This window comes from Monodon monoceros, unplaced genomic scaffold (genome assembly GCF_005190385.1).
Source record: "Monodon monoceros isolate NGI ecotype Baffin Bay Population unplaced genomic scaffold, NGI_Narwhal_1 Super_Scaffold_1, whole genome shotgun sequence".
NCBI lineage: Eukaryota > Metazoa > Chordata > Mammalia > Artiodactyla > Monodontidae > Monodon > Monodon monoceros.
The window spans coordinates 66,158,256-66,287,298 of NW_021703765.1; the positions used below are offsets into that span (position 1 = coordinate 66,158,256).

General features: G+C 42.8%; 1 protein-coding gene and 1 non-coding gene across 4 annotated transcripts; both read left to right on the top strand.

Moving 5' to 3' along the window:
• The first annotated feature begins 26,513 nt into the window (after nucleotides 1-26,513).
• On the top strand, nucleotides 26,514-88,311 carry PITPNB (phosphatidylinositol transfer protein beta). 3 transcript variants are annotated; one of them, XM_029222952.1, is made up of 12 exons: nucleotides 26,514-26,652; nucleotides 31,324-31,354; nucleotides 34,122-34,267; nucleotides 44,505-44,596; nucleotides 45,259-45,266; nucleotides 45,792-45,866; nucleotides 47,463-47,546; nucleotides 66,637-66,714; nucleotides 79,442-79,552; nucleotides 81,360-81,482; nucleotides 85,073-85,158; nucleotides 86,337-88,311. In XM_029222952.1, the coding sequence occupies exons 1-11, from the start codon at nucleotides 26,633-26,635 to the stop codon at nucleotides 85,118-85,120; spliced, it is 816 nt and encodes a 271-aa protein (XP_029078785.1). In that variant the 5' UTR covers nucleotides 26,514-26,632; the 3' UTR covers nucleotides 85,121-85,158; nucleotides 86,337-88,311. The 3 variants fall into 3 exon arrangements, 2 of the variants coding, with proteins under 2 accessions (XP_029078785.1, XP_029078774.1); XR_003793565.1 differs by having other exon boundaries at nucleotides 81,360-85,158; nucleotides 86,337-88,309; XM_029222941.1 differs by having other exon boundaries at nucleotides 81,360-88,309.
• On the top strand, nucleotides 38,168-38,289 carry LOC114902256. The gene has a single exon (XR_003795429.1). It is a non-coding gene; the product is annotated as a small nucleolar RNA U109 (small nucleolar RNA).
• Nucleotides 88,312-129,043: the final 40,732 nt, after the last annotated feature.

Below are 129,043 nucleotides of genomic sequence, written 5' to 3' on the forward strand. Positions count from 1 at the left end.
ATTTGTAGTTTTTTAAGGAACCTCCATACTGTTCTCCATAGTGGCTGTACCAATTCACATTCCCACCAGCAGTGCAAGAGTGTTCCCTTTTCTCCACACCCTCTTCAGCATTTATTCTTTCTGGATTTTTTGATGATGGCCATTCTGACTGGTGTGAGATGATATCTCATTGTAGCTTTGATTTGCATTTCTCTTATGATTAATGATGTTGAGCATTCTTTCATGTGTTTGTTGGCAGTCTGTATATCTTCTTTGGAGAAATGTCTATTTAGGTCTTCTGCCCATTTTTGGATTGGGTTGTTTGTTTTTTTGTTATTGAGTTGTATGAGCTGCTTATAAATTTTGGAGATTAATCCTTTGTCAGTTGCTTCATTTGCAAATATTTTCTCCCATTCTGAGGGTTGTCTTTTGGTCTTGTTTATGGTTTCCTTTGCTGTGCAAAAGCTTTGAAGTTTCATTAGGTCCCATTTGGTTTTTTTTGTTTTTATTTCCATTTCTAAGAGAAGAGTATTGAACGCTACAACTCTGTTGAATTATCTCTTTTTCCTTTGAATTTTATCTGTTTTTGCTTCATATATTTCAGGACTCTGTTGTTAGGTGTATTTATACTTTTTAAATCTTTCTGAATTTTTGGCTCTTCTATCATTATGAAATGTTACTCTTTTGTTTCTAGTAGTATTTTTAAAAGTCCATTTTGCTTGATATTAATACAATTCCTCCAGCTCTTTTACAGTTGTTTGCATTGTGTATCCTTTCTATCCTTTTGTATTCAACATATTTGTGTTTTTGAATTTAAAGCCTCTTGTAGATAGCATATATTTTGGATCTTGCAGTTTAACAAACCTTGTCTGAGGTTGGAATATTTACTCCATTCACATTTATTTATTTTTTAAAAAGTTTTGGCCGTGCCACACAGCAAGTGGGATCTTAGTTCCCCAACCAGGGATCAAACCTGCACCCCCTGCACTGGAAGCACAGGGTATTAACCACTGGACCACCAGGGAAGTCCCTCCATTCATATTTAATGTAATTACACATGGCTGGATTTACATCTGCCAATTTTCTGTTTTTTTTTCTATGACTCACCATTATCATTATTAATGGATTCACAGACCCTACAGTATACATGACCATAATTAACTTTATCAGTTCCCTATTTTATATTTGGATTTCCAATTTTCACTCATAACTAGTGCTTAGAAAACCTAGTATATCTGTTTCTTTGAAATAAATTTAAGTGAGATTACTAGGTCAAAGGTTTTATATATTTTATATGTAGATATATGTAACCGAACTGCTATTCAAAGAAGCTGAATTCATTCATACTCCTACAAACAACACTTGAGGCTGCTTGGTTCCCCATCTTGTGACCAGATTGGGTTTTGTCCATGTTTTGAATCTTAACCTTTGGCAATCTGATTGCATTTTATTAACTTCCATTTTTTATTAATATAGCTGGTTTTTTCCTTTAAAATTTTAAATTTTATGATATGCTTACAAGGGTAGACCCAATTCCAAAATTATAAACGTGCAAGCCACATTTTCTTGAACTCTGGTTAATAATATACAGTTGACCCTTGAACAACACAGGTTTGAAGTGTGCAGGTCCACTTACATGTGGATTTCTCACAATGATAAATACAGTACTACACAATCCATGGTTGGTTGAATCTGCAGATAAGGAACCAAGGAGGGCAGGCTATAAAAGTTATATGTGGACTTTGGACCACCTGGAGGGTCTGCACCCTTAACCCCCAAGTTGTTCAAGGGTCAACTGTACGTGCTGAAATATTTAGGTGGAATACTGATATCTGAAGTTTACTTTGAAATGAATAAAAAAATTAGATTGATTGAGGGATGAATAGATGGATATGTATGTGGCACAGCAAAAACACTAAAAATCTAAGTGCTGAGTATATAAGTGTTTGCTTTAAAAATCTTCCAACTTTTCTGAATTTTGAAATTTTTCATAATAAAATGGTTGGAAAAACCCCCCATTTGCTTCTGGTACTTCAGTGGTTTCTTCTTTTTTAAAAAATCCAATCTGTTTCTGCCAGATATTCGCACTATTTAAAGTACTGCAGCTCTATAGTGCATTCTAATATTTACAGAGAAAATCTTTCTCATGCTTCTTCAAAATTTTTCATGCTCTCTTCTTCTAGATGAACTTTAAAATAAACTTATTAAAGTAAAAAATCCTGTTTTATTCTTAAAATAAACTCTTCAACTTCCAAATGATTCTGTTGTCATTTCTGTTGGAATTGCATTAAGTATAAATATTATTTAGGAAAGTGTTACAATACTGTTTTCCCATTCAAGTACGTTTTTCCATCTATTCAAATGTTTTTCATTTTCTTTATTAAAATTTTACAATTTTCTTCAAATAGATCTCTGCATATTTCTTGTTAAACTTATTAATCTTAGATAGTTTATAGTTCTGTTGCTACTGCAAATGAGGTCTTTCTCCCATTATAGTTTCTAAACTGTTAGTTCTGATATACATACAGAAAAAACTACTAAGTTTTAAAAAATTTGCTTATATCTGGCTATGTTTCTGTGTTTTTTGAGTTGATTCTTTTGGATTTTCAAAATACCTATAAACTGTGTTTTAATGGATGCAGTTTGATCTAAGTAAGTGGTATGATAAGGGATAGAGGAACACAATAGGAATAGGAGATTAAAAGTTGTTATCATAGCATCAAGCCAATACTTAAGGATGTTTATGACAAGAAACTTTGCTTCATGAGAACACATGCAGGCTACTCAGAGAAGTAAACAGTTATAGTCAAGGAGGGAGACATTGCTAATTGCTAAAAGCAACTTAGTGAATATAATTGTGAATGCTTTTATAGATGCTGTGAGGCACTACTATGATACAGTAGCAATTTATTATAGCTACTGCTGCTTTATTTAATGTTATTTTGAGTATTTTAATCCTTCAAATGTAAAGCCAAAAATTCCAGTATTCAAAGTGTATGGTATGCTATGTGTTGTTTAGGAAGAAAATATATCTAAAAAAATAAGCTTCTGGTTAGTACTGAGTTTTGTTTTGGAGAGCTCTGTTGCTGTTCAACTAGATAGGATGACTTTAAAGTTCATCTGGAAATATAAAAGGTAGAAAAACTCTGAGGGGGGAAAAATGTGTATATATATATATATTATTTTTTTAAAAACAAATAAGTGAATAACAGGACAAGCCATATAAAATAGTAAAAGCCTCAAGAAGTGTGGTTCTAGCATGTAACAGGAAGGCTGATGAAGCAAAATAGAAAGAACAGAAATACACTAACACTTGAAAAGCTAATACGTGGTAAAGGTGATATCTCAAATCACTAGGAAGAAAATAGGTTGTTCAATAAACTGTTAGGATAACTCACTATTTAAAAAAAACAAGAACACTATACACCAGAATATATTCCATATGAATCAAATAGTAAAATGTAAAAAATAAAAAACAACACTAGAAGGAAATATGGCAAAGTTATTTAATAACTTTAGACTGAGAAAGGCCTTTTTAACTGAACTCAAAATCCACAAACTGACAAAAATAAATGGAAAGATATCCTGTGTTCATGGATTGGAAGAATTAATATTCTTAAATGTCCATACTACCCAAAGCCGTCTAGATTCAATCCAATCACTATCAAGATTGCAATGGCATTTTTTAAAGTAGAAAAAGCAATCCTAAAATCTATATGAAACCACAAAAGACCCCCAAAGAGCCAAAGCAATCCTGAGAAAGAAGAAAAAAGCAGGAGGCATCACAATTCCTGATTTTAAGCTATGTTATAAAGCTATAGTAGTCAAAACAGTATACTACTGACATAAAAACAGACATATAGACCAGTGGAGCAGAATCGAGAGACTAGAAAGAAACTCATGCATATACAGCCAGCTAACGTTCGACAAGGGAGCCAAGAAAACTCAATGGAGAAAAGAGTGTCTCTTCACTAAATAGGGCTAGGAAAAATGGACATTTACATGTAAAAGAATGAAACTAAACCCCTATCTGACACCACTCACAAAAATTAATTCAAAATGGATGAAAGACTTAATTAAATGTAAGACCTGAAACCATAAAACTCCTAGAAGAAATCATAGGAAAAAAGCTCCTTGATGTGGGTCTGAGCAACAATATTTTAGATATGACACCTAAAGCACAAGGAACAAAATAAAAAATAAATACGTGGGACTAAAAAGCTTCTGCACAGCAAAAGAAATGATGAACAAAATGAAGACAACCTATGGAATGGGAGAAAATATTTGCAAACCATGTATCTGATAAGGGGTTAATATCCAAAATATATAAAGAATTTATACAACTTAATAACAGAAAAACAAATAATCTGATTTTTTAAATAGGCAAATGATTTTTCTTTTTCTGGCCATGCTGCATGGCTTGTGGGATCTTAGTTCCCTGACCAGGGATCGAACCCAGGCCCTGGCAGTTAGTCCTAACCACTGGACCGCCAGGGAATTCCCAGGGGCAAAGGACTTGAATAGACATTTTCCCAAAGATGATGTTCAAATGTCCAACAGGTACATGAAAAGGTGCTCAACATCACTAATCATTAGGGAAATACAAGTCAAAACCACAATGAGGTTTCACAGCTGTTAGAATGACTATCATCAAAAAGATGAGAGATAACAAGTCCTGGTGAGAATATAGGAAAAAGGAACCCTTGTGTACTGCTGGTGGGAATGTAAATTGGCGCAGCCACTACGGAAAACAGTATAGAGATTCCTCAAAAAATTAAAACTAGAACTGCCACATGATCCAGCAATTCCACTTCTGGGTATATATCCAAAGGAAATGAAATCACTATGTTGAAGAGATATCTGCACCTCCATGTTCACTGCAGCATTATTTACAATAGCCAAGACATGGAAACAAACTAAGCGTCCATCTACAGATGAATGGATAAAGAAAATGTGGTACAGACATATACAATGAATTATTATTCAGCCATAAAAATAGGGAAATCCTGCCAATTTTGACAACATGGATGGACCTCAAGGGCATTAAGCTAAGTGAAACAAGTCAGAGAAAGACAAACACTGTATGATCTCACTTATGTATAGAACCTAAAAAACAAAACAAACTCCCAAAAACCCAGAACAAAAAAGCCAAACCCATAGAAAAAGAGATCAGATTTGTGGTTATCAGAAGTGAAAGGTAGGGGTAGGGGTACTGGATGAAGGTGGTCAAAAGGTACAAACTTCCAGTTATAAGATAACTAACTACTGGGGATGTAAAGTATTACATGATGATATAATTAACATTGCCATATGATGTATTTGCAAGTTACTAAAAGAGAAGATCCTAAAAGTTTGCATTACAAGAAAAAAAAATTTTTTTCTTCTATTTTTGGTATCTATACAAGATGATGGAAGTTAGCTAAACTTACTGTGGTCATCACTTTACAATATATGTAAGTCATTATGCTGTAAAGTTATACAGTACTGTATGTCAATTATAACTCAATAAAACCAAAAGGAAAAAATAAATCAAAGCAAACTAGAAATAAATTTAATTACCCAATTTCCCCTCCTTAAAAAATAAAAAAAGCATGTGGCCTCAAAAAAAATAAAAAATCCACGAACTATGAAAGAAATTTAATGTCATAAAAATAAGAAACTTCTATATATGGAGAAAAAAAAAAAGCCCACCAAAAGCAAAGTCAAAGCACAACTGACAAAGTGGGGAAAATATCTGTAACTCATATCACAAAAGATTTAATCTCTCTAATGTATAAGGTTGGCAACTTAATAGAAAACCAACCAAAGGATAAAACTGAAATATGATAAATCCAAAGACTTGGGAGCAAATTCTGCTGGCATGGCTGAGGGGGAATAGTCATTCTCATACATCAGTGGTAACAGTGAAAATTGGTATGATCCCTACTGATGGCAATTTGTTAATACTCTTCAAAATTAAACATGTACCTTTCATTTTACCTAGCAATTCTAATTCTTGGAATTTATCCTACAAATATATTGCAAACATGTGAAATGGTTTTGCCTTGCAGCATTGTAATATCAAGACAGTATTAAAAAAAAAAAAAAAAAGACACCTCGGAGGCTTCCCTGGTGGCACAGTGGTTGAGAATCCGCCTGCCAATGCAGGGGACACGGGTTCGTGCCCTGGTCTGGGAAGATCCCACATGCCGCAGAGCGGCTGGGCCCGTGAGCCATGGCCACTGAGCCTGCGCGTCCGGAGCCTGTGCTCCGCAATGGGAGAGGCCACAACAGTGAGAGGCCTGCATACCGCAAAAAAAAAAAAAAAAAAAAGACACCTTAATGCCCATCAGAAGAAGAGTAGTTACATAATAAATTACATACCCAATGGAATATATTCTGAAGCTGTTAATAAACTTTTTTTAAAACAAAACTCCCAAACCCTAAAAATAGGCTCCCCTTTATGTACTAATATATAAAGATCTCTGAGATATCTTAAGTGAAGAAAATAAAGTATGGAACAGTGTGTAAATGAGGCAGAAATCTGTGTGAAAGGGGGAAAATGTTAATGTCTACTTGCATATATATGCATTAAATAAAACCTCCATAGCATACACAAGCAACTAACAACAGCAGTCTCTTATCGTTTGATGAGATAGGACCTATGCAGCAAGAAAGTAGACTCCTGGAAATGGAACCGCCAGGCCAATGGATAAATGTACATGTGATTTTGTTAGATGTTACCAACTCCCCTACATAAAGGTGGTACCATTTTGCACTACCACCAGCTAGGCATGAGAATGTTTCTCCACAGCATCTCCAACCGTAAAACTTTTAGATTTTTTTAATAAACTGGTAAGAAATGATACCATAGTGTGTTTTTTGATTGTTTTTAAATTCAGGTATAACTTACACAAAATAACACCCACCTTTTTTGGGTTACAGTCTGATGAGTTTTGACGAACATATATTCGTGTAACACTACAGCCGAAGTATAAGACATTTTCATCACTCTGAACTATTCCCTCATGTCCCATTCCACCACCCCTACCCCCCCGACCACTACATATCTCATTTCTGTCCCTACAGTTTTGCCTTTTCCAGAATGTCATATAAATGAAATCACTGTATGAAGCCTTTGTGTCTGGCATCTTTCACATAGCATAATTTTGGTATCAAGTTTGTTCCTTTTTATTGCTGAGTAGTACTTCACTGTATCATATCGTAGTGATTTTAATTTGAACTTCACTTATTATGAGTGGGTTTGAGCATCTTTAAATATGTTCAAGTGCCATCAGACATTCTTTCCTATGAACTGGAATGTTCAAGTTTCTGCCTAGTGTTGTACTGGGTTTCTGATCTCTCATTTTTTGAGCTCCTCGTATATGGAGATTAGCCCCTTGTGACAGAGTCTGCAAATACTATTTCTCAGTTTGCCATTGATTTGATAGTATTTTTGGTATGCAAATGCTATTTTTATGTAGTCATCAAGTCAGAGTTTGAAAGGCTTTTGACACTACCAAGTTAAAAAGGAATTCATCCATTTTTTTTCTTCTAGCTCTTGTATGGTTTCATTTCTTATATTACAGTTGACCCTTGAACATGGCGCGGGGGGTGGGGGGCAGTGAGGAGGGGGTTAAGGGTGCCGACCCTCTCTGCAGTCGAAAACCTGCATGTAACTTTACAGCTGGCCTTCCCTATTGGCAGTTCCCCATCTATGGATTCAACCAACTGCAATTCAAACCAATGCTGTTCAAGGGTCAACTGTTTTATCTCTGACCCACCTGAAAGTATTTTGGTGTGCAGTATGAGGTTTAGATCCAATAGTATTTTTTTCCAAAGTGCTATCCAATGATCGCAACACTACTTATTAAAAAGTTCATCTTTTCCATAGTGATTTGAGATGGTGATATCCATACACCAAATCTCCTTAAGTATGAAAGTCTAGTTTTGGAGTTTCTATTCTGTTCCATTGATTTGTCTATGGTATTACCACACCACTGTCTTCTAATTTTAGAGGCTTTATAGTTATAGTATGTTTCAATATTTGGTGGGGCTAGCGACACGCAACTTATTGCTCTTCTCTTTCAGGGATTTCCTGACTATGCCTGTTTGTTTATTTTTCCATATAGATTTTATAATTAATCTTTCTGTGCCCTGATGAAAACAACTTGAGTTTTTTATTGGGATTGTGTTTATTTTTTAACATGGGGAGAAAGTGACAACTTTGTGATACTGAAACATCCTTTTCAATAATACAGAATATCTTTCAATTTGTTCAAGTCCACATTTGTATATTTTAGGACTATCTTAAAGTTATCTTCATATAGCTTTTAAACCTTTGCATTAACTTCATTCTTAAGTGTTTCTTTTTGTTGCTACTGAAAATGAGAATTTCTATTCCAGTGTATCTTCTAGGTGGTTACTGTATATACATAAAGGTTACAGATTTTTGTGTATTAACCTGAAGAAAACACTTTCAACTGTACAACGCAGTAATTTGATTTCAAACTAGATCAAAAATTGTTGGATTCAAAAGCATGTTACATTTGAGTTCAAAGTAGGTTTAGAGTCTTGGTCTTGTTCTCTGTAGCAAGTATTCACATCACAAAATTCATCCACACTAACAGCACATTCTATTGATAATCCTAGAAAGAAGTAAAGGACAAAATAAACCTAAAAGATAAAACTAGACATCTTTTCTTCAAGATGGTCTTTTTAGGTTAAAATTAATGCAAACAGAGGAGAATGCTCATATCAGTATCTGTTTGGAGAAAGAACTTCAGAAGTGAGCATGTTACTATGGTCACTTTTTAAAAACATGAAATGTACTTAAAATGAGTGGAGAGAAAGAAGCACTCTCTGTTTCGCCTATATGACAGAGATGCTAATAAAGACATCTGAATTAAGATCTGTCTTCAGGTAACCTGATACAGGAATGCTTGAGGGTTATACTACCGTTTAATCTAAAAACATTTTCATCCATTAAACTATACTCATGATAGACCAGTAACAGAAGTGAAGACTTAGAATTCCAATGGAAAAAATCATAACACGTGAAACAAAGACATGTCATACAAGAAGTTCACTGTTCATATACACAACAGCAACAACTTTACTATGTACCCATTTTTATAAGGTAGAACATGTTTCCATTGTCCATGATTGTATTACTATCAACAATAAAAAGACTATATAGATTTTTTTCCTTTCTTTTCTTCTTCCCCCCACCCTGTTTTGTTTTCAACTTTATAGGTGTGCTATCAAGGTACTCTAGTATTTCAATACAGACTCAATGATTATTTACTGATTGCTTCCTAACCACTTTAATTCAATAACAAATCTTTTAAAATTTGACACTTTCAAAATAGTATATATTCTGGAATCTCTCCCCTGACACCAGCTAAACCTTATGAGAAGTGAATTGTAAGAAAAATTAGAGAAACCAGAAAACTTTATTTATTACAAATGGCAAGGAAAGGAGAACTCCAAAGTCACTGTACTACTTGGGCTTAACAGAATATTCCCTCTATCACCAAGTCTTATCGCTAACAGATAACAAGTGAGAAGATTCCACATGAGTGAAAACAGAAAATGCAATTACATTTTATTGTTAAGAAATTTGGAAAAGTAATTTTAACAAAGTTAGCTATTCAAAAAGTGTTACCTTAGGCTGTCTCTTAATAGCTCCTTTTCACAAGTGTGAAATTTAATGAAGGCAACAGCATTTATAAGCAATACCAAAATGGTATCTTAATTACTAGCTGCATTTTCTTAGGCAACAAGAGGTTAAATGGAAAGAGAAATTAGTTTTACAAATGGCATCATGCATCTTTATGTTACACCCCCCCCCCCCCATCAAGCCACAGATGGCTATGTTTCTTGAACTTACTAATATTGTAGGCAATTTTCTTTTCCTTGGGCACACTCCAATCCATCACAATTCTATATTATATGTTATTTTTGGATCATTTATAAGGACTGAAGCTGTTTATCAGAGTGATTTAACATTTACTGACCAGACGAAATGGGCTTTTGCCTTACTGCACTCTATATGAATATGAAATTGGACGCCTGTTGAAACTACTTGCCCTGTAAGTTTGCAGTGCTCTCAATACATACGGTTTGGAGGAATACCTTGACCTGACCTAACAACCTGATCTAACTAACTCTAATAAAGGGTTCCTGGTTCAGTTACTACTGCCAAATCTAACAGCCAAACTCTGGAGTAAAGTCACGGCTAATGTTATGTCTGCCTGTCATGTAACTCATCTTTTAAAATAGGTACTCATGAAGGCCTACTGCTCTCCTCACATGAGCATCTATAAAGCTCATGCATTACAGACAGCCCAGAGATTTTGCTTCTAATCATGACTGAGTAACTCTTATTGGAATAACAATTCTACATATAACAACTATAAGTTCTGGACAGAAACAAAACAAAACACCAACAACTCCCTAAAAGCACTGGAGAGCAATCAGAAGCAGAAAGATTCTGTAGTGGAGGGTTGAGCTTTCCATTTTCTAGCTGGGCAGGACCCAATCCATGCCATGCCAAGAGGCTCAGATAAAAAACTCGATAGTCTTACTTTCTTGTCTCAGAGGAAAGATTTCAGGGCAAATGGAAAATGCCGTTTCCTAAGGAGGAAAATGCTACAAAGGAGGGAGCAAAAAATAAGTACCCCCAAAGTGTTTATAAACAGTGCCCAAATCTCCAGCTAATCCCTGAAGCACATACATGAAAAGCAGACTCCAAGTGGCCCTAAAAGGTTAAAAGAACTAAAGAAAAATTTCACCTGCTGCCCACTGTGAAGGAGATGAGTTTCCAGTTTCAGTTCAGCCAACCTAATGGTCTGGTTTTTTAAAAAGAAAAAATCAGTACTCTTAGGAACATAACAGAATCTAAAGTCGTTACAATATATCATTAACAATGTCTAGGATGCAATCCAAATGTACTCCACATAAACAGAAACAGGAAAATGTGAACCATATTCAGAGACATTCAATGGAGACTGACCCTGAGAGGACCCCATACGTTGAACTTTACATACAAGGAATTTAAAGCAGCTATGACAGCTATGTTCAAGGACATCAACGAGAATATGCTTGTAAGGAATGGAAAGATAAAAACTCAGCAGAGGGGCTTCCCTGGTGGCACAGTGGTTGGGGGTCTGCCTGCCGATGCGGGGGGCGCGAGTTCGTGCGCTGGTCCGTGGATGGGGGGCGGTTCCGAGTGCGGCGGAGCGGCTGGGCCCGTGGGCCGTGGCTGCTGGGCCTGCGTGTCCGGAGCCTATGCTCGGCGACAGGAGGGGCTGCAGCAGTGAGGGGCCCGCGTACCGCAAAGGAAAAAAAAAAAAAAAACCTCAGCAGAGTAGAAACTATATAAAAGGAATAAATTAGACATTTTAGATTTGAAAATTACAATATCTGAACAGAAAACTTCACTGGATGAGCTAACAGCAGATGAAGATAACAGGAGGATATATGAAACTTGAAGAGACATCAACAGAGATTAGACAGTATTTAGAGAGAAAAAATACTTTTAAAAACCCAGAGCCTCAGGGACCTATGGGACAACATGAAAAAGTATAACATGTATGTAACTGGATTCCTAGAAGGAGAGAAAATACAAAAGAAAAAATACCTGAAGGAATGAATAATGGCCAAAAACTGACTAAATATGCAAGATATAAACTTGCAAGCTCAGCAAACCCCAACAAACACAAAGAAAAATATGCCTAGGCACAGCCATAATCAAAATGATGACAATCAAAATTAATGAGAATAATCTTGAAGCAGCCAAAAGAAACACATTACATGCAAGGAATAATGAATGATTCAAAATGTCTGCTTACTTCTCATCAGAAACAATAAAGCCCAGAAGAAACAATGGATCAACATCTTTAAAGTTCCAAAAGAATAAAAAATAATAAATCCAGAATTCTATATCCAGTAAAAATATCTCAAGGTGAGGGACTTCCCTGGTGGCGCAGTGGTTAAGAATCCACCTGCCAATGCAGGGGACATGGGTTCAAGCGCTGGTCCGGGAAGATCCCACATGCCATGAAGCAACTACCATAAGCCACAACTACTGAGCCCATGCACCTAGAGACCCTGCTCCGCAACAAAGAAAAGCCATTGTAATGAGAAGCCCGTGCACCGCAATGAAGAGTAGCCCCCACTCGCCACAACTAGAGAAAGTCCGCGCGCAGCAAAGACCCAAGGCAGCCAAAAAAAACAGTTAAGGTGAAATAGAGAATTTTAGATAAAAGAAAACTAAGAAAATTCATTGTCAGCAGATCTGCATTATAAGAAATGCTAAAGGAAGTCATTAGGCAGAAGGTAAAGGATACCAGATGGAAACAGACCTTTACAAAGAAATGGATTAAATGAACCTATCTGGCTGATTCTTATATTTTATATGCTGTGGTACATAAATTTTAACTCTAAGTAGATTATAAAAAAAAAGTTTATATATTTTAATTCCTAGAGTAACCACTTTTAAAAATACAAAGGGGAATACTTAAAAAGCAGAAACAGAAGAACAAAAAATAAAGGAAATAAACAACAACAATATCAAAAATTACATTAATTTTTAGTGGATTAAACATTCCAAAAGGCAGAGGTTGTCAAAATGGATAAAAAAGACTCAGCTACATGCTGTCTGTGAGGGATACACTTTAACTAAAAGACACAAATATGCAGAATGTAAATCAAAGAAAAGACATACCATTAAAAAATTAAAAAGTGTGGGGCTTCCCTGGTGGCACAGTGGTTGAGAGTCCGCCTGCCGATGCAGGGGACACAGGTTCGTGCCCCGGTCCGGGAAGATCCTACATGCCGCGGAGCAGCTGGGCCCGTGAGCCATGGCCGCTGAGACTGCGCATCCGGAGCCTGTGCTCCACAATGGGAGAGGCCACAACAGTGAGAGGCCTGCGTACCGCAAAAAAAAAAATAAATAAATAAATAAAAATTAAAAAGTGTGCAAGAGATGGAGTGTCTACATGAATATCAAATAATGTAGACTTCAAGATAAAATATATTACCAAAGACATAGAGGAACATTCACATAATGATAACAGGTTCAATTCACCAGGAACATGTAACAACCATAATATGTATGTACATATTAAAAACTGGAAATTGAAATTTAAAAAATAACGACAGCATCCCAAAACATAAAATGCTTAGGGATAAATTTAATAAAACATGTTTCTAACCTTTACACTGAAAAGTATAAAACACTGCAGAGAATTATTAAAGAGGACCTAAAAAAAACTGGAGATAAACTATGTTAATGGATTGGAAACCTCAATACAGTTAAAACATGGATTTGAACTGTGCTGTTCATTTATACGTATATTTTTTCCAACAGTAAATACTACATTACTACACAATCCCCTGGTTGGTTGAATCTGTGGATGTGGAACCATAAATACAGAGGGACTGCATAGTTGAAGGAACCATGTAGTTGGAGGGCCAACTATGAGTTGCATGTGGATTTTCAACTGTGCAGAGGACTGGGGCCCTGAACCCCTGTGTTGTTCAAGGATCAACTGTATTGTTAAGATGTCATTTCTCCCCAAACTGATTAATCAATCCAACCCCACTCAAAAGCCCAGCAGGTCTGTGTTCACAGAAATTGTCAAGCTCTTTCTAAAATTTATATAGAAATTGATGGCCAAAATAATTTGAAAAAAGAACAAAGATGGGAGATTGATTTCAAGATTTACAACAAACTTATAAAAATCAAAGCTGTTACTGGGTAACATACATTCTGGAACACCTGAATACGCGACTGTATAAAAAAATGAATGTCAGGGCTTCCCTGGTGGCGCAGTGGTTGAGAATCCGCCTGCCGATGCAGGGGGACACGGGTTCGTGCCCCGGTCCAGGAAGATCCCACATGTCGCGGAGTGGCTGAGCCCGTGAGCCATGGCCGCTGAGCCTGCGTATCTGGAGCCTGTGCTCCGCAACGGGAGAGGCCACAACAGTGAGAAGCCCACGTATCGCAAAAAAAAAAAAAAAAATGATGAATGTAAACCCTTACTCAACCCTTACTTCACACCACAGACAAAAATTTACTTGAAAAGGATGGAAGACCAAACCTTCTATGAAGAAAATGTAAGAGAAAAATCTTTGCAACTTTGGGGTAGGAAATGACTTAAGATAGGACTCTAAAAGCATGAACTCTAAGATTTAAAAACTGATAAACTGAATTTAAAACTTAAAATTTTGCTCCTTAAAAAGACCCCACCATTTAATAAACAATACATTAAGTAAATTATACATATATCAAAGAACCCATATCCAGGATATATTTTTAAAAAACAACTCACAACTCAAGACAAAAATAATCCAATTTAAAAAATGGGTAAAATAATGGATTAAAACTTGAACATAAGACCTGAAACCTTAAAACTCCTGGAAGAAAAACACAGGCAGTAAGCTCCTTGACATAAGTCTTGGCAATGATTTTTTTTGGATTTGACACCAAAAGCAAAGGCATCAAGAACAAAAATAAACAAGGGGGACTACATCAAACTTAATAGCTTCTGCACAGCAATGGAAACCATGAACAAATTGAAAAGGCAATGTACTAAATGGGAAAAAATATTTGCAAATCATACATCTGATAAGGGGTTAATATCCAAAATATATGAAGAACTCATGTAACTCAACAGCAAAAAAACATAAGCAATCCAGTTAAAAAATGGGCAGAGGATCTGAATAGACATTTTTCCAAAGAAGATATACAGATGGGCAACATACCATGAAAAGGTGCTCAATATCACTAATCATCAGGGAAATGCAAATCAAAAGCGCAATGAGAGATCACCTCACACCTGTTAGAATGGCTGCCATCAAAAAGACAAGAAATAACAAGTGTTGGCAAGGATGTGAAGAAAAGGGAACTCCTGTGCACTGTTGATGGGAATATAAATTGGTGCAGCCACTGTAGAAAACAGTATAGAAGTCCCTCAAAAAATTAAAAATAGAATTACCATATCATCCAGCCATTCTACTTCTGGGTACTTATCTGAAGAAAATGAAAACACTAATTTGAAAAGATATATACACCCGCATGTTCACTGCAGCATTGTTTAGACTAACAGCCAAGACACGGAAGCAACCTAAGTGTCCATCAATGGATGAATGGATAAAGAAAATGCCATACACATATTTAAATTTTTAAAAATGGAATAACATTCAGCCATAAAAAGAAATCTGGCCACGTGGGACAAGATGGATGGACCTTGAGGGCATTATGCTAAGTAAAATAAGTCAGAGGAAGCCAAATACAGCATAATCTCACTTATATGTAGAATCTTAAATAAACAAACAAACAGAGCTCATAAATACAGAGAAGAGTTTGGTGATCACCAGAGGCAGAGGTTGGGGGGGGGAGGGGGTGTTAGGGTTGCACAAGACGGGTGAAGGGGGTCAAAAGGTACAAACTTCCAGTTATAAAATAAATAAGTCCTGGGGATATAATGTACAGCATGGGGACCATAGTTGATAATACTGTACTGCATATTTGGAAGTTGCTAAGAGAGTAAATCTTAAAAGTTCTCACCACAAGAAAAAAATTTGTAACTATGGTGATGGATGTTAGCTAGACTTGTTGTGGTGATCATTTTGCAATATATACATATATCGAGTCATTATTTTACACCCAAAACTAATTTAATGTTATATGTCAATTACATCTCAATTAAAAACTGGGTAAAAGATTTGAACAGATATTTCACAAATGAAGATATATAAATGGCCAACAAGCACATTAGTCATCAAAGAAATTCAAATTAAAGCCACAAGATTGAGAACACCAAAGCTGATGAGTTTATGGCACAATCAGAACCTTCATATATTTCTGGTGGGAGCATAAAATGACATAACCACTTTTGAAAACTATTAGGCAGTTTCCTACTACAAGCAATTTCACATCTAAGTATATACACAATAGAAGTTAGTATAAATGTCACTAAAAGATTAGTGTCACTATTCATAACAGTCAACAACTGGAATAAGCTCAAATGACTAGTAACAGTAACATGGAATATTCTATGAGAATGAACCAAACTGTTGTGGAAGAATTTCACATAGTGCTGAGCAAAAGCAGCCAGACACAAAAGAAAGCCTATTATTCCATTTATGTAAAAGTTCAAAATAAGAAAAAATGAACCTATCATGATATAAGGTGAGACAGTGATCATTTTTAGATAGTAAATACTGGAACGGGCTACAAAGGGAGACCTCTGTGGTTCTGGTAATGCTATCTTTCTATTTCTGCGTGTGGTTTTGTGAGTGTTTTTATTATTGAAAATCCACCAAGCAATATATTTATGATTTTTTCAGTTTTCTGTATGTATGTTATATTTCAATAAACCTTTTCTTAAAAAGCTAGAAAGGAAAGATGTATCACCTACAAAGCACCAGGAATTAGATGACTAATTTCTTTTCTTCAACAATGAAAGCTAGAAGACAGGGCAATAGTATCTCAAATATGCCAAGAAAAAACATATCTCAGCCAAGAATTCTCTATCAAAGTGTTTTTCATGAATGAAGACAAAATATAGACATTTTCAGACAAAGAAAATATCATTTGCCACTGATAGACCCTTATTAAGGTAAATTTTAGAAGACAAATTTCAGGCAAAAGTAAAATTATCTAAGATGGAAGGGCTGAGATGTGAAAGGGAATGATGAGCAGATATACTGATTAAAATATGGGCAAATCTAAATAAAATACTGATTGTATAAAGTGGTACAAAAAACGTTTGATTTGTAAGAGAAAAATAGAATGGGACCAATATAAAATCCAGTGTATTGTTCAAACTTGTATTCAAAGTTAGACTATTCTAAACTCCTTGTATTATTAATAAGAGTAAAAATACTGCTTATTTTTATACTTTACATGTATGTTATAAAAGCTAGAATAATAATTGAAATAGACAAAAGCATATAAGTTCCCCAAAAATAGACGAACAAAATGGAGAAAAGGGGGGCTTCCCTGGTGGCGCAGTGGTTGAGGGTCCGCCTGCCGATGCAGGGGACACGGGTTCGTGCCCCGGTCCGGGAAGATCCCACGGGCCGCGGAGCGGCTGGGCCCGTGAGCCGTACCCGCTGAGCCTGGGCGTCCGGAGCCTGTGCTCCGCAATGGGAGAGGCCACAACAGTGAGAGGCCCGCATACCGCAAAAAAAAAAAAAATTCCCTCCGAAGAAATAAACTGGGGAGGCAGAGTAGATGAAACAGGAACGCCAAATTGATAATTGTTGAAGACAGGTGATGGACACACAGGAATTCATTACATGCTTCCAACTTTGCATATGATATAAATGCTTTTGTAATAATAAACAAGTTTAAAAAGACAAAACAATATCCCAGGAGAGTACTAACCCAAAGTAACTTGGTATAGCTAAATGAATATCAGATAAAAGGTAAAAGCATTGCTAGAAGGACATTACATATGAGTATCAATTCACCTGAGAAAAAAAAATAAAGAACTTCTCAAGCTACTGTTTTAAGTATCATTTGCCCCTCTTTGTAAAGTACTATCTGAATCTCATGATACTACTAGCTATCTTGTTAAGCCACATTCTGCTATAAAGTGTGAAATGGGGGAAATCAAACATCCACTTCAACAATAACAAATACTTCTTTCAGTAAATGATGCTAAGATTGTTAACCACGTGAGGAAAAAAAAAAAGAAAAAAGATGTGAAAACTTGACAAAGAAAATCCTAGTTAGAAGGCAGAGGAAGTGGGAGTAGTTAAGAACATCTCTTCAGATATGGAGCCTAGGAAAATGAGCAGAAAACCAGTCTTTGTACAGTGCCTATTATGTATGCTTTAAAAAAAACTTCAACTTAATCTTATGAAATGCTTTAAATCATATATTATTACTGTATCACAAATAGGATTCAGATACCATAAATGGTGAGCCAGAGTTTTTCTGGCTCCAAAGCCAATATTCTTTCCATGGTAACATGCTGGCATTAACAGAAGTGATCCAGAGGGGAAGGTAACACACGTGCATATATGCAGGTGATCATCAAATAGCTTTTAAAAGATGTTTGCACACAACAAAAATTATACGGTCTTTAAATACAGCAGGGTCGCTGCCTCACCTGACAGAACCAAAAATTCACAGGATTATGGAAGTTATTCAACCCAGCATAGTTGTGCAGAAATAAAAATAAAAACTTCTCAAACTACTGTTTTAAGTATCATTTGCCCCTCTTTGTAAGGTACTACCTGAATCTCATGATACTACTGGCTACCTTGTTAAGCCACATTCTGCTATAAAGTACGAAATGGGGAAAATCAAACATCCACTTCAACAATAACAAACATTTCTTTCAATAAATGATACTAAGATTATTTGTTATCCATGTGGCGGGGCGGGGAACAGGATCTCAACACCTCACACCATACACAAAAACTAAGCCCGGGTAGATTAAAGCCTCAAATGTAAAATGTGAAACTTAAAAACTTTAGAATATCTTTATCACCTCTAGGACTTTCATAGCTAGAGAGCAGAAGTCAATGCCTGACTTTAAAGCTTCAAAAGACAGGCTGACTCCCTTGTTACGGGCTAACACGACTGGTGACTTGACGTTGAAAGCAATGCTCATTTATCCTTCCATAAATCCTAGGACCCTTAAAAATTATGCTAAATCAACTCTGCCTGTGCTCTATAAACAGAGCAACAAAGTCTGGATGACAGCACATGTTACAACATGGTTTACTGAGACCTACTGCTCAGAAAAAGATTCCTTTCAAAATATTACTGACATTGACAATGCACCTGGTCACCCAGGAGCTCTGATGGAGATATACAATGAGATTAACGTTGCGATCATGCCTGCTAACACAACATCCACTCTGCAGCCCATGGATCAAGGAGTCATTTCAATTTTCAAGTCTTACTATTTAAGAAATACATTTCTTAAGGCTATACCTGCCATAGATAGTGATTCTTCTGATGGATCTGGGCAAAGTCAACTGAAAACCTCTGGAAAAGATTCAGCATTCTAGATGCCACTACGAATATTTGTGATTCGGAGGAAGAGGTCAATATATCAGTATTAACAGGGGTTTGGAAGAAGTTGATTCTAAACTTCATGGATGATTTTGGAGGGGTTCAAGACTTCACTGGAGGAAGTAATTACAGATGTGGTAGAAATAGCAAGAGAAATAAAAGTAGAGCCTGAAGATGTGACTGAATTGCTGCAATCTCATGATAAAACTTTAATGAATGAGGAGCTGCTTCTTATGGATGAGCAAAGAAAGTGGTTTCTTGAGACAGAATCTACACCTGGCAAAGATGCTATGAAGATTATTGAAATGACAGCAAAGGATTTAGTGTGAACTTAGTTGATAAAGCAGCAGCAGGGTTTGAGAAGATGACTCCAATTTTAAAAGAAGTTCTAACGTGGGTAAAATGCTACCAAAGAGCATTGCCTGCTACAGACAAATCATTTGTGAAAGGAAGAGTCAATTGTTGCGCCAAACTTCACTGTCGTTTTATTTTAAGAAATCGCCACTGCCAGCCCAGCCTTCAGCAACCGCCACCCTAATCAGTCAGCAGCCGTCAACATCGAGGCAAGACTCTCCACCAGCAAAAAGATTAAAACTCAAGGTTCAGGTGATGGTTAGCACTTTTTATCAATAAAGTATTTTTAAATTAAGGTGTGTACATGTTTTTAGGCATAATGTTATTGTACACTTAATAGACTATAGTATAGTGTATAACTTTTAAATCCACTGGGAAACCAAAAAATTCATTTGGCTTGATTTATTGTGATATTCGCTTTATACTGCGGTGGTTGGGAACCAAACCTGCATTATCTCAGAGGTATGCCTGTATTCTCAATAGCCAAAAGGTGAAAGCAACCCACATGTCCATCAATGAATGAATAAGGAAAATGTGTATATACATATAATGGAATATCATTCAGCCTTAAAACGGAAGAAAATTCTGACACATGCTACAATATGAACCTTCAGGATATTATGCTAAGTGAAATAAGAAGCCAGTTACAAAAAGATAAGACTGAAAGAGTCCACTTATATAATATTTACAGTAGTCAAAATCATATAGACAGAAAGTAGAATGGTGGTTGCCAGGGGCTGGGGAGAGGGAGAATGGAGTTATTGTTTAATGGGCAGAGAGTTTCAGTTTTACAAGGTGAAAGGAGCTATGGAGATGGATTCACAACATTATGAAATTAAAAATTAAAGATGGTTAAGATGATAAATTATGTATATTTTACAATTTAAAAAAAGAGGAAAAGAAACTTATTTGAAATAGAATGCAGACCTAAATGTAAAAGGTAAAACTTTAAAACTTCTAGAAGAAAACATTATAAAATAAGATTTTTGTGACTTTGGGGTAGGCAGATTTCTTAGGTAGGACACAAAAACCATGAATCATAAAAGAAAAAATAACTTAGACTTCCTAGAATTTAAAACTTCTGCTATTTGAAATATACCATCAAGAAAGTGAAAAGGTAAGCTGCTGAGAGAGAATATTCACAACAGATACCTCTGAGAAAGAACTTATATCTAGAATATATAAAGAACTGTTATGACTCAATAAAAAGAAAACCAATTTTAAAATGGTCAAAAGATTTGAACAGACACTTCACAAATGATGCACAAATGACCAATAAGCAAATGAAAAAGTGCTTAACGTCATTAGTCTTCAGGAGAATGCAAATTAAACTGCAGTGAGATATTACAACATATCCACTAGAATGGCTAAAATGTTTTGAAGGGGATGTGAAGCAACTGGACTCTCATACATTGCTGGTGGGAATGTAAAATGGCACAACCACTTTGGAAATCTACTTGGCAGTTTCTCCTAGAGTTAAATGTCTACTTCCCTCATAATTCAACAGAAATTTTCCCAAGAGAAATGAAAACATATCTACAGAAAGACTTCCATACAAACATTCATAGTAGCTTTACTTATACTGGCCAAATGCTGGGAAGAACTCAAAAGTCTACCACCAAGTAAACGGATAAACAAAATCTGATATATCCATACAATGGAGAATCACTCAGCAACAAACAGGACTGAACTACACACAACATTAATGAATCTCAAAAACACGCTGAGTGTAAGAAGCCAGAAACAAAAAAGGACATGGTACAGTCATTTCTCAGTATCCACGGGGAATTGGTTCCAGGACTGGCTGCGAATAACAAAATCTGAGGCTGCTTAAGTCCCACAGTTGGCATATCTGAATTTCCGCATCTGTGTATTCAACCAACCAGGATCATACCGTATTTACTATTGAAAGAAATCTGTGTATAAATGGACCCGCGCAGATCAAACTTGCATTGTTCAAGGGTCAATTGTATATCATTCAATGATATGAAACTCTAGAAAAGGCAAGTCTAATTTAGAGTCATGGAAAGCAGTTATGCGCATGCCTGGGGCTGGGAGTGTGGGGGAACCGAATGGAAAGGGGCACAAGGAAACCTTTTATTTTATCTTAATTTTTTATTTGTTGGCTGCGTTGGGTCTTAGTTTTGGCACACGGGATCTTTTGTTACAGCCCACAGGCTCTTCATTGTAGTGCACGGGCTTCTCTCTAGTTGTGGTGTGCAGGTTTTCTCTCTCTAGTTGAGGCATGCGAGCTCAGTAGTTGTGGTGTGCGGGCTTAGTTGCCCCACAGCATGTAGGATCTTACTTCCCTGACCAGGGATCAAACCCAAGTCCCCTGCATTGGATGGCGGATTCTCTACCACTGGACCACCAGGGAAGTCCCCAAGGAAACCTTTTAGAACAATGGAAATGTCACATATCTTGTTTTTGGTAAGGATCACCGGAAGTATAAATATTTGACAAAACACTTCAAGCTGTACACTTAAAATGGATATTTTATTGTCTGTAAATTATAGCTCAGAAAAGTGATTAACATCTCCTCTACATTAGAAGACATAAGCAAGATTTCTCCTTTATAAAACAGGGATAATAATAGTACCTATTTTCTATGTGCTGTGATTAGTAAATGGGCTAAGGTTAGCATTAGGTCATATGAAACACTTAGGACTTGCCGTATAATATAAACCCAAAAAATGTTAGTGGAATAAAGTTTTCTTAAAGATAAATAACTCTGCACAAGAGTCACTATAAACCAGTGGTTCTCAACCGGGGCAAATTTGCTTCCAGGGACAATGGGCAATGTCTGGAGACATTTTGGATCATCATGACTGGAGTGGTGCTACTGGCATCTAGTGGATAGAGGTCAGGGATGCTGCTGAACATTCTACAATGTACACAACAATCTTCACAACCAAGAATTATCTGACCCAAAAGGTCAATACTGCAGAGGTTGAGAAATCTTGCTGTAAACAAAGTGACACAACAATCCACATATGGAAAGAAAATATATAAAGTGCCCATAATCAACATGGAATTCCGAGTCCAAAGTGACTATAGTATATATCTTCTACAAATCAAAAAGGAAAATGAGCAAAGATTAAGAACATGGCCAGTAAACATGAAAAGATCCTCTCCCTGTAGAAAAATACAAAGTGAGTGAGACAGCATTTTTAAACCAATTAAGTGGTAAAAACGAAAAACTGTGACAATACCAAATGTTGGTGCAATAGAGAAGAACAGAAATCTACACTGTACACTGCAGATGAAAGAGTAAATTAAAGCCATATATCAATACATATATGAATGTACGTACATATATCAATATATGCATTCCTATTCATACATTAGTTACCCCTAGGGATGGAGAGGGGAGGAACTTAATTATATCTTTATTCTTTTTTTTTTTTTAATTATTCATTTATTTTTGGCTGCATTGGGTCTTCGTTGCGGTGCGCAGGCTTCTCACTGTGGTGGCCTCTCTTGCTGCAGAGCTCGGGCTCTAGGAGCGGGGCCTTCAGTAGTTGTGGCTCACGGGCTTAGCTGCTCCGTGGCATGTGGGATCTTCCCGGACCAGGGCTCGAACCCGTGTCCCCTGCATCGGCAGGCGGACTCCCAACCACTGCGCCACCAGGGAAGTCCCAATTATATCTTAATTTAAATTACAGTTCTGCTCTCTGAAAGCTGTAAGTTTTAAAATGATACCCATTCACCGAACACCTAATACATATCAGGTAATGTGTAAGAGACACTTCATACTTTTATTCCTCACAACAAATCTATGTTGTAGATATTAGTAGCTCTTTAGGTACAGAGCCAGCTAGTGGCAGAGCCAGGATTCAGGCCAAGGGCTTTCCACTGCAAGGTCCAATCCTGTCTCTCCCACAGCAGTACAATATTATGACCTATGCCCTAATGTTTGACAATATTAATGCATTCTTGGACATATTTCTGGTTTTCATCAAAGTATCTCAATCAAGATAATTCTGGAATGGGGAGAAGATAAAGAAAACAGGATGGCAAACTGCAGAGTAAGCAAGGCGAATAAAAGCTATAGACATCTCCCCTAGAAAAATGTGCATAGACATGAAATTATGTATATAATTTCAGTGGTTCACAAATTCCCTGGGAACACCCACGAAAAGGCCTTTGGATCCAGGTTAAGAACGTCTCCTTAGGGGGAAAAAACAGGCCATATTACTTATAGTATTTGAAGGACCATCCAAATTTCTTTGACCAGAGTTGTACTTTATCAACTAGTGCATAAATGTTCCAAACATCGCTTGTTTTCAGAAATCTTTTGGTTTGCCTCAGTAAAATCTACCATCATTCTTACTGTAACGAGCTCTGTTCCAAATTGTATACGAGAAGTAATGAGACTGGTGGTTCTATGAGGCTTGTAGAATTAAATTCAATTAGACATCTTGTGTGTAAAGGTTACCGTTGCTGAAGGATGAAAGAACAAGGGACAACAGATATCAGGCTTAAAAAAGAGGGTGGATCTTTTCCACATCCGGAAACAATTATTAATAAGTTATATCCCATCGTATGTCCATATTTGCAAAAATGCATAAGATTCAACATCTTTAGTTTTAAAACAAGAAAATGCCACACAATCCATTAGCTTATTTTTTTTCATGTGTCATAATCTTTTTCTTTATATTTCCTTCTTTGTCATTTTGGGGTGATGGTTCGTCTTTCCTGCTCTCTAGTCTTCTTCAATATTCCCTCATTCTGCCTTTTTTATCTCTTAAGCAGATGTACGGGTATTTAGGTATACAGATTTCATATTTTCTATCAATCTAGTTAATTCTGAATTAGTATCTTTTGTTGCCCACAAATACATACACCTAAACTGGCTAATTTATCTTTTTTTTTTAATTAATTTATTTATTTTGGGCTGCACCGGGTCTTTGTTGCTGCGCATGGGCTTTCTCTAGTTGCGGCGAGTGGAGGCTACTCTTCGCTGCGGTGCCTGGGCTTCACATTGCAGTGGCTTCTCTTGTTGTGGAGCACATGCTCTAGGCGTGCGCTTCAGTAGTTGTGGCTCGTGGGCTCTAGAGCACAGGCTCAGTAGCTGCGGTGCTCGGGCTTAGCTGCTCCGTGGCATGTGGGATCTTCCCGGACCAGTGCTCGAACCCCTGTCCCTTGCATCGGCAGGCGGATTCTTAACCACTGCGCCACCAAGGAAGTCTGTATCTTGTGGTTTTCAATTGACTGTTTTACTATGCATCTTTACATGGGGAATGGAGACAATGTCCATGCTGTACACTAGTTCAGACTTATGCTCCACCCAGCACACTATCTCTTCATTTACTTTACAAACATATGAGTGTTACTATGAGCAGCACCTGTACTATGCAGAGAATGGAATTAGTGAACACTTGTGGGAAGACTTCAGAAGTTACAGAAATGTTCTGCAACGTTCTAATTTTTCTTAATGACTAATTAAGCACATCAACCACAACTTTATTCACGTTTTTAAAGCTATTTATATCTTCAGCCTGCATAACATCTGGGGAGAAACTACTAAAATGACTACTTAACTAATATTACCTCCTTGGACCTTAAAAAAAATCTACCAGTGCTCATATTCATTGGTATAGTATTCAAATCTGTAGATTGTCTATTCTTACCTTTAAGTATTTTCTATGTTTTGACCATAACCTCCTTCTTCCCATAACTGAGAACAATTATTTGTCCTAAATATTGTCTACATGCCTCAACTTTTTATTTACTTTTATCTAGAAAAAAGTCAGTAGGCATACTGACACAAGGCATACAACAGATTCCCAATCAACAGAAGCTACTCCTAGTTTCTAAGCTCCCTGAAAGTAAGAGCATGTGTTTCCTTGAATCTTCACCATCACAATAACTAGCATAGTGCTTCACACATCAAAGAAACTCAGTGGATCCCAGCGACTGCCTTAGGAGAAGTTTCCAGCTTTAGGCAAATATTTCACTACTATTACTTTTTCTGGAGGCAGCCCTAACTCCACTGGGTGTATTCCATATAAATTTATGTAGAAGTGCTTTAAAGATTTTTAAAATTCCTTTAATAACCTTTCAACAACTTCTCATGGTTCTTAGCATACAACGCAAACTCTTTACTATGGCCTAGTTGCTTATTCCCCCCCTGCCCCACACACTTAAGACGTCCTAGCCACACCTGGCCTCCACCTGCTCCTCAACTACTACTCTAAGCGTATTTCAGCCTCCCGGTCTATTTTCCTCTAATTGGGATGCCTCCCCCATCTTCACAGGCTGGGCTAACATCAGGCTCAACCGTGGCCTCCGGAGGGTCCTTCCCTTGATTACTCTGCCTTCGCCTCTACCCTGTTACCGTATTCATGGAAGAGCACTTACCACTACGCCAAATTCTCTCTTATCTGTTTCCAAGTGAGGGCACGGACAGTGTCTATCTTGCTTCCAGGTGTATCCCAGGGCCTAGACCTGAGACTAGCACAGAGCAAGCGAGTGACCCTGCGCTACAACTCCTCCTAAGGCCACCTCCTGGCTTTCAGGCTGGCGCCCGAGTCGTGTGGGGCCTTCACCGGGACCCGCTAGCGTCTCCCCACAACAGGCCCCCTTTCCGAGACCTAAGGGCGCGCACCCCCTTTCCCGCCGGGGGGGCTGGTCGGGAGGGTCGGACGCCCCTGCGGTCGGGTCACAGCCACGGCGGGATTCTGGATTCGGGGGCAGGGGGTGTGGGCGTTGGGAACTCGTGCAGCCACAGCTGTACGCGGCTTGGTTCTGGGCTCGTGGAACCGGCGCGCGAGCCGCCCACCCGTCCAACCCCTCTCCGACCCGTCTCGAGTCTTTAACACGGACTTCTGAAGTGAGGGGTCTGTGAAGAAGGCAGGCCTCCTTCTCAAGAGCAGTGAGAGAAAGTTTAGCTCTGGTCACCAGAAAACGACTTCGAGGGAACCGACTGGAAAACTCACCAGAGAGCGTAGGCTGCACAGCCACCTCGAGAGAACTTGACTGAATGGGGGAATCGCCGACGCGAGACAACCGAGCGCGCGCTTAGCGCGCGCTGAGCCGCACAGCCGCAGTAGAAGCCTCGCGCGCCCAGGGCGGGGCGCGGAACTGGGGCGGGGCCGAGCAGCTCCTCTCGCGCGCTGACGTGACGGGTCGTGGCGGAAGGGTGTGGACGCGCAGGCGCCGCAGCGGCCCGGGAGGCAGGGGGCGGGGCCGCGCAGGCGCCGTGAGAGGCGGTAGCGGCGGCGGCGGCGGTGGTAGAGGTAGTGGCGGCAGCTGTGAAGGGGTTCCGGGAAGATGGTGCTGATTAAAGAATTGTGAGTAGGATCGGTGGGCGTGAGCGAGGTTCCGGGATGGCTGTGGTGAGAGAATCATTGATTGAGAAGTGGCGGAATATTCCTAAGAAGGAGCGAGCCTCGGGCCGGCCTCTCCCTGCGTGCACCCCCTCCCCCGGCCCGCGCCCCCGGCCCGCTCTAGGCCCCTCCGCGGCGCGCCCCCAGGCCCCCCTGGCGTTGTCGTGGTAACAGTGCTGCCCTCTCCCCACCCAGGGGCGGAGGCGGCAGGGTCTCAGCTGCAGCGCGTGGCTCAGGAAGGCGCGGCCGGGAGTTTCCGCTGGGACCCGCCTTCTCTCCCTAACCCCCTCACCCCAGTCTGAACCTGGGCCCATCCCCAGGCTCTCGGGTGGGACCCAGCTGAAGCCCAAGGGTGGGGGAGACGCGATGGGTCTGTGGGTTTTCGTCCGGGGTGGAGCCTGTCTGTAACCCGCGGGAGGTGGGCTTGCCAGGTAAAGGTAGCCCTGGTGTCGGGGCTGGAGGCGGGACGTAGGTGCCCTGAAGTTCATGCTGGAGTCGGGAGTCCGGAAAACATGCTCTTCACTGGGCAGTGAAGCTCTCCCTTCACGGGAGAGCCATCTTTCTGCTCTGAGTCTCAGTTTCTACATCTTTAAGATGGGGTGACACTCTGGGCTCCGTGTACTTCCCGGGGTTTAGATGAGGCGTTAACATGTGGTTGGTCAGATAAAAGGGTTTCCAGGTGCATCAGACCGGCGAAGTGGTTTTGTTGAAAAGTTATGGCATTTCCTACCGGCAGGGATTGTGAATATCACAGGAAATCTGGTTGGTAGGGAATGTTCAGCTGTCACAGCTGGTTCGTGTTGTCAGCATCCCTTGGGCAACTAGGGATTTCGAGTGTGGCCCGTTCTTGGGTTTTTCAAATGCTCTTTTGATTTTAAACTCTTAAAATTCTTGGCTTAATTTAGCTAACTCCGGACAGCTTATTTTTAGTGTTAGTTCTCAAACTTCTTTTAAAAAGTCACTCCTGTCGCTTCTTTGCTTAAAATCCTTCAGACTCCTTATCTCACTGAGAATAAAAGCCAATGCCTTTACTATAGCCTAGGAGGTCTTATTAACACTGTTTTGTGCTGTGATTTCAGTTACGTCCCTTCCCTTGTCCCTTACAAGCTCACAAGTTTTCTTGCTGTTCCTCCACTACTCCAGGAAAAGTTCAGTTCGGGGCCTTTCTGCTTGCTGTTCCCTCTGCATGAAGAGCTCTTCCCTCATCTCACTAACTCACCTCATTTCAGGTCTTTGCTTAAATATCACCTTAGGGAATCCCTCTCTGAAGATCTAATTGCACCCCCCCCCCATTTGGTGTTTGCCTTCCCTGCTTTATTGTTCTCCACAGCAGTTATCACCACTAACATGCAGCACAATGATTATTTTTTTTATTTTACTAGATGTGTTCTCTCACTGCATGTAAACTCCACGAATCTGTCTGTTTTGCTCACTCTCACATCCTCAGCTCATAGAATAGTCTCCAGCACATAGTAAGTGTTCAATAAATATTTGTTAAATAAATTAATGAAAAATTATAACTTTATTCAGTGACAGGGATCCTGAGAAAAGACACATTTTCAGTTAAATCTTATTTATAGTATTGAACTTTGGATTTATAAAAAATTTTCTTCCAAGTCGTTTGTACAATGTATCATGCAAGTGTTATCTCATTTATTACTCTGAAGTTTTTGTAACTGATAAGTGGCAGATATTAAGACTTCTGGAGGAAATAAGACAGGAGGAAATTGACTTGGCCCAAGTCACATAGCATGTGCATTGCAGAACTGATTTTAGGTCATAGATCTAGTCATTTTTCTTAGTTATTTCCTCCCTCCTAAAATGTGAATTAAGTGTTCAGTAGATCCCTTTGACAGTTATGTGAGTAGTATCAGGCTAAATCATGGAAAGAAATTCTCATTGGGAGTTTGCATGCTGTGCGTTTTGTGAATCATTACTTTCTTTATAGAAATTTTAATGTGCCGAGGTAACAAGTGTTGAAATGTGTTCAAGGTGTAATACTTTTTCTGGAGGAGTTATACAATTACATTTCTTAATGTTCACTCCTCATGTATGTCTCCCCTAGACTTTTTTTTTCCTCCTAGAGTTTTTTTTTTTTTTTTTTTTTGGCTGAGGTGTGGCTTGTGGGATCTTAGTTCCCCAACCAGGGATTGAACCTGGTCCCTTGGCAGTAAAAGCATGGAGTCCTAACCACTGGGCCGCTAGGGAATTCCCATTTTCCTTCTAGACTTTTTGAGGTCAGAGGCTGTTTCTTATTTTATTTAAGTATTCCCGGTACCGCACAGCATCTAGTCTAGCACACTGTAAGAACTCAGTGTTGTTTAACAAAAAAAATGATTCTTCCTACTCACACGTCAACTTTCTAAAATTGTTTTTGGTCAGGAGCAATGAATAGGTCATTCCTATGTGAAGATGTTGGTAAACTGTAATATACTTTGGCAAATGTTTGTTGTCTTAAAAAATGCCATCTATTTTTGACATGAATTAAAAGGTTAGAAATAACTTTCTCAGGTTGGGGAGTTCCCTTCAGGTTGTTGCTTAAGCAATAGATGAAATTGCCATTAGTGTAAAAGTCCTGGTTTTAAAGAACTATTTGTAGTTCGATCTGGAAAATTATTTTAGAAGGATTTTCAGAGAAGTTTGAAAAATTTCAAATTGCTCTAAAAGTTGAATACTGCTTTTAGAATAATAATACAAAATCAAAGCCTGTTTCTTTTCTCTTTTACTTTTTCTTAAGCAAATCTTGAAGAAGTTACTTGACTCATCATTCATTCACAATGTCTTTATCAGTCATTTTCATTTCGTGAAGTAAGTTTCCCTGAAAGTGTTAGTATATAAAAATAGGGATCTTCCTACTAGTGAGTAGTTGTTAAAATTACTCAGCAGTGATTCTTTGGTTTTGTGAAACTTTAGGGAAGTCTTTAACTGTTTCCTTTCTGTTCTTCTATTTCCTCGCATCCCAGCATCCTCATTTGGACCTTTGTACATCCTTGCCCTTCCTCCTAAAAGATGGCTTTTCCTCACCTTCCTGCTTCTCAATGTTTTTAACCACCTACAGATGACGCCTTCAGGTTAGCTGTAGTTATGTCACTTACCTTTTGGAACAACCTTCCAGGATTCCTTGTTGTCTAATAACTTTAATAGATTTCTTACCATTGTATTCCAGACCCTGATAATATGCTCCCAAACTGTATCTTTGTCTGTACCTCCCAAAATATGCTGCCAGCCTGTATCATAGTCTTCCCCCTGCCTCCGCCCTAGTTCATTTTCTGTTACTGAGACAGTGAGCAAGTTAGTGTGTACCCTGAGGAGACAGCTAAAATGATTAGGTGTGGAAGGATTTTGTATAACAAGTTTATTCTTGATGAGAATAAAAATTAGTAACCACTGTGACTTTGAGAATGTTCGTTGTCTTTAGATGACCATTATCAGAAAGACAGAGTGATGAGTGACCCCCAGTAGTCAAGGAGGAGGGAGTAACAGGAGATGTGTTTTACACGTGTTGGAGATTAAGGTGATGTGGGCTTTCAAGCATCGTTGTTTGAGGAGACTAAGGAGAGAGAAACAGGTGAAAAGTGAGCTGAAGAGAAGTTGGAATGAGGAAAACTACTGGGAATTTTCTGTAAAATGAAAATTGAGGTGAATGCCATGATATTTTTTTTTCTCTCCTCATAGTAGAAAGAGTTAAATAAGATTTTAAATGGCACTGCTATGGTAGCTTGATGGTTAGGAGGGAAAAGTCTGAGAATGACCAGGCCAAAAAAGAAAAAGTTGCTATCTTGGACACCAGCTATTATCATGAGACATTTGATATTCAGGGATGGCCTTGGTTTTCAAAGCTTATTGTGGAAATAAGTGTGAGGGTACTTCCCTATAAAAATCTGGAGATAAAATGCAATATCCTGATATATAAAATAATACATCATAGAATTCTTTTTTCGAATTCATCTTTAGGAGAATTATGCCTCTATACTGGTCCTTTTGTATGTACAGTAACAAACTCTTGGACAAGATCAAACACAGAAACCTTATATTGAAAAGGGGTTATATTTATAAAGTTCAACGTATTTTCCATGGTAAAGTTTTTTCTTACTAATTCTAAAGGACCTTTTACTTGTTTTTCTCAATAAAATTGAGGAATAATTGGGTAGTGGGGAACAATTTTTGGAGGCATTCATTCGTGAGATTCAAGACATGTATTCTGGGAGAAAGTATCATAAAAACAAAATGCATAATATATAGATGGAGAATGAAACCATACTAAAAGTTTCACAAGGACAACCTGACCAGGCAGTCTACAAATAATATATCCTGTACCCTGCAATGTTCAGTGATGAGTTTTCTCTTGTTCCTTTACTCCTCACAAGAATCTCTACAACTGCGTTTTTGGGGTCCTGGTATAATGAGGATGCTAAATGCAAGTGATTGTTGAGAGCCAGGAATGGGTAGTTTTATTTCCCCCATTTAAAAACTCTTATTTAGAGCCGTAGTCATTGCAAAGACCCTCTTCCATAAACAACATCTTGTACTAAGCTATCATTGGATTTAAAATGAAAGCTCTTTAATCGTGGAGATCTGTGTTTTAAAGCCAACTATTTCATGTTTAACGTATTTGTTATTCTTTTGTCTTTTTAGCCGTGTGGTTTTGCCATGTTCGGTTCAGGAGGTAAGCCTTGCTTACATAGTTTATTTTGATACGCTAATCTAAAGACATATTTTCATTGTATTCATTTACCTTTACTTTGCAGTTTATGTGACAGAGTGAATTATGATGTGTTAGAGATAATTAATTGTAAATGAATTTCTGTTAACACTGCCTTGTTTTGGAAGGATCTCAGAATGTAGATTAACTTCCTGTCTGGTGCAGGAATTCTATCTACAGTATCCCAGAGAAAGAAGGTTCCAGCCTCAACTTAGGCACTTTAGGGTTAAGTCACTTGCTGCTTGGAGAAGCAGCCTACTTTACTGTTGCATATTTTAAACATTTGTCATTACTTTAAACCAAAATCTGCTTTCCTATAAAGTTTGCCTGTTGTTTACGGTTCCTTCCACTTGAGCAAAGAGAAGTAAGCCTGTTCTGTCTTGCACATGGTGACCTTTCAGGGTATTTTTTGGCCAATTCTCTCTCCTCCTCCTGGGCCTTTTGTTCCGTCTTCTCTGCGTGAGGTCACAAGGTTAAACATTCCCAGCACATTCATTTGGCCTAATATAATGTGATCTCCAGACTTTCTCACAAGCTCGTCTCACTGCTCACTGCACGTGCTGTAGTTGTTGCTCCCAACTGGAAACGTGTTCCCAACACAGTCTGACCACAGAACCGTGAGAGATCATTGTCTCCCTTGATCTGCACGGTACAGAAATGCATCACCTATTCAGAACTTGCATGTCCTGCAGTTGTAGCTCTCTGTAGTATAGCCAGGAATGAGGATAAAAGCAGAGACGGCTTCTGAGAAATCAAGATACGTGTAGGAAAACCCATAAAGGCCTTTGGGTCCTTCTATAACTTGCGCACAGCTTGCACTCTTAGGTTATCTGGTTTTCCTAGAGCTGACACTCGATTAGAAGCAGTGAATTGGAAGTGGGACAAAACAAACTGATAACCTAAGACGTGACAGCTGACAGAAGGCAGACAGAAAAAAAATAAAATGCAGGAACTTAAAAGGAGTAGCTGTGTGTCACTGTTTCATGTAGACTTGAACATAGCCGTATGTACCTCAGTAGTGCCTGAGGTTTCTGTATTAAAGTGAATTAGAACATTCGAGACAAGCCAGGCACCCCTATTCTTGTACAATTGTTTGAACTTGAATGTGGAAATTGACATTTGTTTCTGTTAAATTTTTCTTTTGGTTTCAGCTAGTTTCTGAGTCTTAGTATTGTCACCCAGAATAATCTCAGCTTTTTGTTATATTTGGACTTAATAAAACATGCCTCTTGTCTTTAAGTTATTCTTAAAAATGAGAATGAAAGCCTAGTAGCATGTGGCAAAATATCAGTCCATTAATAGCATATTTTTGGATACTGTTGTCCTTCCTGTGTAAGTTTTTGTTACTCTGTTCCTGACCAAGATCAAATTTACCCTCTGGCTTAGAGACATTTTAATCATGTTTTCAAAATATCACAGTGTTGAGAAGTATATTTTGAAGGACGTAAGGATTGTAGCATTACTGGACTAAGCCTGGTGTTGTATCATGAAGACCAAAAGAAAAAAGCCCTTTCTGCAGTCTAAAATCTCTACAAAAACTTTTTTGATGCGTTTAAGAAATCTTTCCAAATTGAGTGTGTGTGTGTGTGTGTGTGTGTGTGTAAATTAACCTGCAAGATAGCATCATACTCCCATGGGCTTTTTAGATATGAATATTTACTAAGCTTACAACCACCCCTGTTTTTTTATTCCTCAAATAAAATGTTAGTTTTGAATTATTACTTTTGAGAGGTAGCTTTTCTTTGAAAATATGCTTAAAAAAGAAAAAAACCTTTCTTCAAGGCTGTCTTCATTGGAAGGAAGAAATTTAGCCAAATTTGTAGAGACTGAATATAATGCCATGATTGAGTCACTAGAACAAATTAGAACACAAGAACTTTGCTTTTTATCATTTGTTGGAACTGTTAGAAACTCCAGATTGGCATAGAACAATACTGCCCACCTACAGGTATTGGTGAAGTCCACTGAGAATTCTCATTCACTTTAAAATGAAATAGAAACCACTATCAGCAATTTCTTGCCTTTTATGGTAATACTTGGATATTTATAAATACTTTAAAAACAGTTTCTGTTTACTAGAGAACTTCACAATTAACTGTTCTGACCCTGGATACCCAGTAATGTTTGTGTTTAGGTGGGCAAGGGCCAAATCAGCCATGTCATATACATAAGCATGGAAAAGAACACCCCAGAGGTCTACTAAAATTTAGACTGTAATGGTTCTTTGTACTTGCAGGCTTTTATTGTTACACTGTATATCCCTCCTCATTATTGAGAACGGTATTCTGATTGCTCTGCTTTCTTATTTGGCGAAGTAACAATTATGTTCCTTCCCTACCTTCTTTAGAAGTTTGTGAAACTAAATGAGGTATAATAGATATGACAATGCTTTGGAAAATACAAATGTGTATTTATTATTCAAAAAACTGAAACAAGTGTCAAGATGTCTTGATAAATGGATAGTATATGTTAAAGCACCAGAATATTTGTAACCAACAGTTTTCTTAAATAATGGAAATCTTGTAAAATATTATAGTTTCTTGAAGCTGTATGATCATCTGGTGTTTGTCTCTCTAAACATATTGATTTCTGATTTGAGTCATGTTTTCATATAGAACATATGTGCTAACTGGTTTGGATGTGCTTTTCTATATCTACAATAAGATTTTAGCACAGGAAGTTCCTGCATTTATGCTGACTTATTGAAATTCTGTACTCTTTGATATTTCAGTATCAGGTTGGGCAGCTTTACTCTGTTGCAGAAGCCAGTAAGAATGAGACTGGTGGTGGAGAAGGAATTGAAGTCTTAAAGAATGAACCTTATGAAAAGGATGGAGAAAAGGGACAGTATACACACAAAATTTATCACCTGAAGAGGTAAGCAGGGTGTTCACATTTGGTGCTTAGTCATCATATTAAACAATCACGCTTTGACTACCCAGCCTACTTATTCAGTATGTAACTACCTAACTCACTAGTAGATGTGCTGAGGTGCTTTAAAAAATTGTAATGTGACCCCCCCCCCCAAAAATTTTTTTTTCATTGTGCTAATATGTTGCATTTTAATTTTTTGAGAGTGTTTCTCCCCCTTTATTAGTTTTTTGGGGTTTTTTTTTGCGGTACGCGGGCCTCTCACTGTTGTGGCCTCTCCCATTGCGGAGCACAGGCTTCGGACGCACAGGCTCAGTGGCCATGGCTCACGGGCCCAGCTGCTCCGCGGCATGTGGGATCTTCCTGGACTGGGGCACGAACCCGTGTCCCCTGCATCGGCAGGCGGACTCTCAACCACTGTGCCACCAGGGAAGCCCTTTATTAGTTATTTTTAAATTATAAGGTGATCTGTCTGCTTATTAAAAAATTCAAACAGAAGATTATAAATTAAAAACTTAGTCCGCATCTCACATCATCACACACCCATAACTCCAGAGAGAAACTAGAAACAGCCTAGAGTTTATCCTTACAGATCATTTTCTATACGTATTCAAATAAGTTTTTAAAAAACATAGAGGGCTTCCCTGGTGGCGCAGTGGTTGAGAATCTGCCTGCCAATGCAGGGGACACGGGTTCGAGCCCTGGTCTGGGAAGATCCCACAGGCTGCGGAGCAACTAGGCCCGTGAGCCACAACGACTGAGCCTGTGCGTCTGGAGCCTGTGCTCTGCAACGAGAGAGGCCGTGATAGTGAGAGGCCCGCGCACCGCAATGAAGAGTAGCCCCTGCTTGCCACAACTAGAGAAAGCCCTTGCACAGAAACGAAGACCCAACACAGCCAAAAATAAATTAATTAATTAATAAAAAACATAGAAATATGTCACTTGTATCATTTATTGTTTCCCACAGCAAATGGGATCATACCATACATATGGTTATGCACTTTGCATTAATTTTCATGCAGTGATATATCACGAGCATCCTTTCATGTTGTTATTATTTAATGCCCTTTCCATTCTTTTTAAAGCTGAGTAAAATTTCTTGGTGTGGACATAAGCATAGTTTACTTAACCATTCTCTAAATGGTAAGTTGATTTAGGTGTTTTAGGTATTTTTCTTTTTGTCTGTTACAGGTAGTATTTCTGTAAGTCTTTATGCCTTAGGTTACTATTTCTCTAGGAGAAATTCCTTACAGTAGGATTGCTGGAAGTCCATGCTCTTTTAAAATTTTGATACTATTGCCAGATTGCCTTCCAAGAGTTTGAGAACATTTGTTTTCCCATATTTTTCTATCTTTTTAATTTTTGCCAATTTGATACACAAAAAATAGCCCCTTGTTTAAATTTGCATTTCTTTATTAGTGAAGTTGAATGTCTTTTCATATTAATTTGGCCTTTTGAATTTCCTGTGTGACTTGACCCTTCAAATCCTTTGTTCATTGTTTTTATCTCTTTTGTTTGCAGAGGTTCTTTTGCACATTCTCCTAAGTTTGGCAGTCTAATCTAATCTCTGTCTTTGGCATAAATTTTTTTTTTTTGGCATAAATATTTTAAAATAGAAAATGCATACCAATATTTATCCAAGGGCAAAAGATCAGTAATGGTTTTTAAGAGTCTTTTTTTGTCAGTAGTGTCCCCAGTTTATCAAAGGAAGAGGGAATCTGCTCTGCTCTTGGCTTTCTTCTCTTCATGTTGATTAATGCCAGGGTTTTATAGAGGTTTTTAAAATTGCAGATAAGTTGTGATGATTAGTATTTTTCATATTTTCTCAGTTTGAGGCTATTGCTTCATTTATAATGACACATGAATATAAACTGGGTCATCACTTTGTAGAACCTTAAATTTTAGTTTTATTTTCGCTTAGAACACAGCATTTCTTTGTTTCTGATGCAGGTTTGAATGAAGGCAATAACTTTGATTAATCAATTATCCATAAAGACTGTGTTATTCATGGTTTCTATTAATTTGTTAGCACCTTAAGCATATCTAAAAATGTGCCATTTGAGAGAATTTTAGCATTCTAGATGGTATAACCTATATAATATTTATAGTATTGAATTTACTTATGTTTAGTCAGCTTACTTTTCTAGCATTTTATATTTACTCATAAATTGAATTTTACCAATATATAAAAACTCCCTTTATTATAAACATTCAACTCTCTGGAGCATCTAAAATAAACCAAAAAGTTTGATATATAAAATTTTCTGTTGGTCTATGATGTCCATATAAACTTGAAATAGATTCAAAATATCCTTCATTTGAAAACTAAGAGTTGGAATATTGAGAAAATGTTTGATATATTATTACATGGAAAAGACCAGTTGCTAAATTTGTACATAAATAATATGTTGTATATAATTTTAAAAGTTAATCAGAAAAACGCCTAGAAAGAGATTCATTAAAATGTTAAGAATGTTTTTCCCTTGGTGGTGGAGTTATGGGTGATTTAAATTTATTTTACTCTTCTGTATTTTTGTTTAATGAGAAAGTAAAGAATGATAAATATTAATTTTGAAATATCTGATTTAGGTGACACTCCAGCCATTCATAATGGATCTGTTAAGTTCAAGAGGGCTGTATAAATATGGTTAGTGCAAGAGATATTATTATTCTGGAGGGATTATTGGGATGAGGTTCGGAATTCCTTTCAGGCAATTAAATAAAGGAAAACCTTGGCTCTGGAGGCCAGCCTCCCAGCACTGTCTGGCTTCTGGAGCTGCTTCTTCATTCCTAGAAGGAGCTGAAATCATTCCACAGTACCCTTTGGTTTCACCCTTTCATGCACTCCTTTAATCCTCATTGCAGTCCTGAGACATGGGCAGTATACACATTATACATAGGAAGGCACTAAGTTTCATATTTACTCGAAGTCACACAGGTAGTAAGTGGTGGGATGGAGACTGATCCTGGATTCTGTGATTTCTAATCCCATGCTCTTTTGGTCACAAGTCACAGTCTCAAGGGCCTGCACTGATGAGCACAGGTGTCCCATGAGAAGGGTGAGATGGGGTCTGATCAGATGGTGAGGACTATTTGATGCTCATAGAAGGCTGGCCTTGTCACACTGAGATGGCAGTTCTGGATGGAAGCATGGAGAGGCATGAGACAGGAAAGGGAAGAAGGAAAGAAGGTGGCAGCAATGGATCTCAGACAGTGTGGCAGATAATAGCCACTCTGGTGGTAATGAAAAACAATAAAAAAGCTGTCTGTTAATAAAGACAAAACAGGGACCCACTGTCACTGTGGTCCCGTGGGGGAGGTCATGGAGCAAGGGCAATCAGATGTCCACTCTCAAAGTCATCAGTGTCATACTGAAGGCACAGTAGCCCCAGGATAACTGTTATGGAAGGGTAAAGAATTGTTTAGCAGCAAGTGCTCAGGCCTTCCTGTGGAGGAAAGACCACAGGCATGGCCCAGGGCTGGCAGTACAGCCCCATCAGACTTCAGTGTCCTGCAAGGGCATCCGTTCAGCATGCTGAAGACATACCCATAGTCCCTAGAGAGTTTTAGAACTCTCTCCCTGAGGAAGTTAAATTTGTGTCCAGAAATATATGTTCCCTTTTCCAGGACTTATTCCATTGGGGAACCTATAGTGCTCTGTGCACTGTCACTGTATAGCATTGATAGACAGGCTTGCAGACTTGGCAAACCTTGCTGGGTAAGTTGGTTGGCTGAGGCTGCCAGCACCTTGCTTTACATTTGGGACACTTGAATTCTGAGATCTGCTTTACCAAGTGTTATCGAGGCCTCTGAATTCCCTCGTCAGTGTGCTTTCCCATTTCAGCAAAAAACACTTCATGGTAAGATATACACACTTAATCTCAGCCAGAAGATTGAGAAACAATCTTGGTGAAGTATTAAAAAATTCAAAATTTAACACATCCATAACATGCTACGTTAAAGAAGGAGTTCTCAGGGCTGCCAGCCTTACAGTAGAGGTTGAGGAGTAGTATATTTTTCCTACATAAAAGTAAAATAAAATAAATACAAAATTTAGTGATCATCGCAAGGGGCATTTCAAATGTCTGGTTTCCCTGAGTCTCAGGTAATAGTCCTCTTATGGGATGATATTCTTTCCATTTCCTTTGATAACTTATAGTGAGTGTTCACCCATTGTGATTCTAAGCAGAGGATCTAGTACTTCCTGTGTACTGGTCACTGTAAGTGCTCTAGGTGGGAACTCATTCATTCCCCATGTCAACCTTTGCTAGTGAGGAAACTAGGTCCAGTAACTAAGATTTCAGCAGCTGGCTGATATGTCACTGCTGTTTGGTAGCAGAGATGGGCCAGGAACCCAGGAGGCATTGTGGCTCCTCTTTATCGCTCTCTTTACTGCTGAGCCCCGTGGGAGGAAATTTTCCATTTCCTAAAGTGAACTCCAAAAGAGTTTACAGAGAAATTTCTTCCAAGACCATGGATTTCACCACATCCCATTTTCTCCTAAGTCTTTAAAGTCGCCAGTCTTTATCCAAAATAAAGTTGAACTTAACAAGGTACTTACTCAAGATAACCCATGTATCTCCAATTGTTATAACTCCGTCCAAAGTAAAAACCCTTGGCTCTAAGCAAGCCCATCTCTTTATTGTCCTCGAGAAGTGACCTGTTCCGCCCGTCAGGTTGTTCATAACCTGCTTGGTTTCCTGAGCACAGCTCAGATCTGTCCCGTGCATTCCTTGACTACTTTCATTCATATTGATCCTTCTTCCCTAAACACCATCACTTTTTGTCACTTCTCCATTTGACACCTAATCAGGTATTTCTGTATGCATACATATTTGTCTTGTTGTATACCCCGTTTGCCAAAAAAGTTTGAGGACGTTTCCTAAGGTTGTTTAATATACACTTAATAGTGGATGGTGGGGAGGTGAGACAGAATTTATTGGTTGAAGAATTTTGAAGCTGGTCAAGGAAATGTGGTGCAGCTTTTAAGATCGTATTTCAGAGAAAAACTTGCAGCTGTCCTGAGACCTCATACAGACACACTGACCAATCCTTTTGCTATTGTTTTCTCTTCCTTGGGGAAAATCAGCATTACTGTTTTTTATTCCCCATAAGCATTATAATCTAGCCAACTTCATTCAGTCCTGGATGATGGAGAATTCATAAAGCTTTATCAGCTCCAAAATGGCCTCGTTCCTCAAAGGTCGAAGCAGAGGTTTTATTGAAAATCATTGTTTAAAAGTTTCATGTGGTTCAAGTTAAGAGCTCATTTTTGTAAGCAACAAGAGTCATTTGCCAGGAACTTAAGTTATGTTCGTGTTTAAAAATGAGAAGTTTAAATCATCTGAGAATGCAAAGGTTGATTACTTATGATGTTTCACAGAGATATGAGCTTCACTGAGTAAGTATAGGAAGTAAGAAATTAATAAATATCAGCCAAATAGAGTAATTCGTTCTTTAGTCGAGAATTAGCTGTCAACACATAATTTTTTTCTCTGTATATAGGCCTGAGTCTTAAGATTTGAATAGTTCGAAGTTTTCTACATCAGGAGTGATCCTATTTCAGAAGAATGTCAGACATTTTCCAATGTAGTTTCTTCTTTATGGTATATTTCATTTCTCATTCCTACTTTCCTTTTGTTCTGTGAAAAATACTTCTTTCTCCTTTTGCTTTTTATAATTCTCTTGAATTTTAGAGTCTTGTTATACCTTCCAGAAGTTATTGTTTGTGTCTGGCGACTTTATTCCTTTCCCACAAATTGGGGAATTTTAAGTCAGCTTTTAATTTTTTCCCCCTTATATCTCTCCCTTTCTTCCATCTCTAGCACCACTGCGTTAATGCAAGCTCCATGTCTCTCAGACTTCTCCGGTTGCCTCCCTGCATTCATCTCTTGCTGTTCATTCTTTTGACTGTTATAAATAATGCTGCTATAAACATTTGTGTACAAGGTTCTCTGTGAACATATGTTTTCGTTTCTCTTGGGTATGTACATACACATGTACATGTACCTACAACTGGAATTGCATACGGTAACTCCTCACTTTTTGAAGAAGTGCCAGACTTTTCCAAAGTGATTGTACCATCTTACATTCCCAACAACAGTGTATGAAGGCTCCATTTTCTCCACATCACTGCCAACACTTGTTGTTTTTGGAATTTTTTTTTTAATGGCAGCCATACTAATGGGCGTGAGGTAGTATCTCATTGTAGTTTTGATTTGCATTTCCCTGCTGATTAATGATGTTGAGAATCTTCTCATATGCTTATTGATCATTTGTAGATCCTTGGAGAAACATCTGTTCAAATCTTTTACCCATTTTTAAACTGGGTTGGCTTTTTATTGTAAGAGTTTTTCGTATATTCTGGATACTAGTCTCCTATCAGATACATGATTTGCAGTATTTTTCCCCCATTTGTGAGTTGTCTTTTCATTTTCTTATATCCTTTGAGGCTTAAAAAGCTTCTAATTTTGACATTCAATTTATGTTTTTTTCTAAGAATTTTATACGTTCAACTCTTTCATTTAGCTCTTTAATCCATTTTTAGTTAACTTTTGCTGCCGTCCATTCTTGCCCACTCCATTTAATTTTCCACACAAAGCCAGAATGATATTAAAACTTAAATCACATTGTGTCATTCCCCTCCTTAGAGCCTTCAGTAGCTTCCCATCATACAAAGAATAAAATCCAAACTCTTAGGCCTGTGAGAGGAGCCCCATGTGATCTGTCTGCACCCTGCCCACCTCATCATCCTTGTCTTGTATTCCTCTGTTCTTTGTTCACTACAGTCTCACCATGCTGGAGGCCTCCCGAGTGGCCCAGGCAGACCAGATCTTTTGCTATCTTAGGACCTTTGGTCATGCTGGTCCCTCTGCCTGCTCTGGTGTTCGCTGTCTCTTCATGTAGCTGGCCCTCTGCACCCTCTAGTCGCCACTGTAGTGTCACTTCCTCAGGGAGGCCTTTCTGAGCACCCTTGCCGCAGGTACTCACTTGCCCACTGCTATGTTCCTTAAAATTCATAGCCTTCAGGAAAGGTAATTTTCATTGTCATTTGTTGTTTGCTGGCCTGTTTTCTGTTTCCCTCCCTGGAAGGTGAGCTCTGGGTAAGAATTGTGCCTGTTTGTACACCATTATGTACATGGTACCTGGCAAAATGGACAGGCAGTAAATACTTTAGTGGATGAATGAATGAGGTCTCCAGTGTCTTTAAGGTATATTTTAGTTGATTATAAAATGAAAGATTATTTATGACAAATTAATGTAGTCTTCAAATTCTTCCCCATGTTTTTCTACATTTTGATGTTTATCCACAGTAGGATGGAGAAGGATGGAAAAATGGAACTTTGAATGGTTTTGTTTGTTTTGTCTACAAGAAGATGTAAACATTTCATTGGAAAAAGTGCAGTTTGAAATCATTTGCCAAGGTATTATTTATCTCAGGAACAAGATTTTTTTAAAAAGCTCCTACATCAGAAGTTCAGTGTACACAATGGTCATTTATTATGTATCTTTTAAATCATATAAGCCCATTGTTTTCTTCTGCAGCTATGACGAAGTTGTCTTACTGCACAACAGATAGGTTCACAACCATTGGTATATTGAGGTTAGATCTTAATATTGATAACACAACTGATAAAACACTTCAGTTGAATTTTACCCTGAAGTTAAGTATTCTTATTTTGTATTCAGAGATGGGGTAGGGGAAGGGCTGTGTATTGGCAAAGTACCTTTGTGCATCTGGACATTATACTATGGCTGACTCTTAAACTCTGAAATCGAGATGTGTTTACCTTGAGGTAAGCACTGTCATGAATGTTGGTTTATCATGAGGACAACATTTTGTGACTAGTTTGGGGGAATAAGAGGAGGAATGTCCTTTTTAATTTGTTTGTTTTTGAAGGTCTAGCTCTATTGTGTTAATTTGGTTAATATTTGTCCCTTTTCTGAGACTCTAAGCTTCCAAAACAGAGTTTCCTGCATGTTAACTAAAGTGACTTCCTAAGTGATACTGAGGTGGAAAACAAGGTACGTGCTTTCAGTTGTGTACGAATGGCACACTTGACCTGCCTTGTTAGGAATATATTAAAGTTGCCATTAATGAAAATTCCTCTCCTTTAAAGTAGAAGTGAAATTCAGTTTTATTTTCTCCATTTATACATTTTCCCTAAATTTAGTCAGATTCATTGAGGAGAGATGTATGTTAATGTTCTCATGTTAAACGTAAAAAACCAATAAATTTGAAACAAAACTAGCTCAAAGGTTTGGTCGTTTTTAACTAAGTCAAAACATAAAATGAATTGGAATTCGCATGGTAGAAAAAGCATGCTGGAAATAAGACAATAGGCATTTGGAAGCAAGACGATGAAACACTAAAACTTCCTTACAGATTTGGCTCATGCTGGCCGTCAGTAACTGACTGCCAATTTTCTTGTTTGTGTCAGCAAATTTTAAAACTTGATGAATATTAAGATTTTTAGAATATTGGGCACTATAGGAATATAAATAGAATAGTTCAGAGTATGTTTCTGAGCTGGTACACAGCTACTTTTCTCCTGCCTTTTTCTAAGTTGACCAAGTGAACCACTGATATAATCTGTTCCTCATTCTCTCAGATGACAGGTAATCTTGTAGCTAGTATTATAAAACATTCCCCATATGTATTATGTTATACCCTGATTAGACCTCTCCTACATTTAAAGGAGTTTTGGTTTCAGTTTTTTAGCAATGGAAGAAATAATTTGGACTGCTTAGAGATTCCTTGACTTTTAATGTGATATTATTTTCATGTATCCTGTCTATTTTTGTTTGTTTTTTTTTGTTTGTTTGGAATACATTTATTTCATCTGTCTGTAAACAAGGCATTTAATAGTTACGGCATTTTTTAAAATGCGTATTAAATCAGGTGAGTTAAACTGTAGGGAATTCCTAAACTGTATCGTTCTTGGTACTGCAGAGGCAAGGAAAGGACTGTCCACGCTACTGTAGCTGTGCAGCTCTCTGGCTGGTGTGGGGTTCATTCCATCTACCTTGCTTAGTCTCTAAAATTCAACATAGGAATATCTTTGGTCAACTGCTCAATCTTACCATGGGGCTAGCAGTCCTCTCTGGGTCTCATGTATCTTTAGTTTGTTCTTTCTCTTAGTTTAGGAAATTAAGTTGTGCTTGAAAGTTGTCAGAAAGCAGCTCTGATGGAAAAAATATACGCAGGGCTTCAAGTTGGAGGATATCATTTTGACATACAGTTATTCAGCCACTTAAATGCTGGTTACATGAAATAATGAATTAATGCTTAACTCATAGTGTTATTGAGGGATTAAAGTGAAGAAAGGCACGTGAAAGCACCCAGCTGCATGTCAAATTATAATTAAAAAGCAGTAACCACCATTTAGTGAGCTCTCATTGCGCTGCGCCATTGCTAAACACATTACAGATTCTATCTGATGGAATCCTCTCAATAACCCTGCAGAGTAGATAGTATGAAGTCCGTTCAACACAGGAGGAAGTTAAGAGCGCCAAGTAATATGCCCTAGGTCACACAGCTTCTAAGTGGTGATGTTGGGATTTGAATCCAACCTGTGGAAAGCCTGTGCATGTAAAACTGCTTTCTGTACTGTAGGACCATTTACCATCAGTAAAATGGTCATTTCATTTTTGTTGGTCATTCCATGTTTGTTAACCAGTTGTGTTTTCTGTTTGTGGTGTGTCTGTGGATGTCCTTTGCCCATTTATCTGTTGGAATCTTTCCTGATTATCTCATGAATTTGCAGAAACTCATCATGTATTAATTACATATTTAACCCATCTACTCTGACCATACTTGAGGCAGCAATTAACATTCATTTTCCAAGTCTACAAAATTTTATACTTGAACATATTTGAATATCTTACTCTGTACCTGGATCCTTCACATTATCATTTTTCTTTAAGTTTATTCTGTAAAATGTATTAAAGGACTTTTATTCAGAGTCGTTATTTTGGCGACTACGTACTGCATTAAGAAACAATGTGGTGTAGTCTAAACTTCAGGAGAGAACTTCTGTGTTGTATTATGTGCAGGTTGAATAGCTTCAGTTAACCCTTAGATCTCATATTAGGGGAGTAGGTCAAAAGCCATAAGAAAGAATTGCTTCTATTTTAAAAAACAATAATTTTATATTTGAGTACTCTTTGAAGCAGTCTGATAGCAGCCAACAAAGAATTAATGGTGCTGTTGAAAATATATCCAGTATTTCTCTCCTCAAAGCAAAGTCCCTGCATTCGTGAGGATGATTGCTCCCGAGGGCTCCTTGGTGTTTCACGAGAAAGCCTGGAACGCATACCCCTACTGTAGAACAAGTAAGTCTGGTTCCCAGAAACCGTTTCACCCTTCTACCCTGCGGCTAATGAGGAAAGGGACTGCGGTGCCCGCGCCTTAGAGAAAGGTAACACGAAGCAAGGCCTTCTTTGGGTTGTCGGGGAGTCACTGCACGCACTGGCAGAGAGGCAGCTGGGCTGGGTCCGCCCCCAGGCCCTAGTGAGGGACACGTGTTCATTCCCAGATGACAGGCACCTTGAGGTCCTCCGTTGACCAAGCAGGCTCCACGGGGAGCAAATAAAAGGAATACAGAAACCTTAAAGGTCATTCTCATGCACAAGTGTCATTTGATGTAGTTTCAACAGTCTTTTACTTGTATTGCCACATAGTAGAGGAGGAATATGACGGACAGACTCCTCAAACAGTTTCCTGTTGTTTGCTAAGTTAGCCTTATAAACGATGTTTTGCTTTTGTGACATTATTCTTTTACCATTGTTTTAAAATTAGATTATTGATTCCACAATCTAAAGTATCCTATAGTGTCACTGTTTAGAAGTTGTGTTTTGCAGATATAAACCAAATGTTCTGTGTTGGCAGGTAGTTTAATCTTTGTGACATTAAATATTGTGACAGACTATTTTGGCTCCAATTAATATTCTGACATTTTTCCCCTTTTGTCGCCTACCTGTTCGTTATGCCTCAGTTGTAACGGTGAGTAAAACTCTTTTTGTGTCACATACTCTTCATCTATAAACTTTGCTTTACATAGTAATATTTTCAACTATTTCTTGCTCTTTTCTTAAAACTGCCCACTGCTGCATGGCTGCTCCTCGGTGCTCCTGGCAGCAGCTCGCGCTCCACCTCGTGCTCCATTGTTAAGGGGCTCTTTCCAGCCTTGCCTCAAAACTCTCCCTATTCACTTTATTTTGCGTCTGCTACTTCCTTTGAATGCCAGATTCATTTGCCAAACCTCACAGCTTCTTTAATATTAGCCCTGTGTGCTGCATGACAAGCAGGGTTGTTTACATTGTTTGAAAGCATGCAGCAATTGGTTGGCCTGACAAGTCTGTAAAAGTAGGCAGCTAATGATTCCTTGTCACTTGGGGATCAGTGTTCCTATGTCAGTCTTCCTATAGAGTCAAAGCATGGATACTCGTGCTGGGGAAAGCTCCTGCAGACATGAGCCCCAAGAACCAGTGAAAGATCACTATCATTTTGCTGTTGTGTTTTCTGCAGAATGAATATATGAAAGATGATTTCTTCATTAAAATTGAAACATGGCACAAACCAGACTTGGGAACATTAGAAAATGTAAGTTTTGACTCTGGGCTTTCAGTGTAGAAGGCCCTGGCAATGGGAATACTGTAGTCATTTTGTCATCACCAAAGTGATGCCACCTGCCTTAGATGAGCACCTGGCCACACCAGGGTGTGTGTCAGATTGTGGTGAGGCAAGCACACAGCCAGAAACAAACGGGCCTTCCTTGTCAGTCCCTTGCCCTGGTGTGTGAGTGGACTTTGGTGAGGTTGCTGTTTTTATCATCACCTCTCTTTTCCTGGGACAGGGAGAGCATAGATAAAAATTCACAGATAATTCTTTTCATCTTTTCATCTATGTATTTGCCAGAGCTGCTCTGCATAGCAAAATTGATTGCTTTAATTTTCACCTCCATTCCATTTTGCTGGAATATGGGTTGATTTCAGAGAAATGGCCAAAAGGCAGGAGGGAGAAGGTACTTTGACTGATTTACAGAAATGTTGACAAGCTCCTGCCTTTTACAAATTGGTGCACATTTATCCCTAAAGTAAATTACCAAAAAATCATTTAAGACTCAGTGTAGTCATTAACTTGGTAAGGTTTGGCAGGGAACTTGGGAGGGCATCTGGTATAGGTTGATGCCCTGGCCCAGTGGTTCTCAAAGGTGTGGTCTCTGGACCAGCAGCAGCATCTGGGAACTTGTTAGACATGCAGACGGCTCAGGCCTCACTGCATACCCACTGAATCAGAATCTCTGGAAATGGGGTCCAGCAGTCTATTTTCTGGTGGGCATTCCAGTTTGAGAACTACCGTTCCAACCTTATGATATGCTGTTATGGGAAAGTAAGTTTATGGTAATTGTGGTAGATTCTTTTCTCCCTGTGGTTTAATGTTATTGGTGCCAATCAGTAGAACTTTAATGATAATTTGTAGTATTTGACTTGAGTTTTTCTTCGAGATGATCATTTGACTTTTCACGTTTGTTTTTTTTTTTTACAGTAGCTCTAAAATTTAGAGTCGAAATGAGGTATTTTGGTATGCTTTAGTCTGTATGATTTAATTTGCCATTTTTAGTTTTCAAATGGGCGTATCTTTGGCAGTTTTTAAACAGTTCTTTATGGGTTCATAGATGGAGTTTCAGAAATAAATGATTGAACAACATGAGGTATAGAGGAATTGACATCCTACTGAAACTGAATAGCTTTAGGATAATCAAATACAGGAGAGGATTTAGACCATACAGTGCAGCCTCTTAAAATGTAATTATAATGTCACCTTCTGTTTGTCTAGGACTTAGAGGTTACAAGGACTTTGTCATGTACCATTTGGGTTAAACATAGGTCAGGTACATTTTTTGTATAAATCATCTCTAAGGGCTACCAGAAAATAATGGTGACAGATTTCTGTTAATTTGGCATTATCCTCTTCCCTCTCCCCCTCCCCCACCCCCACTTATTATTTGGGGTTACAGGGGTAAAAGATTTTGAGATCCCTCCAGCCTTCAGACAACTAATTTAATGAAATAGCAATTTGGATTTTTTTTATTCCTCATAATGTACTCCGAGAGTCTAAAGATAAAAGATTATGTATGTAAGTGTAGTAGTTTTGCCTAACAGTTTGCTTTGTTTCCTTTCTCTTTGTCATATATAGGTACACGGTTTAGATCCGAACACATGGAAAACTGTTGAAATTGTCCACATAGATATTGCAGATCGAAGTCAAGTTGAACCAGCAGTAAGTATGATGTACAACTCGATGACGTTTTAACCTGTTGCCTTTTACATCTAAAAATTGTTTTATTTTTTTTCTGGTATGACCTACCTTTCTACACTGAAATAAGCCTGGAACTTAGGTCTGGGTCCAAAAAGAGATCAGAGCAGCAAAAGAGATCAGAGAATAAGAGAGAAGGTGATTTGTTTTTTCGTGCGGATTTCACCTTTGTACAAGTGATCCCTCTGAGAAATCCCAGTATACCCAGGATATACATAGGAGTTTGTTTTCATTGGGGGGGAAAAATAACATTATTTTACAAAAGAATTTTCTCTTGAGCTTCTTTAAATACTGTGGGTCCCTTATACGTTTAAAGTCTGATTAAGAAAGCAAAAATTTAATTTACATACAAATTTTCAGTAATTCAGGGCTAAAGTTGTCATTTGTGGGAAATGGTTGATGGTAGAATATCCCAGTCTAACAGTTGTGTAGCTTTCTCTTTTGAGTCTTACTAGATGTAATTATTTGTACTCTAGACTTTTGACTTAATTAAAAAAAATTTTTTTCCCAAAAAGTAAGGACCCTTACTCCTCACCCCAACCCCAGCAATTATAAGACCCTTGTTATTACTTTGCCCCAGTTTATAAATGTGAACTCAGTTCTTGTTGTGTGTGGGGTACAGTTGTGGATTTTTTACGTGCTAAAATAACCAGTGGCCCTCTTCCTGCTAGTCTAGAGAACTAAAGCTTTGCAGTAAGAGTGGCACCCCTTGGTTTGTCATGGCAAAGCATGGCACATTCAGTTAGGATCCCTTTTTTGTGCTTATTCCCTGAACTTGAGCAGTGTTGTAAGCTGAACAGAAATAACCCAGATAATAAATGTCTGGTTTTGCCATTGAAATTGAAAGGTAAGCTTTCAAAAACAAAGGTTCGACCTTTTTTCAGAAATCACTGGGGTTGGGACTGCCAGCAGTGACCCTCTGCTAGGCCAGGTCCTGTTCTGTTTAGGGCCCCCTCCCCGATACGAAGTGTGAGCACCGATAAGGGACTCTTGTCATAGAAATTCTTAAATTTTAGTCATGCTGTGATTTGAAGTTATTCCGTTTTAGTGATATTTCCACCTCTGAAGTTTTATTGGACTTTTTTATCCTTAGAAATGAATGTGTGTTCTGTTTTAAAAACAATATTCAGGTGTCTCTTTGGCCCCTTTATCTCTCTTGGTATCTCTTCCAGCCATGAGTTCGTGTATGTTAAAGAGTGGTGATAGGGTGAAAGATCACTGGGAGTGGGTCACTGATGGCTAGGTCAGGGTAGCTCAGATGCCTGGAGCAGCAGTGCTGCCCACCGGGATTGGGTGAAGGCACTCGGATCGTATTGCGGGTGTTTGACTAAGTTGTGCTGGCCAAGCAGAACGGTCCAGTCTTGTGGCTCAGAGGTTTGCATTCCACCTTGTTCTCCAGCAGAGCACAAGGCACCTTTGATTTTGCCGGGGGCAGAAGAGTAGTTCTTTGTTCCTGTCCTCAGGCTAAAATGGGCTCCCAAACAATGTTTGCAGGCAACAGTGCAAGGGGAAAGAACAGTTGAGGGTGATTGTGCAAGAGCCCTGGAGGCCCTCATTCCCTTCCTTCCACCGCAGCCTCACCTCCAGAGAGGAGGGAAGGCACTGCTGGCCCGGGATGCACAATAGCAGCATTGCCACAGGGACTCTGGCTGGAAGGCACCACAATGCAGGGGCTCAGCAGGTGGCTCTCTTTTTGGAAGGATGTGTGTGTGGGGTGGGGGGGATAGATAGTGAGAGAGAATGGATTGGGCCCAGATGAGAGGGGTCTGCATTGTTGAGTCCATGGCGCTGTCACTGAGAACATACACTCTGAAACTAGATGGGCTTCAGATTCAAATTCTGAGGTCTTGCTACCTACTGGCTATTTAGTTACTTAACCTCTCTCCCTGATTTATGTTGTGAAGAATGGGGCTGATTATCTCACAGGATTAAATTTGAGCACTTAGAGCAGTGCCTGCTTTAATAAATGTTCGCCATTATTGTCATTATTCTTAGCAGGAGTTCTGAGAATCTGTACACCAAACATTGGGGCGTGAATAAGTGTTCACATATGTATGTGTGGTTTTGTTTTTCACTGTTCATAGCTCCTGTTTTCCAAGTTACACCTTAAAGATTAAAGTTTACTGAATTCACAGTACCTTTTTTTATTGTAATAAAATACACATTAAATTTACCACTTCAAACATTTTAAACGTGCAGCTCAGTGGCGTTTAATACATTCATAGTGTTGTACAACCATCATCACCATCTAGTTCTAGAACATTCTTACCTCCCCGAAAGGACACCCTGTACCCATCACTCCTCACTGCTCCCTCCCCCCAACCTTTGGCTACCACTAAGTGTTTTCTGCCCCTATGGTTTTACCTGTTTGGGATATTTTATATAGATGGAATCATAGCAATATCTGGCATTCTGTTTGTGGCTTCTTTTACTTTGGTATAATGTTTTCAAGGTTCATCCACCTTGTAGCATGTGTCATTTTGTCATTCTTTTTCATGCGTGAAGAATAGTCCAGTGTATGAATACCATGTTCTGTTTATGCATTATTCTGTTGGTGGACATTTGGGTTGTTTCCACCTTTTGGCGGTTGTAAATAGTGCTACTGTGAACATGTGTGGCACAGTAGCTTTTTGTTTGTGTTTTCTCAGTTGTGGAAACTACAAGTACAAATGATATCGTGTAGGGATTCTCAAAACCTTTTGACATTAAAAAAAGAAAGAAAGAACCTTAACATGCATATTTTCTGCTATAAAAGGGGAGAGGGGAACTCTGTGTGGTGGGAGGTGAGGGTGCCCTTGCAAGTTTGGGGCTTGGGGTGAGGGGCAGAGCACTGAACTGCCTGGGGCATGTGAAGGCTGAGGTGCGCGGAGCAGGAGGAGTCATGGGGCTCGGGCTCTGCCTCTGCCTTCTGCACAGCCTCCTCCTTCCCCTCTGCTGGCACAGATGGTTGCCCCACTCTCTCCCTTCAGATTCCACCCCCATCTGCTTGGCCTCCACTAGTTAATGTTTGCATTAGGATTAGCTCCTATTGCAAACACCTGGACCACCTGCCTCTCCTTACTTCTTGCCAGATCCAGTTTGGTTTTCTGTTGAATTAATTTGTTCCTTTGATTCTGCACTTTCATGTTCCTTGGAAATTATAGCCCACTGTGTCAAAGGAAGCTTTAAGAACACACTTGCATTTCTGAAATGGCCATGTTGTCATAGCAGTCAACTCATATCGTGGGGCTCATTCTGTGCTGCTGGCATAGCCCCCGGTAGCTCCTCAAGATGGTACAGTACCCTCAAGAGGCTTACACTCTGGGTGAGACAAACCCCGTACAGTGAAATAGTTAACAAATGGTGGGGGTGTGTGCTTGGTCCAGAGCGCATCAGGATTTCAGAGAAAAGAAATGATCTGTGAGGACAGAGGTCTGAAAAGACTGAGGAACAGTCATAATATGACAACGAGTAGCGTTTTGATGGGTGGAGTGGTCCACCCCCACTCTCACTACAGTTTTCCCTCTTGCCCGCGTTGCTCTGATGTATGTTTGTTTGTTTTTTTCTCTCCCTTCTAAATAGAAATTGAACCCCAGAGGGAAGAATCTTTGTACTGTTAACCCTTGCTTCCCCAGCTCCTAGAACAGTGCCTGGGCTGTAATAGGTACTCAGTGAATGTATGTTGAATGAATGAGTGAATTGCAGGCAAGCAGAATATAAGCAGAGGTACAGGTGCGTTATCCAACGCTGAGGGAGAGGTTGGAATAATAGAGTTGAAGGGGGAACCTTAGCTACCTAGGCCTCAGTGCTTTCAAACTGTGCTTTCCAGAACCCTAAGTTTCTTGGAAACCACTCTGGTTGTTAGGACGAGTGCCTAGAGCATGGGGCTGGGAAGTTGCCTCTGCCCCTCTCCCAGCACAGTCCTGCATGCCTTACACTGCACCATACGATTTACTTTGAACACAGTTCAGAACACAGTTCTGCAGCTACACATAGTTTGGTTTCAGGGCTAAACAGGGAGGTCCTATCGTACAAGTAAGGAAACTAAGGCCACATAAACTGCGTTTTTCTCAAGGTCGTTGAGCTGATGCCTGAAGTGGAAATTCTAACTCAGTCCAGTATTCTTTCCACTGACTTGACTCCTTCCGAGGAGAGGCCCTGTCTGCTTTGTCTCTTTTCAAGCTGCCACTTGAGCACTGTCTTCCTCTCCTCAAGCTGGTCTGCCACTGGCCACGTCACACTTCTTGTTCTGGCCTCCCTTCTGGGAACCTTCCTCTCTGTCCAAAGCCTGTGTGTCTTGCAGGATCTGCCTCCGGGGGATTTCACTTTCGTTGGCATCAGTCTTCCCCTGTGCTGAGTTTCAGCTCTTGTTCATTTCTTTGCTGTGTCTTGTTCTGTGTTCAGGAACCCATCCCCTCTTCACAGAGTGGTGACTTGTGAATAGGTGTCAGATGAACCTGATGAGCTTGAGGGCAATGAAGAAACTAACCTGTAACACCTGGGTTGGCCGGGGGTGAGGAATCAGGCGCTCACATACATTCCCTGTGGGTGTGTAAGTCGCACAACCTCTGTTGCAGAATTGCAAATGCACGTGCCTTTTGCTCCAGCAAAATTCCACTTCTAGGAATTGGTCCTACTCAATGTGAAGTACCAAATGTATAAGCATAAGATTTTTATAAGGAAACAGTCTGAAGTCTTAAATGTTTCTCCATCGATGGGGAACTGATGAAAAACGTGGTTCCACCCGTATGGTGGAGTTCAGTGTAGTCACCAGAAGGGAGTGAGTCTTTTGTACTGATAGGGTATCCTTTCCAATATAATGTGGAGGGAAAAAGATAATATCTATATGCATGTATTTGCTTGCTTACATATAGAGGTCAAGAAGTGTGTATAAGATGGTGGTGACAGTGATTCTTCGGCAAACGGGAGCAGCTAGATTAGATGGCAGGGGGATGGGGTAGAAGAGTCAGGTCTGGCAGAGACATGCCCAGTGGACTGGGGGGGGGGGGGAAAGTTCTCACTCAGTGTTCAGTTTTCTGTTGCTACGTGACAGATCACCACAAACTGAGTTGCCGTGTAATGTAACCTAATCAAAGAAATGACAGCCCATCACCTTTGCCATAGTCTCTTGGTTAGAAGCAAGTCACAGCTTCCACCTGTTCTCAGGGGAGGAGATTACACAAGATTGTGACTCACTGGGGGAAAAGGATCATCTTAGGATACATCTGCCATACCAGTGGCCAATTTTTAGTACCTAAAGTTTGCTCTTTAAGGATTAAAGTGATACTAGAATTGGGAGCTTGGTTAACTGTGCATGGGCCAACGAGGTGGATTTTCAGTAGGGAGACCTGAAGGTGTAGTCACCTCTCCATGCTCAGCCTGGCACCTTAACTCCTGGAGGTTTTAGTCTCAGTCTGACTTAATTCCTTGGTTTTCATTTTGTTTTTAATGAACTCTGGTTTTACTTGAATGAACTAAATTTTCTTAAAACGTCTGAAATGGTTGAATTTCTGTCCTGCATATTACTTGCTTTAAAAGAAGTAAAAACAGTCGGTTAGTAATTTTGAGAGGATAAGTAGTCAACTCTCCCAAATCAGGACAAATGTGAAATGGTTGGGAGTTAAGAAACCAGGAAGTTGGAAGTGAAGCTTGAATCTTTTTACTCCACCTGGTGGGGGGTTTCTGTCACTGCAGCTGGATTTAATACAAACACAGCCCTGAACGTTATTCTAGTTGAGAGTTAACTGTTGACTGCTTTTAGCGTTTAACTCTCTCTGCTGTGTTGCTCTCCTTGTAGACTTGCTGGGTTTTGGTCATGCTTATGCACTGTACTTCACCATGCATAGAAGGGATGTGATTAGACCCACAGTGTAACTGAATACTTGGGTGGATGCTTTGACATATTTACATAATCGAAGGATGACATTGTCAAACTAACTCTAGGAACAAGGAGTTGTAAAAACTGTCACTGTGATGCAGAGTCACAGAGTAATTTGCTACAGAAATCATATATACATTTAAATGTATGGGTTATTTGGTTTTTTCCTTGATGACTTATGGGAAGTCTGCATAGGACTGTTACTATAGCCACCATTCTCTGGTATTTTCTAGAAGATAACAGCACTGCCTAATGAAACAAGCTGAGCAGTCTGAGATTTCTGCTTAAATGTCCCCACCCAATTTCTTTTGGCTACCATGCAAAACAGATTTCTTGTTTTAGTGGAAGAGGCATTGGAGTGAAGTATTAAGATGTTATATCCTTTTAGAGGGAAGGCTCCTTCTGCTTGTAATTGCAGCAGCCACTGAGCACAATCACGTTCCGTCAGAACACACCCCCTGCCCCCACATCTCCTCCATCCCCTCAGCTTCTTGCCCCTCCCCCATTTCAAATATAACCCAGCTATCACTCTTGAAAAGCCTTCCTCAGTAAATTGGGTGCCCCTTGGGGGCCTGGACTGTACTGATCATCTCTCTTTCTAGGACCTAACAAGATGCTCAACGCCTGACATGCAGAGAGCTCTTCAGTAAAGGTTTGATCAGTCAAAGAGAATTTGCAGATTTTTTCCTCTGTGGTGTGGAAAAAAAACGGCACTGGGGAGACAGTTTGGAGGAAATGAAGTTTTTATTGTTCAAATATTAAATGGACAAATGCTACTTTAGCTCCTTCTTTACTAATTCTGGATCATGAAGTATATGTGATGTGCCTTCAGTTCTAAAAACTGTGTCCTTTCTGAATGAGCAGATGCCTTTCTGTCAGATTAAAAAGTGTTTCAGTTAGATCAGATTGTAAGGAGGGGTCAAGGTGTCCAGCGTAAAACACCAGAATACAAGTTTTAAAGTATTTTTAATTTCTAAAGTCGTTGTTGATACATAACCACAATAAAAAGTTGAGAATTCTTTAAATGTCCTGATGAAATGCACATGCATATCTTCAACTCATTTCCAAAATATACACAAATGAGTCAGTTGACATCTGCTTCTGCTTTTTTTTAAGGTATGAATTTGAATCTGGCCCCTTTTAATCATCTCCAGCACTTTGTCTAAGTAGCTTTCCATGATTTGTATACAAAAGTCACTTCCCAGGAGAGGAAGAGTCTTTAAAGTGTAAGCCGAAGTGTACACATGATTAACATCAGAGAGACCTTCGTTTTTGGAAGTAATTTGAAAGAAAATGAGCACAATTTAAAAAAAAGAAAAGAAAAGAAAAAGAAATTGGAACCACATTTTAGGTATTTATGTGTAACCGGGAAAGGATTGTATCAGCCTTCCTCTGTAGCCTATGCTTCCTCTGAAGTACATGCTATGGGACTTTATTTTTATAATTTATAATTTTTTTTCGTGGAAATAAATGTTCAGTTCAAATTTGTAAGGCTCACAGGTCTAAAATTGATAAAGCTGAACATCTGCTTTTTAGATGTCAGTAATAAGCAAATATTAATGGCATAAAAGTTTGGGAGATATAGTTGAAAAATATAGATCTATGCCAAATTAAAATGCATCAGGTTTAAAGAGAGAATAATTTTTTTCCCTTTTTTATCATCTTAGGGTGTATTAATTAAAGGTGAAAGATTTTTCCCAAATGAGGCATTTCAAAGCCAAGAGTTGCCCAGTTTTTAACCTTAGTGTTGTTTCACTGAAGACGGTGTTCCTAAAAGGAAGAGACACAAGCTAGAAACTCACATGCCATATTGTTTCCGGGTCACAGAAAGGATGTGCAAGGTGTGGTCTGATTGATCAGATCCTTAGTGGAGACTCCTCAAAGAGCTCAGAGGGGCACTTTCATTGTGAGTGACCCAGGAAGCTCGTGCTCTTAAGATAAAACTCAGATTTCATACATATCTCTTCCTTCTTCTGTCCTTTTTAACCCCCCTCTGCCCCATTTGTTACTCTCAGGTCCTTATCCTTACATGCTCATGAGTATAATGCCTTGGTTGCCGTGTTGTGTTTACCCCAAGTCCTTTTTTTTCCTCCACATTTGCGATTGTCCCCCACCCCGGGAAGTGGTGGAGAGGAGGTATCTCACACTCTGGACTCAGGGCTCTATGCCTTCAGCCCTGATGCCTGCCCCCAGTAGCCAAACCTCCCTCCCTGGGCTGTGCTCCTTGGGTCACCACTGTTGGACTCCAGACGGCTCTGTGCCATCTCCTTCCAGTAGAAAACTTCTCCTGAGCAGCTTTTTCAACAGGAGCTCCTGGAGCAAAGTGTGGCTCCCCTCACTAGTCCCGCTTCTTTCCTTGCTACCCCAAGGGACACAGGAACTCCCAGGTGAGAGACCAGGGCTGCTCATAAAGTTCACTCCCTCGCGGGGCCTGGAACCCCTCTGCTCCGTTCCAGCCTATGTAGTTTCCCCACTTGTTTGGGCTCCTTTGGAGAACACCCCCACCACGGCCACAAGGCCGTATATGTGTGGATCTCAGTTGTGGCTGGATCTGCCCACTGGTCCAGTTCTCTGAACGTTCTTTAGAGGTTACAAGCTTCTTTTTAGGGCCCCTGAGGCCCTCTGGGGAAAGTCCTAAGCTAGGACTTTGGCCAAAACGCTTTTCTTTTAAGCAAGGTCTGCCCGTGGGCAGCTTGTTAGAGATGTAAATTCTCCTCCTCCCAGGTCAGAGCCTTCCAGGCCCTGGGCTGTCTCTGTCCAGCTCTTTAGGTGATTTCTGCTCACTCTTGGGAAGTGCTCTAGTATGCTGTTACTGGTCAACATTGTAGAGGGGGCACTCTCCTAGGATTTTGGAAGCAGAAGGAACCTCAGTTGGAGGCCATGGTCCCAAAACATTCACACCAGTCGCTAATTTTACTGTTTAGGAGTTTCAGCTCAGGGAAGTGCTGTAACTTTCCCGCAAGCCACGTTACCAATGGACTCAAAAGCAGGGCCGCTGACTTATTTTTCTAGAACATCTCACTGTATGCTGTTCCTTCCTTTGCATTATGTTGATTAAGAGCATTCTCAAGTGCTGGCTCTTCCATCCATCTTCTCTTGCCCCCCGAAATAGCAGCTTTCGTCGGTGGCCTTTGTTACCTCCATCCATAACTGCTAAACTCTGGCATATTTGGAAATTTGCCTACATACAACAGAATAGAAGGATTGGAGACCCTAAGATGTCTTTTGGTGTGCGTACTTACAGTGAGCACCACTCATATATTTTCATGTTCATTTAGCAAACATTTATTGGAACTTGCTATTTGCTCTGTGTTGGCATGGTAAATATTTTTCCAGATAAAGTAATAATTGTATCTTTCTGAAGAGCCTGCAAGATTCTTAATCAGTGAACATGTTAAAAGTGTTTCTAAGTGACTTGGAGTTCGTTTTTTCTGATTGTGTAGTCTGGTGGTGTCAAGTGCCCTCCACCAAAGAGCTTTTTTTCTCACAACTGATAGAGACCAGTGCTGGGCCCCAGGGTGCCTGCAAAGTCCGGGTTCAAAGGCTGACAAGATGGTAGATTTGGAGTTTAGTACTTTACTAAATGAAGAGCCCCCACCGTTTAATTGCGTATCCAGGGGCAGTAATGGGATTGTTGGGCTCATCCAAGCCACTTGTAGGAGTCCCGTGGTGATGGTGGTCTTCAGGAAAATGAATTGGCTTTTAAAGTTTGTGCTTTTTGCTTGTTCTTTCCAGCACTGACCATTTGTTCTCCGGTTATGATCCATTTGTTTGGCGAATATGTTTTGGTGGGCCCGTTTTAGTTGAGAGCAGAAGTACGCTAAGCTGTCTCTGATTTTCTGAAATCTTGGTTGCCTTTGGAAATGAACATGTAAGACTTGCCTTTTCCACCCACTTAGCTGTTTTCACTTTGAACACCATTCCATTATTTGAGTATTGAACAATCTGGCACTTTATAATTGTCTTAAACCATGAGTATGTATTGTTTTAAAGTTACTGCTCGTTTTAAACATACTTTTTTCCTAAATGTCAGCCATGGAAAGCTGATGAAACTTGGTTTCATTTATTTAGGCATGTAAGTTTTGGTCACACTTTTAAGCAGTGCTTGTTTCTTGCGCTCTAGGAAGGATTCGGGCATATCTTTTCTTTTGATCAGACATTCTGTGAGACAGTACCCAGATGTTACACATTTGAGTAGATAGTCTTGGCAACATATGCTTTATTGCACTGCCTTTAAAAAAAAACTTCATAATTTTAAAGAAATGTAAGAATCACAAAATATGCTTTCTAAATAATCTTTATAAGATTAAAATTTTTTCTCTTTAAAATCAGAAACATGAAATTCAGCTGGAAAAATTTAAATATTTGATCAGACCATATGAAATTGTTAATATTTGTCAGCTTTTGAGCCACAAAAGTGACACTTTTGGGGTCAATCTAATAGACTTCAGAATTAACCATTGGTAGCTGATAACCCTGAATGGTCAGCGCTGACCGTCACTCCAGTTCATTCTTGCCCACAGCTTTCACAGAGTGCCTGCATCTTAGATGTTACTTTTGTTCCAGCTGTTGCCTCTCACTTCCTAAGAAGGGCTTTCTGCCTCCCACAGCTGAAGAATGGCTGCCCCATTCTTCAGCCGTGAAGAGAGCCTTTGTTTATTGGAAGTCTGTGGCTGGGCTCCAGCAAGTGCGAGGAGCCTGTGGTTGCCAGATGCTTCAGGTCTCCTTGGCATGAGCAGACACTCAACCCAGTAGAGTACCTCTCCCTTCTGCTACTAGAATGAACCTAGACACTCATTTCTATCTTGAAAGGGTGTAACTTATCCCTGGTATATGTGCAAGAGCTCCAAAAGCTCTTTATTAAAGTGTGTGCACCATAAAGAGGTGAGAGCTGTGATCCAGCTCCTGACTTGTAGTAGTAGCCTCCTTGACCTCTGGAAAACAAAACAGAACAACTCAAGTACAGGTTTTGAGGTAGTGGTGCTTTTGCTTTTGCTTAAGAAACTTCACTTGACAAAGGCTTATCTCGTCTCCCTTCGCTGTGCTGCGAAGCAAATCATTGTCAAGATCCTTTTCGTAGTGAGTTACAGAGGGTTTTTTCTTTTCTCCATTCTCAAAGAAGATATAAATAAATGTAAGCATGGTTCTTATTAAAAAGAAATGTGAAAATGCTTCCCACTTTATTCTGCTGCCTTACATGGTCAAGTACTCTGGAACACTTAGATTTGCATCCAGTGGTGGATTTAGAGAATGTCCTGTGTATTTGAAGGCATAGTTGGATGGCAGTGCCCTCTTGTGGGAAAAGAGCACATTGCTTATTTCATGCTTGCTTAAATCTTAGCAAGAATTTAAAAATTTCTCTGAAAACTCTGTGTACAAGCTTATGTTGCAGAAAATACTTTTTCCACTAGAACCTGTTATTGGTATTTACTTCTAATCTCTTCCATGATTTCAAAGTAAAAAAAAGCAGGGAGGGTGGTGGAGGTGGTCAGGTGTGAAGTAGTTCCTAGGGGGGAGAAATTGTCTGGTAAGAGTTAGAAAATGGGTTTTTTTTGAGCAGCTAATGGCAGATATTTTTAAAGAAATTAGCATAAACAGCTCCAAATCAAGTTTTTAAAGTCTGTTCCTTATAAAAGCCCTTTTCAGCAGTGTAAAGCCCTCAAGGAGAGGTTCTCTAGACTGAGTGGGAGTAAACATCCCTTAGGGTACTTGAGTCTTATCAAGTGATGAAGTGTAAATCACATCACATTTTTGCAGTAAAGTTTCGTGGTGCCTGGGGGTCCACAGAGCAGCATCTGAGTCCTGGCTCTGCTCAGCCACCGTGAACTTGGGCAAGGAACTTCACTTCCTCACCCCCAGTGGCAATGTTAGTAACTTTGTTCCAAGCTTGTGAGGGTTAACTAGGAGAAAGTGTGTGCCTGGAACATAAGTAAGTTTTCCTAAAATGGTAGCAAGAATGATGCTGCTTATCAGATTTTGCTCTTGCTGTAAAAAAAAAAAAAAAAAAGTTAAAATTTTTTCTGCAATTATTTCCCATTTAGTGTTTGTTAAATTGGTGCTAATGGAATTAATGGGGTCCTGGGATTTAGATGCAGCTGTGCCTGAAGCCCAAATCATGAACCAAAATGGACATTTTACTGGAGAGGGCTCACCCTGTGAATTTTCAAAAGGACATTCCCATTTTAGTGTAAGGAATTTGATGTAATATGTTCTGTGATCTACTGTCATTTAAGGAAATAAATGCATTTATGTTAAGCAAAACTTTCCTAAACATATTGTTTATGTTTTAGGCATACGCAGTTTAATTTTAAAATATATATTTAACAATCATCTTTAATAAAACTGACTTGTTGGTATGTTGAAACTTATTTCATTGGCTTTAAGAGTTTAAAGTGTCTTCATTTTTAAATGCTATACTATATAAACATATAATAATAAATATAATGTAACAGTAACAAATATATTGTATATTTGTGTATGAAACACAGGCTTATCCAAACCAGTAGCCTACTGACCCCTGAGAGGAGGGCTGGGGAGTACCCTGGGCTCTCCAGGAACCCAGCCTCTGGAGCCCAACTATTTAGTTTCCCTGTCAGGTTGTAGGAGATGGAGACTGTCACATCAGGCTTTTGGTTGTAACTTCTTTTCGTAACTGAAATTCTGAGTTTTTTTCTCTTTCTCTATCAATTTGCAACCTTCCAAAGGCTTTGGGGGTCTGCCTTCATAAACATGACAGAGTTGGCAGGCTCTGGCTGTGATTCGGACAAGATGAGAAGGAATGGAGGAGGTGATTACTCTAGCTGTGCTCTAGCCCAGCAGTGCTCTAGGCTGTGGCCACCTTTCAGCACAGAGCTCTCCTGACAGCGTCTGTCCTCCCCTGTCCGCCAAGCTCGCCCACCCCAGGTCTCTGTGCAGCGTCTCTATGAGATTGAAAAGATTACAAGAAAGTGTTCTGTTTGGGTGTGTAGGTTTGACTGCATTTCTCAGTTCTCAGGGCAGTTGTTTAAAAATTCAGCTTTAAAGATTCATTGGTGGAAAGCCAGTAAGGATTAATGAGAGCGTTGAATTAGAGAATATTTTTTAATGCAGTTTTGTTCCTCTGAGGTACATTCAGTAACAGAAACTAGGCCAACAAGTTATTGACAATTAGTGGTCCTTTGGGAATCTGCTTTAATGAATAGATAAGAATGATTTGTAATTAGCATAATAATTATATGCAAATGAATGCTTCTGAATTGCTCTAAAACACTTCTGAACTGTTTAAACAGCCCTCCTGAGATCTTGTTACTCTATTAATTTGTGTAGCAAATCTTTTTTTCATAGATCATGCAAAGATAAACTTCAGTCTAGCCCCTGTCCGAATTATTATGAATTCCAAGGTGGTAGGACCTGAATTAATGAGATTTACTTATACTACATTAATGGTACTCTATGGGAACCTGAAAGGGTGAGGAGTCACTGGGGAGATGTGATTAAAAATAGGAAAGAAAACTGCTTATTTGAAAATAACTGTTGAAATGAGTTTCTTAAACAAGTTAGTAAATGGTTTCTCTTTACACCTCTGTTACTTGGAAAATTTAATGCAAACTTTTTTTTTTTTTTTTTTTTTTTAAATGGACTTCCCTTTTAGAGTCTGGCTTGAGTTTTCTCAGCTCCAGTTAGCTATGCACTGGGTCAATGGTGATAGGATCTGGGAACTCCTTTTTTCTAAGTGCCACAGTACTGGAAAATACAGGGCAGTGCTAATAAATGATGATGTTTGTTTATCTACATGTTTAATTCAGCTCTTTCCCCCATCCTGGTCTTTACTTTTAGGATGTGATTAGAAGAAATGAGCTTTGCTAAGTTGAGCAGCAATACCTGTGCATTTTAAACTTAATGATTATCTTTGAGCTATTTGAATAGACACCTAATTAATCATCTTGTGCTAAAGGAAGGCATTTTACAGCAGCTGCAGGATCCTAATATCTCTCTCAAGTTTTTGTTTACCCTGTAGAATTGTTTCTCTTTGGGGAGAGCAGGTGTCAAGGAGTTGCGAATGCATGTGGATTGGGCACTCCTTTCCTTTCCTTAGTTTACTGTAACCTCACCTGTGGTAACCAGGCATGGTTCTTTAAGCAGTTTCTGGTATCTGGAGCTCATCTCAATTTTTCCACAAGCTGTTAAGAAGCTCTTACCAGCCTACCCCCATCACCTCCTCACTCCCCCATTTATAATAATGAGTTCAGTCTGGCTCTAGGACATTGGGTTGGCTCAGCACAGATTATTTACTTGCATTTTGGGGGATAGCCACTATGCTAAAAGATTCATAAAACTAATTTTTTTTTTTTTTTTGCGGTACACGGGCCTCTCACTGTTGTGGCCTCTCCCGTCGCGGAGCACAGGCTCCAGACGCGCAGGCTCAGCGGCCATGGCTCACGGGGCCCAGCCGCTCTGCGGCATGTGGGATCTTCCCGGACCGGGGCACGAACCTGTGTCCCCTGCATTGGCAGGCGGACTCTCAACCACTGAGCCACCAGGGAAGCCCCGTAAAACTAATATTCTTTGTCTTCAAAATGAATCTGGTTTCTGTTGAGAGTTTCTATTGAGAACTGTAGTGAGTAACAGATGTACACCCAAGAGGTAGCCCAACTTTTGTATTCTAGTGACAGAAAACAGTTATTTATAAGAATTTAATTAATGTATTCTGTGGCTCTAGCATGGAGTCTCAGTAATCCATTTATTTACCATATTTTATTTTATTTGTTCTCCAAAGGGTGTCTTGACTTGCCTTTTTTACTTAAATAAGAGCTTTCAATTAAATAGAGCTGTATTAACACTTATCTGAATCTACCTTATGCTGATACCATTGTGTTTTTCTGTTGTTCAGGCGCTAGCATTGGTGGAGCAAGCAGTGTCTGGGGACATTACACCTAACTTGATAATGATGGTTTTACTAAACCCTTCCTTATCCTGACCAGGCCTCTGGGCATTATACAGACAATGAAAATTTGATCATAAAAATTTTTAAACACAGTGCACCTTAGCAATAAGATTTTTCTACTTTTAAACATGATTTTAAAACTCATTTTAAAAATACATTTCCTTGGCCTAGTGAATTTGCTTTCTTTTTTTTCCCAAGGATTACAGAAAGTGCATAGCAAATTCAGCCTTCAGAATACCCAGGAGCTGAAGACTCAAGTAGGCTACAGCTGTCTTCACCCACAGTATTCTAAAAGAACTAATGAGATGAGAAGTCTGCAGCTGGTGGCAAGCACAATAAACCATGAGCCAAGGGCTTCTCTTCATCAGAGCCTCCCCTTTCCCCACGGGATCCCAAAGGAGACAGAATACTAACAAAGCCAGCAGGCTGTCTCATTCCACACTATTGCTCATTTGCAGCTATAATTGGTAGCGGAGGTTGCATTCTGTATGCTGAAACTGTCATACATGAAGGAATATATTTGTTCATTGTGATACGGATATAAATCGGCCAGTTTTCATATACAGAAAGACCAAACTAGCTACCCAACAATAAAATTGTAGCAAAAAAGATACTGTTCAAAAAATTAAATGTTTGTTATAGAGATACAAAACTGAGGTTGTTAAAACCACACCTGCTTCCTGCTTTTTAATATCTTGCTACTTAATTCAACTGATTAAACATTTACGTATTCAAACTAACATTAAAAAGCACAAAAAAATTCCTAGGTTTTGACAAGATGCATTATCCTCATCTGTCAGGGTTAAGGTGCTGTTGTTAATAATTGGGTTTTGTTGCATTTTCAGTATATCCTTAACGTTTGCTGCTTTGTATTCAAGAGAAAAAAGCGGAGAGGGAAGACTGGGTTGAGATATATGTATATATGTGTATGTGTGATATTTTATATGCACACACTCATGCCTTATAGGAAAATCCACTTTGGTATCTCTGGTGCTGCTGCTTCTTGGTGTTTTTGAAATGTGTTTTGCTTATCTGGCTTTTGTGGACACCCTTCTGCTGTCCTCCTGTGTGCTGGACTAGAATGAGCCCAGGACAGAGGGTAAGAAGGCTTGTGTTCAAGTCCTCAGGTAGGTGAGCCTTTGCCACCTTCTTGTTGGATTGTGGTTTCCTCATTTGTGAATTGAAGCGACTTGGGTGGTCTTCAAGGTGCAGTTCACCTCTATAATTTTGTGAATCCGTAGTTCAGAAAAGTTATTCAGTGAACAGCACTAATAATGAAGGCTCGGAAATAAACTTTCAGGATCAGTATATTAGGTCCAGAGTGGAGAACTTTTAAAGTGTTATTCCATGTTCTTCAGTTAATTAATCTATGTCAGATAGGCATTGAAAATCCCTTAAGGTGTCGCCGTGGTATGGAGCTGGGTGGGGTTAGGAAGGAGAAAGGAGTATTGTCCAAAAGTCCATCTAATCCAACAGCTTACATTTTCACATTCACTGGTGCTGTAATCATGCTTAGACCCACCCCCTGGGGTGAGTCACCCCTTAATTAGTTTACCTCTACATGAAAATAATTTATGCTGGTACAATTTTTAGACCAAGCTCGCTTTTCTTAAATTAGTTCTGCCTTGGTTTATGTACTACCCTTATTGTATACTGTTAGCCCTACTGATACTTGTGTACACTTTGGTTTGTGGATTTTGCTTTTTCTTTCTCTTGGAGCTGGTGAGTTTAGCATCCTCAGAGATAGTTCTGCAGTCTCTGTTTCGTCAGATTTGTCTTCCAGTTGTGGCATGTTTTATTGGCTTAGTGTTTTCCTTCTTAATGGTACATAAAATAATGGAGCATCCTGTAACTGGCAGCCTCTTAGATTCAGGAAATGTGGTGTTTACTATTCAACTCATGCCAGGCTCCATAATATCTTCGATTTTGTAAAAAACAAAAACTTGAGCATCATGCCCACAGTAAAGTCACACCCCAGTTAGTAAAAAAGAAAAAAGGAAGTATTTTTCCTTCAAATGGGATGAACTGTTAAATGTTAAACACTGGTCAGACCTCTGGGCATTATACAGATAATTAAAATTTTATCATAAAAAAATTTAACACAGTGTTCTTTAGCAGTAAGATTTTTCTACTTTTAAACATGATGTTAAAACTCATTTTAAAAATACATTTCCTTGGCTGGTGTCGGTTGGTTTCAATTCTTTCTATAACTCTCCTCTCCATTCTCTGTTGGCAGTCAACATGTAGCCCCTGGGGTTTCGATTACCGTTTCTTTGTCTCTCTTGCTTTGCTCCCAGCTAGACTGATTTTCTAGGAGCCAGAACCAGGTGTTGGCTCTCCTTGTGTCCTTAGATCCCTTAGACTGCCTCTTAGCTTAGCATCCTGTGCACTGCATGGTGCATATGTAATGCACCTTTTCTGTGATGGCTGTTCAATAAATAGACCTTGAATCGAGGGAGATGATGTCAAAAGTGATTATTTGATATAATGTTAAATATTTTCAGTTTTGGAGGAAATGGAGCTTATCTCTGGGTTTCCAAGCCTCTGACCTAGAAGAAAATGTGTTATGGGGTTACAAGTATTTGTTAGTAGGACAGCTGATTTCTCACTGTGAATCCAGGTCTTGAGACCACCTGTACAGTTGATTCTTTTCTCAGTCAGCAGTGAAGTTGTTAATTTTTAGGGTGCGGTTCTAAATTGGAATTTAAGAATTCATGTTAGCTGACAGTAATTGAACTTTCTGCTGATGTGCCCAGACACACCAGCTAACTCCAGTTGTCTGACTCCTTGCAGTTGGCTCATCCCAGTTTGTCATTCCTGGACAGTGCTGACTGACCTCGTGCCTGTAGCTGCGCCATGTTGCGTATTTTAGCAGTAAGGCTCAGCATGGCCAGCCAAGTTTGCCTGTGTAATCGTCTTAACCCTCTGGGGGACCTTTTTGTAGCTTCTTAGAAGACAGCGGTTAGGAGTTCAAGGTTACACATTTGCCCAGTTATCTTTCTTTAAAGTTTTATTGTCTACCCGAACCTCACTCTTCTCCTTCCTCACGTAATTTATTTATAACTTTCTCTTTAGGAATTATTAACATGTCATACACATTTACTGAATAACTGTTGAGTCTTGATTGGCTGCTTCTCAGCATGTTTTCTTTGATTTTGAAAGTTTGTATTATGCTTTGGCATGTGTTCAGTGCTTGCACTGCCCCTATCTGTAAAACAATGATTTTTTTTTTCATATTGACTTGTCTGGGCATTTTTCTCAAAGTATGTGGTCCCTACATAAATGCTGTGAAGGACCCCTGGTTTAACAATTCTGCTCAAGAAGAAAGGGGCTCTCCTTTTGTAGTATTTTCAACTGACCTCTGTTCACTGTTACTGTTACAACTCATTTCTTTTTTTAAATCTGGATGTTAGCTCTTCAAAAGTAGTTTTTTAATTTCTATCTGTAGATTGTGTGTATGTATGTGTGTAATGACCAAAGAACTTTTGTAAAGCAGATAGGATTAAAAAGGTTTACTCCTTTCATGTTTTCCATTCTATCAGAAAGGATATTAAGGGAAACAGTATTTACACACCAAAACCTCCTATAAAACCTAGATTTTAGGGCTGTTCCCTATGGCATGATATAACTGAGTCCCACATGGAGTCGTAAAGCCCTCGCTCACCTCACTTGGCATTGCAGGGCTGACACGAGTGTAGTCCCTAAGGTTTGCCTATGTACCCATGGCTCTCCACGAACAAGGCTTTGGAGTGGCTGGCCTCCTAACTCAGGCACCCACCGCAGACCCAGCCGTGGCAGAGCTCAAGGGGATGCCACAGCATCCATGGTTCTGATCGGTGTTCCCAGTCATGGGGGTTGCTCTCCAGCAGGCATTAGAGTCCAGTGTCTTCACCTATGGGTGTTGTGAAAACTGGTATGGGCCGGCTTTATTTCTTGAGTGTGATTATATGTATATCAAAATACTGAAACTGTTGAAAAGTTTTGGAAGATTTCTTGGAGATAGCTATCCAGCAACCAGTCATGGTGGACTGTTAGTCAGGACTTTTATTACTTTTTATTATGTAGTTGTTTTGCTACAAGGTAAAAGCTTAAAGCAAAGAGAACCAAACTGAGAACTTAATATCGTATAGAAACATTTTCCTGCGCTTATGCAAAGCACAGTAAGCCCCGTCAGTTTCTGTCATGTGTTTAGTAGCTGCAGAGGGCTGTTCTGGCAAGGTTAAAGAATTTTCTCTGGTTTTCTTCTCTGCTTCTGACTTTGTTTTGCTTTGCAGGACTACAAAGCTGATGAAGACCCAGCGTTATTCCAGTCAGTCAAAACCAAGAGAGGCCCTTTGGGACCCAACTGGAAGGTACTGGATGCTGACCTTTCTGACAGGCAGAGTCTTGGCAACAGAACACTTGACAGGTCCTGAGTCTGGAAGAGCTGGTGACGTTTAAGTGAAAAACAGAAATGGCACAAAAATAGTTTTATTTGTGATAAGGACTCACAGCCAGTTGCAGTTGGCCAGCAAGTCTGTGCTGCATTAACAAACAGAACAGAGCCAGGCTGTCACTTTCAGCATAATGCTATTCTGATAACTCTTAAAAGAGACAAGTGATTTAGTCTTTGGGGATTGTAATGTTCTCTTTTGAGACTTGAAGCAGTACAAAAATCCATGTTAAGTGAAGGTTGATAGTTTAAATTTAGTCTTGGTAAAAACTGAACAAGTTCCCCTTCCCCGGTCTCATGTTCCTGGCCTTTTAATAGTTATATTTCGGAAAGCAGGGCACCAGAGAACAATTTTGATGGCAAGTAGTTGTTTTCTAATAAAAAGCACATCCTTACTTTATTCATGGAAGTAAGAAAAGCAATGTTAGGGTAATAATTTAAATTGCTATAGAAATATAATGGATTTTAAAGACATCCGCTAAACTAAATGACAGCCCCTTAGAGAAGGCTTAATGTGTTGATGGCAAGTTATTACAGCTAATTTGACAGGAGAAGAGGAGCATAAAAACCTAAACATGCCCAGAGCAGATTTTCCGCCAACAGGGTTTTACTTGGTAACCAATCTGTTTATGCTGAAGCCAGTCACAGGTCATCGATAAATGATGTCTAGGATTACTGTAACAGCCCCACAAGAAGAACCCAGTGAGTGGTTCTCCATGGGTGTTGGACTATTTTGGACAGTCTTGCACATCAATTAAAATGAAGAATGAGTCTGACTTTCTTCTGTAAGAAATGATTCATAATTATTTTCACATTTGTTCTCTGGATAGAGTTTGGTTCAAGATTCTCTCAGTTTAATGGCCATGACTAGAGACTTTTAATACCCAGAAAGTGATATATGTCACTTAAAAAAAAAAAATTAAGGAACAAGTTCAGTATGCATGTTCTAAATTTACTCTCATGGATTTAAAAAAAAAAAATTCCCCACCCCTTTCAAGATTTCTCACTGTGAACTTTAGAACTCACCCTGAGTCAGAGGAGAAGCCTTTCTCTGAGATTTAATACTGGCCTTAAAAGAGAGTGCTGTGCTAGAGCAGACAGGTGTCTGCTTCTAAGGTTGCCATATCTTCTGAAAGGTCTTCTGGCCCCAATAAGTACCAGCTCTTTAGCTGATGACAGTTTTCAGGGAATAGAGGGCCATGAAATTGAGGCTTGGAGGTGGATTAAATGTTGAATTTTCTTCAAATTGTCAATTTTTCAGGTATAAACTTGAAAAGGTGATGCTATATTATGTGGTGGGCTATTGTGTCTGGGTGCACATCTTTCCTGTAGGACCTCCTAACCAGTTTTATAACAGGCAGCAAGGGTAGTTTGACACTATGACTTTTACCTGATTTCCAACCTTTAGGAACTTGGAATATGAGTTTTACTGCTTTTTTATTTATGATTTTTACCTTTTTAACTAACATTGCTTTGTCTTTTATTATCCATTAATGGTTACTTAAAATTCTAGAATAGTTTCGTTTTTAGAAATTGTGAAATTTTGCATTTTCTCAGGTTGCAGTATGGCAAATTATTGCCCCCATTTTGTGTGTGTGTGTGTGTGCGTGTGTGTGTGTGCGTGTGTGGTGAGGGGGTTAAACAATAGCTTATTTCTCAGGGAGAGCGCTGGCTGGTAGTGATACCATTCTACCTATTTGCCTGTCGGTTGTTGACTTGAGCCAAAAGATGGTAGGTGCAGCTACTCTCATAAGTTGGGTTACTGTTTAACTGAATTTCAGTGAGTTACTGTGATCTCAGAAATGACTCAGGGAGTCAAGAGTAAGTCAGAGGAGAAGTCTTCCTCTGAGATTTAACACTGGCCTTAAAAGCATCGCTTACTGCTGAGATAGAAACTAAAGAGTAAGAAGGATTGACTAGCTGGTGATACAACATACAGAAAAACAGGAACCTGTGGACTGACTTGCTCTTATCAGCATCTCCTGCAGCTGTTCAGCAGGCCCTATTTGCCTGGCACCAAAGGGAGCACCAGGGAAGGATAATAGTTGAAGGTTTCTTTACTTCTGAAATATGAGAATAGGGAAGAAATACATGGTACTTAAGGCAAAAAGGAAGAAGAAACCCTGTTCTGGACCCACTCACCCAGAATCGTATAGAAGAATGCTCCAGTCCAAGTGCTGCCTGGTGGTTCCTCTGCCGCTCCAGAGGCCCTCCATACCCCTCAGCGGAGACTCACCTTACCAGCACACATTCCAAAGGGTAGTCACAGCTAAGTGCACACCCCGTGATCGCTTTGAAACTTTCCCTTACTTATCCCACAGTGATATTTTCCTTCTGAATCATTGCAGTATTTAATGCTTGTCTGCACCAGACTGGATGAGGGAAAAGAAGCCTTTTTTTGGTGCCAGGCATTAGACAAGGTTGTATTTAATCTTCACAACCTTCCTGTGGGGTAAATACAGCTGCTTCACTTTATAGATTAGAAACTTGGCCAGAGAAATATGGATAATAGTTACAGGAGAAGCGTCTGCCGTTTCTGTAGCACCTGATTCAGTGCTAGTCACAGAGATGTGTAAGGCATGGAGACATAGCAGATTCTGGCTCTTAATCCAGAGATCCCGGCTCACCAGTCTGCACCATTTTGCCCTCCTGCATCATGGCAGTTGTGTGGCTCTCTTATTCATGGTATTTTCCAGAATTTGGTCCTTCTCTTAATACCTGTCATACGTTTCCAGTGGTCAGGGAATCTGTTAGGTGACAGTGGCACTAAGGGAGATCCATTAAAAACCCATCGTGAATCTATCACAAGTTGTGACTTAAATAACTTAACCCTAACTCTGAACCTCGGTTTCCACACCTCTAAAATGGGAATGATATTAGTAACTGCCTCAGAAGGTTTGTGTGAGGACTAAATAATGAATGTTATAATCCCAGCAGAGAGGAAGTGCACAATAAATGGTAGCTTTTATCATTGTTGTCATGCTTTTGTCTTTGGAAATAAAAATCCTCTATCATCTCCTGGGGTTAATGAGGTCAGTGAATATGCTACCCTATTTACAACACAGTTATTCCTTTTCTTTGTCTAGTGTCCAGGGTTCCCTTGGTTCTGGTGTCTGGGGATTGCCGAACATGTCCTGGTTCACCTGTCCTTACCCCTCGTGGTTATGAGTGCTTAATGAGTGCTTGACTCAGGTCAGCCATAAAGCAGAGGCCACACAGTTTAGAGAGCCTTTGCTAGCAGGGGATCACGGGATTGCCAGGGAATAGATTTTCATATTACCTGTATGTGTTAGGAGTACAGACATTTTTTTAGTTTATGGTATGATACATTATTTTTTTAAAACTACAAACCCAGAGGTGCAGACCTTAGTTGTATACGTATTCATTTTCCCTCTAAAAAAAGAATTTTTAAAATCTGAGCATGTGAATTATATTTTGTTATTTAGGCTTCAACACTTGATTAAGTGACTCTGCATAGTAATAGGAGAGTGATTTATGACCTATAAAGATTTTTGCTTCAAGGCAAAATTGTGCATTTCTCATGGATGTAAATGTCTTCTGTGTAGCACCACACATGCACGTGTGTGTGTGTGTGTGTGTGTGTGTGCGTGCACGTGTCCATGTTTTGGTTCATTTTATGTTTCGGGGGTTGTGATGTTGGTATGACTACCAGTACCAATGGTTTACCCATTTGCATGTGGATTCCTTTAGCTCTCCAGTTTGCCTTCTCTGATGAGGTGAGGAGTTGTCATTTTAACCAACTGAAACAACACTTGTGAAGATTACGGCAAGGTCTCATTTTTTTCTTCATTTAATCCAGATGCCTCATGAAGACTTCAGCCTCTATGTCTACATATATATGACAGTTAATAATTAGGCCTATAAAGGTCTTTGTAAGAGGCTTTGCCGAAGCATCTGCAGAGCCCTTACAGTGCTTGACATGTGTCTGAACATTGGGGTATTAGGGGATCAGGTCGAGTAAAGAAGTTGATGCAGAAATTGTGGTGGCTTTTATATTATCTTTTTATATATCTTTATATAAATATTCTCTTTCTAATCATAAAGACACGTGCAGTTTGTCTTCTATGTCAGTTAATTCAATTTTATGTAAAAGCTCTGGCAGTTGGAGCTTGGCCTTGCAGAGCAGTTTGTTGTACAGTTCACCTGCGTGGTCACGCTTTAGATTCCTTTTGGACTTATCGCGGAGGCCGTTCTGGATTCTCCAAGCCGGTGGAGGGCAGCCATCTCTGGGTTATGGGGATGCTGATTTGTTTCCTGCTGTGCTGCCAAGACTCCTTTCTCTTCTCCCCCCACACCTGTGAAAAGAAGGCAGTTTTGGTTGTCTGTGGCCTAAAGTAGAGATACCACAAGGTTCTGTTGGCTGAGGATGGGAAGAATGGAAGTAGGGGATGAGGGAGAATTTGAAACCCCTCAGTGGAAATCTCTTTGAGGTAGAGACCAGCAGGAAAGCAGCCCAGATCATCCATCCTCGTCCTCTAGAGGCTAATGAGCACTGTCTCTTACTGAGCCGCCCGAGGAGGAGGGCTGAGGGCGCTCTCCTGTGTCTTCATCTAGACCTGGCTCTGAGTCCAGGAGGGATGTGAAGGCATTTTAAACGTGCTCCCTCCCTGTAATCTCACATTTGAAACCCCATAGTGGGTGGTATAAAGAGGCTTAATAATTAGTTTCTAGTTGACCACACTGTGGCTTATGTATACTAAAGCAGACCTTAGAACATGGCTCATTTTTTTTTGAGTACTTGGTTTGGCAACTAGGTTTTTAATTCAGTATAAAAAATAGGCATTTTGCCCTTAGTATGTATCAATTATGCAACTCCTAAGAGGACACCGAAAAAGCCGTTCTGTGTCTTCCAGAAGCTAAGTGCCCCAGGAGCGGTACATGATTAGTTCTAGCTTTATCTCGGGTACCGAATGCCTCTGTTCTCAGGCAGAGCCGAAGGACTAGGCGTGGACGGATGGGATGTCTCACTCAGGTTCAAGGAGTGATTTGACAGGATGGGCCTCTTGCGGAGTGTCTTCCTGACAGTCAGGGCCATAAAGTTTTCATGAGTTCCACTTGAAGCGTGAATTTGTGATTTCAGTTGTACTTGGTGTCCCTCCTGGAGTAATTGGACACAAGCATGAAGCACATGCTTAGTAAAGTTCTGATTAGTAAAATGGGTGTGAGCTACAAAAATACTAAGTTTGGAGGCATGGAAAGTGTGACTGATCATTCTCTCACAGGCAGTAAGCTTTACTGTCTATTTTTGTGAAATTAGTTTAACCTACGATTAGTTTAATCTTTTGAACTTTATCCCACGTTTACTTCTTCCATTTAACAGTTAGCACTTGCCCAACCAGTTAGGAATCTCCTGCCCTGAACCCTTCTGAGTCCTTTGTTGATGACCTGCTCACGGAACTTGGTGTGTCCTGCGTCAGGGTGGCGGTTCACGGGTTCATACTCCCTTCCTTCCCCCACCTCCTCGCCCCCCGTCACTCTCTGAACTCTCAGCCGTAGGCTCTGTGTCCGGCTCACTTGATATTTGCAGTGCTGAGCACGGGGTTTGCTCATAGTAGATACTTACAGATACTTAGTAAGTATTCGCTGAATTCAAGTTAACTATCTTAAACCAAATAAAAATCAGTGTTGGACTTGCCATGTACTTACAGAGAATATAATGTCCAGTGTTGGTCTGTCCAAATGGCTACCAAAATCTAAACCAAATTGAGGGAATGGCTGTGAATTGTAGCATCAGGCTTTGCTTGAAATTTCGGTACGCATACTCCACATACATTCTGTAATCTTGTGTTGATATTTACTGATGGGGGCGCTGGCAACAGCCACAGCAGTGCATTTATTTTTAACTTTCTTAGTGAACTCTGGGTTGGAAACTTAACATTACGAAATCAGCAGCTGAAATTGAGCGTTCAGATTGCCTAAAATTGAAAAATTGAAATATGAAGGGAGCATGAGCCTTATAAAAACTGCTGTGTCCTTGCAAAATATTAACGCTGGTTAGATGTAACTTATACCTATTCTGTCTTTATCCCAACACGTTTTAAATAGGAAAAAGTGTATGTGCAGTTGACATGTAGGATGAAGCTGTGAGAGGACTACATTTTTAGGAAATGAGTTTGCAGAATGCCTTTGGGTGGTTTTTTCCCCCTCTTTTGCATTTGTGTGTATTTGTTTGTCACAGATACGAGGAAGTAGTTCTTGTGGAGAGCATGGGCTGATTGCTCACCATTCCAATTAAACACCCTGCGTTTTGTTTAGTTACGTTGTGTGGCTTCAGTATACATTACTCTCCCTTAGGCCTCATCCACATACCTCAGAGTAACCTAATATGTGTTGTTAAATTAAAAACATGATTTGAGCTTAGGGGTTTCATTTATAGTTAGAAAAGTGAAATGTAAGGAATTCAGTGAATACACAAACTATTTAAATACAATTTTAGAAACATTTCACAGCGAGCTGGTATTACAGATGAAATTTAAAATCGTGTAGAGATGGGTGATCATTTTGGGTTCTTATGTTAGCCCATGACTTTATTTTTTATAGAACTTCTGATTCTTATCTTTTGGTGACCAAACATTCTTTACCTTTTATTTTCGATTGTTTTTTTAAATTTTCATGCTATAATCTGTATAAAACTTGATTTTCATTAGCAGAATAATTTTATTTACTGCTACATTAGGTTAGGAAGTGTTAGGTTTGGGCTGGATTGGAATTAGGTGTGAATGATCTGAATTTAGATTTTGCCTTTATTTGCTTTGGGGTTATTTTTTCAAATGATGGAGGAGGAAAGAATCAGAAAACATTTGTATTGTTTAAGGCCAAAGAGGAAACTTTGCTTTGCGCCAGCAAAGAGCCCCCTGAAGGCTGAAACTCCTTTGGGTTCTCTGGATTCTAAAACGCTGCTCTGAATGTGGGGTAGCAAATACTTGTCCCATTGAGATTTTTCACATTTTTTTAAAGGTTGCACATTTTTTCACAAGAATACTTCTGATAACTCTGAAGCTGATAATACTTTACATGTATACCTTGTTTTTGCTTTAGAAGTTTAAGATGAGGAAAAATTAAATGTGGGCTGAACTAAAGTTACGTATTAAAGATATTAATTCAGCTTTTAGCTTGATTTTGTTTAGCTTTGACTTATGAAACATCAAAAAGAAAAGAAGCAGGAAAATATTTAGATTGTTTATAGTCAAAGATGAATGAAGATTTAAAATAGTACCCAGATAATTTAGGGCGAAGTAAATCTTTGTCCTAAAATACTCAGCTGAAGGCAAAAACTTTTTTAGAGTCTGTTTTTCAAGCGTGTTAATTTTTTTTTTCTGATTATAAAATAATACGTATTTATGAAGTTTTGAAAATAAAAGTCAGTTGTAGTCTCAGCATTTAATTACCGCTGTTTGTTATATTTCTTAATTCACATAGTTTATTTTGCTGTAGATGTTTATATTATACATAGATACCTATTTATATTGGTATTATGATTTTTTTTTCTTCACATTCTTTGAAAAGATGGTTTTTAATGGCTGTATGCATAGTAGCCGATTGCTTGGAAGAACTATGAGGTATTTCACCAACTCTCTTTCAGTGGGTGTTTAGTAAGTCCAAGGTTTCGCTGTTCTGAAAAAATCTACAGTGTTATTTTCTTACCTGATGAATTGGGATGCATTTCTGAAAGTGGAATTATCAAGTTAAAGGGTATATGGTATATATAGGATACGAGCAGCTTTAAAACTTTTTAATTACATAGTGTCAGACCCCACCCCGGAAAGATTATGCCAAAAGGATTCTTTTACCTTTTATTTACCACATGTAGTCAAGTTTACTATTTTCTGTGTCATCATTAAAGAGACTTTTATTTATTTGTTTGTCTGTTTATTTATTTATTTATGGCTGTGTCGGGTCTTCGTTGATGTGCCCGGGCTTTCTCCAGTTGTAGTGAGTGGGGGCTACTCTTTGTTGCGGTGCGTGGGCTTCTCAATGCAATGGCTTTTCTTGTTGCGGAGCATGGGCTCTAGGCGCACGGGCTTCAGTAGTTGTGGCACACAGGCTCAGTAGTTGTGGCACGTGGGCCCTAGAGCGCAGGCCTAGTAGTTGTGGCGCATGGGCTCAGTTGCTCTGCAGCATGTGGGATCCTCCTGGACCAGGGATCAAACCGGTGTCTCCTGCTTTGGCAGGCTGACTCTCAACCACTGCACCACCAGGGAAGTCCCAAAAGAGACTTTTAAAGCTATTTTCTTAATTTAATCACTAGTTTTAAGACCACAGCACAGATTAAGAGGTGAATTGTATAAGTCATTTTTAGAATTGGGTGAGACCTTAAATATCACATACATATTAATAATGATAGCTGATGAAAATATATAGCTTCTATGTTCTCATCTTTCTCCCGGGGATCTTTGAGATTGTGTTTCTGTAAGTCACCTTCTGTACCTCACACTAGAGTATTGATACTGTGGAGAATTAGGCCAAGAAATAAAGGCAGCAGGCTGTTTGTTCACTTGTTTATTTTTTTAATTGGTTTACATATTCTTCGCTGCACTTTTTTTTTTAATAATTGTAAATTGGATGGAAAAGAAAAATCAAATTGAGACTGAATGTACATTTTAGATCCATGGAAGATAGCTCAGAGAACTGGTTCTTGTTGTCCCATCACTTACAGTTTTTAAACTAAATGCTATAGACCAGTGTTACTTTGTAAATTACCAGTAGTACTTTAATTAGTTTGAGCAGCCTGCCAAAGTCACTAGAAAGAATGTGAGAAACAAACTTGGGTAATTATTGAAGTCACGCGTGTGTGCTTTGTTCTTAGAGCCCCAGTTTAGTATAGGCATGTGTGTATTAAATTTAGCTTACTCTTTAATTAGAGCCATGCTTCATCCTGCTGTTTTTATAAAATGGTGGGGAAATTCTGAAGAGTTGGTGTTTTAGAAACACCCAGGGTTTTCATTTAGCACAAGGTGTCCAATGATTTGGAGTTTGAGAACGAAGCTCTCAGTAGCCCGTAATTAATAGGACCTTGGAATGTTCCATCTGGAAGGTATCTTAGGACTAATCAGTGGTGCATCAGAGGTTCTCAGTCAAGAGGAAATTTCAGCCTGAGTAGGTGGGCAGGAGGATATTTTGTTAAGCCTAAGCATATTACAGAATAAAATGCAAAATTATAGGAAGCTGTAAGACAAGCCATTGAATGTCAGGGACATGAGCTTACCCACTGCAGCCCTGGGCCAACCCCAACCCTCACACTCAACTCCTTCACCCCTGCTTTTAGTGGCATGTCAGTGGAAGATGAAAAGCTCTAGTGGAGCCCAGCCTTTGCTTTTACTGACAGAGAAGTTAAGGCCTGGGGAGGTAAAGGGTCCTGCCCACGTTACATGGGAAGTTACTTTGCATAATGGGAACTGCAACCCAAGTCCCCTTACTCCGAGTCTAGCACTACCGTTTGGCAGGTGTACCTCACAGTTTTAAGTGCCTTATTCTACATACACCCAAATTGTACTTCATGTGAAATTTTCATGTCAGTGACACTTATTGGATTAGAGAGTACCTCCACTCTGGCTCACTGCTTATTGAAAAAATGATCTGTAAAAGACCAACCTTGTCATTATTTCAACAAGGCTGGTTACTGAGAAGCTTGCTACATCCTGGGGAAGGCTGTGGACTGCTCTTAGAGACACCAGAGCCCAGCTTAAGTGCTGGGTCTGCAGGTCAGGGACGGGAGGGGGAGTTACAGATATGTGATTTTAGTCTGGGGCCACAGTGTCCACAATAGAGGTGTGTCCCTTCTGATAGGGATTGTTCGTACAAGGATAGTGGTTTCATCATTATTTTTATACACAGTCACTCTCCTCTTTACCAGCCACATGTGTGTCCTCTAATACCACCTAGCACAAATGGGATTGTACATGGTGCCCACTTAATACTTGCTGAATTAAACTTGTTCATAAAGTATGGGTATGTGTGTGTGCACGCATGTGCACACGTACACATCCATGCTGAATTTTCACATTGGTACTCTGTTTAATGGGAAGGAAATTGGAAAACTAGAGCTGAGCTAGCCAAGTCCTTCTGTTGACATAGAAGTCACCTACAAAAGGACTGTCTGCTGTATGTAATGTTTGTATTTAAATGCTTGTGATGTTGCCTCATTGATTTAATCCATGTACCAGGTCATTATTCAGAAGATGAAATGTTATTACAGAAGACATTTTCTGAGAAAAGTTGATCAGTCATGCAGGACTCTACAGACTTTGAGTCCTATTAATAATACCAAAATAGACTTTTTTCATATATTGTATCATAGAATTCACTTGACACTGGAACATTATTGAGAGTCTGGGGGGGAAATGTGGTCTGGTTGCTATGATTGTGTAAATGAAGAATAATCTTGAGGTTTTAGAATAAGACCTAGAAGTTCATCATTTTAAAATTTTACGTACGTGTGGCTGAATGGAAGTAATATTTGTTCACACACAACGAACTTACTGAAAGTGGGGGGTGTGTATGAGTGCAAGCTGACAAGAAGTGATAGTGGCACACAGTGTGACTGACGCCAGCTCTGCAATTTGAGTGCTGTGTGAAGCTAAGAACAGTGGTGAAAAAGGGAAGAACGCTTGTAAAAGGCTGCTTAATCTTTTCACTCTAATTTAGTTTTTATAAAAAGGGTCCCCGTAACTTTCTACTCTTTTGAGAAACTTTATTTTAAAATTGTTTTGCAAATTCAAGGTGGTAGGTACAACTCTGTGAAAGAATAAGGGAGGGAGAACTAATCTGTTTTAAGCTCCGAGTCCCACCAACTAAGCACGGAGCATACTCTGCCTTATTTAGTCTTTATAACAGTCCTGAGACATAGCTTTCTTCTTGGAATTACACCAGAACTGGGGCTGAGAGTTTACTGGACGGCCCTTCCCCTAGACCATACCTGCAGTCCGCCTCTGCCACCTGGGATTCTTTGAACCATACCTGCCCTCCATGCTAGACTGGGAGCCCCAGAGGCAGGTTGGTGGCTGCCTTTGCTCTGGGCCCGTCCCAGGCTCTCTCCTCGGTCAGCTCGGGAGCGGATCGGTCTCCCGCATATACCACCTTGGGAGAACAGTGGTGCTAAGTGGGTCCATGGTGAAGACACTGATGTGTGCGGTGAGCTCCTGGTTCACCCCTCCCCCACCACTCACCCCTCTCCCCCAAGTAAACATGCTAGTATATTGTGCTTACTAGGACAGTAGCCTGCACTAAGTTTCACAGAAATCATCAGCAATACTATAGCTTGCAATCCCCCCCCACCCAGTTTTTATAATGAAAAATTTCAGAAGCAGCCATAAAAACCGAAAGAATAGAACAGTAAACACCTCCATCTAGACTGGACAGTTGTTAGCACTTTGCCGTATTTGTTTTTTCCCTCCTCTTCTCCCTTTTCTGCCTCCTCTCTCTCCTTCTGTCTACCTATTTATTTACTTATTTATTTATTTATGCTGAACCTAAAAATCCAGAGTAAGTTTTTATACTCTGGGCCTAGGGTGACATGTTTTGAGGATCCAAATTCTAATTGCTTTTTCATGTTTTCTTATGAAAGTAAATTGCGAACATTTTATTTTTTTCTGTCCACATAGTCCCCCCTCTCTCTCCCTTGCTCTTTTTTTTTTTTTAATATTTTTCCTTTTTTACCCTAACTCCTGATTTGATTCCCTACTTCATTTAAACTATGAGTTGTAATCATTTATGGAAGTTAAAGTCCGGATGTATGGGATTTGCCTTCAAATACTTGATAATTATAGATCACTTTTGCTGCTACATCCCTTTAAATGTCCCCGCTTTTGGTTGAAAAATACCTCAGTTAATAAACAGTGCCCCAGACTTCCCTGGTGGTGCAGTGGTTAAGAATCTGCCTGCCAATGCAGGGGACACGGGTTCGGGCCCTGGTCCGGGAAGATCCCACATGCTGCGGAGCAACTAAGCCTGTGCACCACAACTACTGAGCCTGTGTGCCTGCGCTCTAGAGCCCGCGAGCCACAACCACTGAAGCCCACGCACCTAGAGCCCGTGCTCTGCAACAAGAGAAGCCACCGCAATGAGAAGCCTGTGCACCGCAATGAAGAGTAGCCCCTGCTCACTGCAATTAGAGAAAGCCCGCAGCAATGAAGACCCAACAGAGCCAAAAATAAAAATAAATTTTTTGAAAAACACAAAAAACAGTGCCCCTCCACTTGCCAGTGTTTGAAGACAAGAAGACGACTAATCTTCCTCATGGTTTTTTTATTGAGGCTCAATAAAATGGAGGAGACCTCACCACATCCACGGTGGGAGTGCGATAACGGTGTTATGAGAACCTTTACGTATTAAAGGCTCACTACTGATATGATGTGAATTGAATTTGGTGTTTAATCTGAAATATGAATAGTGTAATTTGAGGCGGAGCACTGTGCCTATTAAATTGTAGAGCCAGGAAGTAACTTGGTCTGTGGAAGGAGGGTTTGCAGCAGGGGAATACTGCTGCTTTTGCTAAAATGATTTCAAATTTCCAAATACCTGAATTAAACACATATGAGATGGTAATTTTCTTCATGTACGTCTGTGATGTTGTTACACAACAGTCAATTTTAAGTCACGATTGCCCATTTTCAATTTTCCTCATGCAGAAGGAGCTGGCAAGCAACCCTGACTGTCCTCAGATGTGTGCCTATAAGCTGGTGACCATCAAATTCAAGTGGTGGGGACTGCAAAGCAAAGTAGAAAACTTCATTCAGAAGGTAAAGTCTGTTCAGAGGATGGTGACTTAAATTTAGGTTAAGAGTTGAAGAAGCTATTAATGGTGTATTTTCTCTTTTGCCACTTTTTCCTTCTCGTTTAGGTGAAATTATTGCCCCTCTGTGTAATTCCTCTCTGCCCTCCTTTTTCTGCCTACAAACAGCAAAAACAGATGCCAGCAGAGGTTTTAAGGGGCTTTCTTTGGAGAAAAGCATAGCGGTTTTTGGTGCAAAGTGCTTTTCTGATGGTTTGCCCAGCTCTTCTGTAGAGCGCCCTTTCCACGTCCAGCATGTCTCCAAGGGTACCCGGGGTCCTGGCACTGGCTGGAGGGAGAGGCCATGCCTTGATGTTGAGGCTCCTCTGTCCCAGCTCGGCTGATAGCCCCTGCACACAGGTCTCTCCTGACACACACTTTCTGTGCCCTGTGCACTTTCCACCTTCTGGTGGGATGTCTTCTTCAGAGATCCTCACTGAGAATAGTTACGCTGAACCTAGGGTGACATAATCTGAGGATCCAAATTCTAATTACCTCTTTTTTATGTCTTCTTTATTCAGCTGAAAGTAACACAAGTATTTTGATGTAGAAAGAGGGGAGAATTGCAGTTGCATAGAAACACATGGTTGTAAACGTGTGAGAAACATGGAAAGTTTCTTTGGTATTTAATTTTCCTATAGGGTGAATAGTTCATTCCATTATCATTATATAGAGGCCCCTGTTATATCTCTGAACTTCCCACAACTAGTTGCATCTGAGTTTCACTGTAACTTTTCTACTTTTAAACTGTAACTGCTCTAACATTTTTTTTAAAAAAGGATGTTATACATATAGCTGATTCACTTTGTTATACAGCAGAAACTAACACAACATTGTAAAGCAATTATACTCCAATAAGATGTTTAAAAAAAAAAAAAAAGGATCTTAAAGTGCTGGAAACTTTCATTATTCTTGGGCCTGCTTGCTGTTGGCCACAGTAGGCACTCTGTAAATACTGGCTTCTTTTCTTCCTCTTGGATCACAATAATAGATTAACAATCCAGTTCTGATAAATAGAAGGTACACATGTAATTGATAAAGTCCATCCTGTTCATGGAAAAAAAAATTTAAGTCAATTGTCCAAATGTACTAAAGTATTCACTGTTCACTGCACTTTTCTCGCTTCTTGGGAAAGTGTAGTAAAACTTAAATAATCCAGCAGTTAAAGCCACTAATTATATATCTTAAAGCCACTAAATATATATATGTGTGTGTGTGTGTGTGTGTGTGTGTGTGTGTATATATATGTATCTAGTAACAATAGAGCAGAAAAATTAATGGAGAGTATATAAGAATTCTTAATTTAATAAAACATTTTATTCTAAAGAACCCAGGACTCTCTTCTTTAAGTACATGTTGTATTCTACATCACAATATTTCTTTGAATTGCAGAGAAGTTAAGAATGACAGTGTATGGTTTTATAGCAGAAGAAATCAAGTTGACCTTTAGTCACTGACATTAGAAAAAGGTAAAACTAAGTCGGGTCTAGCAGGAGTTCGTGTTGGATCAGAATGCCCACCACATTTGTTTTCAGTTTCTGGTAAATCATTCTGCTTTTGCAAGGAGGATTGTTTCACATTTCAAAGGGAGATTTTTCTTTTTATTTTGTTTTACAAAATGTTAATAGGACGGAATTAAGATTTTCACTAATTGAAATAGTGGTCTTTTCAAACCAAGAATATGTAGATTTCATGGGTTAATTGGGGCATATAAAGTTAATATGTTATGTTAGAGTTTTGCCATCTTATAATCATTTTCTTCTTTGTTTTAAAAGCAAGAAAAAAGGATATTTACAAACTTTCATCGCCAGCTTTTTTGTTGGATTGACAAGTGGATTGATCTGACAATGGAAGACATTAGGAGAATGGAAGATGAAACTCAGAAAGAACTAGAAACAGTAAGACTTCCCATTCTGGGGAAATTCTCTACTTTCCCCTTTCTAAAACTGTGTGCTTAATAAGTATAGACTTAAAATTAGGAAAAGTGTTATTGAAAGCCATTTCTTAATCTCTATATCCTCAAAATCAAAATCCAGTTTCTTAGACACTAATATCCTTTTATTCCGATTTCTCTTTTGTTGAGCATCTTTCGTGAAAGTAAATTAGAACTTTGTTGATCCAGAATTCGTTACGTGTAAAATGTTCAGTGGTCTTGTATTCTTTTTCATGCATTGGTTGTCCATGCTGGTGCCTGGTTCGCAGTCCTTTTAGGCATTCACTTTATCAGGCCAAGTTGCCTTTGTCATTTTGTTATCGCAGTAAGTTATTAATGCTAGCACAGTAAGTCCTAGTTCCCTATTCTGTAGATAAGATAAGGCTAGTAGTATTGTCATTGATTGCAGAAGTGCCTCCTCCCATCCCACAACTAGCAGTGTCTCCTTATTTCTTACAAGCTTTAGGCAGAAACTCAGGTGATCCTTGGGCTGGAGGTCTGCATGCCGTTTCTCAAAGTTAAGCCCACCCCAGCTCCTCCTGCACCAGAGAGTCGGCCCTGCAGCTCAAGAGCACGCCCTTTCTCCCAGAGTGGTTTCTTCCCCGACTTACTCTTGCATGCGTCTGGTTTTGCTTTTGCTCTGGGCTGCGCTTCTTTTCTGTTGGAAGTAAGGCCCCACGGGGGAAGTAAACCCGAGGAATGTCCAGGGTAGGCTGTGGTTTCCACGCAGGCATCCAGAGTCCTGCCAGCAGTCCCAGTTTGGGAAGCCCCGTGGGCGGGCGGGAGTGTTTCACGAACGCCTGTGTGTGAGGCAGGAACTCCATTTAATCACAGGAGAATGGCAACAAATCAGGTTCTTTGGCACAGAAGGAAATCTGTTTGTCTGGCACATAGCATTGTAAAGAATCTGTGTTTAAAATTGCTTACTTTTGGTGATTACAGCAGATCTGCTTCTAATTAGCTTTATACAAATCTTCTGAGAGGACCAGGACATATTTTCTTTATAAGGCAATAAAATGTTTTAACCTTATCTTATACATAAAGTAAACTTTAAGCAGCCTCCAGCTTATGAATGGATTTTGTTCCAAACGTTTTTAAGTTCAGTTTTTGAGATTTGGAACATGTTTTCCCATAGTGACAACATTATAAATTGGGGTTTGGTTTGCAGGCCAGACAATAGAGGCCTCTCTGACCTCAATTTCTCATACTAATAGTATGGCTCTGAGTTCTAGATCTTGGGAGTAAGGTGATAGGATGGCAAGCATGGAAGACCATCCCTTACACCCTTATTTTTAGGCTGGCCCCAGGCAAAATATTTAAACAGACAAGAGTAAGTCGTGGGTACTTGCTACCTTCCTTCCAATGCCTCTCTCCCACTTTTGTCTTCCCTTTCTCAAGAGTCAGGTTCCCTTCTCTGAGCAGCACCCCTCACCACCACCGAGTCTTAGTCCCTTTCCTCCTGCCTTGCCTGGTTTTGCTCCTTCCAGGTGCTCCAGGCTCCAGTAATAGCTGCCACCTCTGCCTCCAACCCCTCCAAGCAGCCGGTGTCAGCTGAACATCAAGAAGAAAGCAGCAGGATTACACACTCATTCCCACTAAGCTTACGGTACAGCCTTGGCATCTCCAAAAAACGATTTGCCAACACCAAGAAGAAACAGGAAATGGACTTATATTTATTGATTCGAACTCTCAGGAAGGAGGCTTTCATTTGGTTTTGATTTCTATGCTGAAGGCCCATCCATAGCACGAGGAAGAGTGGTGATGGCTGAAGGGGTAGCGAATGGAGCCCTCCCTGGTTTGGGCTCTGGACCCCTCGGACGGAACTTGGCCGAGGCCTTGTCTTCCCCCAGGGGAGTGCTTACTTCCCTCACAAGTTTTTAGTCTCAAGGTGCCTGAACACAGCGCCAACGGGAGAGCCCTGACAGGAGGTGGTGACCCTGGCTGCCACCTGTGGCAGAGGGCCTGCAGGCTCAGCTGCTTCTCCATGCACATCTGTTACTTGTGAGTTGGGAATCGCACTCGAAAAGAAGGTGTAAGAAATGTTACACAGAAGCCCAGTTTATTAGAAAGCATCATTATTGTATCCACATGGCTTAAACTGACAAATTCCCTCATAAAGTTGGTAGAAATCTGTCATTGGTTCAGGGTTGGGAATCCATGGCATTTCTTTGTTAAATATTTCAAAAATACTTCAAGTCAAATTGCAGGGTTAAATGCGGATCATCTTAATGTTAAAGCCCATTTATTTTGTTCCAGGTCACTGGGGAGTGCTTTATTCCACATCCCATTGCTGCTGCTCTGAGTCCTAACAGTTGGTTTGTGAGCATCTCAGTCTGGGCAGCATCATGCCCACAGGCCAAAACGCCTACCCAGAAAACACCTGCCTCCTGAGGAGGCGTAACATTTTCAAGTCCTCTTCACCACGGAGGAATTTCCCCTTTTCTTGAGGTCCTGTTTCCCTGACACCTGATGATAGAATTTGATGTGTTATAATTCTCTTCTTAACTCACAAATATCTGAAGAATTGGATTTCTTTCAAATGGGTTTTGGCCCTGGAGAGAAGGCGTAGCATCTCAAGAGGTTAGGCATGAGAGGAATGCCCCTGCCTGTAATCCTGAAGAGGAATACTGGGGTTAGGCCCAGCAACTGAAGGAGTACTTTAGGGCAACGTTATGCCTGTTCTCAACTGGACCTTCAGGAGGGGTCGGGAGAGGGGGGAAGGGTTGAGCTTCAGAAATGTGTTTATTACATGTGTTCCTTTTCTGTCCATTCTTTTTTAATTTTCTCATTGAATTGTCTCTAGGCCGTTGTTGTGAATGCCTGTCTTTTCTGATGCCTGTCCTTGTGTCCATTGTTTCTCATACATTGTTCCTGTGTTCGCTTGTTCTTCCTTTTGTCCTCCCTCTTTTTAATAAACTTCCTGTAAAGAACTCCTTCGAGGGACACTGGTCTCAGAAGCCAGAGGTGGCCACGCCTCATGGCTTCCTGTCTGGTCCAGGGACTATGAAAAGGTGAACCAGACCATCGGGGCATTTTCTCACACTGTATTAGTGAACAGTTCATTTACCCTGGCTATCTTTGATAATTTCACATCATCAGTCTGCAGGCTTTTGTTTCCTAGATTAGAGAATAGATACATTTTTTGTGCTGTGGTAAGAAAAGCCTTTTGCAAGATTTACTTTAGATCAAGGTAACTATAGAAGGGCCTCAGAACTTTTTTTTTTTTTTTTTTTTTGCGGTACGCAGGCCTCTCACTGTTGTGGCCTCTCCCGTTGCGGAGCACAGGCTCCGGACGCGCAGGCACGGGCCTAGCCGCTCCGCAGCATGTGGGATCTTCCCGGACCGGGGCATGAACCCGTGTCCCCTGTATCGGCAGGCGGACTCTCAACCACTGCGCCACCAGGGAAGCCCTGGAACTTCATTTTTAATGTGGATATGCTTGTAAATAGGCAGCGGTCATTTCACAATCTCGTCTAGATCTTTTTTCTCCCCTTGCTTACTAACCCAATTTAGAGTCTGTGATTTCAGCAGCTCATGATTTTATTTTACATTTAGATGCGTAAGAAGGGTTCCGTCCGAGGCACGTCGGCTGCTGATGTCTAGATGAGTCCCCTGTAGGGTCAGAGACAATATCAAACTGTGTAAGTGAAGACCTGGGTAAAAAGAATGTTTAAAAACCAATACCTTTTTGGTAATGGGTAGTTAACTTGCTGAGTGGAGACAACATATTAAGTATGGTTTAATTTTTAGAATGTAAGAGATATATATTTCAGACATCGACAGTGAACACCTGAGTTATTCTGTAAGAATTTTATCTGTGGAAGAGGTTGAATTTAGTAATCCTAAGTTAGTTCTTAGTGTTATGGGTTAGAATCCAGCTGCCAAGTACGCTTACTCATCGTGCAGCACTGTCCTAGAAACCAGCTGAGTTTTCATCCATAGCCAGTTATTGACCTATTTCTCACTAGGACCATTTGTGGTTAGTAAGGAAATATGTAAAAACATTTAAAGTCAAAGATCCTTCATCCCATGCCATAAGGGCCAATCTCAGTAATTCATTTTAGTTGACAATTTTTGAATATCAGGAAGTCTTCCTTCATGTTGACTTTTCAGTCTTTATATTTAGCTTTAATATGTGTAAATGCACTGTTTTTTGTTTACAGTGTGAAATATTTCTATGGTCTTATTTCTTTCACACAGATTTACATGCCTAGATAAGAGATTTTCCTAGAGGGGAAAAAAAGAGCCTCAAAATCTACCCCACATATTGAAACCAGGATGAAAAACAAAAATCGGCAGTACACTGTCATTTGTTAATATTGAGCTATGTTTATTGAGAAAAATGACAAGACAGAACACACTTCTTACCCCACTGTTTCTTGGCTGCCCCCTGACGTGTGCTACCTGCTCTTTAATTATTGAACACCGGAGAAAAGAAATGTTCAGTCCTGAAGAAAAATACCAAATAAGAATGGATGAACTCTGCCAGGATTCCTCCAAAGCCCTTTTCTTAAAATTTAGTGTTCATTTACAATTTTTTTAAAATTTATTATTACTTTCACTAAGGTCTTCTGAGTTTCTATGATTTATTTCTGCTTCTAATTTATTTTCCCTCTATGAAACAAAATATTATGCCCTTAGTAAGACCAGAATCAAGAGATTAAACGTTAAAAATGCAGTAGTTGGGGTGCATTGTCTGCCAGAAGTTTTGTTACACTGAGGATTTTTTTCCAAGAGAATGTTTGTGACAAGCTGTGGTCTAACATTTTTTGCGTCTCTCTGTATTTTAACACATTGCACTGTCTCGCTTTCCTTACAGTTACGTAATCAAGGTCAAGTAAGGGGAACAAGTGCAGCCAGTGATGAGTGAAGAAGAATCTGACCATGTCTCGCAGTGTTGACGTTTCCCAGACGTGTGCTTGTGGTTATGTGCCCACAGGCACAGGTCCCAACCACGTGTGTATATATGTGTGTCTATCTGTAGCTGTATATAAAACGCATGTAGAGCTGCAGATCAAAATACACACACTAGTGTATATATGTACATACATACTGAAGGGATTAGTACAATTTCTCCAAAGTACTGTACCTATCTTCAGCAAGAATGCAAAAGAAAATATTTTCAATATATATTCCTGGAACAGATTTTAATAATTATCAGAGTAATACCATTGATGGACGAATTGACTGCAGTGTAATACTAGCTGGTATGTTTCATAAATGGCAAGTTGTGGACCAATATATATATATGTAGCCTTTTATTACTTTTCTCTTCTTTTAAATCAGTCTCTTATAAATTTTAATTCTAGTGCCATAATCAACAGACTCCCACAGAAAAATTTATTAGAAATCTTTTGGTATTCCAAGGAATTTGGAATGTAACTCTGAATGTATTCATAATCATTTATTTCTGGGTTTTCATTATCATACAGCCAAACTGGATAATATCTATTAGTAAGTAGTAGGGTTACAGACCAATTTTTACTTGTTTGCGCCAAGGAAAAGATCCTTTTAAAAAAAATTCCATTTTTTATTGGAGTTTTGTATGTTGAATTTCAAGTATTTTTCTACATCAAGTCTAGCAAAAATGGAAATGACAGTCTGTGATTTATAACAAACACTATACAATTTTCAGGCTTCTGTTAGGCAAAGAAAGAAATTGATAAAGAAATTAATAGGATTGTAGGCTGTTTAGAAAAATTGGACGTACAGCACTTCCATGGAGTCTTGTTTCTGAAATGACTGCTTTCTGAAATTACAGCTTGGAAACTATGCAAAGGATCTCGATTCCTCACAGCTTACACGGTAGAATATAGATAGTGATGACATTTTGCTCTTTTCATGTTGAAATATACTTTAAGGGGGAGATGCTGCCTTTGAGATAAGAAGAGGTTCAGAGGCAGCATGAGGCTTGTCTGCACATGGTTAGGAGGCCCTGCCAGGGGCCAGCGCAGTTCCACCCGTTGGGATGTGCTCTCAAGTAGGATGTCATTAGAACATATCCTGAAAAAGCATCATGAAAATGACGGTTAGAAGCTGCTGCCCCTTTTTTCTTTCTTTTTTCCTTTTTTTTAAAGAAAGGAACAATAGCTAGGTAAGATTTTTATTATCTTTCTCTGTCCAAATCCAGTTTTTCTCCTGTCAGTCCTGGGAGCTTGAATAGAGTGATATTGTTGAAGCCTTCAAGTCACAAACCATCTTCTTTAACCTCCTGTCCCTCGTACAGCACACAAGCCCCTACGTGGTCATATCACATTAGTAATCTGATTTGCTGACAGTCCTGCCCTCCCTGCTCCTTGTTTTCCCACGACCTGTGTCCCCACTGAAGCGATCACAGTGACTTAGACAAGGATGTTTAGGATCACTCCTGCGCTGTGGTACCCTTTATCCTCAGCTGCAGACCCCACGTCGCACATGTCCTCTGTGTACTCAGGATCAAGACTGATGTTTACTCTCTGGGCACCGTTGTAGGATAGGTTTTGTCAAAGCATAATCATTGTCCGCAAAGTGATGCCAGGAAGATTATTGCTCATTTTGTGAAATAAAGAGTCTAGCCTTCTCCTTTTAATGAACTTAACTCTCGCTGGCGTCTGTAGCATCATTGGGAGCTTAGACGCACACGGAAATGAGAGCCCAGCGCATGGATTTTAATGTTTTTCTAACAACTGTGGAGATTTGAGGGAATGTGTGGTGAATGTAAAATATCTAGTTTACTTGGCAGTCTCTTGTGTAAATTACAGTAAAACAAAGTAAATGAAATTTAAACAAAAAATAAATTTGATCACAAAATGCCACTTGTGTGCCTGAGTGGTTGTTTCCCTGATGCCACGTCTGGTTTAGAACACTGTGGATGACTTCTCTGCTGTTTTTTCAAGAATTCTCTGATTTGCAGCACTACCACTCTGGGAAAAAAAATTTTTTTTTAATTTGTCCTTAAAATCTGAGCAGTAAAGAAGGATTATACATTAGTCTCAGGGGTTTTTAAAAACTATTCTTAAAGGGGAAAAATAAGGAAAATCCATAGTATTTTTTAAATTACTCAGTAAGCATTTTGCTGTTAGATTCTGCTCATTTCAAGATCGTGGCTTTTTGGTTTGGGGCCATGTTTTACATCTCTTTTAGGACTTGGTCACTTCCAATCTTCCAGTTTTGGACACGTAACAACTATTTTCTTGTGGTGCCAACTTACATTCTAGAGCGGTTCAGCCTTCAGAGAAGTGGCCAGGTATCTGGATGGATTTAATAAAATGTTTTATTTCCAGGGTGTTCTTGTGTTTGCTTTCTGAGGTGATTTTCTTAGTGTTTTATTTCAGAGAGTGTTTGCATTCACGTGGACCGTCTGTCATTCGTGCGTTCAGCAGTGTGAGCTGAGCTCTTCCACGCCCAGTACTCGGGTCCCCTGGAGGTGCCAGAGTGAGCAGCAGTGCAGAGTCCAGGGTGGGAGACAGACGTGTTAAGAGGTAGATGACAGCTCAGTCTGATTAAGTAGTCGTTTGACAGTAGAGAATTGGTGGAGAGAGATCTTAAGACGTCATCCACATCGTACAGATGAGAAAGCAAAAGTCCAGGCCAAAGGCAGCTTGGCTGTGGGGACCCTTGGAGCCCCCCTCCTGGCCCCTCGCCGAGTCTTGGACTCCTTTTCTGTCACTGGGGCCCTGGTACCCTGTAGTGTTCAGGGTCAGCTGAGGCACTGTATCCTCTAGCATGTGTTGTGTCCTCTTCAGTGTGATTTCTCCCCTCCCGTTCTATCCATTTACCAAACTGCCTCCTGGTTGATCTAAAAATCACTGTGGACCTAACACCTGGCTTTTAAATAGCTCACTTTTCTCTCCCCTTTTCAACTCGCTAAGCTGTAAAGTTTCACAGCCCAACCTCCCCTTCAGATCTTGTCTCTGAGGAAGTAAGAGACATTTATTAACAGTTGTTTTGTCCATTTCCCCTCAGCAGTCGAGTTGACAAGAGGTCGGCCTAGAATTCCCTGTTACTGACCATTTGGAAGGAGAATGTTCTGTTGTTAGACCCTCACACCTGATACCATTGAGAGCCACTGAATGTTAGGAGGTAGAGTTCAGTGGGTCCAAAATTTGATTTTTTTCAGTGCTGCCCTCGATGTCAGCTTTAGAGTTTGGCACTTCACGTGATCGGAGGGAGGGAGGGAAGGTGCTGGGGGATAGGTTAAAGATCGTCCTACTGATCCTGGAGCATCTACAGGGTGTGCTTCCTAGGAACCTTGCCAGCATCACTTGGGGTTATGTTTTCTGACTTGGATATATTAAACAACAGCGATCCCTTCAAAACCAGTTCTTAAACCAGATTGGATTAGGGAAAGTAGAAAATTTTGAGTTCTGTTATGCTAGGGCTACTGGTTCAAAAAAAATTCAGCATGTGTCAATCAGAGGTTCTCAACATTGGCTCCACTTAGAATCATGGGGGCAGCCTTTAAAAATACCGTTGCCCACCAGTTGCCTTTCTGTGGCTTGGGTTCAGTGTGCCCCGTTTTCAAAGGCCAGGGAGAGAGCTTAGAGAATTCCTGCTCCTGGAAGATCATCGAGAAGACCTTCTCTCCAAGTAATCAGACTCCTGCCCATTCTTCAAAGCCCAGGGCAGCCTTTCTTAACCTGGAGTGACCTCTAGCAGTCTACACCCCTCCCTTGGCTCTTAACAGACTGCCGCCTTGGTTAATACATCTGTATGTTTTGCTTCCCAAGTGAGCTCAGGAACTCCTCATGGGCAGGAGTCACAGTTGTACCCCAGAATCACCTCTCCCGATGGAAAGTTTGACTCTGAAACTGATCCTTTTGTCCACAACAGATTCCTGCCTATGCTGTGCAAGGCCCCCTTTGAGTCCTGGGGTTAGAGTGGAGGGGAGTATGATGAAAAATTCAGTAAGATCAGATTTCTGTCCTCAGAGAATCAAATCCTGACAGCCAGCTGCAGCAGGAGGTGGCAGTTCTGGTAGCTCAGGGTACTAAGTACGTTGAGAGAACAGACGAGGGAGCTCCAGGTCCGCATTCCCTCCTCACTTTCCCAGACATTAACAGGAGCTTTGGTAGACTCTTCAAACTGAAGGAGTCTAAGACCAAACTCTTAAGTCTTTCCTCTTTCCCCTAAATGTACTTCTTTCTCCCATCAGTTAACTGTGTCACTCGCTGTGCTGCCCAAGCTAGAAATCCTAGCTGGTCACCGAGTCTTAAAAGGGCCCCCAAACGCTTGTGAAATCCTGCTCCTCTTGAATATCCTGGTCCAAGCCATGCTCCGATGGGTTGTCCTCTTATCTAGGGCAGGGGTCTGCAAACACAGTAAATATGTTAGGCTTTACAGACCACATGGTCTGTCACAGCTATTCAACTCTGCCCTTGCAATGCAAAAACGGCTGTAGACAATATGTAAAGTAAGTGTGTCTGTTCCGATAAAACTTTATTTACACAAACAGGCAGTGGGCCAGATTTGGCTGGTGAGGCCGTAGCTGCCAAGACCTGGTCTAGAGCATGGAAAGCCTTAATCAGTCTCTGCCAGAGGTGACTTTCTGGAACGCCCCTGATGATGCTACACCCCTGCTTGAACACCTGCATGGCTCCGTGAGGCCCAAAAGACCAGTGCAGTCAAGGCCAGTGACCAGCGAGAGCCTCACTCTGCTGTCTGTAAAGTGGAGCCAGTGACGTTCATCCACCTCATGGCCGTTGGATGGGTGAAAGGGACCGAGCAGATTTCTGCCGCCCCGGCAGGGATGCTGTCCCTAGAAAGGCTCTAAGCTGAGGAAGACCGTTGCTGCTGTTTGCCATCTGATTCCCAGCCAATACCCAACCGGAAGTTGAAGGGTAGAGCTGTGGTGTGCTAACAAAAGCTGTTGATGTATAAAATACAATGAAGATAATGCCGGTTAGCTAAACTCTTCTCGATTGGCATATTTTATATCGCTGTATGTCTGTTGTCCAGAAAATACCATCTGTGGCTGTTAAACTAAAATGCTATTCTCATGGGAAAGCTCACAGATGCCCTATACATTTTCCACAATTAAAATCTGGCTCCTTAGATACCACTGCCAACGTGTTAACCTGAGCTTGGCTCCGTGGCTCCTGACTGGGCATGGTAAGGTTAGGCCTTTGCCTAGAAAAGCAGCCCGGAGTTTCCCCGAGTCAGTGACACTCAACTTTGGGTCGAATCTGTTTACTCCTTGGATTTCTGAGAAGCAGTAAAGCACTGTGACATGTCTCCGCCTCGTTGATCCCTTATATATTCTGACACCACCTGCTAATCAGCCGGTAGCAGAATTGCCTTGCACTCCAGACTGAGGGAGCTTCATGAAGTGGAACGGAGGAGTGGCTTACGGTGTTTATTAATGTATGTGCTAAACAAAAGCCTCGCCTCTGGGCATCCCGTTGCACGCCGGCTCCCTGCAGCCTGGAATACTGATGGCATGTTCTCTCAGAGCCGCCTCTACTTTCCCGTGGCCCTGGAAGGCCTGAAACAACTCAGCTTGCCGAGAGGTGCTGTGAGTGCTTCCCATCCAGGGTGTTCTGTAGCCGTCACTCCAAAAATGTTCCCAGAGAGACACTGTGTAGGCTGAGACTTCTCTCAAGTTAAGTCTGGAGGGAGGCTTAGGATCAAGCCCAGAACAGCCATTCGTTCATTTAGATCAGACGGTGGCAAACTTTTTCTATAAAGGGCCATATAGTAAATATTTGGGGCTTTGTGGGCCATACAGTGTCTGTTGCAGCTACTCAACTCTGCCTTTGTAGCTTAAAAGCAGCCTCAGATGTTGTGTAAATGAATGGGTGGGGTTGTGTTCCAATAAGACTTTATTTACACAAACAGGTGGTGGGCTGGATTTAGCCCCAGGGCCCTAGTTTTCCGAGCTCTACTTTAGATTCTTTCCGGCCAAAGCAGCCAACACTTAGTAGTGTATGTCAGGCATTGTTCTAACAAGCACAACATGTAAATGGCCTCCTTTAATCTTCACTACCACGCTATGAAGTAGGTGCTGTTATCACCCCTTTTTACAGATGAGGAAACTGAGACCCAGGTAAGTGTAGTTTTGCTAGGTATTATTACAGAAAGCAGGGGAGCCAGGGATATAATCTAGGGACCTTTCCGGAGTCACGCACAACCACTGCCCATCATCCCGTCTCCCTGTGTTTGACAGCTGCAAGTTTCCATGCCTGTGGCATATACTAAGGCCAACATAAGGAGCAGCCATCACGATAAAAATTCTACTGAGGACACTCCGTGTTCTTAAACACCACTTAGGAGCAAAATTCCATGACCGATTCTTCCCAGAGCTCAGAGCCAAGAAAACTTCCTCAACAGTGTTGAATTTCCCCCTCAGTCTCGGTGTCAGGAAACTCCCATGTTGCATTTTATGTGCAACTGAGGCAACCTCTTTAGGCAGGCTTCCTGGCATCACTCCACCCCCACCCACCCAGTCCCCCTTGCCACCTCTCATACTTGAATTCTGTGACGGTGCTGTGAAATTTGAGGATTTGTGGTTCTCCTGTGTCCACGACTGCTAGGTAAGTTCCCTCAAACTCCTTGGGGGGAAAGGTTTAGTGATGATTCTGATGTATGTAGAAACACAACGTCTGTTCCATTGAGGTGAGAAATCAGAAGAACTGCAATCACTCTTCAGCTGCAGGAAATCTCGAGGCCTGTGACTACCTGGAGGGGAGCCACCAGGGTTGTTTTGTTAGCTTTGCAGGCTTGTGGGTAGTTTTTTCCTCCAAGAATTGTCCTCAGTATTTCACTTTACAAGAGACTCTTCCTTGAAACTATTTTTGTAACGCACGAGACCTTGAGAGCACTTCCCCATATGTGAATGCCCAGTCGTGCCTTGTATCACTGGGGATAAGAATTTTCAGTTCAGCATCTGGTGGCCCATGAGCTCACTCCTCTTCCTAGGTGCGTGCCAGAAAGCCTTCGGGGGGGGGGGGGATTTCACGATTTCTCCTGGCACCTCCCAACCCAACAGGCTCAGATTTTCCACTTGTGTGACTGAGGTCAGTGCCTGCATTCTGGCTGGCGAGCTCCCCACATATGCTAGCGCCAGGCCTTAGGCAGGGGCTTCTCTCGTTTGCCCTGGAATTCACTCCCCTAGTAGGCCCTCTCCATCCTGCTTGCCACCCATGGGGTGGGGAGGCTCCACCGGAGACTGGGGACAGCCTGACCCAGCTCTGGCTCTGGGCCACCAGGCTGAGATGCAGCCCCTGTGTTTGCTCAGGCCTGAGAGTGAGGATGGAAGAGTCCTCTAGCCAGGAGAGGAACAGTGGGATTACTGTCGCTTGCAAAGAGCTCCATCCCTTCCTTGTCAACCCACGAGAGAATGTGGAGGTCGGCAACCATGACCACTGCCATGGGGTTTACTAATGGTCGCTGCCACCGACTCTCCCGGAGAGGCCCCGCTGGACATGGGGGCTTTGCCATCCGCCACCTGCATTCCAAGCCTGCCACGTCCACTTACTGAGCAACGGGCCAGCAAATAAGTCTTGGCCCCTCTGAGCCTCACTGTCCTGCCAGTGAAGGTTGGGGTAACAATACCAACATGGAACGTGGCCAGGAGACACAAATGTGTACGTAGTGTGTGAAAATCTCTCCAGCACTGGATTTGCCCCTGGGTTGGTCTGCTGATCAGCTAGGGTGACCAGCCATCCTGGTTCGCCCAGGATGGAACTTTGGGTGCTACAACCAAGACAGTCCTGGGCAAATTAAGACCATTGGTCACCTTATTTTTAGCCCCAAATGTCAAGATTCGTGAAGCCAACAGCTTTCACTTAAAAACAAATAAATAAACTGAACCCAAATTGTACAGGAAACAGACTTGTTTTGTAGCCTGATGTGCCCCAAACTAACAAACTGCCTCTCTCTCTCCAGCCCGAGGAAGTGCTGGCCAGGAGGGCCTGGAAGTGCTTTCCTCAGCTGGGATGACTCATCAAGGACGGAGCAAATCCCTTCTCCACCCAGGCCTCCTCTGCTCCAGCTCACAGGTTCACCCTGACACCATCCTGGGGAACAGGAAGTTCTCACACTTCCCATAGGTCAAGAAGCTGTCCTCGGCTAAAAAGAGGCCGCACTTCCTGCAGTCAAGGCCTCTCTCCCAAAGCAGGTGGGTCAGGTCATTCCATCTTTGCTTCCAGGACAGAGACCAACCTCCTCGCTGTGTGTTGGCCCGGAACCCCCTCCATCCTCACGCTCACCTCCAGGCTTCAGCCACATGTGCCTCATTCCAGGTTCTGAGACCAAAGCCCACGGTGCCCTCTAGGCCTGGAGCCCCCTTCCCTCCCCTGTTCATCCTTCAACCTCAGCCCAGGGGCTCCGTCCTCCAAGATGCCTCCCCTGACCTCCCGAATAGGCCAGCATCCCTAATGGGTGCTGCCATCTCAGCCAAGCCGGGAGCGCCATAAAGGTGGGTACCAGGAGCACTAGCGGCACTCGCCAGCGTAGGCTCAGGGCCTGCCTCAGAGTCATCCACACTCCACAGATCTGTTTTGAATGAATGGAGCCGAGAAGCCCCAAATTTAACCCCTCTCCTCCCACGCCTTTCCCACCGAGCAGCAGGCAGTCTCTCTCCATCATTACCTGTTAGCCATTCCCCTGACCCTGCCTGCAGCCCAGCCGAGGCCACATCCCAGTAACAGCCACCCCACCTCGCTCCCTCCCATCATTTGCGAGGAAATATTTCTGTTTTATGACTAAACTCTGCTCCTCATTTCTCTCGCGTTATCTTAATGAATTAACTGGGTCCCCATCGTTCCCGCGGCCCCCTGCGGTTTATGAGCTGTACAGCGATATCTGCGATCTTAGTCAACCCACACAGTTGTTGTGCTGGTTCCTATTACAGTAATTGGCATAAACTTTATTCTTTTGCAGAGAGATTTTTTGGCCCGCTGAGACTGCATAACCATCTGCCATAAATTGAGACTAGTACGGCTTATTTTGGTGAATGCAAAATTGGATCCCATTCTTTACTCTGTGGCTTGATTCAACTTCCAGATGGTTAATCCACATGAAGTAATAGGAATGCACCACAGCTCTGCTTAGCTGAAGATGGAGACGTAATATTTATTTGCTGATGTGGAAGCCTCCAAATGCTGCCCCGTCGGGATGTCAGTATATAACGCAGCGGCACAAAAAATGTTGGCTTGTCCACAGGAGCGACAGTGTTCCTCTGAGTTTTCATGGGGGACCCCGATGTCATTTTTTTTTTTTTTCTGGTCTGCCCGTGACCTAATCTCAAGAGATTTTGTTCTCTCCTGGGCTGTTTCTTATCAGCTATGTCTGCCCATGTAGCCGGCTTCACATCTGCTTTGACTTTAGTGCCTGTGACATTTTCATTAATACTTCTTCAAGGTTGAGCCTTGATTCCAAATATCCTGCCGCTCACGGAAGCCGTAGCTCAGCTGTGCCCAGCTGGGGGCTGCTGGGAAGTTTGGCCCAGTGGTATCAACAAGCTTGGACATCTCCACCCGGTTGGGTTAATCAATCCGTTTTTACTTTTATTTCTGCCCACACTGGCCCGCCACGCCGGGGGATGGGATGCTCTGAAAGAGATCTAGGTCAGCAGATTCGGGGGCTTAAGTCTCAATTGTGTTTCCACTCCCGGGAGTCTTGACTGCCTGATCTGCCGGGATTACGCACCCCCGCCAGCCACCTTGCCCTTGCAAACTCACTCTGGACTTCCCAGCCCAGCCATGTTTCCCCATCTACCCTGGGGAAGACTGGGACTCAGGGCCTCCTCTCTGTACCCGCCCAGGTCCCTGGGAACCACCTACATTTGAATTACCAGAGGATGTTAAAAATGCACACACCTGGATTGAGGGAGAGAAACTGTCCCAGTTTGCTCAGTACTATCCTAGTTTTAGCACTGAGAGTCCTGTGTCCTGGAAAACCCCACCAGATCTGGGCAAACCAGGACGGTTGGTCACCCTACTTGGGCCCTACCCCAGACCCCAGAATGAGAACCTCTGAGGGCTCAGGCCTAGGGATCTAGTTTTGATCAGTTCCCATGGGTGATTCTGAGAAGCTTGGGACCACAGGTACCCTCAGGGCCCGTGTTCTCTCACTTTGCATGAATGTAGCACACGATACCCTCATCACTTTCTTTGGTAGAGTGTTTGATTCCCTCACTGTGAGATCCTCAAGGGAAGGGATCAGCCCAGTTCGCTTTTGCCTTCAGTTCCCAGCTCTGTGTCTGGCCCAGAGTCGACACTCGGAACAGACCGACGGAAGAAATAATTGGATACAAGCAAATATCCATGCCGGGGAAAGTGACCCAGACCTGTTTCCCACGTACTTTTCCAAAGTTCTAGGGTGGACTCGATTAGAAATTAGATCAAGGAAATTCTAGTAGGGCAGGAATTGGATCTAGGATATTTTTTTAAGGGAGTGAAAACCTTGAACGTTCCAAGATGGAACAAATAAGCAATTAGATCTAAGAAATTCTAAAATGGAATGGACTGGAACCGTGAACGTCCTAAGACAGAATTGTTTTCTTCCTTAATTGTCATGGGAGCTTCTGCAGGCAGAGAGAACAAGAGGCCATATGCCTTGTACCTGATTATCAAAGCCTAGCATCCCTTAGTGCTTTCAAATGTTTAAAGTCTGCAGCTCCTCAAATAATCACAGCTGTGCATGAAGACGGACTCAAGTGTGAGGTCTCCAGGCTGAGCAGCGGGGATCAGGGAGCCCAGAAAACATGCTAAGCTGAGGGGAAGGAGTAGGAGCCAGTGTCTGGCCTTGGCAGCATCCCAGCATCACAATCCTTCACCCCTCAGCCTGGCCAGGGCTCAGCCAGGTGATGGCGGTCTCCCCATCACCGGAGTGCAACCCCCAGCTTAACTGAGTTGCCTCAGGCAGCAGGTCCTACTCCTTCCTAAAGTAGTTTCCTTGTCTTTTCAATAAAGGTGGAAAGACTCTTCGCTGGTTATGGCTTTAAAGTGGGTGCAACATAAAGGATTATTTGTATGGGTTTTACGTGTCTGTGAAAACACTGAGGTTGACCCAGGGTCCTAGTCCCAAACCCTGTTCATGATAATCCCGTTGGTAAGAGGGAGTGCACACGAGGAGTAGAGTTTGCGAAGGTAAAAGGGAGCCCAGGGATCACCTTAACAGGGGTCACGCCCGCTGGCTTGAACCCACTGGGCTTGGTGGCTGTCAGCATGCTTGTTCAAGTGGATAAAGCAAAGCCCAGTGACAGGCTGCAGTGGAGGGAGCCCGGGGCACAGCTGAGCAGATGTGCCTCCACACCCCCCTCCATCTCCCCCCTCCCAGCCCCCCACGTCCCCGCCGACTGGGTCAAGTGCGCCTCTCCCACCCCACATCCCCGCATTGGTTCCTATGGGCTCCACCTTGAACACGCATCCAGACTCCAACCCTTCTCACCACACCCACAACGACCATAACCCAGCCCAGCCACCATCTTCTCTCCCTGGACTGTTGCTCAAGACCTTCCTAACTGGCCCCTTCTCTTCCCATAGAGAAGCCAGAGTGGTTAAGTATCAAACAAGTTGTGCCCCCCTCTGCTCAGAGTGCCCCTGCGTAGCTGACAGTGACCCGCTAGACGCCTCTCTGTCCCTACCGGCCCCTGCTCCTCCTCTCCCTCGCTCCACTCCAGCCACACTGGCCTCCTGCGGGCCAGTTCTCCAAAACAACAGGCGAGTCCCCTCCAGGGCCTTTGCACTGGCTGCTCCCACTGTCTGGAACACTTCCACCAGAGCCTCTCCCAGTTCCCTCTCCTGCCTCACTCAGATGCTCTAATGTCCAGGAGGGCCTTCCCAGGCCACCTTATACAAAACAGCCCTCCCCGCATCTGTCATAGCTCTTTATCCTTCATAGCACTTATCACTACCTGCATGGTGTGTGTTGTGTGTGTTGCTTGTCTCTTCCCACTGGACTAGAAGTTCCATGAGAGCCAATTTCGCGCTGCCCTCCGTGCCTGGAACCCTGTGTGATCTGTACTAGGTGCTCAGTAAGCATTTGCAAATGAGTAACTCTGGCGTTTCTCCCATGTGAGAGGAGGCTGGTGACTCTCAGTGAACCACATGGTAGATACAAAGATCACAGCATAACCGAACAGGGCTGTCCAAATGTAATGATGGCCATTAGCGTCTCTCCACCCCAGAGCAGCGATTCTGGAGGAATCTGTGTAATTGGAGTACAATTAAGCATATGGCAGTGTTTCCACCAGCCCATAGATCTGATTCTGAGCTTACCCGAAGTGGGCTCTGGTTTCTTTCTTTTTCCCCGTAACAACAACCTGGATGCACCATCGGGTGGGCCCCATGGTCTGGATCACAGGGGAATACTGGGGAATGAGATTCATGCTAACAGGATTTAATCCTGAGACACTGGGCTATATATCCAGTGGCGATTTCCTGGATTTTGCAGCCAACATAAATAACAGCGAGAGGATTCCTGCTGCGTGACGTGAGGTGCGTCCTGCTGGTCTGGGGCAGGAAGCTGCCCAGCTCGGGCTGCTACTGATGGACGAGACTGGGCCCCCTTACGGAATCAGTGGAGCTGCACCCCCCTCCCCCCCCCCCGCCACCCCCATCCCGCATGCCAGATCACTCACTGGCCTCACTCAGCAGTGCCAGGCGCTCTGCAAAGCATCCTCAGGGTGAGAGGGGCCAAAAACAGAGACGAAAATTAAGACATATATTTGGCGCCCAGTTCAGCCAAGTAGTGAAATCCCTCGTTTGTATGTACAAATCATGACTTTTCCAACTGGACTGTGAACTTCCTGGGGGTGAGTTCTGCATTTTAGGCAGCCAGCTTATGGAAACTTGGAAGTCATCTGTGGCACCTCATTTTCATAAAAGGAAATGAGGTGTCTGGTAGGGTAGGGTTAGGAATAACTTACATTGTGGGGGAATGGACAGATAAAATAAGGGATGTTCATAAAATGGAGTATTATATAGTAGCTAAAAGGAGTGGGCAAGGATGAACCTTGAAAATTTATATTGACAAAGAAAAGAAAATTGCAAATGAACCACAGAGGATGTTATCACTTACATTCATTTTAAAACCACCTACCCAAGGCAATGTCCGTAAAGGGGTGGCAAGCGTCCTGGAAGTTTGAAATTGCATTAAATACATTACGCCCATGTCTATGGTAGCAAGGCGGGAACAGACTGGGGGGAGGGTCTGTCTAGACTGATGACAATATTGAGCTGCTCACAGATGAGTGTCCTTGAGGGAATCCGTTCTTCCCTGTGCATCTGCCAATTAAAAGTAAGTAAATCAGGCTCCCAGCATCTCCCAGCCTATGGTGGCACAGCCTGGGCCTGGGTCCCCGGAGCCTCAGTCTGCCTTCTCAGTGTGTCTTTAATAAATACCTGTTCAATTCATGGGACTCCTGCTTTCATAAAACCGATATACTAGGGGCATCTTCTCAGCCAACAAAAGATCCTTTATTGAACCCTAAACGTGAAAATCTACCACTTAGTGCTTTCTCCTCTCTCCCTGTGAGATTCTATTGATCCCCTGATTTGCATGGAACATTGGTATGTCTGCTTGTTCTTGCTGTTGTATCCATTTTGTTTTGCTGTCTGCTTATTCTCACTACAGGAGTCTGATTCAGCCATAGCATCCCCTTCCTTGGCGGCCTTCTTTTCTCTTCCATAACCAAAGTTCTTTGGTTCTTTTTCCTTTCTTCTCTTTTATTCAACCCACTTGTCTTAAAGAGCTTCCCTGTGCCATAAACTCGGCTGGGTGGGATTCAGATGTCAAAGCAAGATAGTTCCTCTTCTCATGGGACTTCAAATTCAATACCTCTCCTTCCCCAGGCAGGTCAACAAGCACAGGGCAAGGCCAGGGGTAGAGAGAGAAACAGGGATGCCCAAAGAAAGAGATTCTCTGTTCCAAGCAGGAACTTTCAAAAATGTCATCAACAACAGGGCATGCGTGCAGAGGAAGGCGGGCAGTGGGAACTGGGTTTATGAGGAATGGTGGAAGGGCCTGAAAGTCCAAAGTCCATTTCAGAGAGAGGGGCTCTCTCCACCTGCCTGCAGCCCTCCAGGATCCAGTAATACTTGTTTGGGGGAAGGAGGGCCTCAGCTGGGAGTCCACACAGGTTGATACAATGAGCAGGATAATTTGGGCTGAGTCATCTCGGCAGAGGCCAGGAGGAGGGTGTTGGGTGGGTGGGGCCTCCATCAGCATAATTGCTCCCGACTTCTACTTCTCTTTGACACGCAGTAAAATAAGTTAATCCATGGCTCAAAAAGGGCTGAGTCTCCTCTTGCAACATGGCATTAACGGCAAAGTCTGACCGAACCTGACACCAGAATGACCTGGTGAAGACCCTGTCCCGGGGCAAGAAGCAGGGAACATAGGGGTAAAAACAGGCAAATTATATCCCTGCCCCAAGCCTCCACGCCTCAATCTGGGCAAAAGGAATTATGCTGTATTCCATCAATTCTAGAAAGTTATGTTTTTCTCTCTCGCATTTTAATATCTCTAAAATTGGGATGTGGTGTCTTAGATTTGTGACATATGGTGATAAGAAGAGAAAAATACAAGAATCACTACCGTCTATAGAATGCTTACTCCATGCCAGGTACCATTTCTAAGAACTTTGCAGTTTAATCCTCTCAACAACTTTCTGAAACGAATACTGATGTCACGCCCATTTTGTGGATGGAAAGACCGAGGTTTCAAGGGTTATTCCCATGCCCTAGGTTCCACAGCCAGTGAGTAGAGGATGCAAAGTCTGGTGACATGGTTTTGAAAAAGACTATGGATTTAAGTTTTCAGTTGATGCACAGTAGGTGCTTATTTGTTCTACCCTTCCAGGCTGTCTCTGTTCAGAGCTTAGCACCACCAGGCACCTGGGGCCTCAAGAAAGGTTTGCTGCCTGCCAGACTGCATGGATGGACAAACTTCCTGTAATCGATGCCCCAGCCATGTCTCCCGGCCCACCCTGGAGGTCACCTGCAGACAGCCTCTGTGCTCTCTGGCCAGATGAGTGGGCAGGCTGGCTAGAAGTCCTGGAGAGTAAACACCCACCCCAGAAACAGCCTTCAGCCATAGCAGGATGGGCTTTGGGGGATAAATACCCCAACTCCCTCACCCCTCAGGTGGGTGGGGCAACTCAGGTGGGTGGGGGCAACGCACTCTCCCAGAAGTCCCAACAGGAATGTGCCCCAGTTGCCCACAGTGGAAACCCACTCCTGAATGCATCCTCAATGGCTCTCCCCTGTCTCACTTCCTCGCTCCCCATTCTACTTCCTGTATCACCTTCTAATCAAAGTGCTTGCCTCCAAGTCCTTTCCTTGGGGCCTGCTTTTAGGGGAACCCAGAATGAGTGTGCCTAGATGCCTGCTAAGGTTGGGGGGCTGGTGTCGAAGGAATCAAGTGATAATGTGAGGGGGGGGCCAGGCCCTGAGATACCAACAGCGAGATGGCACCGGCCACCGAGAGAGCACCTAGTTCATCAGCTGGAGGTTGCTCAGCCCATGGACCTGCAGAAGCTGCAGATAAAGCCGCAGCAGCAAAGAGACGTGGAGCCAAACACGAATCCCTCACCCATGTCTGTGCACAGGGGCGGGGCTGGCTTCAGCCAACAAACATTGTGAAGCTGGTGCAACTTTGATACGGTAGAAACCGCCCTGGACTTGGAGCCAAGCCCACCGGGATTCAGACCCCAGCTCTGCAGCTTCCAAGCTCTGTGACCTTGGAGGGGTCACACGCCCTGCCTGAGCCTCACTTTTGGTCATCTCTACGATGGGTGTAGTAAAGGTCCCTGTTTCACAGATCACAGACTCATTGAAATAATGTGTGCAAAGTGCTTCACACAGAGCCAGGCACAGTGTGACACCCCCTCAGTCAACTACCATTTTAAGGAAATACCCTCACCGTGGAAGCACTGGATTTAGAGATTTTGTGCAAGAAGCTCAGAGTCAGCGTGTGTTGGCCACAGGGCAAATGTTAGCTGGAATCACTTGCGTCAGGAGTTTATCAACATTTATCTTATTCCCTGGACACATCTGTGCTCCTGTCACATTGACCTTTTTGGGTCTCACCACAGGGCCTTTGCACATGCTGTTTCTGCCGCATGGACTACTGTTCCCTTCCCCCCCACTTCTTTGCTTTGTTACCTGCCTTCAGCTCTTAGCCCGTGTGGCACTTCCTTGGAGAAGCCCTTCATGGCCCCCACATTCTCATGGTATCGTGTACCCCTCCTTTCATTGTTCAGACTGTATAGCTGCCTGCGCTGTTGAATGCTGCCTCTCTCTTTCGTCTATAAGCTCCATGAGGGCAGGCGCTGTGTCTTTTTTGCTCATGACACCTTCCCTTCCTCCAGGCACAGATTCTGGCATACAGTCAATGCTCAATAAATGTTTGTTGAGTGAATGTCTGAAAACGGGGCTTGTGTCTAAAGAAAACTCCTGAAGGAGTGACTCAGAAGCAAAGAATCTGGGGCTGGGGTAGGGGAGGGAAGACAGTTGTATTTGCTTGCCTGGGCTGGAGGACAGGGGCATATTCAGAGCCAGACAAGCATCCTTCATGCTTCTTGTCTGTGAAACAGGCAGGAAGACATGTACCTTAATGAGATCTCAGGAAGAGTAAATAAGTTAACATGAGAGCCTGGCCTAGCACAGCCAGCTCTCTCTGTAGACACAAGTTACTTCTTCCACCTGCCTTAAAAGAAGGGGCTTTTCACCCAGCGTGTGATGCTCTAGAATTCTCTGCAGAGCCTGGAGCCTGAAGCCTGGGGATGCGCACGCTGTGGTTATTGAGGCCGTCGCCTACTGGGAAGTCATAATTGCTGGGTCAGATTTAATTGCGCTCTAAAGAGCAGATGGCCACGCCGGGCGGCTGTGACACATCGCTCTGTTTGCCCGACTGGCAGTGCCGCTCCGGTGGGCACAGGGGCCTTTGTTCCGAGACTCACACAAAAGTCAGGCTGTGGCCATGTGGATGTTTTTCAGGCAATTCTTATCTGTCGTGGGGGCTTCTCCGGCCATTGCTCCCTCTTGGTCTGCGATGGGGGACTTGAGGCCAAGTCTTAGCAGGGACAGTGAGGGTGCAGAAACAGTCTAGGAGGAGGAGAGAAGGCCCTGGAGGCAAGAGTTTTGTCTTCAGGTCCCAGGAGGGCTGCGGAAGTTGCAGGCCAGGTGGAGACAGTGGATAGGATCACAAGGGGGCTCAGAGCCAACTGCCTGGTTCGTCCCAGCAGCCACCACATGCAAATGGTTTCACCTCCCTGAGCCTCAGTTTCCTCATCCCTAAAATGGGAATAATAGTATCTGTAGGATGAGGGAATAAAACTGGAAAGAAACTTTAAAAACAACCCAAGGTGCTGCCATTCTGACCCCACAGCTACTTCCTTCCTTGCAAGTTCCCACTCCGTCCTGTCTGCACACACTTGGCTTATGTGGCTGCAGGCATGGCATGCATTTTGCTTTTCCTAACCTTCTGTTAGATCACAATTCCCCACATTTCTACATGGTTATTACGGTTTGCATTTTTAATGGTTGCTTAATTGTCCATTATAGTTGACTCAGGAGTAACTAAAGCACAAACACTCACATATACACATCCACACAATGTATACACAAATATACACATACATACAATCTTTGCCACCTGTGAGGTGTTCAGACTGCTCCTAGATTTCCACCATGGTAGACAACACTAGAATGAACATCTTCTTATGGATAATTTGTTTTTGCCACTTTTAAATTCTCTCCTGAGGATGAATTTCAAATTGGGAGATCCCTGGGTCTTGCTCTGTCATTTTGCCATTTGGAGGGGGGTGGTATTAAGGACAGCATTTCCAGCAGGGCTGTTCAACAAAGGGACAGACCATCTTGGTGGCAGTGAGCCTTCAGTGCCTGGGGGTGTGCAAGACAACCGAGGCAGCCATTCATTGATCTAACAACTATTTGTCAGGCCTCACAGTGTGCTAGGCCTGTGTTAGGTGCTGAGGACATAGGCAACATGACCCCCACCTTCCTGGAACTCACAGCCTGGGAAGGAGACAGAGAGGTAAAGGACAGAGACCTCGCAGCGTGTGCTGTGCTGTGTTGCTCAGGGCTATTTATTCCCCTGCTCACACAGCGAAGCCCCCGCTCCAGGCAGACACAGCTCTGCATGTCGGAATGAATTGTGCCCTGGCGACGGTTCACTGTGGTATCACATGCTTCATGGACCCCAGCTCCATGACCTGCAGCCCTTTCTTCATGCCTCACACAAGAAGTGATTTGTCCTGGGGGCTTCCAGGACCCGTTCAATCCTGACTCTAGACCAGAGATTTCTTGAGGCTCCCGCCCTTTTAACATATGCCTGCAGAATGACTGGATATTGAGACTGGGTGTGCAGGAGGGCAGCTTTTAGACATACTTCTTAAACTTCTGAGAGTCCATGGGCAGCTTCTCTAGGCTGTTTTCAAGGAGCGTGCATAACTCTTACCCTGCAGGGCCCACAAGGCGGACTGCTGGCCTTAACAGTTGTCTGAACAAAGTCTGGAGACCTTGGGTTGCTGTGTGGCCTTTTGCCAGTCACTTCACCTCTCTGTTTCCACCTCAGGCAAAGGGGAATGGTAATCCGGTGGGTTCCAGCCCAAGGCTGGGCTACTTCGCTCCTTCCCTTCATGGTCTATTCTTGGTTCTGAACACCAGATCAGGCAAACTCAGTCACAAGAGTTGTAAAATTATGGGGATATGTGGGAAGGCCCAAGAACAAGCATTCACAGAGCCATTAGAATGCAAACTGGATGAACACACTCCATTCCTCCCTATCCGTCCCCGAATGCCCTATACCCCTGCTAGGAAGGGATATGTTACATAAACAGGGAGTTGCCATCCACCTATTGGGAAGCAAACTGGAGATTGGCGTCCCCTAGACAGTAGGCAGAGATGACAACGTTAATAGCTGAGGACAAACCTCCTCGGACAGGGCAAGTCGACCTCCCTGGAGTAAATCCCGAAGGCTGGGCTCAGGGACCGGTGGGACAAATTGCAGGAGCCAGTCCTGTTGATAGTCCGTCTAAAACCCGAACGTACACAGCCAATAGAAAACAGTACCCTCTCTGTCAGGAGGCCTTCTTGGGCATTGCCCCGTCATACAGGGCTTAATTGACCTTATTAGACCTTAATAGACCAGGGCCTTATTAGAGCAGGAGAATCAGCCTTTACTCCCATTCTCCCCGTAAAGAAACCCAGTGGGGGGACTTCCCTGGCAGTCCAGTGGTTAAGACTCATGCTTCCACTGCAGGGGGCGTGGGTTTGATCCCTGGTCGGTGAACTAAGTCCCGCATGACATGCAGCGCGACCAAAAGAAAAAAAAAAAACAAACCCAGTGGGGAATACTGGATGGCACAGGACCTCAGGGCAGCCAATGAAGCCACCAATGATATATATCTGGTGGTCTCTAATCCCTACACCTTGCCAGTCACTCTACCATCCACCAGGACCTGATGTTCTGTATTAGATTTAAAAGATGCCTTCTTCTGTATTCTGTTAGCCCCAGAGTCACAAGACATTTTTGCTTTTGAGTGGCAGGACCCAAACACACAACACAAACAACAATACTGCTGGACAGCCTTGCCCCAATGGCTCAGAAATTTCCCCACTATCTTTGGGGAAACTTCAGCTAAAGACCTAAAAGATCTACAGCTGGAGGAGGGAACCCTCCTCCAACACGTAGACAACATTCTGATCACCAGCCCCACCAAGGAGGCCTCTGATAAAATACTGTAACCACCCTGAGCCACCTAGCTGATAAAGGATATAAGGTGTCCAAGCACAAGGCTCAAATGTCACAAACTAGGGTGACCTACCTAGGTTTCATTCTCACAGAAGGTCAGAGAAGCCTAGCCCAGGAAAGAAGTAATTTGCAGCTTAGGGGTCTCCTGGGGATGGCTGGGTTTTGCCACATCTGGATCCCTAACTATGATCTAATACCTAGGCCTCCAAATGAAACGTTGAAAGGAATGGATGATGACCCTTTTGAGTGAATTCAGAATGCAAAGGGGTCTTTCAAGAGTCAAAAAAGCAATTACTGTACTTCAGGCCCACCCTGACCCTTCCAGATTTAGCTAAACCCCTTGACCTTTATATTCAAGAGAGAAGGGGAATGATGCACAGACGGAGAGAAGGGAAAAGGCTGGTGGGACACGCAGTGACCGTCCAGACCCAAGTCATAGAGGCACGAAGCTCCCCCAGGGACTTCTGCCCAAAAAGGCTGAGCTGACAGCCCTCCCCCCAGCTCAGGACACGGAAGATCATAAATGTTTACACAGACTCCCGGGATGCACTTGCCACCCCACAGGCCCCAAACTGGGGCTCATGTCTTTCAGTAACACTCTAGCCACCTTGGGTTGCTGAGGGATGCGGACAGTCAGGGCCGAGGACGGGTGAACACCAAACACATCTAAAGGCGGCCAGGGAAGCAGTTCTGCTCCTCCACCCGGTCACCACGAGGCCCGTGCTCGGCAGGAAGCAGTCACAGAAGACGGACCTGCACCCTCAGCGCCCCTGGAGAATGAGGAGCAGGAAAAAGGCAGAGGAGGCGTTAGTCACCGGCAAAGCCCAATAACAGTTCCTGGGAAATAAAAATAGAATCCGGGTATAATAAAGTCTAACCTTTTTTCTCCTTTTCCTCTGTGGTCAGTCTAGTTTCGCGCGCTCAAAGGGGACTGCGTGCAGAGGCCTCGCACCAGGCACTTCAGACCAGAATTCTTGTTGCAAAACGGCTGCGCAGACACGTCAGCTCGCCGGCAGTGTGCCGAAGCGCTGCACGCGACACTCAATTCAAGATGGCGGTGGCCGGCTGTGTTCAGAGACGCTGCACCCGGCACGGAGATCTGGAGCCGTGAGCAGCACAGCTGTGCAGAACTCCGCCCCCTCGCCGCTGACCCTATATAGCAGCCCCGCCCACTGGGGTGGGGAGTCTGCTGGGGAGACCCTGGAGTGTAGAGCTCAAGCTCACATCTGTCCATTGTTTGATCGGAGAATAAAGCTTTCCTTTGCTTCTGAACCGAGCTCCGTCACATTCTATTGGCTCAAACGACACTGGGCAGAAAGACCCTTGTTGGGGAGCCACTTGGGAGGGTGGGTTACAAAAGTACAAATTTGACCTTGTCATTACTCTTTAAACCCTCCCACAGCTCCCCAGTTGCCCTCAGGATGAATTAAAAGTTCCTTAGCCTGGTGTTCAAGCCCTCCAGACCTGGCTTCGTCAACAGCAGCCTCCTCTTCTGCTCTGTCCCTCGAGGGGGTTATATTCAGCTACACACTCACCAGCCTCCACCAACTCTGTGCCCGTCCTCATGCTATTGCCCCAGCTCAAATGCCTGTCCCCACTGAACTTGGCTTTCCACGCTCAGTTCCGAGGCCATTCCCAGCAGAGCTTGGTTGAGTTTCGCACATTGAAATTACTTGCTCATAGAATCACTGGGAGTGTGTGTTATAAGTGCAGGTCCCCAACTACCGAGTTGAGGCCCCCAATGGTCCTCTGCTCCCCTGCTGTTTGACTTCCCCCTCTGAGTCCCAGTTGCCTGGTCTGTAGAATGAGCATAACCGACATGAAAATGTAGCTGGGGAAATGAAGTGTGACAGTATTTATATGAACCCTAGTATGACAAGGGACACTTAGCAGATGGTCTATAACCGTTGTCATTATTACTCTCTTTTGTAGGGTGACCAACTGCCCCCATCTACCCTGGACTGAGGGGTTTCCTTGAATGTGAGGCTTTTAGTTTTAAAACTGGGAAGGTTTCGGGCAAAGCGGGAGGATTTCGGCGCCCTACATCTCTTGCTTTCTTCTCCCCGGATCAAATATCTTGCTTGCCTGCGTTGGTCCCACTGGCCAGTAGGAATCATTGAATCTGGGGCCCCAATGAAAGGGCTGGAAACTCAGTGAACAAAAGCACAGTTTTTGAAAATATTAAGAATTGGTGTTTTCCTTCCAGGAGTGATGTGGTCTGCATGTTGCCCTTTATCCCCCTGAGTGGGTCACATTATAACCTCCCCCCGAACCCTCATTCCCTTGGCCTCTGAGCCTCACCCACGTGCATGATGGGGCTGAGAAAGTCACGTTGGCCAAACTCTGGCTTGATTTTTCTGAGTTCTTGATGCTCCAAACTATACATCTAAATATTCCCTCCATTAGAGTCTTGGGGATTTTTTTTTTCTGCGTTGAGTTCCTGGACTTATCTTGAGCCAAATGTCTCCTCACCCAAACTCCTCTGCCTCCTTTTAAAACCCAAGGCCACGTCCAACCTTGCAGGCCCAAACCGCGCTTACATAACCACCAGTGACAGTAAGTGTTTGTGAGGCCAGTGGAGAGGGGCCTGGGCCGCCCGCTCTGGAGCACAGGGGATATTTTGTCCTGCAAAATGATGCTGTTTGGGGTGTGTGTGTGTGTGTGTGTGTGTGTTTTTCCCCTCTGAAATACAAAAACAACTCCTTTTGCTCAAGCTGTCAAAAGGAGAAGAGAAGAAGAAGAAGAAAAAAAAGGGTTGCAATAATTTCAGTGTTGGTCCCAGATCAAGAATTGCAAACGCTAAGAGAATATTTTCCAAAGTTAGGAGTTGAGTAGGAGTCTCCGAGTTACAGGAAATCAGAGACCAACCTTGTGTAATTTCCAGGGGCCCTGTCTCCTGGCCGGTTCCTCAACGGTGATGGGTTTTTTCTCTGACCATTGTACTCACAATGATCTGGTCCTTACTGTGTGCCCCGTGCTTCTATTCCGTATCTTATTTCTTCCACACACACAGGTCCTCTTCTTATCCCCATCTTGCTGGAGAAAAATCAAGTTCTGATAAGTGGAAGGGACTTATCCAAGGTCAGTATATTGATTACTGGAGAGCAGTGATTTGAATCCAGTTCTACCTGACTCCAAAGTCCAGACTTTCACCACTGCCTGATCCTGGATGGAAGCACCTACTGTGTGCAAATAGATATCATGTTGCTTTCTTGCTGAATATCCAACCAAGACAGCTCCAGGTTTCTAACCAGTCCTCCCAAGGCGGCATGTGGTGTTTCCGTAGGAGGAAGCTGTGTTTGGGAAGGTGACACCTGTAGCCACACTGTGCGGCTTGGACAGCTGGGCCTATGAAGAATGCTCCTAGAACCTACATCTTTGATGGAGAAATCTGAGGCCTGGAATCAACCCCAAAGGGTTGCTTAACTCAGAATCTGCCTCCATGAAATAGGTCAAAGAGATAAAAGAACTGCTGTTCGGTTGAACACCTACTATGTGCATTATGGACTTTGTCTGGCTTAATTCTTGCAAGAACCTCTGAAGCCAGGTGCTGCTGAATATAACCACTTTAGAGCTGGTGACACTGGGCTCAGAGAAGGAAAGGGATTGCCCATGGTCACGTGGCCAGAAGCAGTGGAGTTGGGATGGAACCCAAGTTCACCCATTCAACCAATGTTTCCCGAGTGTTCACTATGAGCTAGATGGGGGCCCTGATGAGATGCAGGTGAATGAAACACACTCCCTGGCCTTAAGGAACCTAGTTGAGGAGAGGGGCCAGTCACTTTACAAGATGATGGTATTGAGACGGGGGTGACACAGGGGGCCAGGAGAGCCCAAAGGAGAAGTTGGGACAGTCAGGGAAGGCTTCTTGGAGATGGTGATTGTCTATGCTGAGACCTGCCAGTCTAAAAGATCCATGACGGAAGAGGTTGCATTTGTCCTAGTCACTGCTGTTTCCCCAGCACGGTGCCTGGGACATTGTAGGCACACAAAATGTATGCATTGAATCACTGAATAAGTAGGAGTTAGTTAAGGTAAGAGGAGGTGCTTGTGGCAGACAGAATAACAGCCTCCCAAGAAGCCCCACATCCTAATCCCTATACCCTGGGACTACATTTCCTTGCGTGGCAAAAGGGTCTTTGCAGATGGGATTAAGATTCAGGGTCTGTAGATGGGGGGATTATCCTGGATTATCTGGGGCAATGTAATCGTATGAGCCCTTCAAAAAGGGGAATCCTTCTGGACTCTGTTCAGAGGGAGATGTTACTATGGAAGAATGCTTGGAGAGGTACAATCCTGCTGGCTTTGAAGATGGAAGAAGAAGGCCGTGAGCCAAGGAATGCAGCAGCTTCTAGAAGCTCAAAGAGGCAGTAAACCGGAATCTCTCCTAGAGCCTCCAGAAGGATACGCCTTACTTTTAGCCCAGGGAGACCTTAACCTCCAGAACTGGAAAGACTTCTAACCGCCAGAACTGAAATAATAAATTTGTATTGGTTTAAGCCATTAAGTTTGTAGTAATTCATTACGGCAGCAACAGGAAACTAATACTGCGGAAGAGAGCTCCAGGCAGAGGCAACAGCATATGCAAAGGCCTGGGGGTGGGAAAGAACATGCAGAGCCGTCAGGGGGCCTGAGGCTGGTGTGCCTGCTGCTACTTCGTGCCCTTACTTGCCAAGACATATTGCCAGTGAGACGGGTGGGCAGCTACCAGCACAGACAGGCATCTGAAGGCCCCCCTCGGTACACCCATGGGGTGTGCTCTGGAAAGCTGGCCAGGGTGGATGCTCTGGCAGGTTGTGCTTGGAGAACACCCCTCAGCCCTGGCCTGCCTTCTTTCCAGGGATTTTGTGAGAACAAAGTGAAGTAGGGCCCTTTGGAAAAAGGAGGGAAGCTTGAGCAATGTTAGCGTGGAGCCCAAGGGTTCTATTCCTGTTTGCTCTCATTGTCATGATATGAGTTTTTTGAACAATATGGTCTCCTGCATGAGCTTGCCCTGAGCCTGTGAGATCTGCAGGGCCAAGGGCAACAGGCCTGATGCACAGAGGAGAACAAAGATGCTCAGAGAGGTGCACTGACTTGCCCAAGGGCGCCCAGCATGTTGGACAGAGCTTAGCCGGGACCTATGTCTTCTGATGCTCTTTTCCTTGTTCTCTCAGGTCACCTCTTTCCTGAAAGGGGACTGACATACAGGTGTGTGTGTGTGTGCGCGCGTGTGTGTGTGTGAATGGTAAAATACACATAACATAAAATAATCATTTTCACCATTTTAAAGTGAATGATTCATTGGCATTAGTTACATTTACAATGTTATGAAACCATCACCTCTAACTAGTTCTAGAATATTTTCACATCAAAAGGAAATCCTATACCCACTAACAGCCACTCCCTATTCCCCTTCTCCCAGCTCCTGGCAACCACTAATCTATTTCTGTTTCTATAGATTTGCCTCTTCTGGACTTTTCATATAAATGGAGTCATACAATATGTGGTCTTTGTGATTGACTTCTTTCAATAGCATGATTTCAAGCTCATCCTTGTTGTAGCATGCATGTATTAGTATTCCATTCCTTTCATGGCTGAATAATATGCCACTGGATGGATAGACCATGTTTCGTTTATGCATTCATCTGTTGATGGACATTGGTAGTTTCCGCTTTTGGCGATTGTGAATAATGCTGCTATGAACATTCATGTACACATTTTTGTTGGAACACCTGTTTTCAATTCTTTTGGGTATATTCCTAGGCCTGGAATTGCTGGGTCATATGGGTAACTATGTTAAACTTATCAAGAAAACTACAGGTTCAAGTTGAGCCACCAGAGGTTGGGTGCACCACTGAAGGTCAATAAATGTTTGCAGACGCGTCTGTTAAATTCCAGCCACTGCGGTTGGGGCTGAGGCTGCAGCAGCTCCCTAGGCAGGCGGGTCCTTCATCCTCATGGACCATCTGGGAAGCACGTGAATATGACGTGTCCCCTGAGGAAGCACTAAGCTGTGTGATATTGGGCCTTCAACTAGGAGGTGGCATCCAGGTGAGCTGGGACGGGTGAGGGAGGGGCATCAGCTGGGGAAGAGGAATGGCAGGAGAATTCCAGGCAGAGGGGACAGCATTGCAATGACCCGTAAGCTGGAGAGAGCTTTCTGTCACCCAAACTCACCCCCTTTTATAAAGAGGGAGAGACCGAAGCTCTGAGAAGGGAAGGGACTGGTCCAAAGCTTATCATGGGTAAAGTTTAAATTATGGCCTGTGTCCACACCAGCTACTGATCGTAGTCTGAGTGAGAGGATCCTGGCCAGTTTTAAGAGAATGAGAGGGGCTTCCATGTGTTGTCCCCTGGGTCCTCCTGGTGAGCGTGTGTGTGTGTGTGCACACACGTGCGTGTGCATGCACCTGTGTGTGTGAAGTGCTTGGTGCACACACTTCCTCTGCAGGCATGTTCCCTGGCCCTTGCTCCTACAAATGACCTCCTATTAAACCTATCACATCCCCCCACCACTCTCAGCTCCTGCTGGACCCCAGCTGATACAGGCACAGAGTAATCTCTCAGTACATAAACGTGGAGAGTCTTCTCACATGCTTGCGATGCACAGAGCCCTGATTCGATGAGAAAAGTCAGAAGCAAGGGCCAGACTGGGCACAGGGTCTCAAGTCCTGGTTTGACTTTGCACTGAAAAGATCAGTCAGTGGTAACGTACCTAACAAAGAGTGGGGAGTTGATGGCAACTTTTAATCGGAACGTCCTCTTTTCCAGAGATGTAACCATGACAGGGCGGACACTGCTGAGGTCTAGACAGAGCAGCGTTCGGGGTCTGCCACACCTCACCCCTGTCTATGCTGAGTCTATGTCTATGCTGAGACATACGTCTATGTGTCTATGTCCTGCTCTACAAAGGGAACCAAAGAGCAGTTCTGAGAATTAAAGTAAAATAAAAGAGCTGCTGCCACGCGCTTGGTGTCAAGTTCTTTAAATATGTGATCTTCCTGGATCCTCACAATAGTGTGTGAAAGTAAGGGAAACAGGCACAGAGACAGTAAGTAAATTTTTAAGAAATAGTAAAATTCACATATCATAAAATTCACCATTTAAACTGTTTTAAAGTGAATGATTCAGTGACATGTAGTACATTCACAATGGTGTACAAACACCACCTCTATTTATTTCCAAAATGTCTTCATCACCCCAAAAGGGAACCCCGTACCCATGAGCAATCACTCCCTATCCCCCTCTCCTCCTAGCACGAGCCCATCATTAATCTGTTTTCTGTTTCTATGGATTTGCCTGTTCTGAACATTTCATATGGATGGAATCATATAATATGTGATGTTTTGCGTCTGGCTTTTTCACTTAGCATTATGTTTTCAAAGTTCATCTATATTGTAGCTTGTATCAGTATTTCGTTCTTTTTTATTGCTGAATGATATTCCATTATATGAATGGACCATATTTTGCTTATCCATTCTTCTATTGATGGGCATTACGTTGTTTCTACCTTTTGGCTATTATGAATAATGCTGCTGTGAACATTCATGTCCAAGTTTTGTTGAAACACTTGTTTTCAATTCTCTTGGGTGTCTACCTAAGAGTGGAATTGCTGGGTCATAAGGTGATTCTAAGTTTAACTATAGAGGAACTAAATTCACTTTTAATTTGCCCCCAGTCACACAGCTTGTGAAAATCTAGGTAGAGCTGGTGTTTCTGATCCAGGTCCAAGTACTTCACCCAAGTGCTCTCCCGATGCTGAGGGGTATGGAAACGTCTGCATGCTTTAGCCTACCACACAGCCCTGAAGAACTGTCACTGTCATTTATTAAAAACTCAAGGGTAGGCATGGTCTGGAACCAGTGGAGTTGCTTCAGAGGAGGTGAGACCAGTTGGCAGGAGAGGTTTGAGGGAGGTGCTCCTGTGTGAACTTGAAGGAATAAGGTGCGTATGGGGTCAAGTGGCCATCATCTGTCCTCCTGGGTGACCAGTGAGACAAAGCTCAGAGGTGGGGATGTACTTTACGTCTGTGACCATCAACAGCATGAAGAGAGAACATGGGAAGCAGTTTAGAAGATCCAACGGACCCAGTTCAAGCCTGGCTCTGTCACTTGGGCCAAGACTTCCCTAAACCTCAGTTTTCCCATCCACAGAATGGTAACATAAGTCTAAATCTGAAGATTGGAAGTAACTGAGGAACTTCTGAGGATTGGAAGTAACAAGCATAGGCGGGCTGGCACCTGTCCAGGGCTCTGTAAATCACAACTGGCTTTGTTGTTATGATGGCTGTTAGGATTATTTCGCCACTGAGATTTCCCAGCCCAGGTCCAAGGGCCAAGTCTGCCCTGAGCTAATCTTGTTCCTGATAAGAAAGCACAGGGCAAAAAAAAAAAAAAAAAAAAAAAAAAAAGAAAGCACAGGGCAGATTCCATTTAAACAATCACCCCCAAATTTGAAACATGTTCCTTAAACAATTTCTGAACCAGCTTGCAGTGTGAGCTCCCCAGCGCTGCTAATATCTTTAGGGATTTAAAAAATATATATTTGCAACAAAGAGACCTTTGTCTGCTGGGCTGGGCAGGCTGGCGGGGATATTACTCGAAACCTGATCGGCAGATGCTGGCCACAAACCTGCTGCATTGTGCCCCAGCTGCCACAGCAGTGATGGCGGCTGGATTAAATTGGGCCTTTTGTCGGGGTAAGAAGGGCAACCAGCCACGTGACACGGCAGGGCCTTAAACTTGCCGAGCTTGACACCCCCTTTCCCTGGTGTGTCCCGGCCTTGGTGATCCATCAGTAGCCTGGGAAAGGAGCACTAACTTCATCCCTACTTTCTAGATGAGGAGCTGGTGAAGGACTTGGCCAAGGTCACCCAACATGTGAATGGCACAGCTGGAATTTGTGTTTGGTTCAGAACACAAAGCTCTGAGCGTCTCTGTGGGACCAGGCATCGGGTTTCAGATCCAATCATTTAGCAATTGTATGTTGAGTACCTACTACACGTAGCCCGGGTTCCAGGCACTGGCGATCCAGTAATGAACAAGACAAAGACATTGGTTCATCCATCCATCCATTCATTCACTCATTCATTCAACTAATATTTATTGAGCTCCTACTTTGTGCCAGGAGCTGGAGAACCAAAAGAGGAACTGCCCAGCAGGTAATCCACTTTATAATTCACACACTTCATCCCATGCTGTGTTGCAAAGAGCTCAAGGGAGCAGACACGTTTCCAGTTTATTCCCTGTTGCTTTTCCAGAGCCCAGTACCATGCCTGACACGTAGTAGATTGCTTCAAAAAGCAGCAACTTTATGTACGTTTGTGTTCATAGCAGCACCCTTCACAATAACCAAAAGGTAGAAATAATCCAAGTGTCCATCAGTGGAGGAATGGATATACAAAAGTGGGCTATCTGTGCAATGGACTACTATTCAACCATGAAAAGGAAAGAAGTACTGACCCAGGCTACAACATGCATGAACCTCAAAAACATTATACGAAGGGAAAGAAGCCTGGCACAAAGGTCATATATTGAATGATTCCATTTACAAGAAAAGCCCAGAATAGGCAAATTCAGAGAGAGAGAATGAAGACTAGTGGTTGCCAGAGGCTGGGGAAGGGTGGGGGGAGAAGGAATAAGGAGTAATATGGATACAGGATTTCCTTTTGAGGTGATGGAAACATTTGGAACTTGATAGAGGTGGTGGTTGTACAACATTGTGAATGTACTTATTGCTACTGAATTGTTTTCTTTAAAATGGTTAATTTCATGTTATGGGAACTTCCCCATTTTTAAAAATGTGACTCTCACAGTGACACTCTGGAAGGATAGGATTTCTGCAGCTCCATTTTACAGGTGAGAGAGTAGAGGTCCTGGGAGGATTCCAGGCTTGCTGGATGTACAGGGGCTGGCCTGTGGTTTTCTGGCAGTCCTGGCCTGTCTTCCACATGCCCCCTACAGTGGCCTTGGAAAGGGGTTTGCATTGTGTCCCCTCCCCACCCCCCGGGCTTGTGTCAAGCCCTCTACATGGTTCCCCCGATGGTCCAAGGTCAGGGTGAGCGTGGGGTCCTGTCAGGAACCTGTCTTAACAACGAGGACCCCAGAGAGGTCTGGAGGGAGCCCATCAAACCAAGGTGAAGGGTCTGCTGTTACTGAAATATATTTCCATGGGGCAAGGTAAACCATGCTCATCGGCTGCCTTCACTATGCCTCAGGCGGCCAGGAGATACCCAAACGTCTGTGCCAGGGGAATTCATGTTTCTCCAGATGTCCAGGGTACAGTGGAGACACGTCTGCAGTGAGATGTGCAAGGGAGAGCAGCCCCTTCTGACTCTTCCAACCCCAGCTTCTCCACGTGTGTGCAGAACTAATCCCCGAGCTCTGGTCACCTCCAGGTCAAAATTAGATTCTGCAGGACTTCAAGTACTTCTTGGGCGGTTGTCTTTGGTTGGAGGAGTTGTGTTGATATTTCTCCTTCTGGGGGTTGCAGGAAGGGGGTTCTGATTTTCTGGGTCTAAAGAATTTCACAATCAGGGGTCAGGAGATCTGGTTCTTGCCCAGGTGGGGAGTGGTTTCTGAGTTGCTGGTGATCCCTGGAAGTCCTGCAACTTTCTCACCGTGCCATGTCTTGGCCCAAGCATGAGAAGGATCCAGAAAGGTGAGTGGGGTCTCAGCCGGCTCTTTTAGCCCATGCCACGTGCTATAGAAATATTATTGTCACCACTCAGACCCAGCCCTCGTCCTCTCCAGGTCAAAGTATTGCACACAGATTTTTTTTTAAGTTTTAATATTTGTCTCGTTTTCTGTGACTGTAAAGCTCTAAGAGTTACAGTATTTTTTTCTGTCTTGAGTTATCATTGTAGTTATCTTAGTAATTATTAGCATACAATTGATCAAAATAACAAATGGATTATATTATTATAGTAAATATTATAAAACATTTCCTGTAATAGTATAAGATTATAAGTATAAAACAACTATTTATGAAATAGTTTGTAACTATATATTTTGGGAACTGTATCCCATAATGAGGTGAATCACGATCAAACTTTTCCTCTGCCTTGAGTGAATGATAAATGTGTAGGCTGCTCAAAACTAACCAGTCTGCAGTTAGATTTTTTAAAAAAAAATTTTGCTAATTGGGGGGTCAAACCTATTAAATGTTGTATGAGATGAAATGCAGATTGACTGTGACTGAAATGAAATGCTTTGTGATGCTACTCGACAAAAGATATTTTAACACCTAATTGAATAACACATGCTGAATCTGGACACAATTGCATGAAATTTTTATCCGTGAGTTTTTTCCAGCATGTATCAGAAAAAAAGCTGGTGTCGCTGGAAAACGTTCTAGTTGATTTAAAAGAACCAGAGTGTACTGATTTGAATAGTGTACCCCCCAAATTGATGTCCACCCAGAGCCTGTGAATGTGACCTTATTTGGAAACGGGGTCTTTGCAGATGTCATCAAGTTAAAATGTAGTCATACTAGAATAGGCTGGGCCCTGCAGCCAATATGAGTGACGTCCTTATAAGGAGAGGGAAATTTGAATACAGAGACACACAAGGAGAATGCCACAGGAAGATAGAGGCAGAGACTGAAGTGCCGTGTCTACAAGTCCAGGAATGTCAAGGGTTTCTGGGAGCCACCAGAAGCTGGACAAGGGAGGGAAGGGACCTCCCCTAGAACCTTCGGAGAGAGCATGGCCCTGCCAACACCTTGATTTTGGACTGCTTTCCTCTAGAACTGTGAGAGAATAACTTTCTGCTGTTTGAAGCCACCTGGTTTGTGGTACTCTGTTATGACAGGTCTAGGACACTAACACATGGGGTCACCACCCATCTTGTTCAGCTGCTTAAAGATGATTTTTCTCCAGCTGGTGATATGACATAAGAACATTGAGATTGGTGGGAAAGGATGGCTTAAGTTAAGAAAAGGGAAGGAAGGAAGGAGGGAAGGAAGGAAGGAAGGGAGGGAGGGAGGAAGGAGGGAGAGAAAAACAAGGAAGGGAAGGAAGGAGGGAAAGAAAGGCTTATGTGATATCACAGATCTGGTCTAGAGAGGGTCAGCTCTGTGAGTGTTGGGTCCTTGTCAATTTTATTCAGCATTGTATCTCCAGAGCCTAGAACTGAGCTGAGCAAAGAGGGGCCCACAGTAGATGCTGAATGCATATTGATTTGTTGAATGAATGAATGAATAAATAAATAGGTATCACTGCCCCTTAATCTTCAAAGGCTGCCTTTGGTCAACGAGTCCTGCAGGCCTGGACCCTGTCATCGTCTCTGGCCCCTCTGATCATTTCTTGAACTTTGCGTGCTGCTTCCTGCCTCAGGACCTTTGCGTATGCCATTTTCTCTGCTAGGAGCACTGTTTCCCTTTCTCTTTCTGTCTCTGTCTCTCTCTAACCTGGTTAACTCTTATTTGTTCACCCTCTGGCCCAGGTTTAGTCAGTGTCTTTTGCTGTGGGCTCTTATTATCCAGTTTCCCTCCAGAGCCTTCAGGGCTCTGACCTCTCTGTAATGCTCTGCTGTTCTTCTCATTGTCACATTAATACCTGTTTCCCTCTGGACCGTGGGCCCCTTGAAGGCTGGAACCATGCCTGTTTGAATTCGTCATATTCCTTGTGCCCGGCACATAGTAGGTATTCAATTAAAGTCCGTTGAAGTGAACTGCCTCTTGTAGGAGTCCTAACCTTGTCTCTCAAGGGAAAGAAGCCGTGGCTATGGAAGGGATCTCTCCTGCTCTTTCATTCAGCCAGGGGGTGTCTTGAATGAAGATTCTGGGTTCCCTGGGGCCAGGCAGGGCTGGTGCCTTCCTGCCTCCCCTCCAGCTGAGTCCCCTCCACTCCTCCACTCTGCTGCCATCCCTCCCTTTACCTCTTCTCTGCTTCTTCCTGCCTCCCCACCAGCCAGTGCATCCAGGACACACACACACACACATCACACATATATACACACTCACACATACACACACACACGTGCAAACTACAGCGAGGACCAGCTTTGCCATCCAGCCCTCCAAGCAGGAAACAGGGAGCTATCTGGGGCTCCTCCCAGTTGGCTTGCTGTTCCACTGCCTGGAATGCCCTTCCTGCTTCTACAGCACTCTGCTTGGGTGTCACCTCCTCCAGGGGGCCTGCCCTGACCCCCTTTCCCCTCCGGGGTCTCCTCCGTGCTCCTGCCGGCCCAGAGCTTCCCCCATAAAGGCATCAGTGACCGTTCATGTGTTTATCTCCCCAGCCAGTGCAGGGCTGGTCTGACACACAGTAGGGCTCATGAAGCCTTTGTGGGATGAGGAAGAAATTGATTCTTCTCTAGTCCTGGGGCTGTGACCACATGACCCTCGTAGGGAGATGGGAGGCGGCAAAGAGGCCGGGCTCAGAGTCAGACAAAAATTCCTGGCCTCAGTTTTCTTGTCTGTATAATGGGTGCTGGGAGGATTTGCTAAGATAAAGCTCCATAAAGATAAAGATCCAAGACCTGCTTGTCTTGCTCACCTTTTAATCTCCAGGGCTGCCCGTAGTAGGTGCTTGAGCATCTGTTGAATGAATGAGTCAATGTTTATAAAACACTTAGCCTTGCATATAGTAAGTGCTCAATAAAATATAGTAGGTAATATTATTATTATTATTATTAATGGGAAATGGAGGCCCAGAGAGCTGAAGTGACTCGTCTGAGCTCACACAGCATATCAGTGGCAGAGCTGGGACTTGGCATGGCAGTGAATCTGAAGCTGGGACTGCTGTACTCACCTATACCCTGATCATTTCTAAAAAATGCTGAGTACCTACTATGTGCCAGGCACTGAACTTGGTATCTCGAGGGCACAGAGAGGAATAAGACACAGTCCTTGGCCCTGATGAGCTTGTGGTCCAGTTCTCGTGACCAACAGATAAACGTGAGATTAGACCACAAGGGGAAGCTTGCCGAGTGCTGAGAGCCAGCACAAAGGGGCCTGGGAACAGAGGGGGCAGAACGTCACTCTGCCCGAGGTCAGGGCAGGCTTCTGAGGATCCGTGACCCCTGAGTGCAATGTTTTTCAAAATTATTTGACCTTGACCCTACGTCGGAAATATATTTTACACAAACACACTAACACACACACGAAACAAAAGTTTCACCAGATAATTCTTACTTGTGTACTTACTTGGCTAGCTTAATGGGTATTTTTTTTTATTGTGGTAAAATATATATAACATAAAATTGACTATTTTAACCATTTTCAAGCGTGCAGCTCAGTGGCATTAAGTACATTCCCAGTGTTGTGCAGCCATCACCTCTGTCCATTTCTAGAACGTTTTCATCATTCCAAACAGAAACTCTGTCCCCATTGAACAATAACTCTCCATTGCCCCCTTCCTCCAGCCCCTGGTAATCTCTGTTCTGCTTTCTGTCTACAAGTTTGCTGATTCTAATTACCTCATGTAAGCAGAATCACACAATATTTGTCCTTTTGTGTCTGGCTTATTTCACTTAGCATAATGTTTTCAAGGTATTTCCATGTTGTAGCATGTACCAGAATTTCACTTCTTTTTTTTTTTTTTTTTTTTTTGCGGTACGCGGGCCTCTCACCGCTGTGGCCTCTCCTGCCGCGGAGCACAGGCTCCAGACGGGACGCGCAGGCTCAGCGGCCATGGCCCACGGGCCCAGCCGCTGCGCGGCATGTGGGATCTTCCCGGACCGGGACACGAACCCGTGTCCCCTGCATCAGCAGGCGGACTCTCAACCACTGCGCCACCAGGGAAGCCCCCAGAATTTCACTTCTTTCTATGGTTAATATTCCATTGTATGTATATACCACACTCCCTAAATGATTTTTAATCTATGGACTGGTCACAACCTGCAGTTTGACAAGCACTGAGTGGACCCTTGCAGGGTGAATAGGAGTTTATTGGGCCTGGAAGGGAAAGTAACAGTGAGACCAGAGAAAAAGGCCACAGAGGGGATGGGGCTGAACAGGGAAAACTGGAATGTAAGGGCCCTTCTTGGCCGGCAAATCTGTTGGGTTTGACCTAATAAGTCTTAGATATGCTGCTCTGGACCTAACCTTGTCACTTTCTCTGTCTGGCCCAGAGAAACTGTCTCATTTCATTCATTCATTCATTCAGCAAATGCCTATGGAGTACCTATATGGTACCAGCAAACAGCAGAGACCCAGAAACAGGCAGAGTCCCTGCCCACCGGGCACCGGCTACTGAGTGGGGTGGACAGAGATTCATTAAAGGATCCCAAGCGGTAATGCTACTTACTGGATGTCACACTCCCTGCTCCTCAGGCTGGGAAAGCATCCCGAAGTCGGCTGATTGGCAGGAGTGGCTGGGAAGATTTCCCGAAGGATGTGGCAGCTGAGCAGAGGAATGGCTGTGCCTTCTTACCTGGGCAAAGGGGGTGTGGGCAGGAAGGAGCTCTCCAGCCTTGGGCGCAGCACCTGCAAAGTCCTGTGAAGGGGGAAAGAAAGAAGGACAGAGTAAGGGCCAGTGTGACTCCACTGGGGAGACTGGGGTGGGCACAGTGAGGTCTCCAGGGCTGGGCAGACTGTGGCAAGGAATTTGATCTTTATTCCCAAATGATGGGATCCATTGGCTGTTTTAACGATGTAGGTGGAGCCGGAGGAGGGACAGGTGTGACTGGATTTGATCAGATTTAGATCCTGGCTCTTGTCCAGGTGGGGAGGGATAGGATTAGTGTGCCCATGCGCGTGCATGTGTGTGTGTGTGTTTGTGTGTGTGTGTGCAGGTCCACACACCCCCGGTGAGTGTCCACGTTGGACAAGCACCTCCAGGCCCTCGTCCCTCCACCTGAGACTCCTCCAAAGGAGGGGCGGCCGTGACCAATGGTGGGAGGAGGTCTGGTGCCCGGTAACAGTCTCTCCCTCACGGCTCCACATTTGGAGCATCACTGGGTCCCTGCACCTCCCACCCCTGTACTCTCCTGGCTCCCTGTGATTTAAGAGGCATTTTCCTTTGGGGTGATATAGATTCCATAATGCCGCATTCATCTCCCGGGCCTGGTGAAGCCAGCCTGTCTGAGTTATAGCAGATTGCTTTCTGCGTGTTCGAGGGGGGTGGAGGGCAGAGTTTTGCTATTCTGCTCGCTGGGCCTGGAACATTTGAGCAAACATTCCTGGCTGCTTTGGAAGTTACCAAACCCAGATGAGCTCATCCGAGGCAGAGATCGGGGGGCGGGGGGGGGGGCAGCTGGCGCCTGGAACCCACCCGGAGCTTACCAGGTGGCCCGGTGGCAAATGTCAGAGGCTGCTGGGCCTCAGCTGGGGAGGCGGCAGCCAGGGGAGGGTGGGCCTCGCACAGCTGCGGCCTAGCCTGGAGAACCCAGGGTGGAGTCACCGGAGCGCCGCCCCTCCTCGGAGCTGGCAGCGTGTTGGCATTGTAAGGCCTCTGGATGCAAGCTGGGAGCCTTGGGACCGCACAGCCAGGGTCTGAGAGGGAGCAAAAGTGTGACACCGGCACCTCATCAATCCATCTCAGGGCCGCCCTGTGGGAGCCGGCCCGCCCGGCAGGGGCCTCGCTCCGTGCAGTAGCACTGCTGTTTATTGAGTGTTAACTGTGTGCTAAGTGCTCTCTCTGCTGGATCCCCTCTCCCTGACGACCCTAGGAGCTATCATTCTCCCCATTGGACAAATGGGGAAACTGAGGCTCTGAGAGGGAAAGCCACTATAAGCCACTATAAGCGGCCGAGCTTGAGGTTGACCCCACTCACTCCTAGGCGGTACTGTCCTCCTGGTTACACGCAAAACAACGTTCAGAAGAAGATCTGTTCGTACTGTCACGGACCAAACAGTGAGAATTTGTGAACTTTTCCAAGGATCTGACTCAAATAAGCACATTACTTACTCTCTCTGGGCTCTATTTCCTCATCAGAGTGGGAAGGGCATTCAAAGCCCACTGGTCCCGGGTCCGCTTCACAGCCTCAGTGCCAGGGTTGGGGGTTGGGTGGGGGGGAGTCTGAGGCTTCCCTGGGGAGTTCTGTTTGATTCCTGCTGGGGCCCTTTGGGTGACAGGTGTGGGCTTTGTTTTCGGAGGAACTCTCCCCACGCTCCTTCCCAAAGCGGTGTGCATTCCTCTACATTCCCTTCTGCAAAATGGGCACACACATAGGACCCTGTTGTAAGGTTTCTGTGGGAATTAGAAATAACCTTATGGCAAGGATTCAGCATGGAACTCAGCACACCGTCAAGACTGGAGGCCACTTCCCTCTTACTGTGAGTCATTGGAGGAGGGGGTGCATTTCCTACACGGGGGTTCACACTTCCAGGAAGCCCTATAGAGGACACCTCCGCGTCCTTATAACCCCTCCACTTACCTCCTAGGGGAAATGCGAGACTGTGACACTTAATCTATCCTCACAAGTGCCCTTTGACAACTGCTTTTCCAGATGAGGAAACTGAGGCACAGGGAAGGGAGTGACCTGTTTAAGGTCACAGATCTCAGATCTGTGTGATGCTGTGAGCCACACCAGCCTGCCCCTCGGTGATGGAAAGCAAAGAGGGATGGGACAGCGCTGAGCAAATAGGGACCTGCCTGGCCACCCTGGCAGCTGCGGCTGCTGCTGCTGCTGATACACAGAGCGGGTCCCTTCTGGGAGACAAGTCCTTGGCCCTGGGCACTGCGGGACCAAGTCTGGGTGACCTTCCCCTTGCCTTGGGAGTGATTCTCCCAGCCCCCGTCCCAGCCCCATGGAGACACCGCGTGCAGCAGCCTTCCCCAGCAGGGGAGGGGTGGGGATGGGGGAGCAACAGAGACGTGACTTGAAAAGCTTTGGCTAATGACTGGCTAGTCCAAAGTTTTCCCATCATGTATGCTTGTTTGGTTCCGTTTATGAAGCTGGTTTGCCAGCTAGATTCTCGGTGGTAATGAGCCCACATTGCTGATTGCTGCAGGGAGAGAAAACGTAGGGGTGGGGGGGATCAAGCTAAACAGGTTTGTTGAATAATTATGAACCCTCCCGAACTTCCCATTTTCTGACTAATTGTGTGGTGCGTGATGCTTTATGTACGATGCCTGTTTGTTGTTTTGTTTTTTTTTTGCTGAATGGGAACTTTTTCAAGGGGAGGCTGGACTGGGCTCTGGAGTCGCCAGGGGCCTCAGTTCCAGCTCGTGGGGCTGGTTTGAGTTATTTTGGGACCAGGGCCTGGGTTCAGTGCACTCCGCTTAGAGAATGGAAAATAGAAGCTCATAGCTGGATGCCATCTGGGGAAGAGAAATCCTCATAGATGGAGAGGTCCGCTGAATCGCCTCAGGATCCTATGGACCGGGCTTGAGACTGGGCCCTGCCATGGACAAGCCTCGTGGCCTCCAGAAAGTTCCCAAGGATAACGGAGATTCTGTCCTCCTGGAAGTGCTTTCAAGATTAAACGAGGTCTGGGAGAGCTTCTGTGCTCAGATAAGGGGCAGCTCTTATCAAGGTTGCTATTCATACTTCCAGGCGGTGGCCCTGTTTCTGATCCTCCAGGTCACAGCTAAGCATGTTGCCCAGCAGTTTGGATGTCTATGCTGGCTCTGAGCTAGATCCTGGAAAGGGAGTGTGTCTGAGGGAAGGCTAGGTTGTCAGGGAGGGTTTGATGCTGGAAGCAGGCCCCTGTGTGTCTGGTTCCCTGGGAAGTCGAAATGCCTTATGGTGGCCAGAGCTCTCGTCCTGTGCAGGTGGCCCTACTCGGCCAGGTGAGCTGGGAAACAGCCACTTCTTGTCCAGCTGTTGTTCAAGGGGAAGGTCAGTGGCTCCCTTGTATTGAAACTCTGTGTCAGGCCCCGGGGGCCTCTGGGAAGCAGGGAGGTACAGGAAGAAGCAGAGGAGGGGTATCCCTCCCCAGGCTGGGCACTCCTGGGGCAGAGGAGGGGGCGTTTCTTAGGCCCTTCCCATGCCCCTCCCTAGCCCCAAACTCTGGGACTCAGACCTGGGCCCAAGTTGTTTAGACTGTGGACTGGTTTGCAGGCTGATGGTGGGGTCACACTGGGGCTGGTGAGTCCCACTCTGCCTTTCACTTGCTGGATGACCTGGGCCAAATCCCTTCACCTCTCTGTGCTTCAGCTTCCTCCTTTGTAAAATGGGAAAACTAACAAAACCCACCTCACAGAGTAGCTATATAATATAATAATAGAATATATAATATACTGTGAGAATATCTATTGTATATGATACATGTTATAGAGTGTAGGCTGGGTGCTTTCCCACACTTTTAGCCTTCCGGACACCCTGGGACACAGGTATCACTATAGATCCAGAAAATGGAGCTCCAGTCCAGGGCTTGCCCAGGGTCATGTGGTCAGAACTGTGTGTGTGGCGGAACTGGGCTTTGAACCTAGAATGTCTCTCTTGGAAATGCCCCTTGGCCTCCCCCAGCTGAGGGTGGGAAGTCCTACTCAGCAGGAAGCAGCATCTGTCATCCCTGAGGCAGGAGGGGACCCTTGTCTGTGAAAGCAGCCCTGGGGTGGGAGAGCCAGCAGGTATTGCCTTGATCTGTGCTGGCTGCTTGGGGACAAACTTGGGACTTTCCCTCTCCCAGGCCTTGTTTTCTGGGAAACCAGTGAAGATGGCTTCTGGGGTTACCTTGAAGGCAAAGAAAAGGGAGATCCTGAGGTCCTTTTGAAACTCGCCTCTGATTATGTCACTTGGCTTTGCTTAAAACCCTTTCATGGCTGGCTCCCCAGAACCATGTCCAAAATGTCCCATCTGCCTTTGTGGTCCTCCTGATCTTGGTTCCTGTTGACCTCTTGGGCTTCAGACCCTGCCCCTCCCTTGTCCTACTCTAAATGAAGTGCTGCCTAAAACTTCCCACACTCTCTCTAATCTGATTCCCCTGCTTGGGAAGTCTTTTGACCCTGGTTGGGTTGTTAAACTCCTATTCTACCTTCAAAACCCACCTCTGGGAACACTTCTCAATTATCCATCTCTCCTAAGACAGTTATTTTATCCCTTATAGTGTGTAATGTAGTCTCTTTTGCATAGAATACGAGGTTTCCTTTGATCTGGCTGGGACTGGATCTTCTACTTTTTCCCCAAGTTCCTAGGCTGAACCCTGACATTCAGTAGGCATTCAATATGTATTTATTCAATGGAGAAGAGACCCCAAAAGATATCAGGCATCATGCATAGAGAGAGGGAGGGGATACTGTTGCTTAGCAACTGGCAGCCTGTGGCTACATGAAGGTCTCATCCCTTCTAACCTCTAGCCAGCTACCATATCCTCTATCCTGGCCATAGCTGGACCTTCCCCAAAGGCTTCAGCCCTGGATGCTCCCTGAAAAGATGCTGAGCCTGCACCCACTTATGCCAGCACAGTCGGGGGTGAGAGAGTTTGAGGTGACCACCTAAGAGAGTCATTCTTTCTCTCAAAGGCTGGCTGGTGAGGCAAGGCTGATTTGTTAAATAAACCCAATTTCTCTGGCATCCTTGTTCTGCTTTTCACCTCCCTGGATCCAAACACAGAAGAAATAATAATGATACTAATGGTAATAAGAGGCTACCATCTAATGAATGCCTGCCATCTGCCATGCTCTGTGCCACTTTTAAAACCTTGTCTCCTTATGAGACAATCCTTATGCTCCATATGAACTGGCTATGAGTCCCCTTCCCAGCAGGGGAAACTGAGGCTCAGAAGAGGAAAGTATTTTGTCCAAGGTCACACAGATGAGAAGTGGTGAAGCCAAGATCTGAATCTGGGTGTGCAATGCCAAAGCTCACATGCTTTCCACCACTGACTCAGGAGAGAGAGGTGTCAGTGGAAGCAGGTTCCCCTCCAGGCCTCCTGGGGACTTTGCCTGCAAGAGAGACTAGGTCTGCTGTGATTCCTGAGAGTTTCCAAGCTCTAAAGGGGATGGGGGTTAGTGGGGAGCGGGCTGAGAACAAAAGTGTGTGTGTGTGTGCGCGCTTGCACGCACGTGCACGTGCACTAATTTCTCACACTGGTGTGGTAGAGAGACACCCAGAGAATAGTGCTAATCATCACTACAATAATATTAATGATGATCATAATGGCAGTAGTGATAAAAGTAGCCAACATTTCTTGGCACTCACCATGTTCCCCGTACTGTGCTAATCGCTTTACCTGAACTAGTACATTCAGGGAGAACAGGTGGTGGTTAAGAGCCAGGGGTCAGGGTCTGGCAGATTGGTTTGGAATCCCAGCTCTGCCACTCTTTGACTTTGGGAAAGCCATTTGCCCAGTCTAAGGTTCTATGTCCTCATCTGTAAAATGGGTTCAGAGTCCCAACCTTGAAGGGTTGCTACAAGGATGAAATGGGACCCTGGATGTAAAGCAGGGAGGCTTCGATAGCCAGCAGCCAGTGTGCTGATCTGTCCACTATGGAGGTATGTGTGAGTGTGTTTGTGAGTGCGTGTGCCTGCATTGGTTTTGGGGGCCTGATGGGCAAGGGTGAAGGCTGTGTGCCTACTGAGGAAAGGGTGTTGAGTGTGGGTTGTTTTGTGCTTTTTTGTGGAGTGGGGGGCTCACTAGTTGCAGTCCCCTTTGGGACTGGAGCTCCTGGGGCCATTCGGGGCAGCTCCCCACTTGTCACCAGCTGGGAGCATCCCTCTTCAGCTCTGGGGCCCCAGTCCAGCTGTGTCTCCTCCTTTCCTTGCCTGGGAGGCCCCTTCTGACTGGTGCCAACACACTCAGCGCCCCTCGAGGGAAAGGCCGAAGGAAGGGGAAGAGGAGGGAAAGGCTCCGGGGTTGGAACCCCTGCTGCTCCTGTTGCTCCAGGCTCTGCACCGGTGGGCGGGAACTTTGAATGTGTCTGAGCGCTAGGGGGCAATGTGTCTGTTTCAAAGAAGCTGCGGCCCGGTGCAGGCAGAATGTACACACAGGGACACGCAGGGGCGCCCACACCGTGGAGGCGCACACGCCAGCACGTCCACCGGCACAGATGGGCACAGGCAGGGGCATGGCCTCTCACACTCGCAGAGAAAACAGACACACGTGAGCAGAGATGCAGGCACGCAAGGTGTGAGGCAGCCACACACACAGAGGTACAAACACAGAGGCATCCACAGAGAGGAGCATGGGTCTGGGGGGCAGACAGGGACGCTCACGGAGACACCCAGAGACACAGGAATGTGGGCACACACAGGCATGGACACAAACACGCGCAGGTGCCCTGCACCGGCACACACGGGCCAAGACACAAATGCAGGCACAAGCCACACCCCCGCACAACATTCTTCAGTGTTAAGGAAAGGTGACCCAGACACACATTCTGAACAGAAACACAGCCGGGCCCAAACACACTCTGCTTTCAGACACTCACACACCTTGTAGACTTAACTCTTGGAAACAGCCCCAGAAAAATACTCCCACACCCCCCCTCCCTGGAACGCACAGAATTATTCCACAGGAAACCTGCCCAGGTGTTCAGGGGACCCTCTCCCAGCCCCGTGTGAAGTCATGCCTCAGCCAACAGCACACCCCAACCGGGGTCTCCCCAGACCTGCAGGTCTGCGGGTCATTTTTCCCACCGCCCTGGCCCACCCAGGGCTCCAGACAGGCCTCAACTGTCCCTGTTCTCTCCAGACACACAGAGACATAAAGCCCTTAAATGGTGCCTCCTGAGGCACCCAGAACCCAGAACCCACCACTCTGGACCAGGTATGTGACCAGATGTCATGGGTTTTGCATAGGTCTTTGCCCATGCAGGGTCCTCCTTCTGGCAGCCATTCCTTCTACTGGTCTCCTTCCTGCCCAGGAGGCTCTGGGTCTCCCCAGCTCTGGCCTGGAGCCCCAGGGTGGGGGTGGGGAGGTCACTGGAGGCTTACCCACGCCCTCTATTTCTTTGTGCCGAAATCAGCCAAGCCTCAGTCTTTTCTTCGGCTCTCACTTCCCTGTCACTTT

Excerpts from the sequence above, each read along its gene's own strand:
- PITPNB (XM_029222941.1), top strand. The coding sequence starts at position 26,633 with ATGGTGCTGATTAAAGAATT. Across the intron at positions 31,355-34,121 it reads TGCCATGTTCGGTTCAGGAG|TATCAGGTTGGGCAGCTTTA; the intron begins GTAAGCCTTGCT and ends TTGATATTTCAG. Across the intron at positions 45,867-47,462 it reads ACTTGGGAACATTAGAAAAT|GTACACGGTTTAGATCCGAA; the intron begins GTAAGTTTTGAC and ends TGTCATATATAG.